Source organism: Mustelus asterias, chromosome 16, assembly GCF_964213995.1.
Source record: "Mustelus asterias chromosome 16, sMusAst1.hap1.1, whole genome shotgun sequence".
Classification (NCBI taxonomy): domain Eukaryota; kingdom Metazoa; phylum Chordata; class Chondrichthyes; order Carcharhiniformes; family Triakidae; genus Mustelus; species Mustelus asterias.
Genome location: NC_135816.1, coordinates 28,714,530 through 28,858,708, shown reverse-complemented (window position 1 = coordinate 28,858,708; position 144,179 = coordinate 28,714,530). Strand labels below are relative to the sequence as shown.

The 144,179-nt window shown below is 45.7% G+C and overlaps 1 protein-coding gene across 1 annotated transcript; it reads right to left on the bottom strand.

The window, feature by feature from the left end:
* Positions 1 to 45,431: 45,431 nt before the first annotated feature.
* On the bottom strand, positions 45,432 to 124,952 carry LOC144505067 (organic cation/carnitine transporter 2-like). The gene is made up of 10 exons (XM_078230815.1): positions 124,355 to 124,952; positions 110,312 to 110,415; positions 99,120 to 99,274; positions 91,426 to 91,597; positions 72,054 to 72,180; positions 63,484 to 63,584; positions 61,719 to 61,933; positions 55,514 to 55,696; positions 53,005 to 53,140; positions 45,432 to 47,309 (listed from the first exon to the last, which is right to left on the bottom strand). Exons 1-10 carry the CDS (start codon positions 124,742 to 124,744, stop codon positions 47,225 to 47,227), a joined length of 1,668 nt encoding a protein of 555 aa, XP_078086941.1. The 5' UTR covers positions 124,745 to 124,952; the 3' UTR covers positions 45,432 to 47,224.
* Between the last annotated feature and the right edge of the window lie 19,227 nt (positions 124,953 to 144,179).

The window sequence follows — 144,179 nt, the reverse complement described above, 5'->3', positions numbered from 1 at the left end:
GAACTGGATCAAGGATGCCCAATTCCTCCAGCCTGTTTTACTCAGTATCCACTTTCTCTATATGATACTGGTCTTGCTCTAAAGAATCGGTGAATTGCCTCTGGATCAATGTAAATCTTAGCTTTTAGCCCTTTGATTTTGCCTAATTCATTGCTGACATTGCCGTATTTTCTTAACAATTTTGGCTGTTCCCCTTCCAACACTTGAAAAATCTCAGCTCAATTCAACTCGATTTCTTTAAGGTATTGTTAAAGCCTGGATATTTCCCTGTCAGTATTATCACTAGGATCTGGGTAGATTGTTGTCCATGGCTTACAGTTACCATTGTGGTGTCTCTTTTTATTACTCCTCCCATCACAGTGTAATACTCATCTGGGGAGCTGAGGAATGGAGCGGCACAGTGGTTAGCACTGCTGCCTCACAGCTCCAGGGACCTGGGACCTGGGTTCGATTCCCAGCTTGGGTCACTGTCATGCGGAGTTTGCACGTTCTCCCCGTGTCTGCCTGGGTTTCCTCCGGGTGCTCCAGTTTCCTCCCACAGTCCAAAGATGTGCAGGTTAGGTTGATTGGTCATGCTAAATTGCCCCTTAGTGTTCCGGGATGTGTAGGTTAGAGGGATTAACGGGTACATATGTAGAGTTATGGGGATAGGCCCTGGTTGGGATTGTTGTCAGTGTAGACTCGATGGGCCGAATGACCTCCTTCTGCATTGTAGCATTTCTATGATTTCTATGACGTCTTCAACTTGGCAGATGTGCTCTCCAAGTTCAATGGCTGGACTACCTCTCTCAGGTATTGTTATGTATGCTTGCCCATCACAGTGATGGATGCCCCTGTATCCATTTCCATCTTAAGAAGCTTCTCATTTACCCAAAGCAGGTGCAATAATAGGGCCTGACTTGCCTGTTTTTAGATAATAGAGAGAGTGAATACCAGAATCACTGGTGCCAGGCTCATCCAAGCTATCTACTTGTAACATCCTGGTTGATTGATTACTCGGCTGCCTTGACTGAGCTCTGCACTGTTTTATCACTTGTCCTCTTTTGTGATAAAGAAAACACTCAACTCCCATTAAACCAGCATGATTCAGAAGCATGATTACCTCCACATCAGTAACATTCCCCTTTAAGCATCAATGTTTGATTGCCTCCGCTGTAGCTTCTTGTTCTGATGTGGAGATGCCGGCGTTGGACTGGGGTTAACACAGTAAGAAGTCGCACAACACCAAATTACCTGTTTCTTACCTGATTACCTGATTACCAGGTTACCTGTTTCTTACCCACTTACTTGACAAAGGAGCAGCGCTCCGAAAGCTAGTGGCTTTTGCTACCAAATAAACCTGTTGGACTTTAACCTGGTGTTGTGAGACTTCTTACTGTGCTTCTTGTTCTGTCAGTGGCTGAAATTGTTTCCTGTCATGCGTCTGCTTTCCATGTTGACAATTTTCCTGATTAACTGAATCATGCTCCTGACATTTGTCATAAACCTCTATCTTCTGTTTTATTTTAGCTTTCGTTTCATCTGAAATTCAGGGTGCATTAGTTTTAGATGATCTACTTTTTCCCTTCAAAAGAATACGCTTACTGTTTGTACCTGGACCATCTTTTCCTTCATTACTGTAATACTTTGCAGTCCCTTGTCCCAGTCTGCTTGTGGCAGGTCCCTTCTGAAATCAGCTCCTCCCTATTTGAGTATTTTATCTTCATATCTTCTGGTCTCTTTCCATAGTTACTCAAAAACAAATTATGCTGCATGCACTGTGATCTCCTAGTGAAATACATTCCATTTGCCCTTTATATTTCCCAGAATTGGATCCAACATTGCTTCTTTCCTTGTTCACCTGGAGGTAATACTCAAGAAAAATCTTCTGTGCTCATCATAGAAATTCCTCTCCTTCCCTATTGTTAGCACTATGTATTTCCGAGTTCTATTAGGCTAATTAATGTATGTAAATTATTTTATTATATTATTTATTTATTAGTCACAAGTAAGGTTTAATACCGCAATGAAATTACTGTGAAATTCCCCTAGTCGCCACTCTCTGGCGCCTGTTTGGGTCAATGAACCTAACCAGCACGCCTTTCGGACTGTGGGAGGAAACCCACGTAGACACGGGGAGAACGTGCAAACTCCACATAGACAGTGACCCAAGACAGGAATCGAACCCGGGTCCCCGGCGCTGTGAGTTTAAGTTTATTTATTAGTGTCACAGGTAGGCTTACATTAACACTGCAATGAAGTTACTGTGAAAATCCTCGAGTCGCCACACTCCGGCCCCTGTTCAGGTACATTGAGGGAGAATTTAGCAAGGCCAATGCACTTCAGCAGCATGTCTTTCAGACTGTGGGAGGAAACCGGAGCACCCAGAGGAAACCCACGCAGCCACGGGAAGAAAGTGCAGACTCCACACAGACAGTGACCCAAAATCGAATCCTAATCTTTGACACTGTGAGGCAGCAGTGCGAACCACTGTGCCACCGTTTTTGTTGACCTTTGAATGTTTGACAGATTTAAGCAGTTTAACCCTCTGCAATCCTGTCTTTGATGCTGGAAACATTTTGAGATTTTAAATCAATGCCTTTTCTATGAATGGGGGTCATGTGGTGCAGTAAGTGGCGTCTGTGCCACTGGGCCAGAAGCATTGGGTTTGAGTCTCACTCCAGGACTTGATGATCACTAGAGCTGTGTGCATAATGTGGCCTAACTGATTGTTTATCAACCAGTAACACCCATGACAAGGTCTCCTGGTCAGCCTTGCTTGATGTGGATTGGTGCCTCTCAAGCTATTGAGCTCCAGTGGAAACAACCTACTGTTGACAGGATAGCAACCTACTCCAGGAAAAACCTAGCCATGGGACTAGACATAAGTATGTGCTTTTGTCTATGACATCTTCATCAATCTCATAACCCCCAGCAACCCCCCCTTAAAGTGTAAATCTTGTCCTATTTTCTTTGTCTTCAACTCTGATTAAAAGTCATCCAGATGCGAAACATTGGCTCTATTCTGTCTCCACAGATGATGTAAGAAGTCTCACTACACCAGGTTAAAGTCCAACAAGTTTATTTGGAATCACGAGCTTTCGGGGTGCTGCTCCTTCATCAGGTGAGTGGAGAGGTAGATTCACAAACACAGCATATACCATAGGCATAACCTACCTCTCCACTCACCTGATGAAGGAGCAGCGCTCCGAAAGCTCGTGATTCCAAATAAACTTGTTGGACTTTAAACTGGTGTTGTGAGACTTCTTACTGTGCCCATCCCAGTCCAACGCCGGCAATTCCACATCATGGCTTCCACAGATGCTGTCAGACCAGATGGCACATGACAACAGCAACTATCTTGCCATAACTGGAAAATGCATTGAGAAGGGGAGAAAGCGGCAGATCCACAGAGGACATCTTGAAAAGGCTTTGATCCAGGGAGAGATAGGGAACATAATTTAAAAACAGCTTCTGGTCTGCTCTAAACTAAAAGTTCCACAGCTGCAGAACAGAAGTAACGAGCCTTCTCTCTATCGTGTAAACTCCGATTCCAACTATAAGCTCACCTGGCAAAGCTACCTTTGGAAATTCGACAGTGGAAACCATCACAACTTGTAGACATCTCTACAAGCTCAATACCTTCACTTCAGAAAATGCAACAAATATCAGGCATGCACTGAATATGGACTAAGCTTGACTTAAACTTATGAATATTGTTTTAACTTCATTTGTAACTGACCTTTGTGTGTGTATGCATTAATAACTTTGGGGACGATTCTCCCAAAAATATTCTTAGTGTCAAATTCACAGGAAAACTGGAGTAATTCATGCTGTTTTTTTCAGTGGGAGTTCACACTAGAATCTCCCACACTAGGAGGTGGGCTGGGAGATGTGCACGTGGCGGGAACCCATGCGTGAATCCCACGCATGCCAGATGCAAGATTCTCCCACCACGCTGCGCTAGAAAACTAACGTGGCAGGGTGGGAGAATCACCCTGTTTATCTTTTCTTAGATAGCAATAGAGTGAAATAAGATAATCTTTTCTTTTTTAAGTAAAAGGGCTTTGTTGTGTGGTTATTCTTACATCGAATTACTTACTCCAATGGTAAAATATGCCGCAGACAGATCAAGACGCACTGAAATTCAGTCCTAGTGACAAGGTACATCCCATCAGAGTTTCAGCAATAATACCAAGTAGAAACAATTTATAATCCCAGCAAAGTTCCAAGAGCAATTGAGACATTGCTGGCTGCACAATTATCACCCGTAGATTGTTTCTATTGGAGCTCAAAAGGTCATGGTTTTGCATGAGATTGGTTACGTAACTAGTGAATACTGGTTCCTGATCAGATCATCAGATCCAAGACGTGATAAAAACAGGGAGATACTGAAACATAGCCATAAAAAGCTCCTAAATTCTTTTGTTGAGAATGTCAATAAGGCAAGGTTGTCCAATCATGCACTGAATAGAGGAGGAAAGATGCCAGGACGCATGCCACACAAACTTTCAAATGGCAATGGCAGCAGATAACGTTGTAAGAAGTCTCACGACACCAGATTAAAGTTCAACAGGTTTATTTGGTAGCACAAGCTACTAGCTTTCAGAGCGCTGCCCCTTCATCAGGTAAGTGGGAGTTGGTAAGATCGTGCGAGAGCCAGGAAATGAGGTTCATGCTCGATTTCTCGCCTCTCGCAATCTTACCGGCACCAGATATCTGACAAGATCAGCCTCGCATCCATTTCTGCACGGGGCTGAATAAATTATTTAGATTAAATTTGCAACTAATTTTAATGCGATTAATGAGCCTGGGACATTATCGTCCGGGCTCACTTGCCACCGTGGTCTCACAAACAAAGAACAAAGAACAAAGAACAAAGAACAATATAGCACAGGAACAGGCCCTTCGGCCCTCCAAGCCCGCGCCGCTCCCCAGTCCAGGATTGAATCCTGAATCCAGGATCCCCGCACAATTTTCCAGCCTATCTATATCCTAATATCCTATCCACCGAGCTGTCCCTCACAGCTACAATGCTATTTACTCACCCCCACCCCCCCATTCCAGACCATGTGATCTCCAGGGAGAGGCGAAAACCCAGAGTGAAAACCCCAGGGCCAATATGGGGGAAAAAGATCTGGGAAATTCCTCTCCGACCCCCTGTGGCGATCGAAACGAGTCCAGGAGATCACACTGGCCCTGATCAGAAAATGCTTCCCAACCCTATTCATTTCCACTTCTGCTTTACGAACACCATCTGAATTCCCTGCCCCCGAGACAGGTTCCCAACTATCCGCAGTCTCGCTCTGTACTGGCACCAGCAAGATGATCATAGAATGAAGCCTTGAAACGAGAAACAAAGAACAATTAGCCCGCGCCGCTCCCTGGTCCAAACTAGACCACTCTTTTGTATCCCTCCATTCCCACTCCGTTCATATAGCTGTCTAGATAAGTCTTAAACGTTCCCAGTGTGTCCGCCTCCACCACCTTGCCCGGCAACACATTCCAGGCCCCCACGACCCTCTGTGTAAAATATGTCCTTCTGATATCTGTGTTAAACCTCCCCCCCTTCACCTTGAACCTATGACCCCTCGTGAACGTCACCACCGACCCGGGGAAAAGCTTCCCACCGTTCACCCTATCTATGCCTTTCATAATTTTATACACCTCTATTAAGTCTCCCCTCATCCTCCGTCTTTCCAAGGAGAACAACCCCAGTTTCCCCAATCGCTCCTCATAACCAAGCCCCTCCATACCAGGCAACATCCTGGTAAACCTCCTCTGCACTCTCTCCAAAGCCTCCACGTCCTTCTGGTAGTGTGGCGACCAGAACTGGACGCAGTATTCCAAATGCGGCCGAACCAACGTTCTATACATCTGCAACATCAGACCCCAACTTTTATACTCTATGCCCCGTCCTATAAAGGCAAGCATGCCATATGCCTTCTTCACCACCTTCTCCACCTGTGACGTCACCTTCAAAGATCTGTGGACTTGCACACCCAGGTCCCTCTGCGTCTCTACACTCTTTATGGTTCTTCCATTTATCGTGTAGCTCATCCCTACATTATTCCCACCAAAATGCATCACTTCGCATTTATCAGGATTGAACTCCATCTGCCATTTCTTTGCCCAAATTTCCAGCCTATCTATATCCTTCTGTAGCCTCTGACAATGTTCCTCACTATCTGCAAGTCCTGCCAGTTTTGTGTCGTCCGGAAACTTACTGATCACCCCAGTTACTCCTTCTTCCAGATCATTTATATAAATCACCGGGAGAGGTTCTCCCCAGCAAGAATCACAGCTGGTCTCCACCAATGGGGACCGGACGTGAAGGCCTCGCCGGCAGAACCAGAGGGCTTTGAGGACCCCCGGGAGGTCCGGGGCTACGGTGGGATGGTGCCCTTTGGGCAGTGCCAGCCTGGCAATGCCAGCCTGGCACCCTGGCACGGCCCACTAGATCATGGCAGTGCCTGCTGGGCATCGGGCATTGCCAAAGGAATGGGTCCTAATGGGGTGGGGCCACACCAGGGGCAGGCCAATTGGTGGGGGGCACGAGGGGAGGGCATACTGCCACTCTGCAATGTGATTGGTTGGGGGAGAGAGGAGGGATAAGTCTGGGCGGGGGGGTTTCGATAGGCTGTGGGCCCCCACAGTATCTCGGGGAGTGCCTGCTTTAGGCCAAGGAGGCTGGCTGAGAGCAGCAGAGACTGAGTGACAGGTCTCTGCTGCTCTCAGAGCAGAGAGAGCTGCGCATGCACAATGGCGCCCTCTGCTACTCTCAGCCAGCATTTGGGTGATTTAAGCTCTGCCCCTTGCCCCTACAGATAAGAAATGTTTTTTGATGTTTTTTCATCCATTGTGTACACAAGATTTGGACTCGCCCAAAAAATGGATCAGAAACTCTCCCGTTTTCACACTTTGTCATTTTTATAAATGACCTGGATGAGGGCGTAGAAGGATGGGTTAGTAAATTTGCGGATGACACTAAAGTCGGTGGAGTTGTGGACAGTGCGGGAGGATGTTGCCCGTGCCACGTGCTAGCGAGGAGAGAAATAGGGAGAGAGAGCAGTTGAACACGTGGCTACAGGGATGGTGCAGGAGGGAGGGATTCAGATACCTGGATAATTGGGGCTCATTCTGGGGTAGGTGGGACCTCTACAAACGGGATGGTCGAGACCTGAACCAATATCCTGGGGGGAAAATTTGCAAATGCTCTTCGGGAGGGTTTAAACTAATTCAGCAGGGGGATGGGAACCTGAATTGTAGCTCCAGTGTACAGGAGGTTGAGAGTAGTGAGGTCATAAATAAGGTTTCAAGGTCGCAGGAGTGTACCGGCAGGCAGGAAGGTGGTTTGAAGTGTGTCTACTTCAGCGCCAGGAGCATCCGGAATAAGGTGGGTGAACTTGCAGCATGGGTTGGTACTTGGGACTTCGATGTTGTGGCCATTTCGGAGTCATGGATAGAGCAGGGACAGGAATGGTTGTTGCAGGTTCCGGGGTCTAGATGTTTCAGTAAGATCAGGGAAGGTTGTAAAAGAGGGGGAGGTGTGGCATTGTTAGTCAAGGACAGTATTACGGTGGCAGAAAGGACATTTGATGAGGACTCGTCTACTGAGGTTGTATGGGCTGAGGTTGGAAACAGGAAAGGAGAGGTCACCCTGTTGGGAGTTTTCTATAGGCCTCCGAAAAGTTCCAGAGATGTAGAGGAAAGGATTGCAAAGATGATTCTGGATAGGAGCGAAAGTAACAGGGTAGTTGTTATGGGGGACTTTAACTTTACAAATATTGACTGGAAAAGCTATAGTTCGAGTACTTTAGAGGGGTCAGTTTTTGTCCAATGTGTGCAGGAGGGTTTCCTGACACAGTATGTAGATGGGCCAACAAGAGGCGAGGCCACATTGGATTTGGTACTGGGTAATGAACCAGGCCAGGTGTTAGATTTGGAGGTAGGTGAGCACTTTGGCGATAGTGACCACAATTCGGTTACGTTTACTTTAGCGATGGAAAAGGATTGGTATATACCGCAGGGCAAGAGTTATAGCTGGGGGAAAGGAAATTATGATGCGATTAGGTGAGATTTAGGATGCATAGGATGGGGAAGGAAACTGCAGGGGATGGGCACAATTGAAATGTGGAGCTTGTTCAAGGAACAGCTACTGCGTGTCCTTAATAAGTATGTACCTGTCAGGCAGGGAGGAAGTGGTCGAGCGAGGGAACTGTGGTTTACTAAAGAAGTTGAATCTCTTGTGAAGAGGAAGAAGGAGACTTATGTAAAGATGAGATGTGAAGGCTCAGTTAGGGCGCTTGAGAATTACAAGTTAGCCAGGAAAGACCTAAAGAGAGAGCTAAGAAGAGCCAGGAGGGGACATGAGAATTCTTTGGCAGGTAGGATCAAGGAAAACCCTAAAGCTTTCTATAGGTATGTCAGGAATAAAAGAATGGCGTGGGTAAGATTAGGGCCAGTCAAGGACAGTAGTGGGAAGTTGTGCGTGGAGTCTGAAGAGATAGGAGAGGCGCTAAATGAATATTTTTCATCAGTATTCACACAGGAAAAAGACAATGTTGTCGAGGAGAATACTGAGATACAGGCTATTGGACTCAACGGGATTGAGGTTCATAAGGAGGAGGTGTTAGCAATTCTGGAAAGTGTGAAAATAGATAATTCCCCTGGGCCGGATGGGATTTATCCTAGGATTCTCTGGGAGGCTAGGGAGGAGATTGCAGAGCCTTTGGCTTTGATCTTTATGTCATCATTGTCTACAGGAATAGTGCCAGGAGACTGGAGGATAGCAAATGTTGTCCCCTTGTTCAAGAAGGGGAGTAGAGGCAACCCTAGTAATTATAGACCAGTGAGCCTTACTTCTGTTGTGGGCAAAGTTTTGGAAAGGATTATAAGAGATAGGATTTATAATCATCTAGAAAGGAATAATTTGATTAGGGATAGTCAGCACGGTTTTGTGAAGGGTAGGTCGTGCCTCACAAACCTCATTGAGTTCTTTGAGAAGGTGACCAAAGAGGTGGATGAGGGTAAAGCAGTTGATGTGGTGTATATGGATTTGAGCAAAGCGTTTGATAAGGTTCCCCACGGTAAGCTATTGCAGAAAATACGGAGGCATGGGATTGAGGGTGATTTAGCGGTTTGGATCAGAAATTGGCGAGCTGTAAGAAGACGGGGTGGTGGCTGATAGGAAATGTTCATCCTGGAGTTCAGTTACTAGTGGTGTACTGCAAGGATCTGTTTTGCGGCCACTGCTGTTTGTCATTTTTATAAATGACCTGGATGAGGGCATAGAAGGATGGGTTAGTAAATTTGCGGATGACACTAAAGTCGATGGAGTTGTGGACAGTGCGGAAGGATGTTGGAGGTTACAGAGGGACATAGATAATCTGCAGAGCTGGGCTGAGAGGTGGCAAATGGAGTTTAATGCGGAAAAGTGTGAGGTGATTCACTTTGGAAGGAGTAACAGGAATACAGAGTACTGGGCTAATGGTAAGATACTTGGTAGTGTGGATGAGCAGAGAGATCTCGGTGTCCATGTGCATAGATCCCTGAAAATTGGCACCCAGGTTGATAGGGTTGCTAAGAAGGCGTACGGTGTGTTAGCTTTTATTGGTAGAGGGATTGAGTTTCGGAGCCATGAGGTCATGTTGCAGCTGTACAAAACTCTGGTGCGGCCGCACTTGGAGTATTATGTTCTGGTCGCCGCATTATAGGAAGGATGTGGAAGCATTGGAAAGGGTGCAGAGGAGATTTACCAGGATGTTGCCTGGTATGGTGGGAACGTCTTATGAGGAAAGGCTGAGGGACTTGAGGCTGTTTTCATTAGAGAGAAGAAGGTTAAGAGGTAACATATGGATGATATTGGAAAAGTGTAGGTTAGATGGGCTTTAGATTGGTTTCACTGGTCGGTGCAACATCGAGGGCTGAAGGGCCTGTACTGCGCTGTAATGTTCTATGTTCTATGTTCTATTAAGAGATTGGAATGTGTAAATGGCAGAACAGAGGTGCAGAGTCTCAAAAGATAACTGGAGGCAAATGGCAGATGGCCCGAGTGGCGTGGGGGGAAGGGTTGGGGTAAACAAGCTGCGAAGTGAGATTTGGAAGTGGACAAATAAAACAATCAAAGAAATAAAAATTGACAATAATAATACGAATATATAGTAATAAAAATGGATTAATAAGATAAAAAGAAATGAAATAAAATAAAATAAATGGAAATGGAGTGGAGGTGGAGGAGAGAGTTCATGCTCTGAAGTTGTTCAGTCAGGGAGGCTACAAAGTGTCTAATCAGAAGATGAAGTGTTGTTCTCCAGTTTACGTTGGGCTTTACTGGAACATTGCAGGAGGCCAAGGATGGACAGGTGAACAAGACAGCAGGATGTTGTGTTGAAATGGCAAGCAACAGGAAGGTCTGGGTCTTGCTTACGGATGGACCGAAGGTGTTCTGCAAAGCGGTCACCCAGTCTGCACTGCTTCACCTGAAAAGAGTGTTTGGGCCCTGGGATGGTGAGCAGGGAGGAGGTAAAGGGACAGGTGTTGCATCTTCTGCAATTGCATGGGAAGGTACTGTAAGTGGGGTTTTCGACAAGGTGGCAATTAGACTCAGAAAACCAATGTCACACTATAAAAGGCAAAAATTTATTGAAGACCAGATACCAATGGGAGAAGTTATCTCGATGGTCACAGATACAGAATACCCGGAGCTCTTGGACACGTTCTGAAGTTATCAATAAAAACAGAATAGTTATACATTTTCTTTGCCAGATTCCCCGCCCTTCATTAGTTTAAAATTAATTTCATTTAGTATTCATGTCAATACAAATCTCTGTCAAGTACCTCAGCCAACTGCCTTGTACCTACTAGCGTGATGGTATCTCATTCGTCCATTAAACTCAGATGCTAACTCCCTTTCTGACTAAAGCTACTTCCCTGTTGCCGGCTACCGTAAAGGCCAAAGTGGATGTTCCCACCCGTTCAGTGCCAAGCTGAATAGACATGGGTTCCTGCGTCCAGGGGCATATCTATTCTGTGTCTGGGCAGTGACTGAACCTATTCGTTATTGTTGCAAAATATGTTCCTTCATAAGAATCTTTCAGATATGAGTTTTGCTAGCTAATGGGTTCCCAGGCCTTTGGCTCTCAACTATTTACCTTTCCTATCACATCTTTCAGTCACTTGCTTTGGCCAAAGTGAAAAATGATTCATACAATACTTAAAATACATTTCAAATATCAGCATATATGTTTTAAAATCATAGTTCCTTGTTTAATTCTCTTACTGCATTCACATATGTGGAAGCTTCCTCGTGTTTTAAGAATCATTTGACTCTTTACTGTTAGCTCTGTCAGTGTCTTATGTGTACTGTCTAAAAATGAAGAAAATATAAAATAATCGCTTTCAATTCCCCCTTCTACAATACTAGGCCAGCTATAAATGCATCTAAAGAACTATTCTTAACTCTGTAATTGATCTGGCTCTACTATGATTGTCATTGACAATGCTGTGTTAGCTGTCATTTGATTAGCTGCTCACACAACTGCATTGAATTAAAAAATCCCTGCTAATTCAGAAAATCATAAGGGAAAAAGTAATATCAACCTCTCAAATGGGTGATTGCCAGTACATATTCTCACATGCTGGAGGGGCACTTGGGATTCTGGTTAACTCATCTTCCATTTGAAATGATGCAACTGCTACTACACCTCTCACATACTTGGTTGCTAAAGAACAGCAACATCTGATTGCTTGGACAACCAGAAAGAAAATCAAAATGATTACCATGAAAATCACTATCCCTTGCACTATATTTGTCCACAGTGAACCCATCCAGCCAGTTGCCCAATACCACAGAGAAAAAGACGTTGGTTGTTTAAGTTTAAGTACGGGCGGCATGGTGGCACAATGGTTAGCACTGCTGCCTCACAGCGCCAGGGACCTGGGTTCGATTCCCAGCTTGGGTCACTGTCTGTGTGGAGTTTGGACTGTGTCTGCATGGGTTGCCTCCCACATTCCAAAAATGTGCAGGTTAGGTTGATTGGGCATGGTAAATTGCCCCTTAGTATCAGGGGGACTAGATAGAATAAATGCATGGGAATATGGAAATAGGGCCTGGGTGGGATTGTGGTCGGTGCAGACTTGATGGGCCAAATGGCCTCCTTCTGCACTGTAGGATTCTATGAGGATTCTATAAGATGTTTCTCGACTTCCTTCCAAATATGTGCAACCAAATTAGTTATGTTCTCCAAAGTATCTGGTATGTATGTGCAACCTTTGATCCAATTAAAGCACATGTTCCAACTCTAACTGCCAAGATGAAGTCTAATGCCATCCGATTCTGTAACACATCAGTGCGCATTGCAACCATCTCATCACTGATCTCTGTAAGGGTTGTAGCATTATCATTGGCAACTTGTTCCAAAATCGAGATAAAGGCTTCAATCTTATATCTGAATATGGAGGCATGATATACCAAGGAAATTGTCAAATCTCACAAGGGCACGTCATTTTCTCCCAGTCAGAAGCTGGTAAGAATGATAAACATATAGGACTACATATCCAAGGCAACATGATCCTTTCCATCCAAAAGGCAACCACGGATATGCCTTATTTCCACACACCCAATAAATACCATGGAGGGTTGGGTACGTGTGTTCCCCTCTGAAGCAATATGGAATATTGCAAGATCAGTCATTGCTGTCATTAGACAAATTTGTTTGGTTGCACCTACTGAGTGTTGACACTTGCTTGCTCCCAAATTCCCTCCAGAGCCTCTTTTATTCTCCACACACAATGTATCTTGCAGCTTCGATTCTGCTCCATTTAAAATAAGGCTGGGTGCTGGACTGGATGTGTAAAAGACAGGTGAATACCTGCTCATGTGACCTGGCCCACCTGTACAAGATCTATTTCTATAAAAGTCTACTCTATCACAAGTCCTAGGAAATCCTGATGCAACTGTCTCATGGTCTCTAAAAGACTGAGTAAGCTGATCCCACACAATTAAATCTGCTCATGACAAAGGCACTGGGTGTAAAGGTATTCCTCCCTCAGCATGTATAGGAATGTGTGAGCATACCCTAGACGTATCAGCAGTTTCAGCATACGTACATGCCATGTACAGATAAGTATCAGTATGCAGTTCTTGATGGACTATCTGTATTAAACATAGCAAACACAACAATAAAAGATCATAAAAGTTTATAATCATTCTGATAATTCTCAGCTGCTGATTTCAATATTCTTCTTTTGTATTTCCCAGTTACTGGTCAATGTCAAAAAGGCAATTCCAACATCAGTCTTGATCCTGAATCTTGAAGCTTGACAATCAGGTCTTGGGACTTAACAAAGAACAAAGAACAAAGAACAATACAGCACAGGAACAGGCCCTTCGGCCCTCCAAGCCCGCGCCGCTCCCCGGTCCAGGATTGAATCCTGAATCCAGGATCCCCGCCCAAATTTCCAGCCTATCTACATCCTAATATCCTATCCACCGAGCTGTCCCTCACAGCTACGATGCTTTGTTCATCACAACCTATTAACTCACCCCCACCCCCCCATTCCAGACCATGTGATCTCCAGGGAGAGGCGAAAACCCAGAGTGAAAACCCCAGGGCCAATATGGGGAAAAAAAAATCTGGGAAATTCCTCTCCGACCCCCTGAGGCGATCGAAACGAGTCCAGGAGATCACACTGGCCCTGATCGGAAAATGCTTCCCAACCCTATTCATTTCCACTTCCACGAACACCATATGAATTCCCTGCCCCCGAGACAGGTTCCCAACTATCCGCAGTCTCGCTCTGTACTGGCACCAGCAAGATGATCATAGAATGAAGCCTTGAAACGAGAAACAAGGAACAATTAGCCCGCGCCGCTCCCTGGTCCAAACTAGACCACTCTTTTGTATCCCTCCATTCCCACTCCGTTCATATAACTGTCTAGATAAGTCTTAAACGTTCCCAGTGTGTCCGCCTCCACCACCTTGCCCGGCAACACATTCCAGGCCCCCACGACCCTCTGTGTAAAATATGTCCTTCTGATATCTGTGTTAAACCTCCCCCCCCTCACCTTGAACCTATGACTCCTCGTGAACGTCACCACCGACCCGGGGAAAAGCCCTCCACCGTTCACCCTATCTATGCCTTTCATAATTTTATACACCTCTATTAAGTCTCCCCTCATCCTCCGTCTTTCCAAGGAGAACAACCCCAGCTTCCCCAATCTCTCCTCATAACCAAGCCCCTCCATACCAGGCAACATCCTGGTAAACCTCCTCTGTACTCTCTCCAAAGCCTCCACGTCCTTCTGGTAGTGTGGCGACCAGAACTGGACGCAGTATTCCAAATGCGGCCGAACCAACGTTCTATACATCTGCAACATCAGACCCCAACTCTTATACTCTATGCCCCGTCCTATAAAGGCAAGCATGCCATATGCCTTCTTCACCACCTTCTCCACCTGTGACGTCACCTTCAAAGATCTGTGGACTTGCACACCCAGGTCCCTCTGCGTCTCTACACCCTTTATGGTTCTTCCATTTATCGTGTAGCTCCTCCCTACATTATTCCCACCAAAATGCATCACTTCGCATTTATCAGGATTGAACTCCATCTGCCATTTCCTTGCCCAAATTTCCAGCCTATCTATATCCTTCTGTAGCCTCTGACAATGTTCCTCACTATCTGCAAGTCCTGCCAGTTTTGTGTCGTCCGCAAACTTACTGATCACCCCAGTTACTCCTTCTTTCAGATCATTTATATAAATCACAAACAGCAGAGGTCCCAATACAGAGCCCTGCGGTACACCACTAGTCACAGGCCTCCAGCCGGAAAAAGACCCTTCCACTACCACCCTCTGTCTTCTATGACCAAGCCAGTTCTCCACCCATCTAGCCACCTCCCCCTTTATCCCATGGGATCCAACCTTTTTCACTAGCCTACCATGAGGGACTTTGTCAAACGCTTTACTAAAGTCCATATAGACAACATCCACGGCCCTTCCTTCGTCAACCATTTTGGTCACTTCTTCAAAAAACACCACCAGGTTAGTGAGGCATGACCTCCCTCTCACAAAACCATGCTGACTATCGTTAATGAGTTTATTCCTTTCTAAATGCGCATACATCCTATCTCTAAGACTTGTTTGTAGGTGGTCTTTTTCTTCTCACCCGACCTGGAACTCTTGGATAACTCCAAGCTCAATAATCTGTGAATAGAAACAGGGATCCTTTCAGCCTTAAAGGTAGCATCTTATAAAATCAACATAGTAAATTATTTACAAATATTCCCTGATACTATAATCTAATCTAATCTCATAACTATAAATCTGAATCATCCCATATTATCAGTAATGCGGCTATTAAGATCCATGATGATTCCCTCTCTTACAAAATTATCTCCCCACTGGGGCAATTTCACCACTACTGGGCTGGTCATTGGGATATGGTTTTAACTGTGTCCAGTGTTTCCATCGTGGACCATACTTTTCATCAATCAGGGCGCATGTCTGTCATGTGACTACCACACTAAAAGGCCCCTCCCATCTGACTTCTAACCCTTTCTTGTCAGTCATGAGATTCACCATTACCTTATCTCCAGGTGTTGGTAACTTCGGAGGGTTCTCCTCTGCCAATCTTATCCAGTCTCTGCGCTGTTGTTGATTGATTACCTGCTGTTTGAGAGAATGTAATTGGAGGAGACAAGGGGGTCACTAAATCCCTCATACACTTAAACACTGCTTCTCGGTCTACCACTAACTCTTCTCCTCCTGTTGTCACATGTTCTGGAAGTTGCATTACTCTACCAGTCATCAGTTCAAAAGGTGTCAACCCTGTTCCTTGGGAAGAAGTAGCTCTCTGTCGTAACAGTATTGCAGGCAAAGCATGTACCTAATTGTTTACTTCATCTAGAATATCTTTGGCTATGCTATTTTTCAGTGTTCTGTTCATTCATTCTACTATTCCTGAACTCTGAGGGTGATATGGTATGTGAAATCTCTGTCTTATCCCTAACATCCTACAAACTTCCTTAAAACTCTTCCTTTAAAATGAGTTCCCTGGTCTGAGTCTAACTGAAGGGGCATTCCCCACCTAGGTATTATCTCATTTGCCAATACCATAGCTATAGTTTTAGCGGAGCCATCTCGACATGGGAATGTTTCTACCCATTGAGTGAACTGATCAATAATAACTAGGCAGTAAGTTTTCCCTTTTACTCTAGGTAGTGGTCCTGTGAAATCCATTTGCAAGTATTTCCCTGGTCCTTTGGGTCTTGGCTGGTTCCCCATCTTAATCTTATAGTGTTGACCTGGTTCGACTTGTGCACACTGAATACATCTACAGAATTTTACTATGTTTTCCTCCATTCTTCTCTACCGCAAACGATTTCCAACTAAATTGACCATTTTGTCTCGTCCCATGTGCGATAATCCAGGATATATCTGTAACAAGGTCTACTGTATCACTTCTGGAGCTATTATTTTCCCTTTCCTTCTCCAAACTCCATCTTGTCTCTTTTGCCCCCCTTGCCTCCTCCAATTCCGCTTCTCCTTGTCTGAGGCCTGTTCTTGTATCTGTTTTACATCAATGTCTGTTACTTCATTAACTTGTAATGCTGCAACCCTGCTGTTTATGCTATATCCAATTTCTGTTCTAATAATCCTTTGGCTGTTTTATCAGAATCGGCATCCCCCTTTGAGCCTGGCTCTTAATCTTCTCATTATAAGTTGGCGGCACGGTGGCACAGTGGTTAGCACTGCTGCCTCACAGCACCAGGCACCCGGGTTCGATTCCCAGCTCGGGTCACTGTCTGGGTGGAGTTTGTACATTCTCCCCGTGTCTGTATTGGTTTCCACCGGGTGTTCCGGTTTCCTTCCACAGTCCAAAGATGTGCAGGTTAGGTTGATTGGCCATGTTAAATTGCCCCTTAGTGTCAGGGGGACTAGCTAGGGTAAATGCATGGGGTTATGGGGATAGAGTCTGGGTGGAATTGTGTTTGGTGCAGACTCAATGGGCCGAATGGCCTGCTGCACTGTATGATTCTATGATTCTTAAGTGCCTGCACTTGTATTACAGCTGCCTCGCGGGGACTCTGAGCTGCTTGAATTAGGTTTCTGATTAAATGCTCATGTTGGACATGACCCCCACTGGAAGTGATAAAACCACAACTGTCTCAAACTGTCATATATTCACCCCAAAAGCATACCGGCTGTCCGTATAGACATTTACCCTTTTTCCTTTATTCCAGTCTAATGTCTTGGTTAAAGCTAACAGCTCAGCCACCTGTGCCGAATTACTCCCTGGTGTTTGTTCTCCTGCAATTAGTGTTCCTTCATCATTTGCCACTGCCCATGCAGTGTAGGGTTCACCTTCAACATATCTTCTAGCCCCACCTTCATGCAGATTAATTACCCCTTCGCTCTTCTGCTCGGCCTTCACTTTCTTTCTCAGCTACTTCTGCTACACATTTGTGTTCTGTTCCCATACTATCAATCCTCCTGCAGGATTTTCGCTAACATCCCTGCTGAGTTCTATCTGTTTGTCTCCTGGCAAAAGGTCTGCTTCCCATTTTGATCGTCTACCGAAACCCCTTTTAATCTCCCAGCTTCTAAAAGCTGGACAATTGTCTGAGGACTATGGAGGATTATCTTTCCCATCAGGGTGAGTGGTTCTGAAACCTTTGCCACCTGTGAGGCACATGTTGGTGCTCTCACACATCAATGCATACCCCTCGCTACTGAATCTAACTGGGCTGAGTAGTAGCCTACTGATTTTAACTTGTTCCCATGCTGCATTCCATAATTTTCTTAACAGAAAATGCAAAATAGTTTAGTGAGGTCTGGAAACCTCCATGCTGGTGCCCTTACCATGGCTTGTTTTAAATCAGAGAAAGCCTGTGCTTCTTCCTGTCCCCATTCAATTCTGTCACTGCTGGCTCTCCCTGCTTGTGGTCTGCACAGTCCAGGAGGCTCCACTATCTGTGCCATGTATTTGTGAAGTGTTCCCTTCCTGTTGGGGAGCACTTCAGCGGTCACGGGCATTCAGCTTCTGATCTTCGGGTAAGCATTCTCCAAGGCGGCCTTCACGACACACGACAACGCAGAGTCGCTGAGCAGAGACTGATAGCCAAGTTCCGCACACATGAGGACGGCCTCAACCGGGATCTTGGGTTCATGTCACACTATCTGTAACCCCTACGACTTGCCTGGGCTTGCAAAATCTCACTAACTGTCCTGGCTGGAGACAATACACATCTCTTTAACCTGTGCTTAACCCTCTCTCCACTCACATTGCCTGTACCTTTAAGCCTTGATTACTTGTAAAGACTTGCATTCCAACCATTATTTTGTAAATTGAGTTTGTGTCTTTATATGCCCTGTTTGTGAACAAAACTCCCACTTACTTGACGAAGGAGAGGTGCTCCGAAAGCTAGTGGCTTTTGCTACCAAATAAACCTGTTGGACTTTAACCTGGTGTTGTTAGACTTCTTACTGTGTCTTCCTCCTTTAGTCAGATCCTGTAATGGTTTAGCAAACACTGCATGATTTTCCACAAAATTGCTGCAGTAATTGAAAAGTCTCAATACTTGTCTCACTCCCTTTACACTGTGTGGTCTCTGTACACAAAGCACAGCTTTCTTCCTATCTTCTGGAATTTCTTTCTTACCTTATGATATGACACGTCCCAAATATGTCACCTGTTTCTGTCCCAGTTGAGCTTTGCTAAGATTTAGCTTTAGGATTTGCTAAGATTTAGCTTTAGATTTAGCTTTCACAAGGATGTTGCCGGGACTTGAGAAGCTGAGTTACAGAGAGAGATTGAATAGGTTGGGACTTTATTCCCTAGAGTGTAGAAGATTGAGGGGAGATTTGATAGAGGTGTATAAGATTTTGATGGATATAGATAGAGTGAATGCAAGCAGGCTTTTTCCGCTGAGGCTCGGGGAGAAAAAAACCAGAGGGCATGGGTTAAGGGTGAAAGGAGAAAAGTTTAAAGGGAATATTAGGGGGGGCTTCTTCACGCAGAGAGTGGTGGGAGTGTGGAATGAGCTGCCGGATAAAGTGGTAAATGCGGGGTCACTTTTAACATTTAAGAAAAACTTGGACGGGTTCATGGATGAGAGGGGTGTGGAGGGATATGGTCCAAGTGCAGGTCCGTGGGACTAGGCATAAAATGGTTCGGCACAGACAAGAAGGGCCAAAAGGCCTGTATCTGAGCTGTAATTTTCTATGGTTCTATGGTTTAGACCTGCTTTTTGAATTGTTTGGTTTACTCTGTAGACAGATAAACAATGTGCTATTTGCATTCTGATACAATCAAAATGTCGTCTACGTATTGCAAAATGGTGGTGCATGCACAGTCCAGGAAGTCCTACTATCTGTGCCATGTATTTGTGAAAAATGTCTGGACTGCTATGGAATCCTTGTGGCAAGTGAGTCCTAGTGTATTGCTGATTTCCAACTATAAGTGCAAACTTGGACTAATGTTCTTTGGCTATAGGGATTGACCAAAAACCATTAGCCATGTCCAGCAGTGTAAAGTCATGGAACAGTGTTCTGTTCCAATGGTGTTTAGAATGCTAGCTGGATTTGCCACAAGAGGGTAGTCTTGAGTAGCGTATCGATTTAATGCGGTTCAATCTATAGTTAATCGATAACTTCTGTCAGGTTTCTTTAGTGGCGAATTGGTTGGTCTGAGAGGATGTTTTGGTTACTACCCACTGTTTTTCTAACTCTGCAATGAGGTTTTGAACTGCCTCTATTGCTTCTGGTTTGAGAGGGTATTGTCTGTGTGGAAGGTGAACATTCCCAGGAATGTTTATTGGAGGGACATCTAAATACGCACAATCCTGATTATGTTTTGCCCAAACCTGAGGGTGCTGTCCAGCTAGATTTCCCCATATCGTCCCCTCTCCCTAATTTGTTTGAAGAGCTGCTATTCTAGAAATATTGCATCCCTTTTTCTGACCCCATCGATTCCACTTGTATGACCTTTGCCAATTGATTTTGCCTGCTCTGGTATCAATTGTAGCACCTAATTATGCCAACAAATCTATCCTCAAAATATTTCCTTCTTCTGTTGAGCATATCCAAACCTGGACCCTACCTTCTAGCTCCAATATAGTCAGCTCACTCAAGAATGCTGTTTTAATCTGCCCTGTCACCCCTTGCAAATGTATGGTCTGATCAGTTGCTGGTATTTTTAAATCGGGTGATAGATATAGATGCCCCGGTGTCTTATCAACATGTTACAGTGTTGGCCTCCTAACACTGCTTCCACATATATTCAGGGACCTGTATTCCCGAAAGCTGCTAATTGTCACTTCCGATCCAACAATTTCTATAAATCCTCTCCTGACATTTGAATTACAATCTGTGATGCTTGCTGTGGGATTTTGGGCTTGAAATAAGGGTTGAGATTGAACCCCAAGGGGTGGATTCACTCTGTTAGGACTTTGTCCTTCTTTCCCTTCACCCCCAGCGACCAACAGTTGGTAATGTCATGACCCATTCTATGACAATTGCTGTATTGTTTTCAATTTCTGTTTCGGCAGTTTCCAGCAATACGTTCCTTTTTCCCCACACGCAAGGCATGTTTTAGCCCTGTGGTGTCATTGTTGAGCTTGTGGCTGATCTACCTGTACTGGAGTCATTTTAAGATTTTTCTTCTGACTTGCTTCTGTTCTCATGGCCCAATCCATTACATCTCCATAAATGTTTCCTACCGGAATTCCCATATCCATGATTCTGGTTAGAGCTGGACTAAATCCCTCTTTGAGCATACTCAAAAACATATCATCATCTCTATTAGGGTCTGAAACCCCTCCATTGTCTATATAAGCTCTACATTTACTCTCCCCATAGTCCTTGACGGATTAGTCTGTTCCCTACTTAACTAAAGTCACTTTAGTCCAGTTTGTCTGACCTTTATCTAATGCTCGTCCAATTCCCCACTTAAAATGCTCGCATCTTTCAGCCTCGTTTGAAAATATCCAATCTCTCGTTCTGAAATTCTCTGGTAACATCTCCCGCACTGGTCCTGCTAACTTTGCCTTGACTAAAATCCTTATGTCGTCCAGAGTAAAATGATGAACCTCTTTTAACTCCTCCATAGCCTCCCAAAAAACCACATTTTGGTGAGTTCTGTGTAGGGCCCTAAATTTGTCCATAAACATTTGTTTTTCAGTGGCTGTTAAAAGTTAAAGTTTATTTATTAGTCACAAGGCTTATATTAACACTGCAATGAAGTTACTGTGAAATTCCCCGAGTCACCACATTCTGGCACCTGTTCGGGTTGATGCACCTAACCAGCACGTCTTTCAGACTGTGGGAGGAAACCGGAGCACCCGGAGGAAACCCACGCAGACTCGGGGAGAATGTGCAAACTCCATACAGACAGTGATCCAAGCCAGGAATCGAACCCGGGTCCCTGGTGCTGTGAGGCAGCAGTATTAACCACTATGCTACCATGGTTAACGGTACCTTTTGAGAACTAACAGTGGTTACTGCATGTCTCCCCCTACCAGTCTGTTTTATATAGTATGTACTGGTGCCAATTTTAAAAGGTGATTCCAATTTCTGATGAAGAAGCAGCGCTCTGAAAGCTCGTGATTCCAAATAAACCTGTTGGACTTTAACCTAGTGTTGAGAGACTTCTTACTGTGCCCACCCCAGTCCAATGCCGGCATCTCCTCACCAATTTTCCATGCAGAGGGGGACCTCTATCTTTCTCTATTACTTGACTCGGGGGTTCTTCCCTAACTTTGTCTCCTTCATCTGAATCGCCTGGGAGTTGCGGATGCAACCTTGGTGTTACTAACCTTCCCACAGCCATATCTTTAGGTTCTTCCTAAGCAGCTTTCACTTGGGCTAACTGCTTATCTGCAGTTTCTTTCAGCATTATGGCTGCCCGAATTACATCAGCCTTTTCATTTTTGTGTTAAGACTGTCCTACCCACCATAACTTCTGTTCTGAATCTGAAGCGTCTGAATTGTACCCTTTCTCTATCATTTTCTTGAGAAATTTACTGTTTCTGTGATGACTGCCTGAATCAGTGATTCGATTGGACCCCATCTGAAAATGGTACCGTCTGCCATACTTTATTTTCTCCATGATGTGGAGATGCCGGCGTTGGACTGGGGTGGGCACAGTAAGAAGTCTCACATCACCAGGTTAAAGTCCAACAGCTTTATTTGGAATCACGAGCTTTCGGAGCGCTGCTCCTTCATCAGGTGAATGGAGAGGTGGGTTCACAAACACTACATATACAGACAGAGACACAATTGCAAGATAATGGTTGGAATGCGAGTCTTTCCAGGTAATCAAATATTTACAGGTACAGACAGTGCGAGTGGAGAGAGGGATAATCACAGGTTAAAAGGTGTGAATTGTCTCAAGCCAGGACAGTTAGTCAGATTTTGCAAGCCCAGGCGAAATGGTGGGGGTTACACGTAGTGTGACATGAATCCAAGATCCCGATTGAGGCCGTCCTCATGCATGCAGAACTTGGCTATTAGTTTCTGCTTGGTGATTCTGCGTTGTCGTGTGTCTTGAAGGCCACCTTGGAGAATGCTTACCTGAAGATCGGAGGCTGAATACCTCTTATTTTCCCCACAAGATGGCGGTGTAGTCTATGATGTGGAGATGCCGGCGTTGGACTGGGGTAAGCACAGTAAGACGTCTCACTACACCAGGTTTATTTGGTAGCACAAGCCACAAGCTTTCAGAGCGCTGCTCCTTCAGGAGATCCTTCAGGAGCAGAGCTCTGAAAGCTTGTGGCTTGTGCTACCAAATAAACCTGTTGGACTTTAACCTGGTGTTGTGAGACTTCTTACTGTGTAGTCTATGTCATTCCTCCTTTGGTCCATTTCTTTATTCTATCCGGTTATAACTAACTGTTTTCACTCATTTGGATTACCAATCCAACTTTAACGATTTTTAAAGGTTTTTCCAGGAGCTCTTAGATTAAAATCTTCAGTCCCTGCTGAGAATAAGTACGATGTGGAGATGCCGGCGTTGGACTGGGGTAAACACAGTAAGAAGTTTAACAACAACAGGTTAAAGTCCAACAGGTTTATTTGGTAGCAAAAGCCACACAAGCTTTCGGAGCTCCAAGCCCCTTCTTCAGGTGAGTGGGAATTCTGTTCACAGAGCATATCAAGACACAAACTCAATTTACATGAATAATGGTTGGAATGCGAATACTTACAACTAATCAAGTCTTTAAGAAACAAAACGTGAGTGGAGAGAGCATCAAGACAGGCTAAAAAGATGTGTATTGTCTCCAGACAAGACAGCCAGTGAAACTCTGTGGGAGTTACAAATAGTGTGACATGAACCCAATATCCCGGTTGAGGCCGTCCTCATGTGTGCGGAACTTGGCTATCAGTTTCTGCTCAGCGACTCTGCGCCGTCGTGTGTCGCGAAGGCCGCCTTGGAGAACGCTTACCCGAATATCAGAGGCCGAATGCCCGTGACCGCTGAAGTGCTCCCCAACAGGAAGAGAACAGTCTTGCCTGGTGATTGTCGAGCGGTGTTCATTCATCCGTTGTCACAGCGTCTGGGCCGTCCCATCGTATCGGGCAATGGGACCCTGTGCGAGAACCTCTCCAGCTATGTCGAGGGCATCCTGAAACCCATTGTACAAAGAACCCCCAGCTTTTGTCGCGACACGACGGACTTCCTACAGAAACTTGGCACACATGGAGCAGTTGAACCAGGAGCATTCCTCGTCACAATGGATGTCTCGGCACTCTACACCAGCATCCCCCATGGCGATGGCATTGCTGCAACGGCCTCAGTGCTCAGCGCCAACAACTGCCAGTTTCCAGATGCAATTTTACATCTCATCCGCTTCATCCTGGACCACAATATCTTCACCTTCAACAACCAGTTCTTCATCCAGACACACGGAACAGCCATGGGGACCAAATTCGCACCTCAATATGCCAACATCTTCATGCACAGGTTCGAACAAGACTTCTTCACCGCACGGGACCTTCAACCGATGCTATACACTAGATACATCGATGACATTTTCTTCCTTTGGACTCATGGTGAACAATCACTGAAACAACTCTATGATGACATCAACAAGTTCCATCCCACCATCAGACTCACCATGGACTACTCTCCGGAATCGGTTGCATTCTTGGACACATGCATCTCCATTAAGGACAGTCACCTCAGCACCTCACTGTACCGCAAGCCCACGGATAACCTCACGATGCTCCACTTCTCCAGCTTCCACCCGAAACACGTTAAAGAAGCCATCCCCTACGGACAAGCCCTCCGTATACACAGGATCTGCTCGGATGAGGAGGATCGCAACAGACACCTCCAGACGCTGAAAGATGCCCTCATAAGAACAGGATATGGTGCTCGACTCATTGATCAACAGTTCCAACGCGCCACAGCGAAAAACCGCACCGACCTCCTCAGAAGACAAACACGGGACACAGTGGACAGAGTACCCTTCGTTGTCCAGTACTTCCCCGGAGTGGAGAAGCTACGGCATCTCCTCCGGAGCCTTCAACATGTCATTGATGAAGACGAACATCTCGCCAAGGCCATCCCCACACCCCCACTTCTTGCCTTCAAACAACCGCACAACCTCAAACAGACCATTGTCCGCAGCAAACTACCCAGCCTTCAGGAGAACAGTGACCATGACACCACACAACCCTGCCACAGCAACCTCTGCAAGACGTGCCGGATCATCTACACAGATGCCATCATCTCACGTGAGAACACCATCCACCAGGTACACGGTACATACTCTTGCAACTCGGCCAACGTTGTCTACCTGATACGCTGCAAGAAGGGATGTCCCGAGGCATGGTACATTGGGGAAACCATGCAGACGCTGCGACAATGGATGAATGAACACCGCTCGACAATCACCAGGCAAGACCGTTCTCTTCCTGTTGGGGAGCACTTCAGCGGTCACGGGCATTCGGCCTCTGATATTCGGGTAAGCGTTCTCCAAGGCGGCCTTCGCGACACACGACGGCGCAGAGTCGCTGAGCAGAAACTGATAGCCAAGTTTCGCACACACGAGGATGGCCTCAACCGGGATATTGGGTTCATGTCACACTATTTGTAACTCCCACAGAGTTTCACTGGCTGTCTTGTCTGGAGACAATACACATCTTTTTAGCCTGTCTTGATGCTCTCTCCACTCACGTTGTTTTGTTTCTTAAAGACTTGATTAGTTGTAAGTATTCGCATTCCAACCATTATTCATGTAAATTGAGTTTGTGTCTTGATATGCTCTGTTTGTGAACAGAATTCCCACTCACCTGAAGAAGGGGCTTGGAGCTCCGAAAGCTTGTGTGGCTTTTGCTACCAAATAAACCTGTTGGACTTTAACCTGGTGTTGTTAAACTTCTTACTGAGAATAAGTACCCCCTAAAAATAATAAAAATCAATCCTTTAACTCACTCACTGGGATTTCTCAATAAACCTTCCGTCTCCTCAAAAATTAAAACTCTACCAGAGATGCTGAGAATGAATTCTGCAACCCCTCCGGTTTTTCTAGTTATACGTCCCAAGCGTGCGGCTTCTATATGCTCTGCTGAGTCGGACAATCATGATGTGGAGGTGCCGGTGTTGGACTGGGGTAAACACATTAAGAAGTTTAACAACACCAGGTTAAAGTCCAACAGGTTTATTTGGTAGCAAAAGCCACACAAGCTTTCGAAGGGGCTGAAGGCTCCGAAAGCTTGTGTGGCTTTTGCTACCAAATGAACCTGTTGGACTTTAACCTGGTGTTGTTAAACTTCTTACTTAATTTAATAAGGCAGATTTATGGGAAACAATTAATCGTGCAAATTTTAAGCGTAGGCTGGGGGGATTGGAGTAAGTGTGAAAATGTGATAGTCTTAATTTGGTGGCGTTAATTAAAATTTGGGATATTTGAAGTGATTATGAAAATCCCGTGTTGGATGGATGTTGAATCAAAACTTCTTGTCAGGTTGAAAGATATATTCCTGATACAATTGGCAATGAAAAGGAAATTCGAAAACTAAATTCTCAGAAAGGAATTAGTCCAGGGTCCCGAATGCTTGCTAGATTTTTAAAAAGAGTGATGATGGAATGACATCCATTGAGAACTTCTACTCCCCCTCTTTTGAAACTAACAGAGACAGCTGAAGATGTATTTATTTTTCCAGGAATTGGGGAATTACAAGGTTTTAAGGTTTTGAATTGTCGGGTATGTTCAGATGAGTTAACCCATTCTGCTCCAAGCAGGATAGATTTGCTTTGTTTTTGTGGCAGCTAAGTGCAAATGGAACAAGACTTGCAGTAGCTTTAAGATATTTGAGAATTTATTTGTATTCAAGTCCCAGATTCTCCAGCATGGGCAGACAGAGTAAGTGAACCATTTACAATGTTGGGATGTAACTGCTGCAAATTCTGAATACAGGGGTGGTGTAGAACATAGAACATTACAGCGCAGGACAGGCCCTTCGGCCCTCGATGTTGTGAAACCAATCTAAAGCCCATCTAATCTACACTATTCCAATATCATCCACATGTTTATCCAATGACCATTTAAATGCCCTTAATGTTGGCGAGTCCACTACTGTTGCAGGCAGGGCACTCCACGCCCTTACTACTCTCTGAGTAAAGAACCTACCTCTAACATCTGTCCTATATCTATCACCCCTCAATTTAAAGCTATGTCCCCTCGTGCTAGCCATCACCATCTGAGGAAAAAGGCTCTCACTGTTCACCCTATCTAATCCTCTGACCATCTTGTATGCCTCTATTAAGTCACCTCTTAACCTTCTTCTCTCTAACGAAAACAGCCTCAAGTCCCTCAGCCGTTCCTCATAAGACCTTCCCACCATACCAGGCAACATCCTGGTAAATCTCCTCTGCACCCTTTCCAATGCTTCCACATCCTTCCTATAATGCGGCGACCAGAACATAATACTCCAAATGTGGCCGCACCAGAGTTTTGTACAGCTGCAACATGACCTCATGGCTCCGAAACTCAATCCCTCTACAAATAAAAGCTAACACACCGTACGCCTTCTTAGCAACCCTATCAACCTGGGTGCCAATTTTCAGGGATCTATGCACATGGACACCGAGATCTCTCTGCTCATCCACACTACCAAGTATCTTACCATTAGCCCAGTACTCTGTATTCTTGTTACTCCTTCCAAAGTGAATCACCTCACACTTTTCCGCATTAAACTCCATTTGCCACCTCTCAGCCCAGCTCTGCAGATTATCTATGTCCCTCTGTAACCTCCAACATCCTTCCGCACTGTCCACAACTCCACCGACTTTGGTGTCATCCGCAAATTTACTAACCCATCCTTCTACGCCCTAATCCAGGTCATTTATCAAAATGACAAACAGCAGTGGCCGCAAAACAGATCCTTGCGGTACACCACTAGTAACTGAACTCCAGGATGAACATTTCCTATCAGCCACCACCCCGTCTTCTTACAGCTAGCCAATTTCTGATCCAAACCGCTAAATCACCCTCAATCCCATGCCTCCGTATTTTCTGCAATAGCTTATCGTGGGGAACCTAATCAAACGCTTTGCTGAAATCCATATACACCACATCAACTGCTTTACCCTCATCCACCTCTTTGGTCACCTTCTCAAAGAACTCAATGAGGTTTGTGAGGCACGACCTACCCTTCACAAAACCGTGCTGACTATCCCTAACCAAATTATTCCTTTCTCGATGATTATAAATCCTATCTCTTATAATCCTTTCCAAAACTTTGACCACAACAGAAGTAAGGCTCACTGGTCTATAGTTACCAGGGTTGTCTCTACTCCCCTTCTTGAACAAGGGGACAACATTTGCTATCCTCCAGTCTTCTGGCACTATTCCTGTAGACAATGACGACATAAAGATCAAAGCCAAACGCTCTGCAATCTCCTCCCTAGCCTCCCAGAGAATCCTAGGATAAATCCCATCCGGCCCAGGGGAATTATCTATTTTCACACTTTCCAGAATTGCTAACACCTCCTCCTTATGAACCTCAATCCCGTTGAGTCCAATAGCCTGTATCTCAGTATTCTCCTCGACAACATTGTCTTTTTCCTGTGTGAATACTGATGAAAAATATTCATTTAGCACCTCTCCTATCTCTCAAGACTCCACGCACAACTTCCCACTACTGTCCTTGACTGGCCCTAATCTTATCCTCGTCATTCTTTTATTCCTGACATACCTATAGAAAGCTTTAGGGTTTTCCTTGATCTTGCGTCTTGGAAGTGCAGCAGAGAGGGAGAGATTCGCGAGAGGAGTGCTGCGGGTAAGCGCTGTTATTTTTAACTTACATTTTCGCGGGTTTTTTCTTTAAAAATATCTAAACCCGGAAGTGGTCGCGCAGGGAGGTCTGGGAGAGAGAGATTTTTTTTTTCCCCAATAAATTGGAACAGAGAGGAATCCCGATACTCTACACTTGTAGAATATCCCACCCTCCCTCCTCCTCTAACCTAAAAAAAAAAGACCCAGTGAGAGCAGGGCTTTGGAGAAAACAGGAGGAGGAAAGGTAAGTTTAAAATTTTCATTCACTTTTTTTTCCCTGTGTGTTTAAAAGGGCAATTATTAGTGTGAGGCCAGTATGTTGTTCCCAATGTAGGATGTGGGAGGTCCTGGAGGCTCCTAGCCTCCCGGACGACCATATCTGTGCTGGGTGTGTTGAGCTGCGGTTCCTAAGGGACCATGTTAGGGAACTGGAATTGCAGCTCGAGGACCTTCGCCGGGTTAGGGATAGTGAGGAGGTCATTGACAGGAGCTATCGGCAGGTGGTCACACCGGGACCACGGGAGGAGGGCAACTGGGTAACAGTGAGGAAGGAGAAAGCTCAGTTGATGGTGAGCACCCCGGTGGATGTGCCCCTTAATAATAAGTACTCCTGTCTGAGTACTACTGGGGTGGACAGCCCACCTGGGGGAAGCAGCGGTGGCAGTGTCTCTGGAGCTGAGCCTGGCCCAGTAGTGCAAAAGGGTAAGGAAAGGAGGGTAGTGCTAATTGGGGACTCTACGGTGAGGGGGTCAGATAGGCGTTTTTGCGGACACAGACGGGACTCTCGGATGGTGGTTTGCCTCCCTGGTGCAGGGGTCCGGGATGTCTCTGGTCGAGTCCCAGAAATCCTGAAGGGGGAGGGAGAGGAGCCGAAGGTCATGATGCATATAGGTACTGCTGACATAGGTAGGAAGAGGGAAGGGGTCATGAAAAGAGAATATAGGGAGTTAGGTAGACAGCTGAGAAAGAGGAATGCAAAGGTAGTAATCTCGGGATTGCTGCCTGTGCCGCGGGAGAGTGAGAACAGGAATCGGTGGAGAATGAATGCGTGGCTGAGGGACTGGAGCAAGGGACAAGGATTTGGGTACTTGGATCATTGGGACCTCTTTAGGGGCAGGTGTGACCTGTTTAAAAAAGACGGGTGGCACTTGAATCCCAGGGGGACCAATATCCTGGCGGGAAGGGTGGCTAAGGCTACTGGAGAGACTTTAAACTAGAAAGGTTGGGGGGAGGGAATCGGAATGAGGGGACTGAGAGCGAGGAGGTTAGCTCGCAAATAGATAAGGAATGTAAACAGGGTAAGAGGGAGGTTAGACGAGTGATGGAGAAGGGAAGTGCTCAGGCTGAAGGTCTGAGATGTGTCTATTTTAATGCCAGGAGTGTAGTGAATAAAGTGGATGAGCTTAGAGCGTGGATTGCTGCTTTGAATTGTGATGTGGTGGCCATTACGGAGACTTGGATGTCTCAGGGACAGGACTGGGTGCTTCAGGTGCCGGGTTTTAGATGTTTCAGGAAGGACAGGGAGGGAGGCAAGAGAGGGGGGGGAGTGGCACTGTTGATCAGGGATAGTGTCACGGCTGTAGAGAAGGTGGACGCAGTGGAGGGATTGACTACGGAGTCTCTGTGGGTGGAGGTTAGGAACAGGAAGGGGTCGGTAACGTTGCTGGGTGTTTTCTATAGGCCGCCCAATAGTAACAGAGATGTTGAGGAGCAGATGGGGAAACAGATCCTGGAGAGATGTAGGAATAACAGAGTTGTCGTGATGGGAGATTTTAATTTCCCAAACATAGATTGGAATATCCCTAGGGCTAGGGGTTTGGATGGAGAGGAGTTTGTTAGGTGTGTCCAGGAGAGTTTCCTAACACAGTATGTGGATAAGCCTACTAGAGGAGAGGCTGTACTTGATCTGGTGCTGGCTAATGAACCTGGACAGGTGGAGGATCTCTCGGTGGGTGAGCATCTTGGGGATAGCGATCATAATTCTATCTCCTTCACAATAGCATTGGAAAGAGATAGGATCAGGCAGGCTAGGAAAGTGTTTCTCTGGAGTAAAGGGAAATACAGTGTCATCAGGGAGGAAATTAGACGGGTAAATTGGAAGGAGGCATTCTTGGGGAAAAGTACCGAAGGAAAGTGGAGGATTTTCAAGGAATGTTTGTCTGGAGCTCTGCATGACAACGTTCCGATGAGACAGGGGGGTGTTGGTAGGGTACGGGAACCGTGGTGCACGAAGGTTGTGATGAACCTGGTGAATAAGAAAAGAGAGGCGTACAGAAGGTTCAGAGAGCTAGGAGGTGTTAAGGATTTAGAGGAGTATACGGGATGTAGGAAGGAGCTTAAGAAGGAAATTAGGAGAGCGAGAAGGGGTCATGAGAAGGCCTTGGCGGGTAAGATTAAGGAGAATCCCAAGGCTTTCTACAAATATGTCAAGAGTAAAAGGATGAGATGTGAAGGCATAGGACCCTTAAAAGGTGAAGGGGGAAAAGTTTGTGCGGAACCGTTAGAAATGGCGGAGGTGCTTAATGAATACTTTACCTCGGTATTCACGGTGGAAAGGGATCTGGGTGGTTGTACTGCTGGTTTGCGGTGGACAGAAAGGATCGAGCATGTGGACATAAAGAAAGAGGATGTGTTGGAACTATTGAATGGCATCAAGGTTGGTAAGTCGCCGGGACCGGATGGGATGTACCCCAGGTTACTGTGGGAGGCGAGGGAGGAGATTGCGGAGCCTTTGGCGATGATCTTTGCATCGTCGATGGAGACGGGAGAGGTTCCGGAGGATTGGAGGATTGCAGATGTGGTCCCTATATTCAAGAAAGGGAACAGGGACAGCCCGGGAAATTACCGACCGGTGAGTCTAACCTCAGTGGTTGGTAAGTTGATGGAGAGGATCCTGAGAGACAGGATTTATGATCATCTAGAGAAGTTTAGTATGATCAAAAGTAGTCAGCACGGCTTTGTCAAGGGCAGGTCGTGCCTTACGAGCCTGGTTGAGTTCTTTGAAAATGTGACCAAACACATTGACGAAGGAAGAGCGGTGGATGTGGTCTATATGGACTTCAGCAAGGCGTTCGATAAGGTCCCCCATGCAAGACTTCTTGAGAAAGTGAGAGGGCATGGGATCCAAGGGGCTGTTGCCTTGTGGATCCAGAACTGGCTTGCCTGCAGAAGGCAGAGAGTGGCTGTGGAGGGGTCTTTCTCTGCATGGAGGTCAGTGACCAGTGGAGTGCCCCAGGGATCTGTTCTGGGACCCTTGCTGTTTGTCATTTTCATAAATGACCTGGATGAGGAAGTGGAGGGATGGGTTGGTAAGTTTGCTGACGACACCAAGGTAGGTGGTGTTGTGGATAGTTTGGAGGGATGTCAGAAGTTGCAGCGAGACATAGATAGAATGCAAGACTGGGCGGAGAAGTGGCAGATGGACTTCAACCCGGATAAGTGTGTGGTGATCCATTTTGGCAGATCCAATGGGATGAAGCAGCAGTATAATATGAAGGGTACCATTCTTAGCAGTGTAGAGGATCAGAAGGACCTTGGGGTCCGGGTCCATAGGACTCTTAAATCGGCCTCGCAGGTGGAGGATGCGGTCAAGAAGGCGTACGGCGTACTGGCCTTCATTAATCGAGGGATTGAGTTTAGGAATCGGGAGATAATGCTGCAGCTTTATAGGACCCTGGTTAGACCCCACTTGGAGTACTGCGCGCAGTTCTGGTCACCTCATTACAGGAAAGATGTTGAAGCCATTGAAAGGGTGCAGAGGAGATTTACAAGGATGTTGCCTGGATTGGGGGGCATGCCTTATGAGGATAGGTTGAGGGAGCTTGGTCTCTTCTCCCTGGAGAGACGAAGGATGAGAGGTGACCTGATAGAGGTTTACAAGATGTTGAGAGGTCTGGATAGGGTAGACTCTCAGAGGCTATTTCCAAGGGCTGAAATGGTTGCTACGAGAGGACACAGGTTTAAGGTGCTAGGGGGTAGGTACAGAGGAGATGTCAGGGGTAAGTTTTTCACTCAGAGGGTGGTGGGTGAGTGGAATCGGCTGACGTCGGTGGTGGTGGAGGCAAACTCGTTGGGGTCTTTTAAGAGACTTCTGGATGAGTACATGGGATTTAATGGGATTGAGGGCTATAGATAGGCCTAGAGGTGGGGATGTGATCGGCGCAACTTGTGGGCCGAAGGGCCTGTTTGTGCTGTGGCTTTCTATGTTCTATGTTCTACCTGCCAAAGACTTCTCATGTCCCCTCCTGGCTCTTCTTAACTCTTTCTTTAGGTCTTTCCTGGCGAACTTGTAATTCTCAAGCGCCCTAACTGAGCCTTCACATCTCATCTTTACATAAGTCTCCTTCCTCTTCACAAGAGATTCAACTTCTTTCGTAAACCACAGTTCCCTCGCTCGACCAATTCCTCCCTGCCTGACAGGTACATACTTATTAAGGACATGCAGTAGCTGTTCCTTGAACAAGCTCCACATTTCAATTGTGCCCATCCCCTGCAGTTTCCTTCCCCATCCTATGCATCCTAAATCTCACCTAATCGCATCATAATTTCCTTTCCCCCAGCTATAACTCTTGCCCTGCGGTATATACCTATCCCTTTCCATCGCTAAAGTAAACGTAACCGAATTGTGGTCAATATCACCAAAGTGCTCACCTACCTCCAAATCTAACACCTGGCCTGGTTCATTACCCAGTAAGAACTTGCAGCATGGGTTGGTACTTGGAACTTCGATGTTGTGGCCATTTCGGAGACATGGATAGAGCAGGGATAGAGCAAGAACGCCGGCATCTCCACATCATCATTACCCAGTACCAAATCCAATGTGGCCTCGCCTGTTGTTGGTCTATCTACATACTGTGTCAGGAAACCCTCCTGCACACATTGGACAAAAACTGACCCCTCTAAAGTACTCGAACTATAGCCTTTCCGGTCAATATTTGTAAAGTTAAAGTCCCCCATAACAACTACCCTGTTACTTTCGCTCCTATCCAGAATCATCTTTGCAATTCCTTCCTCTACATCTCTGGAACTTTTCGGAGGCCTATAGAAAACTCCCAACAGGGTGACCTCTCCTTTCCTGTTTCTAACCTCAGCCCATACAACCTCAGTAGACGAGTCCTCATCAAATGTCCTTTCTGCCACCGTAATACTGTCCTTGACTAACAATGCCACACCTCCCTCTCTTTTACCACCTTCCCTGATCTTACTGAAACATCTAAACCCCTGAACCCGCAACAACCATTCCTGTCCCTGCTCTATCCATGTCTCCGAAATGGCCACAACATCGAAGTCCCAAGTACCAACCCATGCTGCAAGTTCACCCACCTTATTCCAGATGCTCCTGGCGTTGAAGTAGACACACTTCAAACCACCTTCCTGCCTGCCGGTACACTCCTGCGACCTTGAAACCTTATTTATGACCTCACTACTCTCAACCTCCTGTACACTGGAGCTACAATTCAGGTTCCCATCCCCCTGCTGAATTAGTTTAAACCCGCCCGAAGAGCATTTGCAAATTTTCCCCCCCAGGATATTGGTTCAGGTCTCGACCATCCCGTTTGTAGAGGTCCCACCTACCCCAGAATGAGCCCCAATTATTCAGGTATCTGAATCCCTCCCTCCTGCACCATCCCTGTAGCCACGTGTTCAACTGCTCTCTCTCCCTATTCCTCTCCTCGCTAGCACGTGGCACGGGTAACAAACCAGAGATAACAACTCTGTTTGTTCTAGCTCTAAGCTTCCACCCTAACTCCCTGAATTTCTGCCTTACATCCCCATCCCTTTTCCCACCTATGTCTTGGGTGCCTATGTGGACCACGACTTGGGGCTGGTCTCCTTCCCCCTTAAGGATCCCGAAAACACGATCCGAGACATCACGGACCTTGGCACCTGGGAGGCAACGCACCAACTGCGAGTCTCTCTCATGGTGGCACAGTGGTTAACACTGCTGCTTCATAGCGCCAGGGACCCAGGTTCGATTCCCAGCTTGGGTCGCTGCCTGTGTGGGTTTCCTCTGGGTGCTCCAGTTTCCTCCCACACTCCAAAGATGTGCGGGTTAGGTGGATTGGCCATGCTAAATTGACCCTAGTGTCAGGGGATTAGCTAGGGTAAATATGTGGGGTTACAGGAATAGGGCCTGGGTAGGATGGTGGTCAGTGCACTCGATGGGCCAAATGGCCTCCTTCTGCACTGTAGGGAATACTGTACAAGTACGCGATACTGTACAAGTATGCACGAGTTACGTATGAAGTAACTGATATGCAAGAAACCAGTCCAAAATAGACCCACTCAATGGTTTGGATGTACTTGCAATTATACATTTAAGAACAGGTCTCAGACATGCACAATACTTGACCAACAACATAGCATGAAATGGGAAATGGGACCAAAGGGAAAGTGGTCACCTCAAGAAGCATCAGAAGATTCTTACTGGGGATTCACCACGGGACACAGCATACCGGACAGAAAAATAAGTTAGATATAATGGGCCGATGCTCGTGGTGAAAGGGAATGGGGAGAAAATCAGCACAATTTTGCCAGCAGTGCACTACGTGTGCCCAGGGCAGCCCTGGAAAAGCAATAAAAATAAAACTACATTACCAGCCTCTTCCCAGAGGACCTTGGGAACAGAAACAGATTGATTTTATAAGTCCGTTACCCCCATCAAAAAGGAAAGCAATATTGCCTAGTAATTATGGATCAATTTACTAGGTGGGTGGAAGCATTCAGGGAAGGTGATGGTCTCGTGGTATTATCGCTAGACTACTAATTCAGAAACTCAGCTCATTTCTGGGGACCCAGGTTCGAATCCTGCCACAGCAGATGGTGGAATTTGAATTCAATAAAAATAATGCCTGGAATTAAGAATCTACTGATAGCCATGGAACCATTGTTGATTGTTGGAAAAACCCATCCGGTTCACTAATGTCCTTTAGGGAAGGAAATCTGCCATCCTTATCTGGTCTAGCCTACATGTGACTCCAGAGCCACAGCAATGTGGTTGACTCTCAACCGCCCTCAGGCAACTAGGGATGGGCAATAAATGCTGGCCAGCCAGTGGCACCCATGCCCCACGAATGAATTTTTAAAAAATTCCACACTAGAGATTACGCTGCTTTAGCAAATCATAGAGGGATGAACCAATGCCCTGACACATGGAGGCAGGATCCGAGGGTACGTTAGAGAATTGAGTGAACAATTTGGTTAAGAGACTGATAGGCAGTGCAGGATCAGGAGGGGCCAGCAAGTTGAAAAATCAAGAGTACCACAAGTGGGCCACAGGGTGATAGTAAAGGTGGGACTGGAGCGCAGTGATCTCCAACTGCGATGGCATGGACCATACGAGGTAATTATGACAGGTGATACATGCGCATTTGTAAATACAAGGACAGGAAGTGGGTGGAAGCACTATACTCTGTCAAAAATATACAAGGACCCTAACAAACCTGACAACCACCCGACTGGTGGGAACCAACATTAATGTTTTCACAAGTTCCTATTTACTCTGATGACTGTCGTGGAATTGTATACGTCAGCTACACAACGGAGGAACAGGAGAGTGGATAAAGAAACCCAACATCTGGATATCCGATGTTCTTGTGCCCCGAGAAAGGCCAGGCCAATCTGAATCTCTGGTCCAGACTGTGGATAGTCTGAGATGGGGCTCACAGATGAAGAAGACTCACAGAGGGAATTTGAGTATTTAACTTACTTTAAGCCCATATTGTCAAGAATTATGTAAACATGTGATAAGACTTGATTGTAGAGATATTAGATGTTACCAGCTTAATACCTGTGGATGTCAAAAACCTACTCCATGTCCAAACATGAGAGAGCTCCCCAGACGGGTTAGTTAGGATTGGGAAAGCTAAACTTTACTACATGGTGTGACAATGGTATCTCTAGGGGTAACCTACACGGTTTTGGGTTATTAGCAATATTACATTTCAACATGCCACCTTCATCCTAATGCCATTAAATGGGCAGAAATGCAGCTGCAAGGAATCATTGATGATTATATTTACAGATTTGCCCCTGAACCACGGATATGACATAAAGGAGCATTTTGGGAGGTATCGGGGAATTGTTTGGAGTGCAAACTCTGTAGTTAATTCAGCACAATTTTCTGAACTGAATAGCTATTCATCCTGGGTTGCCATGGAAACCGGAAAGGGACTACAGTATGGAGCCTATGGAACCGAATATGTATTCACCTTAATAAACCTACAGGGTGAGAGACTCCTAGAAATATTTAATCACATAATTGAAGGATAATTAAGACCACTGAGGCCCAAGACAAAGGGTGGGCATGTAATAATCTCGCCAGAAATCTGATAGGTGAGGTTAGGTATGACATTGAAGATTTATTATTACCCTGACATTTATTTGTCTGCCTGTGCAAGAATAAACTTTCTCAACTTTCACGGGACAGACGTAAATTAGTAGTCACTCAATCAAGAGGAGGTCCAGTGAAGGGGGCTATAATATTAATTATGACGCTACCACAGGAAAGTATGTCCAATGAGATCTTTAAGGATAGCTACAGATTCGAATCAAACCCTAGGGACAGAAGGGGATTGGGTTCACCGAGCTGGATCTAAAGGATACATGACCCATAAAGAGGGCCTGGCATACGTGAGGACAACAGAATGCTGTTCAGAATTAGAGCATTACATAGTGTGTGTTTGTCGGACCCTCAAGCCTCTAGGGAACACCAGCAAGATAATCATTGATATCCTACCATTGAAGGAGGCATTGAAAGTAGTGCAGGTGGGCCCCATGCAGTGATGCATAATCACCTTGGAAACACAGATCATATGGGTTGACTTTGTGAAAGTAATCACAGTTTTTCTCTGCAAGTGACTGACTCATGTGAGACAGTAACACTTGTCGGGAAAATTGTCGGAATATGCATTTGGTGCCTGGTGGGATGACTCATTGTACACTGACAAGACTCTGGGGAAAGTTGTCCAATAGGCCATGAGAGAGGCTATGGAAATTACACATGAATACGTCAGGCGCTTCAAAGAACAGGCCCATAAGGGATGTAAACAGGTGAACCTAGCCACCCAGACTGCCAACAGACTGATTCGATCATGAACACACCATTGGTTTGTTCAGGGAACCACCTAACCAATTGGTGGGAAATATTCAGGACGGGGATGACTCTAGGTACAGGGTAGTGTCCCACGGCGCCCTGAGTAAAATGGGAGAAGTTAAAAGCTGAAATTTATAGCAGAATAGTTTAGGATACCTCTCAACATCTGGATGGCTGGCCACCTGAAGGATTGGGAACGGTATTCTCAACATCATATTGGCCTTTTTTGGATAGTCATCCAATGGCTAAAGGGGGGACTGAAAGGGTTAATAGTCACACAAGTTAAAAATCACATAGGCTGAAAAACAAAGGTCTTCTTATAAGAGCCTTCACAGACAGACACCAAGGCCATTAGACTGGCAAAGCACATAAATCAGACATCAGTAACTGGAAAATGGGAGTGAGCCACAGATACCGAAATGAGCTGTACTATGAGGTTTTCATGCTGATTGGACAGTATAATGAAATAAGCATAAAGTGATTGTGATTGGTTTATGCTAATTACTTGTAACAGATTTTGAAAACTTTAATTGCCTTTGTATTTTGGAATATGCCACTCTGGCTAGCTACAGGGATGTGAACTGCAGCTTCCCAATGTCCTTGCCATAGCTTATATTAAAACACTTGTTTAAGAAAACTCTGGTATTTGTCTGGTTACTCAAAGAGTAAAGTTGTGATCAATGAAAAGGCTGACATCAAAGCCCGCAACAATACAAAAGTCTGAGATTCTTAGGCACAGGATTTACTCACATTCGGAAACAAATGGACTTATTGGTGACAGACAGCATGGTTTTGTGAAGGGGAGATCACGCTTCAGAGGGGTGCTTTTCTGAATGGAAGGCTGTCACTAGCGGTGTTCCACAGGGATCAGTTCTGGGGCCTTTGTTGTTCATAGTATATATATAAATGATTTGGAGGAAAATGTAGCTGATCTGATTAGTAAGTTCGCAGATGACACAAAAATTGGTGAAGTTGCGGATAGTGAAGAGGATTGTCAGAGGATACAGCAAGATATAGACCGGGTGGAGACTTGGGCAAAGAAATGGCAGATGAAGGTTAATCCAGGCAAGTGTGAGATAATGCATTTTGGAAGGACAAACCAAGGTAGAACATGCAAGGCAAATGGTAGGACACTGAAGAGTGCAGTAGAACAGAGGGATCTGGGAATACAGATACATAATTCCCTAAAAGTGGCGTCACAGGTAGATAGGGTCGTAAAGAGTGCTTTTGGTACATTGGCCTTTATAAATCAAAGTATTGAGTATAGGAGTTGGAGTGTTATGGTGAGGTTGTATAAGACATTGGTGAGGCCGAATTTAGAGTATTGTGTGCAGTTTTGGTCACCTAATTACAGGAAGGATATTAATAAGGTTGAAAGAGTGCAGAGAAGGTTTACAAGGATGTTGCTGGGACTTGAGAAACTGAGTTACAGAGAAAGGTTGAATAGGTTAGGACTTTATTCCCTGGAGCGTAGAAGAATGAGGGGAGATTTGATAGAGGTGTATAAAATTATGATGGGTATAGATAGAGTGAATGCAAGCAGGCATTTTCCAGAGGCTAGGGGAGAAAATAACTAGAGGACATCGGTTAAGGGTGAGGGGGGAAAAGTTTACAGGGAATATTAGGGGGGGGGCTTCTTCACACAGAGAGTGGTGGGAGTTTGGAATGAGCTGCCAGATGGTTCTATGGAAGGTCCAATGCAGGTAGGAATTAAACAGTAAATGGTAAAACCCATAAGAGTATTGACAGGCAGAGAGATCTGGGTGTACATGTCCACCGATCACTTAAAGTGGCAACACAGGTGGATAAGGTAATCAAGAAAGCATATGGCATGCTTGCCTTCATAGGTCAGGGCACTGAGTATAAAAATTGGCAGGTCATGCTGCAGCTATACAGAACCATATTTAGGCCTCATTTAGAATATTGTGTACAATTCTGGTCACCACACTACCAGAAGGATGTGGATGCTTTGGAGAGGGTACAGAAGAGGTTTACCAGGATGTTGCCTGGTCTGGAGGGTATTAGCTATGAGGAGAGGTTGGATAAACTCGGTTTGTTCTCACTGGAATGACGGAAGTTGAGGGGTGACCTGATAGAGGTTTACAAGATTATGAGTGGCATAGACAGATTGCTCTTCCTTAGGGCAGAAAAGTCAAGTATTAGGGGACGTAGGTTTAAGGTGCGTGGGGACAAGTTTAGAGGAGATGTGTGAGGCAAGTTTTTTTACACAGAGGGTGGTGAATGTCTGGAACACGCTGCCCAGGGAAGTGGTGGGAGCAGGTACGATACTGGCACTTAAGGGGCAACTAGATGTATACATGAATAGGATGGGAATGGAAGGATACGGACTCCATAAGTGCATATGGTTTTAATTTAGGCAGGTATCATGATCGGCACAGGCTTGGAGGGCTGAAGGGCCTGTTCCTGTGCTGTACTTATCTTTGTTCTTTGACACATGTCAGCTGACTCAAGAACAGCTTCTTCCCTGCTGCCATCAAACTTTTGAATGGACCTACCTCGTATTAAATTGATCTTTCTCTACACCCTAGCTATGATTGTAACACTACATTCTGCACCCTCTCCTTTCCTGCTATATACAGTATGCTTTGTCTGTATAGTGTGCAAGAAACAATACTTGTACACTATATACTAATACATGTGACAATAACAAATCAAATCAAATTAGTCATTGATATACTAGTAAGAGTTGTGGGAGGGGCTGGAGTCGGACTGGAAGAAGGAATATTTCAGATATCCCACAACGAGACCGGTATAACTGGGACCCATAGTCACACCTTTTATTTAGAGGAAGTGAATGAAAGAGAACCAGGTGGAAGAGTAGCAGGACAGTGCTGAATAAGAAACAACTCAGTGGGACAAGAAGGAATGTCACCGAACCAGGCGAGGACTAGACTTCCAGTTGGCCATGGGCTGTGTCTCAGAAAAAAATACATTTCACAGGAACACAGGAATTAGAGGTAGTAGTAGTCAAATTCAGCCCTTTGAGCCTGCTCCGCCATTCCATTAGACCATGGCCGATTTCTTTCTGGTTTCAAATCCACCTTCCTACCTGTTCCCAACATCCCTTTAACCCGTTTTGTTAAGTAAAAATATATCTATCTCCTTCTTGAAACCATTTAATGATTCAGACTCCATCGCGCTATGGGGCAGTGTGTTCCACAAGTTTACCACCCTCTGCAAGAAGTAGTTCCTCCTCATCTCAAGTTTTAAATCTGCAGCCTCTCAACCTATATCTGTGATCCCAGTCCCATCCATAGAAATAATTCACATCCACACCATTTGTCTAGAGAACACATCACTAAAATCAATGTTCTCATCCTCCAGAAAATGAACATTTTGGAGAAAATGTTGTCATGAAATTTGCAAAACATGCAGGGTGATGACATAATTGTGAGTTCTTTGCATGAAAAAATCCCTTCTTAAAATTTCTTCGATCATCTCACATTAACAAGAGCGACAAGGGCTTTGATGATATTACGACAGATGAAGTTGTTGAGGAGGCAGTCAGAGATTTGTCTTCAGAACAAGTACAAATGAGAATGTTTCAGGCACAGATACTAACATGGATCCTGGAGCCACTGTTCCCATCAGGGTATCTGACTCAAACTCTGATCGCTGACCCTCTTATCATGCTGCACTGGCACTGAGGCGGCTCTCATTTCAAACTAAGTCTGATGTAATTCCTCCACTTAAATGGCCACTAAGTTCCAAGGTCCAAGATGCAGCAAAGGATTTAGTGCCTGATGATCTGTTTAATTTCCTTGCATGGACGCCAATAACAAGCGGGCTTGCAGATGACAACCCTCAAGTCCCAATGGATGATATCAACAGTCTCAAGGTTATTTCCTTGTGCCAAGACATCATGAACTTTGGATGGAAGAGAGGAGGCCCATGTCAAAACATTTGGTTCTGGCAACCATCTAGTTGTTTGGTGAGGGAGTACAATCAGAGGATAAAAATCATATGTACATCCAGGAAAGATGCGCACAGCTTGGATAATGCGTGCTTCCGCAGCAGGTTGCCAGAAATGAATGATGATATTTTGTCTGAATTAACTGGTTTCAATACATTGCTTTAGAGAATTTCAAACATTGGTTACCTCCCAGTCATCAACGCGGTTCCTACTGAGCTCAGTACAGTGAACATAATCTTGCAACAAAGTGTTGATATTGCAGACAAACTCAGATTGGATGAGATTTTCACAGTAATAGACCAGGCAATTTGTACGAAGGCCCACTGTCGGAACGCATTCTTCATGCAGAGGCTAATTTTCAGCATGGGACTGTTTCACACTGCAATGGCATTTATAGCTTGCATTAAGAAAAGATTTTCAGATGCTGGTCTTCAGAACATAGTCATCATCTGCACTGGAGTGCTGCTTTGGACTGTAGTAGAGTGCCTTAAGTTGTGGTTTGGTGACTGAGGGAGTTCAGAGAGAACAAGGTGATCCTTTCCTTTTCTAGCTTTCCTCAGAAAGAAGAGCAGCAGCCTTGGTAAGTAGGGCTTGGTGAGTATTTCTATTTACTTAAGGCAGTAATTTAAGAGTAAGTCATCGCAGAACAGCTCAGCCATGTAGAATGCTCCTGTGCAATGTGGGAAGTCAGGAACACTTCAGATGTCCAGGGTGACAACATGTGCAGGACATGTCTGCATTTTGGAACTGAAGCTGTGTGGCGGGGGGGGGGGGGGGGGGGGGGGAGGTGGTGGTGGTGGTGGTGTGTGGATTAAGCGCAAGTTAAGAGGGGGGGGGTGGTGGTGGTCTGTGGATTAAGCGCAAGTTAAGAGGTCTTTGTGAAAAGCACATACAGTGAGGTGGTCACACCACAGGTAAAAAGTGCACAGGCACTAACAGTGACTGCCAGACAGAGCAAAGGCACTGGTCAAGTAGTACAGGAGAACCTTGGGTCCAAATGCCGTCTTGAATACTGCTGGGGGAGGTGGTTTCGAAGGGCAATGCAGCAAGAACCGGGCCGTAGCATCACGAGTGGCCCAGCTGCACTGGGTTGATGGAGCCGGGTGGTCGGGGTGAGAGGAAATGAGTGGGGTAGCAGTAGTGATGGGGGACTCTGTTGTAAGAGGAAAATATACACATTTCTATGGCCACAGATGTGACACCAGGATGGAATGTTGCCTCCCTGGTGCCAGGATCAAGCATGTCATTGAGCAGCTGCAGGACGTTCTGAAGGGATGGCAGGGGTTGTGGAGTTGCAGGTGAATGTATCAGTACCAAAAACACATCTAAAAAGAGGGATGAGGTCCTGGAAGTAGAATATAGGGAGCTAGGGAATAAATTAAAAAGCAGGACCTCAAAGGTAGTAATTGCAGTATAACCTTTGTAAAAAAGAGAAAGCTGGTTTTCTGTAACAAAGGAATCCTTAACCATTTTTCATTATTTTCTTATTAATTCTTAAACTTCACCATGCAATTAAAACCTCAACCTATGTCATTTTTATTCCCTCATCCCCAACAAATAAACAAGTCATTGCTAATTAAAGTGTACTCTTTCCGATAACAATATTTTATTTTAGCAAGACCTTATCGAACGCCTTATTTTAGCAAGGCATTCGATAAGATCCCCCATGCAAGGCTTCTAGAAAAAGTGAGAGGGCATGGGATCCAAGGGGCTGCTGCCCGGTGGATCCAGAACTGGCTTGCCCAAAGGAGGCAGGGAGTGGGTATAGATGGGTCTTTTTCTAAATGGAGATCGGTCACCAGTGGTGTGCCCCAGGGATCTGTTCTGGGACCCTTGCTGTTTGTCATTTTCATAAATGACCTGGATGAGGAAGCAGAGGGATGGGTTGGTAAGTTTGCCAATGACACTAAGGTTGGTGGGGTTGTGGATAGTCTGGAGGGATGTCAGAAGTTACAGAGGGACATAGATAGGATGCAAGACTGGGCAGACAAGTGGCAGATGGACTTCAACCCAGATAAATGCGTCGTGGTCCATTTTGGTAGGTCAAATGGGATGAAGGAGTACAATATAAAGGGAAAGACTCTTAGTACTGTAGAGGATCAGAAGGACCTTGGGGTCCGGGTCCATAGGATTCTGAAATCGGCCCCGCAGGTGGAGGAGGTGGTTAAGAAGGCGTATGGTGTGCTGGCCTTTATCAATCGAGGGATTGAGTTTATGAGTCCGGGGATAATGATGCAGCTATATAAGACCCCACTTGGAGTACTGTGCTCAGTTCTGGTCGCCTCACTATAGGAAGGATGTGGAAAAGATTGAAAGGGTGCAGAGGAGATTTACAAGGATGTTGCCTGGATTGAGTGGCATGCCTTATGATAGGCTGAGGGAGCTCGGTCTTTTCTCCTTGGAGAGACGAAGGATGAGAGGAGACCTAATAGAGGTGTATAAGATGTTGGGAGGCATAGATCTCAGAGGCTTTTTCCCAGGGTGGAAATGTCTGCTACGAGAGGACACAGGTTTAAGGTGCTGGGGGATAGGTACAGGGGAGATGTTAGGGGTAAGTTTTTCACACAGAGGGTGGTGGGCGAGTGGAATCGGCTGCCGTCAGTGGTGGTGGAGGCAAACTCAATAGGGTTTTAAGAGACTCCTGGATGAGTACATGGAGCTTAATAGGATGGAGGGTTATAGGTAGGTCTGGAAGGTAGGGATGTGTTCGGCACAACTTGTGGGCCGAAGGGCCTGTTTGTGCTGTAGTTTTTCTATGTTCTAATATGTTGTGGATCCAGCCAGGGATTAGGCTGTTTTGGAAGTGGTAATGAGGCAGATCTCAGAGTAAAAGATCCCTGAGGAAACAGACCACAACACAGTCGCATTTAGCATTCAGTTTGAGAGTGATAAACGTGGGTCACAAACAACTGTGCTAAACTTAAATAATTGTAATTGCAAAGGAATGAGGCGAGAGATGGCTAGAGTGGATTGGGAAAGGAGCTTAGCGGAAAGGATGGTTAATCACATGGACTGCAACAGTTGCTCACCATCAATTTCTCAAAGGCAATTAAGGATGGACAATAGATGCTGGTCTAGCCAGCAAGGCTGACATCCCTTGAATGAATATATTTTTTTAAATATTCAGGAATAGGAACTAAATGTAGCAAGTGATACCAGATAATAAAGAGCCACAAAATGGGACTATAAAAAAAAACCTCTTAAGGATATCAAAATCAACAGGAATATCTTTTTCAACTATGTTAGGAGAAAGAGGTGGTCAGAAGGAATGCGGATTCCTTAAACTAATAACTGTGATGTTGTAAATAATAATTAGGAAATGGGGACGTGCTGAATAATTACTTTGAGTCAGCATTCACAGTGGAGGAAGAGGTCAGCGTATCTGACATGTGAAGGAAACAATTACTGAATCAGGAACAGGGACTCAACAGTATGATTGCAGCAAGATAATAATGTCATTAAATAAAGCTCGAGGACACGACAGAGTCCATCCCAATGATTAAAAGAAGTAGGTGAGAACATTTTATATGCCCCAACTGTAATCTTCCAGATTTCTTTTGATTCGCGCATGTACATGTAAAGCTATGTAAAGAAGGTGACAGAGGGAAACCAGGGAATTATAAACCCTATTAGCCAGATTTGGAATGCATTTCCTGAGAGTGTGGTGGAGGCAGGTTCAATCGAGGCATTCAAAAGAGAACTGGATTATTATCTGAAAATGAAGAATGTGCAAGGTTATGGGGAGGAGGCGGGGGGGAGTTGCATTGCTCATTTAGAGAGCTTGCACAGACATGATTGGTTGAATGGCCTCCTGTGCTTTAACAATTTTGTGATTCTGTTTGATTCTCATTCAAATGGAGGCAGACTTTTGACCTGCCTCCATGTCCTGACCTTGAGACTGGAATGTAATGGCAAGCGAACGTGACAAAAACTATCAAGAAAATGGCTCAGGATGAAGCATCAGCAAACAACGAGGCAAGGATCTGCCTTCAGATAGAGCACACATGAATGAATGAACGAATCCTCCATTACAATCTTATTCCTCACAATCATCAATCGCTTAGCAATCCACAATCAATACCCACACTTCCTAATAAGGCGAATAATTGTAACCCAGAGATCAACAAACAAAAAAGAAATCATTTCAGGAAAATGGTATTGCAGTATAATTGAACTGAACATTATTAATGAATGCATTCACAATTCGCAATCGAACTATGGCTTCAGACAAATGTCCACATCTTGCCCCAGAGGATGATTTTTGTTTAAAAAGACATCGTAAATATTAGCTTATATTTTGTATCATATGTAATCCCAATACCTCCACCCAGAATAGATAAAATTGCAATGTTTTCTTCCCATCTAAATTCTTATTGACATATCGTCAGCCACAAATACAATATTTCCTATCCTTTATCATTCCAATCAGAATATTTGTATCATTTATTACTCCATTTCTTCAATATTATGCAAAGGATAACTTTTCCTCTTAAATTCAGTTCAGGACCCTGTTGCTGATTTTAAATCTCTTCTTCCTGTATCTAATCTGATGATCTATTTTTTAAAACTTATTTTGGGTCATGGGCGTCGCTGGCTGGCCAGCATTTATTGCCCATCCCTAGTTGCCCTTGAGAAGGAATGGCTTGCTAGGCCATTTCAGGGGGCAGTTGAGTCAAGCACATTGCTGCGGCTCTGGAGTCAGACCGGGTAAGGACGGCAGATTTCCTTCCCTAAAACTCATTAGTGAACCAGATGGGTTTTTTTGACAATTGACAATGGTTTCACGGTCATCAGTAGATTCTTAATTCCAGATGTTTTTTATTGAATTCAAATTCCACCATCTGCCATGATGGGATTCGAACCCTGGTCCCCCGAGTGTAGCTGAATTTCAGGATTAATAGCCTAGCGATAAGACCACTGGGCCATCATCTCCACATTTGCCCTAAAGTTGAGAATTTGGACTGAAGTTGAAGGAATGAAGCAGGAGGAACAGTTGACAGGAATAGCAATCAGCTGAAAGGAAAACGCTGGTTTGATGTTGCTGTTTCTTTCATGGTCTTTGGCAAAATTGTTCCTTCTAGGAGAAGAAACCAGAGAGAGGATGTGACCCAAATAGGGTTGACAATCACTTCTATTGCCTGGCAATAATAGGGTAGTGAAGGACTCAAATGGAGTTGGTAACCTTACTGTCCCATTAACTTCAATGAGGAGGCTGGTGACATTTTGAAAAGAGTCTCTTATTGGGCATACTAATTTCCTGCATGTTTTCAGTGGTATGCTCCTTTTAGGGAGCCATTTTAGATTGAAACCTGTAAAAGTATGTGCCAGAGGAATTGGGAACTGATGAGGTACATTGACAGTAATTTTTAAGATTATTTTTGTCAGATTCATAGGAACAGGAATACTCCTCTAGTTTCCACAAAAATAACCTGAGCTGCTATTGTCTTACTCACACTCCCTGTCTTTGCTTTCAGGTGGGACAGCCCAATATAGCAAGGCCTTAAACCACAGAGCTGTATCGGAATTTCGCTTGGTACCCCGCGGTATACGAACTGGTTGTAATTAAAGTCAACACCTCAAAATTGTAGCCAATTCTTTGTTGCAGAAGTGGATGACCAACTGGCCAGCAAGCTCCACTGATCCTTTGACCAAATATTAAAATCGACCACATAGCACACTTTTAGCCCAAACTGAGGTACAAGTTTTGTGTTACATAAGAATACATTATTTTTTCTAAACATAAGTGAGAAAATTTAAGAAACATAAAATACTTCAAATTCCTGTTGATGACTATTTGCTAATGGTCCCTGAGTATATCAATTTCATTGCTAAATATATTTCACCAGGAGATAATGTTAGTCCATTATATTAGCTGGAAATAAAGGATTGATTGTCCATTTTTCCATTGCTACTGATCTGTGACCAGGGCTGTCTTAAATTTCCTCCTTTTTGCAGACCATTGTAGCATTTTCTCCATTTCTATAAAAGTGATTTCTGTGAGTATCTCTAATTTTGAACCTGCAATCAAATCAAATGAAAATCAATTAAAACATTCCTGTCCTGTTTCACTGGGTAGATATAGTTGCTTATTTCAATAGTGCAAAAAGGTTTAGGGTCTGGTAATTTGATAATGGACTTTGCTAAAGTGTGTCATTACTATGTCATAGACTGCTAAATACAAAACACACTGGGATGTCAGGCAAATTGGTAATGCAAATTTTCTCGCCGAAAATCTCCGAACTTGTTCACGGCTGGGATTCTCCGGTGCTGCTGAAAGTGAATGGAGTTTTAGCTGGAACACCGAAATCTCCGTTCTCATTTGCAACAGAGCGGCCATGGATAAGATCGTAGAATCCCACCTTCTGCTTGTCGGATTAGCACCTTTTATCAAGCTCAGGCTGATCCGAAAAATTAATCTCAATTGGTAAGAGAAACAAGTACAAATTATCTATGTTCAACAATAAATGAGCAGGAGGAATGAAAAAAATGTCGAGTTAAAATTTTAGCGCATGCTAAGTTCATACAGACTCATTTTCCTTGTTGGAACTGTTAATATGGTATGAAATCAACGTCGCTGGAATTCCGGATGACATCTTAATCCTTCTAATGCCCATTGCAAGTTTTGCAAGTAAATCTGCTGTAACTTGCGGCATTAACCTACAGATCAAGAGATAGTAAGTTCACTGCGAGATCAGTGGTGGGCTGTATGATTAGAAACTTGAGCGAAGGTTCTGCCATTAACCTCAGAGGTTCCTAAGGTCGCCAACCCTTTCGGAATGAAATAGATTACACGTTCGGTGACTGCTGTGATCACCATGGGTGAAAATCAGAGAAGAATTTTTAAAAAATCATAAAAGAACAATTTGTATAGCACTTATCATGACCTCAAATCATCTGAGTATTTTCTAGCCAGGGAGGTATGTCTGAGGTATAGTCACTATGCTTGAAATGCGGCGGCCAATTTGTGCCCACAAGCAGCATTGTGATGATAACCAGACATTCTATCAAGTGCGTGGATTGCGATTTGAACTCATCCTTCTAACTCAAAGATGAGAGTACAACCAACTGAATCATAGCTGGCATTTTATAATGAGCAATGCTGAAAAAACAAGGGAGCTGCTGGTGGTGGAGGCAGAATGTTTAACCGGATAGGTTGTGTGGAGGCAGGTCACATGATGAAACTTCCTGGATTACATCCAAAGAGAATTGGCACCCCAGTGGTAGCCGGTAGGTAGCAGCGGACACAGGGCTATGTAAGTAACATCGGGGCTCTCCAGGCATTTCTGCTGGAAAGTGGAGGTGTGGAATTCAAATAAGCCTCAAAAGTCAAATGTCTCATCATTGCTTAACATCTTGACCACTTAGCTCTGAAACTAGAGATGACATACAGTAAAATAATATGTTGACAGGAATTACAATGAAGTGAGTCACATGGATTTCAATAAGACAGATCTCCTGCCCTTTTGATCCTTTTTTCTCTGCTCCTGACCATCTTTCTTACTGCCAATGCTCTTCAATAGTTCACTAGTTCACTCTATAAAAGCAAATTACTGAGGATGCTGGAATCTGAAACCAAAAGAGAAAACGCTGGAAAATCTCAGCAGGTCTGGCAGCATCTGTGAGGACTGAAAAGAGTTGATGCTTCCAGTCCAGATGACCCTTTGTCAAAGCTTTGACAAAGGATCATCTGGACTCAAAATGTCAGCTCTTTTCTCTCCTTACAGATGCTGCCAGACCTGCTGAGATTTTCCAGCATTTTCTCTTTTGGCACTCGTTCACTCTATCCTTTCAAAATTATCATCACAAAAAAACCGAGCCTTGATCTATCTATTTCCCTCAACCTCTGATCTAACCTGTTCCCCTCATCCAAGCTCCTTGAACATTTTGTTATTTCTGGGTAACAGTGACTCCCTTTCCCACAATTCCCTATTTGACTCCTTTTTCGGTATGTTTCTGCACCGTAAAGCCCCCGGTCAAAGGCACTGTTTCTGTGACTGTGATCATGAGGCATTATCCTTCCTGTCCTCCTTGACCTCATTTCAGCATTTGACATGCTAAATCATGTCATCTCCGTCATTATATTCATTGCCCATCTCCAATTCATTCTCCAGTGATATGCTTTCCTACCTGTTATAACACATTTAGAACATAGAAACAATACAGCACAAACAGGCCCTTCGGCCCACAAGTTGCACCGGTCATGTCCCTACCTACCTAGGCTTATATATAGGCTTACCTATAACCCTCAATCCTATTAAGTCCCATGTACTCATCCAGAAGTCTCTTAAAAGACCCTATCGAGTTTGCCTCCACCACCACCGACGGCAGCCTATTCCACTTCACCCACCACCCTCTGAGTGAAAAACTTACCCCTGACATCTCCTCTGTACCTACTCCCCAGCACCATAAACCTGTGTCCTCTCGTAGCAGCCATTTCAGCCCTGGGAAAAAGCCTCCGAGAATCCACCCGATCTATACCTCTCAACATCTTGTATACCTCTATCAGGTCACCTCTCATCCTTCGTCTCTCCAAGGAGAAAAGACCGAGCTCCCTCAACCTATCCTCATAAGGCATGCCAATCAATCCAGGCAACATCCTTGTAAATCTTCTCTGCACCCTTTCAATCATTTCCACATCCCTCCTGTAATGAGGTGACCAGAACTGAGCACAGTACTCCAAATGGGGTCTGACGAGCGTCTTATAAAGCTGCATCATTATCTCCCAACTCCTAAACTCAATCCCTCGATTGGTGAAGGCCAGCACACCATATGCCTTCTTAACCACCTCCTCTACCTGCGAGGCCGATTTAAGAGTCCTATGGACCCGAACCCCAAGGTCCTTCTGATCCTCTACACTGCTAAGAGTCTTACCCTTGATATTATACTCCTTCATCCCATTTGACCTGCCAAAATGGACCACTACACATTTATCCGGGTTGAAGTCCATCTGCCACTTCTCCGCCCAGTCTTGCATCCTATCTATGTCACGCTGTAGCTTCTAACATCCCTCCAACCTATCCACAACACCACCAACCTTCGTGTCGTCGGCAAACTTACCAACCCATCCCTCCACTTCCTCAACCAGGTCATTTATGAAAATGACAAACAGCAAGGGTCCCAGAACAGATCCCTGGGGCACTCCACTGGTGACCAATCTCCATTCAGAAAAAGGCCCATCTACAACCACTCTCTGCCTTCTGCAGGCAAGCTAGTTCTGGATCCACAAGGCAACAGCCCCTTGGATCCCATGCCCTCTCACTTTCTCGAGAAGTCTAGCATGGGGGACCTTATCGAACGCTTTGCTGAAGTCCATGTAAACCACATCTACCGCTTTTCCTTCATCAATGTGTTTAGTCACATTTTCAAAGAACTCCACCAGGCTCGTAAGGCGCGATTTGCCTTTGACAAAGCCGTGCTGACTACTTTTGAGCATACTAAACTTCTCCAAATGTTCATAAATCCTGTCCCTCAGGATCTTCTCCATCAATTTACCAACCACTGAGGTTAGACTCACCGGTCGGTAATTTCCTGGGCTATCCCTATTCCCTTTCTTGAATATAGGAACCACATCCGCAATCCTCCAATCCTCCGGAACCTCTCCCGTCTCCATCGACGACGCAAAGATCATCGCCAGAGGCTCTGCAATCTCTTCCCTCGCCTCCCACAGTAACCTGGGGTACATCCTATCCGGTCCCGGGACTTATCTATCTTGATGTTATTCAAAATTTCCAACACATCCTCTTTCTTAATGTCCACATACTCAATCTTTTCAGTCCGCCTCAATCCTGCAGTACAACCACCAGGTCTTTTTCCACCGTGAATACCGAGGTAAAATATTCATTAAGCACCTCTGCTATTTCTTCCGGTTCTGTACAGACTTTCTCACCTTCACATTTTATAGGTCCTATTCCTTCACATCTCATCCTTTTACTCTTCACATATTTATAGAACGCCTTAGGGTTCTCCTTAATCTTACCTGCCAAGGCCTTCTCGTGACCCCTTCTGGCTCTCCTAATTTCTTTCTTAAGTCCCTTCCTACAAGCCTTATGCTCATCTAGATCCCTATCATCGCCTAGCTCTCTGAACCTTTTGTACACTTTCCTTTTCTTTTTGACTAGGTTCAGCGCAGCTTTCGTGCACCACGGTTCCCGTAACCTACCAACACTCCCTGTCTCATCGGAACGTTGTCATGCAGAACTCCAGACAAACATTCCTTGAAAATCTGCCACCTTACTTTGGTACTTTTCCTCGAGAATATCTCCTTCCAATTTATGCCTCTAATCTCCTGCCTGATGGCTTCATATTTCCCCTTACTCCAGATAAACACTTTCCGAGCTTGCCTGATCCTATCTCTTTCCAAAGCTAGCATAAAGGAGATAGAGTTATGATCACTATCCCCAAGATGCTCCCCCACTGAGAGATCCGACACCTGTCCAGGCTCATTAGCCAGTACCAGATCGAGTACAGCCTCTCCTCTTGTAGGCTTATCCACATGCTGTGTCAGGAAACCCTCCTGAACACACCTCACAAACTCCTCCCCATCCAAACCCCTTACCCTACGGATATTCAAATCGTTGTTTGGGAAATTAAAGTCTCCCATCACGACAACCCTGTTATTACTACATCTCTCCAGGGTCTGTTTCCCTATCTGCTCCTCAACATCCCTGTTACTATTGGGCGGCCTGTAGAAAACACCCAGCAAAGTTATCGACCCCTTCCCGCTCCATTTGATTCAGCTTTAGCAATTGTTTCACCTTCAGCTGCCACTCAGTCAGCTCAGTGTAATTATGGTTCCCAAATTTGGGTTCCCGAAGGATGTGAAGGGAAGGTTAAAGGGGTTGGGGGATGCAAAGATAAATGGCTCGGGAACAGAAGCACCATGGCCCATGATTTCTCTCCCTGGTCCTTGGTGGTAACTTGAAAGTCCAACCATGTCACTGGGAACGATGTCTTCTGCTGAAACTATAGGCAGTCAGGCATGGCCCAGTGGGATGGGGCGAGGCAATCTTCCTGCTGGGGTGCACCTCTGCTGCAGGTTGGACCCTCTGTAGGGTAAAGGGACTGAGCAGGAGCAACTCACTTCTGGGCAGCTTTCAGGTTCACCAAGGGATACCTAGCAGCTTTACCATATGGTGTGGCCAACTCACCCCACCCACCTACCCTGCCCCTTCCTCAACCCCCATAGATACCATGAGGTCCTTAACTGGCTGTCATCAATCCTTCCCCCTCTGAACTTAACTGGGTGAAAGGTGATGGGTTTTCTATCCTGTGGCTATCCTTGCCTCCTAGCCATTACGAGGGGTAGGAAGGTGGCTAAAGTTTCCAATACACCTTTGCCAGCCTCCTATTCTCCATACACTGCCATTAAATCCAGTTCTAACTAAATCCCACTCACCCACAGCTTCCTTTCTTGCTGGTCTCTTATATTCCATGATAAATTGAAATGAAAATTCTCATTCTTGTCAATAAATTTCTGCAAAACCTAACTTCTCCTCACCTCAACAGCCTTCTCCACTCTTTCGTCCTTTGAACTTGGTCTCCACACCATTCCCAACACAACCTGCTTAATCTTCCCCTGCAAAAAATTCAGCAAACCTCTTTGAAATCCCCTCTCCAGATACCCTCAGCTCTTTATTTCTCTTGTCCAATTCAACCAAGTTTTTGATCACCTCTTCTAATGCTCTCACTTGGGAAAGGCATTATTTACACTTACCTCTTAACTTTCTGCATCTGGTCAATTGTTTCTGGGAGAGGAACATTGCGTGTTTCGGGCAGAAACAAGACCAGAACTGATGAAAACACTGTCAAACCTCCCATCAGAATAAAGGGGAGAAACTCATGATGAATGCCTGTGAAAATATAAACCATAAATTGTAAGATGAAGACTGGCATATCAACGTTAAATCATAGGCAGTACATGTAAACACATGTCTTGGGTTCAATAACCACCGTTTAATGTTTATTCAATGTAGATATGTTTAAACAATGTGGGGATATCTCCATTTCCATTTTTGAGATTAATTTTCCTCTGCCTGTTTTTGACACTTTGTCAAGCAGCATCTCCCAATGAAGAGGTAGAAAACTTGTTTCCCTAGCAGTGTCTGGAGAACTGGGTTGGAATTATTTGGTTTTTCCTTGTACTTTCAAGTGGAAGCAACATGGATAGATTAGGAATTTAATCCTTGATTTATTACAAGTTCTAACCCATGAACCTTCCTTTCTGTGATGCATTGCATTAGGACACCAACATGCTGCACCATGGTTTTGACTATTTTATGCATATTTCAGAATGTCCTGCATACCTGGGCCAATGCAATAATTGTCTTGTTCTTAGTTTCAGCCTAAAGTTAAGAGTATTGTCAGAGGGGAAAGTAAGCCGATAATCCATTGGCTGGATAGGTGCACCAGCATCAGTGTTCTTGCTCAGGCCAACATTGTCAGCACAAAGTGTTGGCTATACTTGATCAGCTCTGCTGAGTGGGGCACATTGTCCATGTGTCTGACATGAGATTCTTGAAACAAGCACTCTACTGGAAATTTTGATATGTCAAGCAAGCTCCAGGAGGGCAGAGGAAATGCTTCAAAAGCCCCCTCAAAGCCTCCTTGAAAAATGTAACATCGCTACTGATCCCTTGGAATCGCTGATTGTTGCCTGAAATAGGGGAAAAGCGTCGGGACGGAGTTAAACACCTTGACTTTCATCGCCAAGAACAAGTTGAAGCCAAGCGTCGACAGTGAAAGGAGTGTATGGCAGCCCAGGCACCCCACCCACCCATTCCTCCAACCATCTTCTGCCCCACCTGTGACAGGGACTGTTGGTCGCACACTGTACACTGGACACCGCAGTCACCTGAGAAGTTATTTTTAATGTGGAATCAAGTCATCTTCGATTCTGAGGAACTGTCCAAGAAAATATATACATATTCATCCAGATTTGAACACACTGAAATTGACAGAAACACTCACTCATATATGCATATGCAGAAAACATGATCATCAATCATCATGGAAATGAAATACCATTTTATAAAATACCTTTGTTGACTACAGAGTGCGCGATCAGGTGGGCCTCCTCTAACGTTGAGCATGCAAAGCTAAGCAGGTCACCTGATTTTACCAGGCAGTATCCCGCTGTGGTGTAGTGCTGCCCTGATCTGCGCATGTAGAGCAGGGCTCCTCAATTGGCCTCTGGCTGGTAAGGCTAAATTCTACCTTTCCCGCCCCTGAATAACTTAGGTGTTAGGAAGGCGTTGGGCACTCCATCCTGTTGCCTTCACTTCCGATTCTATGGTGCATCCAGCCTCCCAGACGGCCATAGAAGGTGGAATCATTAAATTATGTCTCTTGAATCACTGAGTGGACTGTAGCCAACCCAGAGTGATATCACTGATAGGTTCTTCTGCTGAGGATTCAGGTGAGAACTTCACTGGGATGGCATATAGAATGCTGATGGGCATGTTCACAGAGATATTTGATACTTTGGCAGACTTGCCACAGAAACTGTTTCCATTGTCAAGGAGCACGAAGGGTCTGGCTCAACCTTGAAATGGGGATTTGCACAGAGCTCAGAGCTTATCCCTTCCAGTGTGGAAATAGTGGTGAACTCCATGACAGAACCTGTGGACCCAGCTTTGATGCAGCGTCTGATGGGCGATGTCTCAGTTTCCATTGCAGCACAGGCACATGCCAGCCAATGTGAGTGCTGAAGTGGGAGCTCAAACTGGAATCATCCATTCTTGTTGTCATGAAAGTCTGCTGCTGATGAGGCTGTGAATCTCCGTACACAAAGGGGCCTACAGGCTCTCACAGCAGTCCAGCAATCGATGCTCCAGCAGGTTATTTGGCTTACTGAGACATCGCCACAATTTAATAGTGATGGTTCTGTGAAGCATAATCCTGCTGTCCTTTCTTAGGATTACAGCATTTATCCTCCCATCACTGCCACACTACACCATCAGTGGCCTTGCTTTTGCCTGTCAGCCAGCCAGCTCAGACTGCTGCCACCCATGTTGAGGATGCGTCTGTTGTCTGAAACCGTGCTTTCTGGACCCAGAACTTCCCAAGACCAATATGCTTTAATGACTGTCTCATTCATTCATGGGATGTATACTCAAATAGTATGGATTTGAGAATGGTCAGTTGGTTTGAGTTAATACAAGAAAATGTGTTATTTTCCATACATAATTCATAAATTACATATAGAAGTTAAACTGCTAACTTACCAAGATAAAAGATGTAAGGTGAGATGATACTGCCCACCCTGGAGGCTGTGGAGCCCACTCCAACACCCATGTTTCTTACTGCGGTTGGGTACAGCTCAGCAGTGTGAACATAAACCATGGAGAAGGCACTTGAGGTCCCAAATTTTCCAATCATCACCAACACGGTGGCAAGTGCTGAAAGATCTGGAGAAAATACAGACTGATAAATTTACGGAAAGTGGATTTACAGACAGGTACAAGTACCTGTCTGTAAATTTCAATATACTTAATATATGGACTGATTTTTCAAAGACATGCTATTGGCACAGACCATAAGACGCAGGAGCAAAAGTAGATCATTCCACCGATCGAGTTTGCTCTGCCATTCAATGAGGTCATGGCTGCTTTGATATAATCCTTATCTCCACTTTTCCGCCTTATCCCCATAACTCTTAATTTCCTTACTGATTAAAAATCTATCTCAGCTTTGAACATTCTTAATGACTCTCACCAACTAGGTGTCCATATTGGGAATTCTTGATGGTGCTTTCAAGTATGCATCCACAATTTTCCAATATATGTTCCTAATGGCTGAGATTCTGCACTGAAGGCACGCATTCATAAAGTTGACCCCTTAATCTTGGTATTATAATTACTGGGTTGGTGGAAGGCAAAGACACCTCATCCATTCTGCTAAGGTTCCAACAACTAAAATGACAACAACTTAAATATATATAGCACCTTTTAAGGAGGAAAAAAAGTATCCAGCTACTGTATGGAGATAGTGCAAACAAATTAACACTGAGAAGAGATTCGGAAGGGTGACCCCCATGCTTGTTCCCCATTGGGCGATCAGATCACATGACCCTTCTAATGTATGCTTCTAAAAGGGGCCAACTACTACACATGTCAAAGACTGAAAATAGATGGACTAGAAGGGAAATTGTATCTTAATTACAGCCTCATAAGATGTGAATTAATGAGAGCCACTTTGGTGCCTTGGCAGGGGTAGAAACCCAATCGGGAGAATTCAAACAAGCAGTTCTAAGAAAGGTGGGGACAAATTTGGGACCCAACAACACACCTAGGGACTTTGGAGAGGAAAGGGAAGTAGGAGATGGGAAGGTAAGTTGCAAGGATGGGGGGGACAATAGTTATGTATTTGAGGAGTGATGATAGCAGATTTAAAACAGAGACATGCAGCAAAACCAGGACATATTCAGATGTCAGATGATAAGTAGAAAATCACACTCATGTCACCCAGAAATGACTATTTCCAAAAAGAGAGAATCTAATCTCCCTTTGATACATATTATTTCTGAATGCATTACCATTAACAACTTGTGAGTCAACATTGACTAAACACTTAATGGACCATCCACATAAATACTCTGAATACAAGAGCAGGTCAGAAGCTAGAATTCTGCAGGTAGTAACTCACCTCCTGACTCCCCAAAGCCTGTCCACCATCTACAAGGCACAAATCAGTAGTATGATGGAAAACTCTCCATTTGTCTGGACGAAGGCAGCTCCAACAATACTCAATAAACTCGATTCCATCCATAACAAAAGTAGCCCACTTGATCATTACCTGAATCACCACGTTAAATTTATTCCCTGTACAACTGGCACACAGTGGCAGCAGTTGTATCTAAAAGGTGCACTGCAGCAACTCATCAAGGCTTCTTCAAAAGAATCTTCCTAACCCATGCCATTTAACTTCTCGAAGAACAAGGGTAACACCACAACCTGTGCATTATCCTCCAAGTCACATAGTGCACTGACTCGGAACTATGTCACCTTTCCTTCGATATTGCTTGGACAAAAACCTGGAACTCTCGCCCTGACAGCATTGTTTTGTACTTACACCACATGGACTGCAACAGATCAAGATGGCTTGCTACCACCTTCTGAGGGTGAATAGGGATGGGCAACAAATTTTGACCTTGCCAGTGACATTCACAAACCAAGAACAAATAGAATGGAAATTCCTTGTTCAGACCTCATGCTGTTCACTTCATGAACCTTCAGTTTGGTTAAGGAGATACAGAGTTGTCCACTCAGTTTCCAGGTGCCCTGTAGAGGGCACTGTCCCATTTCAATCTTCCACTTGCAACTACTTGTATACAAAATGTAATGGAACTAAACCAGGATGAATGTTTTGAAATAGGATATCATTGGGGATGAATTAGAAATGGTCGAGAGCTTCAAGCTTTTAGGTGTCCAGATCATCAACAACCAGTCCTGGTCCCCCCATGCCGTCACTATAGTTAAGAAAGCCCACCAACACCTCTACTTTCTCAGAAGACTAAAGAAATTTGGCATGTCAGCTACGACTCTCACCAACTTTTACAGATGCACCATAGAAAACATTCTTTCTGGTTGTATCACAGCTTGGTATGGCTCCTGCTCCGACCAAGACCACAAGAAACTACAAAAGATTGTGAATGTAGCTCATTCCATCACGCAAACCAGCCTCCCATCCATTGACTCTGCCTACACTTCCCACTCCCACGGAAAAGCAGCCAGCATAATTAAGGACCCCAAGTATTCCGGACATACTCTCTTCCACCTTCTTCCATTGGGAAAAACATACAAAAGTCTGAGGTCACGTACCAACCGACTCAAGAACAGCTTCTTCCCTGCTGCCATCAGACTTTTGAATGGACTACCTCGCACTTTCTTTACACCCTAGCTATGACTGTGACACTACATTCTGCACTCTCTCCTTTTCTTCTCTATGAACGGTATGCTTTGTCTGTGTAGCATGCAAGAAACAATCCTTTTCACTATATACTAATACATGTGACAATAATAAATCAGATCAAATCAAAGCTTTGTGTAAGAAAGAAGCCTGTAGACATAAGGAAGATGGTGTTGTGGTATGCCTTTAAGTCCATAAACTGTATATATCAATAGACAAGATATGATGGGACCCAGCACTGGTATGCATTAGTTGACCATGTAAGACATGTTTGTAAAAACTCTCAAGCAGCATGTATATACTACTGTAATCTTTGAATAAAAAACTCACAATATAGTTTATCAATGCTACCTGAGTGATTGGTGAATTTGTTTTAGAAGGACAGAAGGAAATACCTTTGCAAAACGCAGAGATGCACATATGTGATGGCTCCTAGAGTTCATCAGCTTTCAGAAAGGGAAAGAATATGCTGTGCAAATGGTGCTTCATATTTAGAAATGCTTAAGTGCAAGACAATTAAACAGGTGTAATAAAGTTTATGGGGGAAAACTAAGAAATAGGAGTGAGTTAGAGCAGATTTGTCACAAAGTAGTAATAAGAAAGGATGCAAAGGGACAGGATCTCCAGTTAGATGGGAGTTTCAGCAAGCCTTTTATGGAGATGGTTGTGGCAAAAACAAAGATGAATTTAAAAAATATACTTTTAGTTACGTTTTAACATGACCAATTATTTTGGGGATCATTGTAAGCTGGCTGAGAATTTAGTTTTTAGTTTATGAGGATTTAGATGGCTGCTTAACTTGACTATTTTAAGGGGTAAACAAGGTCAAGCTGCCATTTTGTAATAATACCTTTTCTAATTAGTCATTTTTTGATTCGAACCAATGTTATCAAACTATGCAATATTTCAGTACACTAACCATTGTATTGTAAAGTGGCAGGGGACCAACAACAGATGACAATAGAAGAAGCACTCCAATTTCTCTGTGATTGATGAATTTAGCAATTAATCAGACATTTAATGAAAGTCGGATTAATTTTCTTTGTTTTTCTATGAACACTCTTATGTTAAAATCAAAGTCTGAGACTTAAACATACAGTAACAGAAAGGAAGCTACAGTGTAGCAGCTCCTATGAAGTGATCATTCTATCATAAGGTATGACAGAAAAGGAAAATAGACAATCCACAGTAAAAATAATTAATGGGGGGACAGCAATGACTTCACTGGGGCAAGAGCGAACCTGGGCTGGTTAGACTGGAACAAAATGTTAGTGGGAAACACAGTGGCAGGATTTTCCGGCCGTGCTCGCCCCAGACTGGAAAATCCTGTCCGAGCTCGACGGACATTTGCATGGTCCGTGTCCCGCCCGCTACAATTCCCGTGATGGGCGGGACGGGAAAATTCCGCCCTGCAGCTGAAAAATGGGCGACCTTCAAAACAGAAATGGTCTGGACACATTCAAGGGAAAGGTAGGGAAACAAATCCAGTGCTCCCTGGATATAAAAGGAGAACAGGTTTATTTGGTAGCAAATGCCACTAGCTTTCGGAGCGCTGCCCCTTCGTCAGGTGGAGTGAGAGATGAAGGAGCAGCGCTCCGAAAGCTAGTGGCATTTGCTGCCAAATAAACCTGCTGGACTTTAACCTGGTGTTGTTAGATTTCTTACTGTGTTTACCCCAGTCCAAAGCCGGCATCTCCACATTATAAAAGGAGAGACAAATTTAGATAAGGAAGAAAAAGTGTGCTTATAACAGGTGTCAGGTAGAAAATATAGTTGAGAACCGAGAGCAATACAGATGATTCTGAGGGGAGGTGAAAAAGCACATTACAGAAGTGAAGAGGGATTATGAGAAAAGTCTTCTCTTGGTATATAAATAGTAGAAGGGTGGTAAAGGAGGAGTAGGGACAATGAGGGCCTGAAAAGAGAATTTACACATGGAGGCTGGAGGCATGGCTGAGGTATCAAATGAATACTTTGCATCTGTCTTTTCCAAGGAGGTGGATGCTACTCAGGACATTGTGACAGATGAGGAAATTCTGTCCTGAGAAGGGTTCAAGGTTGATAAGGAGGAAGTGTTAAATAGACTGTTGGTACTGAAAGTTGACTGGGTCTGAATGAGATGCATCAAAGGTTATTGAAGGAAGTGAGAATGGAAATTGCAAGGACACTGGTCATAATTTTCCAATCTTCTCTTGACTCAGGGGAGGTGCCAGCAGGCTGGAGAATTGCAAATGTTATGCCTTTGTTCAAAAAAGGTTGTAATTATAGCTCCAGCAATTACAGACCAGTCAGTTTAACATCTATTATTAGTTAGGTGGATTGGCCATACTAGATTCAGGCACCGGAGTGTGGCGACTAGGGGACTTTCCCAGTAACTTCATTGCAGTGTTAATGTAAGTCTACTTGATACTCTAATAAATAAACTTTGCTAAAGGACTGTTTTAGTTCAGTGGCGTAGTGAAAACCTGATTGAAAACATTTAAACAGATAATTGCAGGACACTTGGGGCAAAGGTATAGAGGGTGCAGCAAATTCAAATCTTTGGGGGAGGTAAGAGGACAGGGTGGAAGGTTGATTGTGGGTATTTTGAGGAAGGGGTTAATGATGGTGATTTCAAAGGGAAGAGGAATTGTGCTGAATGATGAGGATCTACTTCCAGTGTCAGTGATTATGGGAGCCTGGAAACAAAGTTGCGTGGTCGGAAGTAAACAGCAAAACTGTATCTGGTGCATCGTACATCTCACTGGCACTCTGAAACTCAGTGGAAACCGGAACACATTGGTGGGTTTTCTGGTGGCAGAGGAGGCTCACCACTGGCTGCCGGCAGGAATTTCCAGTCCTAGTGAAGGCAATTGGCATTTGTGTTGCTCAGTAGCCATGTTGAGAAATCTGCTAGCCAATGGTGACCTGCCTGCGCTGCCGAAAATCTGCCACGGGGGGCTGAAAAATCCTGGCCATTGTATTTAATTCTTAAATTAGCTTAATTCTCTCAAGATAACACATGTCAAGTCCACTCATTACTGTGAATCTACAGCACGTAGGTGGAGGTGCTGTGTATTGCGGGGGTTGGATGTAGCAGTAATTGTATATTGGACAGATTAATGCACAGCATAACATATGTCATATTCAAGTGTGTTGTCTTCATTTTCAGTCATTCCACATTATGATTCTTGGATAAAATGTAGGATTTTTTCATATAACCAGGGATGAAAAGGTGATTTGGTGATTCAGTTCTTTTGCCGTTGCTGATGTTAAGTAATGTATGAAGTGTACAGAACTGGCCTGGGTTAGTCACCCACCAGTTTTGCCTTCCTCACTGTTCTGCTCTCAGCATCTCATTCTCGCAACAGAGCTAAGATCAATAAAATTGTGATAGGTCTCCATAGTTTGTGGAACAGTGTGCCTGAATGCTAAAATCTCTTAACGATTACTCCACATATTTCAATATATCATGAAACGCTGCCTTGAAATATTTAGCAAAGTGATGTTTTGATCATTTTAACTGCACCATAAAAAAATTACCTGAAGGTATGAGTTGGATGAAGAAAAGGACAATTCCGCCAAGGAAAAGTATGCCTGAAAGGCTGGGCCTTCGGGGAAACCTCTGGAGAAAAAGCCAAGCTGATAAATAAGCCGGAACTTCGATAGCAGCAGAGAAGAAACAATTCAAGTAATCATCACCATGGAGATTGGGTGTGCCCAAGGACAGACCAAAGTATTCAGCTGTTAGAATCATCCTGTAAAGAAATAGAAAAAAATATTGTAGAACGGTCTTTTAAGTTTGTCTCCCACGTCTCTTTTTGAATTTTGGTTTTACTGGGAATTTCTTTCTCTTTCATGTGTGTTCCTTGTTCTATCAATCATTATCCAGCAGGCAGCAGGCCTGTATTAATCTTAAATAAAAGGTGAACAGAAACATTCCCTTCAGCTCACTATTCTTCTAAATGTACCTCCCTCCATTGGGAAACAGCAGCATCCCTATTAGAATTTCAAACTCAAATGCTGCACACATAGCTGTATGTCTGATTCCATTCCAATTTTCATCCTTCCATTGGCTCAAGGACTAACACAGTATGTTGGCGACCAATGATCCATCCAGCTACTGAGAGGCTGAGAAAGCAGATTTCTTTTTCTCCTACCATCAGTACTACAGATCACAGAATGAACCATTAAATGGGTTCAGCACAGAAACAGGCCATTCAACCTGTGATGTCTATGCTGCCTCTCTGAAAGAGTAATTCACCGCGTGCCATTCACCCACCTTCTTCCCCATAACTCTGAATATGCCTTTCCGATAATAATCCTTTTTAAATGTTTGACTGAACCTTCCTCCATCACATTTTCAGGCAGTGCATTCCAGGTTTTAACCATTTGCTGCATGAAAACCTTTTTCCACATACCACCATTGCTTCTTTTGCCAATTATATTTATTTTTTAATCTTAAGTTTATTCAAGTATTTCCATTGTTTCACACTCTTCGACAAATAGATTTTAGTGTTATATTTCCATTTGGACATACTTGATATACTTCACTTTTGGATGTGATATTCTGAAGTATTTCTCTTCTGTGGTACTGTTTAATATTACATCTCCTCTCTTAACATGAACTTAGAGATTTCTGAAATAATCCCACAGTTACAAAACAGAGAAAGAAAAAGTAAAAGGAACTCATCTAGTTCCAATAAAGAGTCATATTGGACTCAAAACATAAACTCCATTTCTCTTTTTATATCTACTGCCAAACTTACTGAGTTTTTCCAGAATTTTCACTTCTTAATAAAGAAAAGGTATGCGTTCTTTATAAAGGGAACACAAAGTGAAAATCCAGAACCACTGGCATTGACTCCTACAGATTTTGTGAGGTTGAGGAAGTTCGTCCCTTTGTATAGCAATCCTCTTACATCAATGGTACCTGTCTGTAGGAGATTGCAAACTATGGGACTGATTTCTTTGCTTGGGAGCAAAGGGAACATGTTGCTGTAAGGGAAGCTATGTACATTAATATGATGCAAGGTCCAATATTAAAATGTACAAATAAAGAAGGTTTCATAGATTTAAGTCAAACAAGAGAATGCACCCAAGTGGACTCGTGCTCAGATATTCTTTGTTTTTATGAGTGTTCAAACAGAAGTGAGAATAATTGTATCACATTACTCTTGTCCTGCTGATTGTTCTTAATACTTTATCCATTTTTGTGATATTTCATAATGTGGGAGTAATTGTAATCTGTTGGGCCAAATGGCCTCCTTCTCTGTTGTATTATTCTATGATTCTATGGAATACTCACCAAACTAGAAGGTTAATGATAGTGATGGTTCGGATATTACGGGTTTTAAACAAGTGAATAATTGAATAAGATTGTTTACTTTTAGCCTTCATATCTTCAAGCTGGAAAGAAAATAGAAAGGATTCAATATTATTGCTGATTATTAGAAAAAAGAAATCAAGATTATGATATATTACCATCAAGTCATATTGGATATGGATGATCCAGAAAACCTTTTTGAAAACAGTGCCCTATAAAGGATCGTATCTGTGGTTTCATTCATTCCTCGCCCCCTTCACCAATTGTGCTGACCTTCACCACCTGTAGATAAGCGGGGCTCAGAATAAAACTCCCATTTTATTGATGCAAGGACATGTCATATTACTTTTTAAAATCTTAGTTTTTATGAACATGGGATAAGTAGGTAGAGTGTAAATAAATGTGATGATAAAGAAAATGAAGCTATTGATTTGCAGTGACTCCTTGCAGACAAGGGTAACCTTTAAAGACCCTTTCAACACCTGTGAAAAGCCATACCACAGATGCAGTGGAAAGCTACAACCAGAGCCTGAGCATGAGCACAGATAAAGCCACTGGATTGCTGAAAATGCATTTCAGGTGCCTGGAGGTATAGGGACGCTCTTCAGTATTCATTAGCAGCATAGATGTTCTCTGCTGCGCATTGCACAACATTTAGGTTAGGTTATTGATTGGCCATGATAAAATTGCCCCTTAGTTTCCTGAGATGCGTAGGTTAGAGGGATTAGTGGATAAAATATGTAGGGATATGGGGATAGGGCCTGGGTGGGATTGTGGTCGGTGCAGACTCGATGGGCCGAATGGCCTCTTTCTGCACTGTAGCGTTCTATGATTCTATGATTTTGCTGCAAAGGAGACCGGAGACACATGAGAAGAAAGGTGAACATCACTCTGAGAGGGAGGATGAAATGATGCCCGAATCGCTTGCGCCTGCTTGCCTAAATATGATGGACTTATCCAGGTACAACTCAGATTACCTGAGTATCTGAAATCTTATTGCACAGCAATGCTAAACCCACTTCCCTCCCTCAAACACAAGCTATTCCCAGGATGAGAAGACCCTGCATTTTATTCACACCTTTTGCTCATTTTACACTCTGGTTGTACCATTTCTCTCCAGCATAATGTTCATTTGGAAGGCAGGGGCAATAGTGGAGATGAATGGACAATTAAGATTTTGACTAAAATGCAATATTCATTTACAAGTTGCAACACACAACATTTTAAAAATAACACTAATGAATATCTTTGTTCAATTAAAATATTTTCTGATGACTTCTATTTGCTGCTAGACCCGTGGCTCAAGATTACTTAAATTTAAAATGTATATGTTAATAAAATTACACTCCACACATTAGATGTATAAGTTTGTGGTTTCATTCCAAACATTATACAATGCAGTCTATTTTGTATATACAGTGGGGACGATCCTCCCAGTCAGCTGTGCCGTTTTTGCTACAAAAGGAGCGTAACAGGAGTGGGGGCTTAAGCAGAGGCTGTTTTGTGGGCTCCCCACGGGTCCCACGGCCTTCGCGATTCTCCGGCAGCCGGATTTCTGGCGCCAGAAATTGGCACGGAGCTGCATAACTTATTTCTATCCATGTGTGAGTGCAGCTCAGTGAGGAAGGCCTCCATGGGACTGACTTCTCAGCAGCCATCCTCTGCACTGAACCATGAGGAAGGGGCTGGGGAGAGCTGGAGCAGCTTTTAATTAGAGTTCCCCGCTGATTGAAGCACTCAGCTAATGGTTGATTTGGCCGCCCACCGCAGAGGCGGTGTGAAACCCATGGAGAAATTTATTTCTAAAAAAAATCTAAAAATGTAGCACACAAACCCACTACTGCCGCTGGCGGGCCAAATGTTGCCTTTCCCACTCACTACCGCACCAAAATATGGAAAAATTCCACCCCATATCTTTCTAATATCGTTCATTCTAATCCTTTACTTTCTCTTTCAACTATTACTTTATTCATGTGATCCCTTAATTCCATGTGCTAGGATTTGCTTCAAGTCGTTCACATAGTACCTGGTACCTTAACCAAAGTTTTCAGACATCCATATCAGCTTTGTTATCTATTTCATTTACTTCAAATAATTTTCGAAGGTCAGTCCGCGTAACTGGTCTTCTGCATATTGAATGATATGATTCACGTGTTTGCAAATGCTTATTAATTTCAGGTACATGTCAAGCTGAGTGGAGAAAGGGTGGTGTGGGGTCTTGTCCATCGTGGGAGCAGTTGAAGGACAGGTTTTAATTTGATGGTCAGCACAGTAGTCACTGGTCGTTGAGATGCAGCTACTGAAGCTGAAAGGGCAAAAGGTCAACGCTTGGAGGCAAAGACACATCGTTAACACACTCTCCCTTTTCCATACCAGCGATTAGCGCGAGTGAGAGATGGAGTCTGTGGAACTGACTGTCATTCTTTTATGCATCGAGCAGAGAGAGGCCATCAACTAAGGTGTCTCCAGTGGCAGGAGCAGAACGCTTAGCAGGAGGGGGTGGCAGGGCCTGCTCCGCTACAGGAGAGACCCCAGGGAGCAGTCAGTCGGAGGTGCCTTCCACGACCCAAGGTCCAGAGACAGTGGTTGAACTTCCTACAGATGAGAACCAGTGTTGGTGAAGACTTCACCTGTCCAGGGGCACGGCGGCTCATGTATGCAACTTTCTGCAGGAGTTGGTGCCGTATGGACTTGGAGGACATCCCATTGTCTGTGGCATTGGAAGTCACAGCCACCCTCAATCTTTATGTGACCAGCTGCTTCCAGACCTCCACAGGTGACTTTGTAGCATCTTGCAAGCCTCCGCTCAAAAATGCATCAAGGAAGTAACGGACGCACACTTTGCAAGGATATACAACTACGTCAATTTCGACCAAAATCAGGCTGGCCAGTATCCAAGGGCCATGGGTTTCACTCAGATTGCAGGCTTTCTGCAAGTATAGGGTTCCATTGACTGGTTTCATCGGTCAGAACATTGAATACAGGATTGGGGCGTCTTCTTGAAGTTGCACAACACATTGGTACGGCCACACTTGGAATAGTGTGTGCAATTCTGGTCACCGTATTATAGAAAGGATATTATTAAACTAGAACGAGTGCAGAAAAGATTTATTAGGATGCTACCAGGACTTGATGGATTGAGTTATAAGGAGAGGCTGAATAGACTGGGACTTTTTTCTTTGGAGCGTAGGAAGCTGAGGGGTGACCTTATAGAGGTCTATAAAATAATGAGGGGCATAGACAAGGTAGATAGACAATATCTTTTCCCAAAGGTAGGGGAGTCTAAAACTAGAGGGCATAGGTTTAAGGTGAGGAGGGAGAGATACAAAAGTGTCCAGAGGGGCAATTGTTTCACACAGAGGGTGGTGAGTGTCTGGAACAAGCTGCCAGCGGTAGTAGTAGAGGCGGGTACAATTTTATCTTTGTAAAAGCATTTAGATAGTTACATGGGTACGATGGGTATAGAGGGATATGGGCCAAATGCAGGCAATTGGGATTAGCTTAGGGGTTTTTAAAAAAAAGGGCGGCATGGACAAGTTGGGCTGAAGGGCCTGTTTCCATGCTGTAAACCTCTATGACTCTATGACAATGACTGCACGCACGTGACTCTCTGATCTCCGTGGCCACAAGGAATCCAGTTCATCAACCACAAGGGCTTCCACTCCCTAAATATTCAACTAGTCTGTGACCATAAGAAGCGCATCGTTCAGATGTGTGCTAGATTTTCAGGGAATGTACATGACTCCTACATCTTTATATGGTCTCAGATCCCTGATGTTTTTGAGGGACCACAGCGGCTACTGGGTTGTCTTCTTGGGGACATGTGATACTCACTCAGGACATGGCTGATGACTCCTGTGCAGAGACCACACACTGCAACTGAGTGGGTGCAGTAAGATGATAAGGAGATGGCCACAGGGGGGGATAAAGATTTTTTGATTTGATTTATTATTGTCACATGTATTGGGATACAGTGAAAAGTATTGTTTCTTGTGCGCTATACAGACAAAGCATACCGTTCATAGAAACAAGAGAGTGCAGAATGTAGTGTTACAGACATAGCTAGGGTGTTGAGAAAGATCAACTTCATGCAAGGTAGGTCCATTCAAAAGTCTGATGGCAGCAGGAAAGAAACTGTTCTTGAGTCAGTTGGTATGTGACCTCAGACTTTTGTACCTTTTTCCTGATGGGAGAAGGTGGAAGAGAGAATGTCTGGTATGCGTGGAGTCCTTAATTGTGCTGGCTGCTTTGCCGAGGCAACGGGGAGGGTAGACAGAGTCAATGGATGGAAGGCTGGTTTGAGTGATGATTGGGCTACATTCATGACCTTTTGTATTTTCTTGCAATCTTAGGCAGAGCAGGAGCCATGCCAAGCTGTGATACAATCAGAAAGAATGCTTTCTATGGTGCATCTGTAAAAGTTGGTGAGAGTCGTAGTTGACATGCCAAATTTCCTTAATCGTCTGAGAAAGTAGAGGCGTTGGTGGACTGAACAATACTGTCGGCATGGGGGGACCAGGACAGGTTGTTGGTGATCTGGACACCTAAAAACTTGAAGCTCTCGATCATTTCTACTTCGTCCCCATTGGTGTAGACGGGGCATGTTCTCCACTACGCTTCCTGAAGTCGATGACAATCTCCTTCATTTTGTTGACATTGAGGGAGAGATTATTGTCACTGCACCAGTTCACCAGATTCTCCATCTCATTCCTGTACTCTGTCTCGTCATTGTTTGAGATCCGATCTACAACGGTGGTGTCATCAGCAAACTTGAAAATCGAGTTGGAGGGGAATTTGGCCACACAGTCATAGGTGTATAAGGAGTATTGTAGGGGGCTGAGAACACAGCCTTGTGGGTGGTAGAGTGAATGGCAGTGTGCTTTGAACTGGCAGTGAGTGGGCTCACTGCGGTTGTGTGATGGATGTGAGTGTGGGAGTTGAGATTGATAGGAGGAGTGAATCACCATGGCAGAATGGAGGGGATCATTCATCCTTTTGTGGCACTGGATGGCCATCCTTCTCTGCAGGCAGTATGCGTTTACCAATGCTGCCACCGTCTTCCATGCTGGGTTCATCTCCTTGCTTGCTGATTTCCATCCCGCCTGTGAGTGCAGCTTAGTGACCGAGGCCTCCAGGAATCATGGGGCTGACTTCTTAGCAGCCAACCTCTGCATGAACCATGAGGAAGGGGCTGGGGAGAGCTGGAGCAGCTTTTAATTAGAGTTCCCCGCTGGTTGAAGCACTCAGCTAATGGTTGATTTGGCCGCCCACCACAGAGATGGTGTGAAACCCATGGAGAAATTTATTTCTGAAAAAATATCTAAAAATGCAGCACACAAACCCACCACTGCTGCTGGCGGGCTAAATGTCGCCTTTCCCACTCACTACCACACCAAAATATGGAAAAGTTCCACCCCATATCTTTCTAATAACATTCATCCTGATCCTTTACTTTCTCTTTCAACTGTTAATTTATTCATGTGATCCCTTAATTCCATGTGCTAGGATTTGCTTCAAGCCGTTTACATGGTACCTGGTACCTTAACCAAAGTTTTCAGACATCCATATCAGCTTTGTTATCTATTTCATTTACTTCAAATAATTTTCGAAGGTCAGTCAGCGTAACTGGTCTTTTGCATATTGAATGATATGATTAACGTGTTTGCAAATGCTTATTAATTTCATCCTGCATTTGTGACTCTAGTAGTTTACCAAAAACTAAACTGATTGGCCTATAATTTCCTGTGTTACCCCAATTCCTTTGTTTTGAAGAGAAATTATTAGACTATGGAAAGGTCCCAGCAGATTGGAAAACTGCACATTCCTGTTCAAGAAATGGGGGTGACAGAAAATGGGCAACTAACATTTGTAATTGGGGAAGTGTTGGAACTGTTATTTTGCTATTTAGGAAGCAGTAACAGGATATTTAGAAAATAATATAATCAGAGTCAACATGGTTTTATGTGCTCAACAATTTTTTTGGAGTTCTTTGAGGTTGTAACAAGAAGGGTGGATAAAGGAGCAGCAGTTGGCACGAATTTGGATACAACATGAAATGTTACTGCACAAGATAAGAACTCATGGTGTTAGGGACAATTTATAGGGCAGCACGGTAGCACAGTGGTTAGCACTGCTGCTTCACAGCTCCAGGGACCTGGGTTTGATTCCCAGCTTGGGTCACTGTCTGTGTGGAGTTTGCACATTCTCCTCGTGTCTGCGTGGGTTTCCTCCGGGTGCTCCGGTTTCCTCCCACAGTCCAAAGATGTGCAAGTTAGGTTGATTGGCCATGCTAAAATTGCCCCTTAGTGTTCTGAGATGCGTAGGTTAGAGGGATTAGTGGGTAAATACGTAGGGATAAGGGGGTAGGGCCTGGGTTGGATTGTGGTCGGTGTAGACTCGATGGGCCAAATGGCCTCTTTCTGCACTGTAGGGTTTCTATGATTCTATAATTCTAATTGTTAAGAAATATGAACTTAGCAGTCTGTCCAGGGTATTTTCTGGGCAGAGGCCAAGGACTAGGAGTGCCAGCATGCCCAAGGAGTTCTGGTGCATACGCGGAGTAGGACAGGCATTCTCCACCCAGCATTCTGGATTCTTCAGGGCTATGGCTGAGATCATGGTCTGCGCAGTGATCTTTGAATGGGCTCCCAACCATGGGGCCCGTGGTGGTGGGAAAAAAGGTAAGCCCATGTAAGTAGGCATGTTGGGAAGCACAACAGGCTTTAGGCAGAAGTGCTGTTGTTGGTACGCTCGAGGTAGTGAAGTCATGGAGAAGTTCTGGGGAATGTTGCTGCTCAGTGTTGGAAAGGGTTAGAGCTCAGGAGAATCCTTGGTAGCCACTTATAGCTTGTTGTAGCTGGAGACTGGATTTTGTAGAAACTCAGGGGCAGTGCCAGCTCAGTGAAACTAGCAGTCTGCTAAACAGTTGAAATTGTACCTGTAATTGGATACTGGATTGCAGCGATGTGAATCTTGTGGAAAGCAGTCCTCGGATAAGAGATTGATTCATCTAGTGGTGTGTCATCATACAGACAATCTGACTCGGAGTGGCATTTGGGGGAATACAGTGGCTAGATCTTTGAAAGTCGAGTCTTCCAACTTCTTATGAGGGAGACAGAGTTTCGACAAGCTTGGGCAACATTCAGCCCTGGGCTGATAACATGGCAAGTAACAGTCATGCCACACAATTGAAAGACAACGACAATCTCCAGCGAGAGATCTCACTGTCTCCTCTGAGCATTCAGTGGCATTGCCATTGCTGAATCTCCCACCATTAACATTGTGGGGCCAACCATTGCCTAGAAACTTAACTGGGCCAGTCATATAAAAACAAAAGCAGATCAGAGGTTGAAAATTCTGTTGCAACCTCCTGACTCCCCAGAAGTCCATCTACTTAGTTAGGAGTGTGATGGAATGATCTCCATTGCCTGCAAGTGCAACTCCAGCAACACTCAAGAAGTTCAGCTCAGTCCAAGATAAGGCAGCCTTCTTGATCACTAACCACGCATCACCTTTAACATTTACTCCCTCCACGATCAGCGCACAGCGACAGCAGTGTGTACCACCTACAAAATGCACAGCAATAACTTGCCAAAGTTCATTGCAAGAATTGAAATGAAAGGAAAGTTTAGTGTAAACAAAGAATCTAGTCATCATTTGGGCTCACTCTAACACAATGCACATCTTTATGAACTGAGGGAAGAGTGCAAATGTGACCTCATGCCTAAATTACGAAAAGGTACCCAACTGGCACAACAATTTTACTCAGTGAGTAGGTAAGACTAAAAGTTCAGCCTCAGACCGGTGTTGAATTAATGGCCATTGGAACAAGACAATCAGACTCCATGGGAAAAAGATTGTGAAATGGTTAAATGATCCAATTCTGTATGTGCTACAGTAATGAAAGAAACAAATCATATCTGATCTCTCATTTGCACAGTTGATGGCACTAAAGTTGTCCTAATACCCCAAGGAAGCTAAAACAAACCAGCCAAAATTCTCATCGTAAATGCTATGTGCTAAATTTGCTTTTGGGTGAAGACAGAATTGAACTCTGAGATCCTTAATGGCTAAATGACATGGTAGTACTCACAGTCTGGGTAAATGTACGAAAAATCTGCAAAACTTGTGACCCCTGTAAAGTTTATTTATTAGTCACAAGTAAGGCTTAAATTAACACTGCAATGAAGTTACTGTGAAAAATTCCCCTCGTCGCCATACTCCAGCGCCTGTTTGGATCAATGCACCTAGCCAGCACGTCTTTTAAACTGTGGGAGGAAACCGGAGCACCCGGAGGAAACCCATGCAGACATGGGGAGAACGTGCAAACTCCACACTGACAGTGACCCAAGCCAGGAATCGAACCTGGGTCCCTGGCACTGTGAGGCAGCAGTGCTAACCGCTGTGCCACCCAAATGCATAACATGGTAAAATGTCAACTTCTGAATGTCAAGCTTTAGAGTAGAAGGGAAGGGTGGAATAATCAGTATTAAAGGAGCAGGTCTGTATTGCAGAGTTGAACAACCATGCAAGAAACAAGTGTGTGCCAGTACCTCAAGTTCATTGAAGAGCACCGCTGGTGGAGTGACACGATTCTTCTTTGCAGCTTTTCGGAGGATTGCTTCAGCCTCCTGTACTCTTCCCTTTACCAGTAGCCAGCGTGGAGATTCAGGGATAAACCTGTGATAGAGTATGTTATTTTAAATAAATATTTAAATATTAATATATATACCCTGATATGGAGCATAGAAGAGAGAGATCTAAAGGGCAAGCAGAAATTGTAAAAGAGGTATCTTCTGTCTTTATCACCCAATTTTATTAAGTATCGTGTGAAAACAAAATTCCAGGGTAAGGATTGCCCATTTCTGACACAGCACACTTGATTTTTATTCCTTTAATCTGAATTTTTGTTCTGTAAGCAGCAAGTAATCACCCCTCTGCTTTTGTTAAGACAGGATATAATACCCAAGTGGTAATAATGACAATCCACTGGTTATAAACCAAATTCCTGGAGAATGTGAACATCACGGCCGGGATTCTCCCAAAAAAATTCAAAGCCCCCGATTGGCATGAAAATGGGAGTAACTCACGCTGATTTTTTTAGCGGGATTTTCAGATTGAATCTCCCATGCTCTGTACATCACAGAGTGCCCTAGAAGGATTCCCTCTGAAAAACGGGGCGGGGCCTATTCCTGCTGGAGAGATCGGCAGCTTAGCACTGAGCGGGCCACTGCGCATGCGCCGACCTGCCAGCGCCGAGATCGGCGTATGCGTAGTGGCCCCACACTGACGGCCTCCCGATTGCTGGCCAGTCCAATCGCTCGCCAGCCCTGTAACCCGCCCTCCATCGCTGCCCTTGCCGAGCCCCACCCCCCAAATGCAGGCCTCCTGGACCTCCCCAGGCCAACCCCAATGTCCCCACTCCTTGGCTAGTCCCAATCTCCCTGACCCCTCCACCCACCCAGCCAGTCCCAATTTCCTGATCCCACGCCCCCACCCCCTGAAAGTCCCAACCCCCCCTCCAGATGGCCAGCCCCGACCGCCGTCCTCCCTCCCACTGCCACCGATCCCAAATACAGAGTGACAGCAGGGCCCCCCCACCGATCACCGACCCAATAGGCCCCAGCCCCTTAGCACTGACCGATGCCCGGTGGGCAGTGCCAAGGTGCCCCTTGGGCATTGCCAGTTTGCCCCTTGGGCAGTGCCAGGGGTCAGGCTGCATGTCTGATTTCACAACCTATCATTATCACAGTGGTGTGCCTGTCAGTTCAGTTTGACCCAATGAATTCAGCAATACACACTTAAAGCGATTCATCTCAGAAATCGGCAGAGTCGGATTTTGGACAGGTAAAGTGATATTTGACTCGCCGATGCCAATGGAAATAGCAGCTTTCTCCACCATCTGTGCGGCACTGTGTTTAGAAAATGCAGAGGCAGGGGTTTGATGGTGGATTACTGGTCACTGATTCCCCCTCCCCACCGTAACATCTTGCCTTCAATAATCCTTATTTAAAAGGAGTCCCTGCACAGAGGTAGCACTCTGCATAGGGATAGGAAGCTCCCAGAGAGGTCTGGCTACCAAATAGATGAACAATGTTCAGTTCGATTGATGCTTAGTCAAACCTCCACATCTGCCCCACACCACATGACAGACTGAAGCTAAAATTCCCATGGCAGGTAGAATTCCGTCCTTGACGTGGCCACTCAATTGCATTCTGTACTCTCAACACAAATGCAGACATTAGGCTAACTTACACTCCCAAGCTGTAATTCGCTTGGAACAGGACGGTTAATGTGCAATGTCTAATGCTGAGTGTTCGGAGTGCCACACTCTGTGAGTGATTCATGCCCACCTGTCGCAAGAGGATCTTCAAACTTGCCCAATCACCAATGGTTTTGCAGCCTCATAACTTCATTGACAGGGGGAAGGGACAATCACGGCCAGGATTTACCTCTCTGGGAAATACACCGAGGGCCTTCTCATGAAGATTTTCTAAACTTGTCACTGAGCACGCCAGCCCTGACTGGGCATAGAAAATCCTGTCCTATTGGGAGATTTTTGCAATCTAGACACTAATGGTGGGATTTTCTGGCCATGCTCACCCCAAAGTCGGAGCATTCTGCCCACGGTCAACGGACATTTGCATGGTCTGTATCCCGCCCGCTAAAATTCCTGTGGCAGGTAGAATTCCGCTCTCGGCGTGGTAATGGGCCGGAAAGGTGGAGCGGAATCTGCCAGCTTTCATGACAGGTTTGCACATCGGATTGTCTGCTTTTCAGCCTGAACATGGTGCAGGCCATATCAGCAGGGAATCAAATGTTCTGCTGTTACCTCATTGGCTTACATTTCACTCACTGCAGCTCAGGACTTGACATGCTGACCAGTCGACTGATCCCTAAGAGAGCAAAGCACGCTGCTCCAAAGTTTAGCGACTTTGCACTGGGGGCACTCCTCCAGGCAGTAGGGGAACTGTGGGACATGGGAAGTAATCTTCCCCCATGTTGGGAGCCAGAAATCCACCAACCTCACCTTGGGAACAGGTCGCCAGTGCAGTCAGCGCTAATGTTCCCCAGAGGAGAGCCACCATCCTGTATAGGAACTAGATAAATGATCTCATCCACTCCACCAGCGTAGGTCTACCTTCTCTTCATTCTCAACTCACACTCCTACAATCCCATCAGGCATTCACAGTTACAGTCCGCAGGGATTCACACATTACCACCACAAGTGACATCACCACTGATCCTCACACACTGTAGCATCTTCATCTTTTGTCACATCCTGCACAACTCGCACCCTCAGACCTTACAGAGGTCCACTCATCACCCACAGAAGGCAAACATACTTACCATCTACTTAGGCATCCGTCCTGCTCACAGTCTGCTCATGTCTTTATGCAGGAGAAGTTCGCCCATAGCAAAAGTCAGAGATCTCAAACCAGAAGCGTGATGTCCTTGTGTTAGATTTGAAGCGCAATTAACAGAGCTGGCCAGCGGGTTCTGGGGCCCAACCTGCAGCGAGGGCGAGATTGGCAGCTCTCAAGCCAGTGAGAACATTAAGAACTCCTCAGGAACTTTGTAATGTTGGTCACTGTGCAGCCAATGACTCATTCGCCAGAATCCTACCACCCCACCCGCCACGGGAATCGGAGCAGGCGAGAGGCGGACAATGAGAAGGTCCGTCGACCTCGGGCAAGATTTTCTGGTCTCGGATCGAGCAAGGCTGTAAAATCCCGCCCATTATCTCTTCTCTGTTGGAAGACGAAGAAGGTCACTGGCAGACAGCCCGTCAGCCCCAGCTCCCGCACCACCTTCGGTGAGGATCCTGAGGACTCACTGGAGGTAGAGCCATCACAGTATTAAAGGCACCCACACCCTCCACTAGTGCAGAGACACACACCTCAAAGGAATCAAGATTTAGAGCAGGTTTGACAGACACCATCTGGTGAGCACAGCACAGATTCAGGTCCACAGCAGGCAGAGAGAGAGAGAGAGGGAGACACCCAAGGTAAATAGCACTCAGAGGATTGCTGGAGTCTTGGCTCCTGCTGAGTCAGAATTTTATGACGAGCCTCTGGACTTGGCCCTTAGAGATGTTGGAGCTGGACAGACACAGGAACATCAAGCAGGAATTTCAGGCCAAGAACAGATTAGAGGATGGACCTCTGCGCTCAACCTGATGTTGTTGTGTGATGTGCCAGTGTACTGAGGTCAACATTGGTAGGATGACAACTGCCTTGGAGACCTTGGTCCAAGGCTCTGCACCTGATCAGAGCGAGGACCTGCACTCCATCGCTCTAGGCATAGTTGGGATTCATCAGTGGCGAGGTGAGAGGCAGATGGGGCATCTCAACCTCACTCCATCTGCCCCTTCTTCTCAAGGAGTCAACTTGGACACATAAAAGGAGGAGGAGAGACAGCTGGACATCCTGGGGCCATCCATCCAGGTGACTCAGAGAGTGTCCAGTTGTTACTAAATCCCTCTGCCTGCGACCCCATCAGCTCCAGCTCCAAAGGCTGAGGAGTGTGCAGCTGTGCCACAGCAGCAGACCCAAAGCAGGCTTGGCCTCTCCAGGCCGTGGCACTCCAGAGGGCACCCACCACGGGTCATCACAGACAACAGAGGGTAACATTCAGCAGGCTGCCTCCACCTTATCCATGGTGGTTGCCATGGTTAGGAAAATTAAGAAATAGTAAGAGCGCAAAAATGCCACATTCTGTCTATATTTCGCGCATCTGTAATCGGAATTTGTTATTGTTAATTTCTCACCTAGTGTATGTGTCTTCTGTCTGATAATATGCTCTGTGGTCAGTCGCATGTAATAGATGACCCCTGCCCTCCTCTCCTCCTCAAGGTGTTTCAGCGTCTGCCTCAGGTCTACGTCTCGCACCTCCTCATTACAGTGCTTGAATGCTCTCTGTGCAGGAGTGACATGAATGAAGCCACTGGCTTTAAGAGCTTGGTGGTTGGGCAAAGCCTCTCTGAGACCTAATTCAGTGGTTTATGTAATGTTGGCTCATGAGTTTAAAAGCTGCAGGCTGGTTTGGCCTCCTGATGCTTTTACACTGAGGAGTGCTCAAAGTGGATCCTGAAGGATTGAATGGCGAGACGCATTGCAGTCGAACTCAGTTGGTGCATCTTTCATTGGCCTCAGCCTTGAATGCGGTTTACACAGCCATCAAAATCCATGGCTTTCATGTGCTCCTGGTGGTGTGCAGCGTTATCTCATGCCCACGTGTACATCTAAACATCCCAACTTTTCCACCTCCATGATGCTGAGCTTCGTGATTCCGACCAGAAGGCTGAAACTATGCAAGATCGGAGATGTGTATAAAGGCCACAGATGACGGGTTTTGTCAAGGAAGGATGCTGCGCTGGGCTAGAAGTTCTGGCTGGCGCCTTTTGACATTAACTCTGTGCCAGCTCCCAGATGATCAGCTGACATGGTTATTTGCTCGTTGCAATGATATTGGTGTGATATCAGCTTCCTTGAAAGTGCCAAGAGCACCAGCCATGATCGTCTGAAACTGGCCACATGCTTAAGATGCCAGAGTCCCGACTGCCAAAGCAAATCTTCTTCACCCAGCTCAAGGAAGGCATCCAAACAAGAGGAGGGGAAAAAAAAGTGCTTTAAAGACACTCTGAAGGCTTACCTCAAAAAATATAACATAGACATCAATGCCTGTGGTACACTTGCTCAGGACAAACCTACCTGGAGGACCCCCCCTGACTGAAGAGACATCCAACGCAAGAGGAAGTTTGGCAAAGGAGCCTGAGAAAGGAAGCCAATGATCTTAAGTCAAGGACCGAACTCACCTCACAGAAATGTCTGCTCTAGGATCGGGCTCATCGGTCACGCAAGGAGCCACAGAACCCATGACACAGAGTTTCCTTAGGTGGAAAGTCATACTCATTAAAGAGTGATTGCCGAAGAAGGATTGGTGTATCTGGTTTCCATGTGAATATGTTGGATTGGTAGAATGAAAATGAGGGGGTGGGGTCTCTGATGGGATCAGATTGAAGGTTGAATGCACCTGATATGTGCTCTTTGTTATCAACAATTAGAGTATTCAATGTCGAACTGAAAAGTCAGCATGTTCGGGTCGACAGATGTCAGGGCTAAGCTGTACCAGAACTTGGTAGAGTCCAAACAGGGACATGGTTGTGAGTGCTTGACAGGGATCAGCCGATGATGCTATTAAATTTTCACAGTCCACTGAAAGGTGAGCTGAAATGCAGATTCACATCCATGACTGCGAGTTACAGATGGCTGAATCCTTAAAATCAATCTCATGCTTTGGACTGAGTATGCTGATCAGACCTGAACACTTGTCTTGCCACACTGCAGCACCTGCCAGTGACTCAAGATGGAGGAGTCATGGGAGTTTCCAGGGTATCTTGCACATACCTGCATAATCTGCTTCTGGTGATTACAGCCTAGCTGCACATTAAAAAAATGGGACCCTCCCCTATTTATCAATTATAGTGGATGCTGTCACTACAGTCGATGGCACTCTGCAACTGTGGGAATCCGGAGATCGCTGCAAGTCTCACAGTTCTGGCAGCCTGGCTGGCTTCATCCAGGGAGAACTGTGCTTTGCTCAATACGATGTTGGTAAGCCTCTGGATATATTTGTGAGTAGATGCTGAGGAAGTCCTGCATAGGTTCCCAGTGTCCTCAGTCCTGGAATGAGCCACTTTCAACAAAGTTCAGAGCAGCCGTCACAATGGAGTGCTTCCCAGTCCCTGCATTGTTAGCTCTTCCTGGGGAATGTGGCAGATATAAGCCACCAAATCCCTTGACAAGTGAAGGCATCTGCAGCATTGTCTCTCGCCTATCTGTAGGTATGAAAAGTGCCTTTGGTACACCCCTGGTCACGCCAAACACTTCCATTGAATGGGTCTGTCAGTCTCAACTTCAGGATCTTGAGGGCGCCCCGCGTGCCTTTCTTTATCAGGGTGAGGTCCTTCCCTGTTCCCAGGCTGACGATGATGGGCCCTTCTTTTTAGCCTTCTCAGTTTCCTGTTTGCCAGGATAAACACAATGTTGGCTGCTCCATCCTTCATACACTCATCTTCGTCTCTGTGGAAACAATGACCAGAAACATGAACAATCATAGGACTGCAATGGTCACCTTCTAGTTGCAAGCCAAGGAGTGAAGTCCATGGGTTGCATTCTTTCCAGCCATGATTTCACCACATCATCTCTTGCAGAGATATTATTGCCTTAAGGATCACTGATAGGGCACCCTCACCCCTAAACCCCATTCCAGCACGTCTACAAATACCACAAGAATGGAAGGGTTTCACACAGAGGCTTGGATCTAACTGAGTGCTGCAGGTGATCGCAGCCTCAGTCAGGGGACTGTCAGACGGAATCCTTTGGATTACACAGCACAACATTGGGTTTGGGAGAGAGTGAGGGGCTGCAAAGCCTGAACTTGACAGCTGCAGATTTTAGAGGTATTTGGCATAAGCATTTTGGCTGTTTTCCCTTTACAGCTGTATCATTCTGACCCTTGCAATTTTCTAAGAGAGGGACAAAGGGTCTTTGGAAGGAAATCCAAAAGTAGCCCCTAAATGGGAATAGGTTCTCGCAAGGATGCACAACGTGAGTCAAGGTGCCACAATCCCTAAATTGGCATTTGATTTTCCTAACATTTCACAGCTTGGCTTTCTACTCCATTTGGTAAAGCAGAAATTAGTTGGGCACTCCTTCAATCAGCCCAAAAGTGTTGTAGTTCATTCCTCCCAAAAACCCTGAGAGCTGTTCCCTAACGATTTTTTCATTCCTTGCTTCTCAACTGCATAATTGGATCAGCTTGAAAAGTGGTGGTCAGAGGTTTTATTACGGACCAGTTTCCAGACACCAAACCCTGTGACCGTGAAACCCTTCCCATTGTGCTGGATGAGGATTGTGCACAGGTTTCCCTTCCTCCAATCACTCTCCTTTCTCTTCCTCTAACCCATTGTCATTGAGATCCCTTTCCTTTTCCCGAAACGTTTGATGCCAATGTCCCAAGCCCTATGTAGGCCTGACCCCTCCCTATCTTCCTTCTCATCTTGAAGCCCCGCTTTATCCCCATGAGACCATCAAGTGCCCTCTGTTCCTCATATACAGGCTGCAGATGCCTTCCCTGACTATGGCTATGCCATCTGCGGCCCACAGTTCCCCAGGACCAACATGCGTAAGGGATTGACCACACCCTGCGCACCATGCTGGACACCACTGACAAAGGACTGAAGGCCTGCCCACTCCCTGAACTTGGCGAAGGACTGATGTGCCAAGCACAGCCCTGTAAACTGTGGTGCAAATCCCCAGGACTGTCTATGCTTTCTGGCCCCGACTAATTTCCTCCCAGTTCCCCAGGAATCCCCCCTAGTCATTTGTTTCTGTGCTATCTTTCTCCTAGTCATCAGCCCTTTCAGTCATGTGGCTCTGCGCTCTCTTTCCCAGCCAGTCTCCTGCCCCCATACCGCCGCCACCGCCCCCCCTCCCACCCCCCGACCCCCTATCCAGTCACCCTGCTACACATCTCCAGTCAAGGTTTTGCCTTCCAATTCCATACCACCTTTCTGCTGGTCTTGCTTGTGAAGCCTTGGCTCTAGAGCCCCTCCTTGCTTTACTGCTGGTCTCACTTAAACAGCTTTGGCAAGGAGTCAGGACAATGGTGGGCGCAGTGCATTGAAAGGTAGGCGAGCACTGCGCACACACACTTGGAGGTCATGAGTGAACTGCTGTTCTTTAGACGCATTTGTCAATCACACTAGTACAACTAGCCACTGGTGTGGCTATTTGATCTGGAGTTGGGGAGGTGATTCTAGTTAGCTGGGGTTTTAATGAGTATTCATGAGATTCAGATGCATGCAAATACAGTTTCTGATATGGCACAGCAGGCAACATGACCTGCCATGAACATAGGAAGAGGAAAATTTCAAACCAGCAGGAAAGTAACTCTTGGCCAAATGCTCAGTTTTCTGGTCCCACCAACCGCCATGCCTGCCAAAGGTGGGACTAGAAAATCCTGCCCTTACGATTCTTATTTTATTTCCTCTTAGTATAGGTCCTGTGGTCTGCCCATGGTGGATACTGGCTGAGTTGGCATGGAAGGTGTAGGACAAAGGGTGCTGGGGTCATGGGTTGGCATTAGTTGGCACTAAGTTGACATTGGGGCTATAAAGGGCTGTAGGTTGGATGGAGGGAAATAGGTTAGCATGGAGTGTATGGATAGTCATGCATGGTGGGTGGAGAAAAATAAGTTGACATCAAAGGCCCCAGGAACCATGGAGAGTGGGTGGATGAGCATAGGTTAGCATTGAGGATATAGAGGCCCTGAGGGTGGGTGGCATGAGGTTAGCATGGATGGAACATGGGGATTGTGTGGAGGTGAGGCAGTGTGAAAGGATGAGGGCTGACTTTTGTTTTATTGGTTTTGTTGCTGCTAGGACAAAGTGCCTTTTGCTAGGTTGCCTCTGCCTGTGCTGTCACTGAACTGTTTACAGAGACAGTGGACTCGATTCCAGCTATCACCCACTTCCCCCACAGCCCACCCCCCCAAAACCGAAATTCAATTGTCCTGGGTACTTTCCCCCAGCTGGATTTGCAGAAGCAGGAATTTATCTGAATCTGCGCTCCGGACCAAGGAGTAAAATTAAAGTCATAGAATCACAGGCCAGGATTTAATGTAGCTGATGGGAGTGTCGCCCACTGTTTGGAAAACTGATAGGAGCTCCACGTCGCATCTCTCCAGGAGGCCCGATAATATAACATTCCAATCAGGTGCTCACCTCCTGTCTGATTAAGTGAAATCCCACCCTGAAAGTTGCTGCTCAAAGACCGGCAGCTCTCCAGTACTGACCCCACTGCTAGTACTATAATGGGGCCTATCACGGGAGTTGCTGACAGATCACCAGATAGAGTTGAGTGTGGGTGTGATGTGAGTTGCAGAGCAGAAACCACGGACAAACAGGAAAGGGGGCTTGGATACAAGGGCAAGGGATGGCATCCTGTGGACTCTCCATTTCCAATACTGGGTGCCTCGATTGAACAAAGACTCCCTTGAATACCAGCAGCAGCAGTGGTGGGATGAGGCACTTCATTGGCTCTTAAGTGAGCATCTAAAGGCCTCAATTGCCTGCCCATAAGTCATCTCACCAGGACTTGATCAGAGGAAGGCGGCGGGATCTTCACCCCACACACTCTCGCCTGATCACATGCCCCCCCCCCCCCCCCCCCATACCCAGTCTCCCATCTTACCCAGGGAGGAGACCATTAAATTCTGCACATGGAGCCCTTACTGCACAGAAGCAGGCTATTTGGCCTATCAAGTCCATGCTAGCTCTCTGTAGAGCAATCCAAAAATCCCAATCCCCCATTCTATCCCATGGATCACAGGTTTATTGATCTCAAGTACCCATTCCCTTCTGAAATAATTGATCTGATTGACATCCACACACTCACCAGCAGTGAGCTCCAAGTTATTACCATGCTCTGTGTAAGAGAATTCTTCCTTACATCCCCTCTGCACCTCTTGCTTAAAGTCTTGAATCTGTCTCCCCTGATTCTTGTATGATTAGCAAATGGGAACAACTTTACTTTGTCTACCTTATCCAAGCCTGTCATAATCTTCTACACCTCTGTATAATCTTCTCTCACTCTTCTTTGTCCTAAGGAGAACAAGCTCGGCTCCTGTAACCTAAACTGGTTGCTAAAATCCTTCATCCCTAGGGCCATTCTGCTAAATCTCTTCTGCACTCTATCAAGGACTCATGTTTTTCTAATCCAGAACTGAACACAATACTTTACTTGTGGCCTATTCAGAGCTTTAGGAAGGTTCAGCATAACTTCCCTGCTCTTGAACTCAAGACCTCTATTTATGAAGCCCAAAATCCCTTAGCTTTTTGCTAATTATTCTCTCAAGATGTCCTGCCATCTTCTCAAAGATACATGCAAATGAACCCTCAGGTACTCTGTTCCTGCATGCATCTTATCAAATGCCTTCCTGACGTCCAGATATACTACATCTACAAAATCCCCGCTATCCACTTGGCAACTTTGAAGAATTCTAGCAAATTAGTCAAACACAATTTACCCTTCATAAAACCATGCTGACTGATGGATTGTATTTTGACTATCCAAATGTCCTGTTATTACTTCCTTAATAATGGATTCTAACAATTTCCCAACAACAGATGTTAAACTAACTGGTCTATAGTTTCCTACTTTCTGCCTCCCTCCCTTTGGAATAAGAGCATTACATCAGCATGTTTCCAATCCAGTGGAACCTTTCCCGCATCCTGGGAATTTTGGAATATTATAAGCAATGGATCCACTATCTCTGCTGTCACTTCCTTTGAAACCCCTTAGATGTAGGCCATCAGGCCCTGGCGATTTGCCTGTCTTCAATCCCAATAGTTGATTGAATACTATTTCTCTCTTGCTGATTGTTCTAAGTTTCTCCCTTTCTATCACCTCTGCACAATCTGTTATTATTGGGATGGCGCTAGTCCTCCACTGGGAAAACTGTTGGGAGAATATCGATTTAGCTTCTCTGCCATTTCTGTGTCCCCCACTATTAACATCCCCGTCTCATCCTCCAAGGGACCAACATTCACTTTAGCTACTCCCTTCCCTTTTATATACTTATAGAAGCTTTCGTTATCCTTTTTTATATTTTGCACTCATTTTCTTTCATAATAAGGACTTCTCTCATAATAAAGACTTGCTGTTAATATACACAAGGCTATGAAGCCGATTTCATGGTGACAGTGAGTGGTATCAAAAACCCTTCACCTTACAAGAATGCAGAAAAACAAAGGAAAAGGGCACCTTTAATGAATTTGAAACTGAAGCAAGATCCAGAGAGAGAATAACATGAAAGCAAAAAGGTGATGTTTTACTTCAGCATAAGACTCCATTAAATCTCCCATGGAAGTCCAGCTTCAGAAAACAGAGCTCACAGCCTGTAAAGATGAGATAAAATGTTTTACGTTCCAGGCCAGCAGTTTCTCAGAAACCCCTTTTTCATTCAGTCAGTAGAAGCACAGCTTGGAAGAAACCTGACTCTAATCCTGATTCCGAGTCTCAATACATGGGTCCCGAGTTTGGCAAAGACAAATAAATTAAATTAATAATTAATTTAATCTTCTTCAGGTATCTCGCCACCGTCCGATTTCCTAAATAAGCCTGCAGTTCTTTTCCAAGTGTCAACTCGCAACGCTATGCCGCTATTTAAATTAAATCGGCAGGCAGCTAATCTTTGCAGCCGTTGCTTCTTCTACAAACAGAAGCACACTGCCTCCATTTTGGAAAGTCCACCAAAAAGTGGCAAGTGTGGAAAGATCCAATGAATGGAGACATCATCTTGAAAGCCTGCAATTTCCTAAAGCTGTACCCACACTTTTTAAAGTCTTCAAAATGAATTATAATTCCACACTTACAGCTCCACTAGGATTCGCCCATGACTTGGACCAGTCATAGAATTGGAGTGTTTGGAGAAAAAGATTTTTAAGAAACAGCATTGCTACAAGTCTAAATAAAAAATCAGAAGCAGAACAAGTCAATACACTTCTGAACTTGATTGGGACAATTGCCAATTAGGAGGGCACAGTGGTTAGCACTGCTGCCTCACAGCTCCAGGGACCTGGGTTCGATTCCTGGCTTGGGTCACTGTCTGTGTGGAGTTTGCACATTCTCCCCGTGTCTGCGTGGGTTTCCTCCGGGTGCTCCAGTTTCCTCCCACAGTCCAAAGATGTGCGGGTTAGGTGCATTGGCCATGCTAAATTGTCCCTTAGTGTCCCAGGCATAGGTTAGGGGGATTAGTGGGGTAAATATGTTGGGTTATGGGGATAGGGTCCAGGTGGGATTGTTGTCGGTGCAGACTCGATGGGCCGAATGGCTTACTTCTGCACTGTAGGGTTTCTATGATTCAGACAGCATCAATGCACGATAAGTTATCAATAAGTCACCTGCCAAATTTGATGAAACTTTAAAATTCTTCAATGTTTATTTCAACCTGAGTGCCAATAAAATATTGGAGGGAGGCAAATACAATAAGAATCTGCTCTTCGTCAGCTTTGACGAAGAGCAGACTCTTATTGTAACTGGCTCCCTGACGAAGGGTCACTCTCACTCAAAACGTTGGCTCTATTTTCTCTCCGCAGGCGCTCTCAGACCTGCTGAGATTTTCCAGCATTTTCTGTTTTCGTTTCAGATTCCAGTATCTGCAGCATTTTGTTTTTATATTAAAAGTCCACCTGCCAGGGATCTGTTGATTCCTTCATAAACAATATATAGGCTGGCAGACGGATGTGAATATTATGATTTGAAGTCTGAGCTCGTCCAAGACAGAATCATGGTGGGTGTTGTGGAGATTCACTCCATGACTTCCGACAAGCTAAAGATGACCTTACCCTAGTCAAGGCAATCCTGTTAGCTAGATTCTCTGAGCTACGTCATCAACACCAGGTTAAAGTCCAACAGGTTTATTTGGTAGCAAAAGCCACACAAGCTTTCAGAGCTAACCACTCCCCTGTCATCAACACAGGACCATCCTAAGTGGGAAATACATAATTTGGGGCAAAAAGAAAAAACGCTCCGATCACCATATCAGGTCACAGGAACGATCCAAGTCAAGGAAAGCAATTCCTGAATCGTCCAGCAGAGCAACCTTCACAACACTGTGGTGCAAAGCGCATTCATGGAAAGTCAGTGTCCAATACTTCCACTGCAACTGATGTGGACACTTTGGTAAACTGTGCAAGACAAAACCCCAGCACCGCAGACATCCCAAAGGTAATCCAAGAGGTCGAGACTGAAAATCCTGAAGACATACAACCATATTTCTTGTGTGATATCAGAGAACGCAGTTCTTCATTTTAGAATGCTGACATCCTGGTAAATAATGGTCATTGAACAAATTTTAAATTAGATTCAGATGCCAGAGTGACAGTCCTGTCAGACAAGGACCCATGGCTCCAAAACCTTTGGATTCAAATGACGGACACTCCACTTTATGGAGTGGGGAGTTCCCGTCATTGGCATGATCCTTGAATAACTGAGGCATGGCAACAAACAAACAGATCTTTGAACTGGTGTATGTTATCTGGAATCAGCCTTTCCCTCTTCTGAGCAGAAATGTCTGTGTAACTCTCAATCATCAGATGGCAGAAGATGTGAAAACTACCAGTTGTTAGTCAGCCAAAACAACACAGTCCTGAGTCCTCAAAAGCTAAAGAATATTCAGATTCTGACTTCACTAGTGACCTCGCTTCTATTTTTGCAGAGTAAGTTTGTCCATCATCATTCCAGGTCCTAGAAAGTACCCACTGGTCAAACCAATCTACCGCACACGAGACTACCATAGCACCTCCAGTGAAAGTGGTACCAGAGATGGATCAACAGTCTGAGGAACCTCTACTTACACCCTACGTTGATGGCACAGTTGATAAACACACCAACCACTGTGCATACATGGCAACTTCTAGTCGGCATGCCACAACCAGAAGGGATGGTGGAACCTCATATTGGTCTTGCACCGTTAAGAACAATAAGCAAAGGTGCTCATATGTGCACCCTTCTTCAGCCTTCATGACAGCCAAAATGAAAAAAAGATGTTAAAGCCGACGAATACCATTTTCATCCACACCACAAGAAATAATAAAGAGTAACAACAATCATGCTCCAGCAAACCAGCCAGACCAACCAAGAATGGTTTAACATCAAGCCATGGAAGAAACAGATGGAATCATACCCAATGCAAGTCCAACCTCCAAGCCAACAGCAAGAACCAGAACTACCAGAGCTAACCACTCCCCTGACAGAACGACGAATGAGACGTAGAAGGGTAGAGTTTAAAGGAACCCAGACGACAGAAACCAGGGTCAGTCAAGAGATGGACAAAGGTGTGTAAAGACCTAGGATGGAGTCCGCTCCATATGTGTACCTTCTACTGGGTATATGTACATAGTAATGAATTGTTCATGAATAATTGCTGTTAAGATACTAAAGTCTATGAAGCCTATTTCATGGTGTCCAAAGCAGCATTCTTTACCCACCAATGATGTTAAACTGGCTGGCCTGTAGTTGCTGGAAGATACTCAAAACCTTTCTTGCATAAGTGTGTCAGATTTGAAAGCCTATAATTCTCTGGCATCCCTGGTATCTAGGGAAGATTGGAAGCTTATGGGAGCCACTCATTTGCTTTGGCAACCTGGGATGTAAGTCATCTGGACCACCTAACTTATCCACCTTTCCAGTGCATTCGCCAATCATTCCCCCCCCCACCCATTACCTCTACTATGTCCGCTTCTATCAATATTTTGTCAAATTACACTTCCTTGGTAAATAGTAATAAAAAGTTTTCACTAAGTATTCTAGACTTGCCCTGCACCTCTAAATATATATTAACTTTTTTGTTCCAAATAAGACTCATCCCACCTCTTTCTATCACCTTACTATGCGCATATCAGAAGATTTTTGTGCTCTTTTATGTTAACTGTCATTCAATTCTCATATTCTCTCTTTGTCAGCCTTACCTTTCTTTTCATTTCCCCTCTTAACTTGTATCTGACTTGGATCTGACTTGAAGAATTAACCTGACATACATCATGCACTCTCTTTCATTGTTTCATCTATTTTTCTCTATCTCCATCAGCATTCAAGGAGCCTTGACTTCGGTTCTTCTACCTTTTGCCCTGTGCCTGGAACATATCCTTCTCAAAGGTCACACATTGTTATGTGACTGTTTTTCCTGTTGGCCTTTAGTTCTATTTCATGCGGGCTAGATCCCTCTCATTTTATGGAAGTTCGCCCTCTTCCAATTTAGAAGTGGTAATTTACATAGTCCTTTTCTCTTCTCCATTACTAGTCTAAATCTTATCATAAGTGTTACCCAAGTGTTCTTCCACAGACACTCAGGGCGGGATTTTACGGCCCTGCTCATCCCGAAAACGTAAAATCCCGCCCAAGGTCAACAGACCTTTCCATGTTCCGCCCCTCGCCCGTTCTGATTCCCGGGGCGGGAGGGGTGGTAAAATTAATGCCTAGGTCCACTTGGCGTATTCAATTCCTTGGCAACAGATCTAGTAATATCTCTTCCTTATTTGGACTAAGGATATATTGGTTCTGAAAGTTCTCCTGAACACATTTCAGATGTTCCTCACTCTCCTTTCCTAATTGATAGTTAGTTCTTATCTATCTCTTTGATTTTCCTGCAGACATTTGCTCCTGTCTCTCATTATTTCGACACCTATAATGTACCCCAGAAGCCTGATGATGCCCTTATTTCTTCTCAACTCTAACTGTATAGATCCTGTCCTTGTCCCTACTCTGCCTTTCCTATTCTTCTGATGACCGCTCATCTATCCTGAGCTCTTTCTGCCAGCTTATCAGATGGCAATGTCCTCCATGAGTTCTTCTGAAGAAGACTCAGATGAGAACTTTTTTGGGATGGTTTACAGAAGAAGGTCGAAGAACTTGCACAGTGAAATACTTGGTACATTAGTAGACCTGCCAGAAAGCCTGTTTAGGTCTCTCGATTAAAGGTATTTAGTGCCTGACTGATGCACTGGATATCAGGGTCCAAATCACCTGCAGGCCTCTCCCTTTAACCCCATGTAACAAACCACAATTATCCCCATCCCCACCACCCATCACTTACCTTTGTCCTTGGTCACTCCACAGGCCTGGAATTCCATAGAGTACTCTTCTGGCAGCAGTCACAGTCTTCTCTGTGGTACTATTGAGTGACAGAGCTGCCTGCCTATGATTGGCTGGCAGCTCTAGGTTGGTGAGATTTCCACCCTCGGAGACCTGATTCCAGAGGAAGACCTGCCGGTGCCTGATTAGTAAGTGGTTCAGCAGGCTTTCTGGAAGATAGGCTGGCATGGAAGATCCTCAATGTTTCAACAAATCTTTCCCATTAACTCTGCTTCTCCCCACAGATGTTGCCAGATTTTATGAGTATTTTCAACATTTTCTGCTTCTATTTTGCAGTTATATTCCACAGTGCATCTTTGAATACTTTCCAGAGAGCAACGGAGAATGCTGAGTCGGAGACAAGAAAAATACAAATGCCAACTTATCAGATGGCGAGGTTCTCCATGAGTTCTGGTGCGGAAGACTCAGATAAGAACTTTGTTGGGTGGTCAACAGAAGAAGGCCAAGAGCCTTACACAGTGAAATACCTGATACATTAGCAGGCCTCTCAGAAAGCCTGTGTGCAATGTAAAGGCATTGGGAGATGTCTGGTATAAACTTAGCACATGGCTTTATGCAGAGCTTGGAGCCCATACTCAGAGTGGAAGGAATGGCCAACTGCATGAGAACACTGGCAGACCTATCCAGGTTGTAACGTCTAATGGTTGCAGTCTCAATTGAAATGCATAGAGAAGCCATCTAACATCAGGTTGTTGCAGTTGGCGTTCAGATTCAAGTCATGCAATTCAACTTGCTGTCATGCGGGCTTAAACTTCCCTAATGCAAGCTCAGCTTGCTGCAACAGAGGTTCATGACCACATTCTTCGGCACATGCCGTACCACACTTCGTGCATTCATTAACATAAAACAATTCTGAAAACCATTAAACACTTCTACAACCACTTGTAACCAGTAGAAATCTAGTCGTCGCACTTAAGCCAGTAGAGATCAATCAGCATCAAAACTGAAATCTGTTAATGATCCCTTACAATAGCACAGGTAATGGGATTGAGCGTGGTTGGTGGTTTCATGAAAAATTCCTATGAGAATATGTTGTGGAATCAACTAGGGATAAAGCCATTTTAGGTACCGTACTATTTAATGAGTCAGGGTTAAGAGTGATTAGGGTCCCCCATTAAAATGACTCCATAATGTTTACACAGAGATGCAAACATTTTAGAGTAGTTTTAATGGGGCACTTCTAATTACTGAAAAGACTGAGACACTGGAAATGTAAAGGGTGGGGTAAAAATTCCTAGATTGTGTTCAGGAAAATTTTCTAGAGCAGTATGTGTTCAGTCCAACAAGAAAGGATGCATTGCTGGACCTAGTTCTTGGAAATGTAAATTAAATGTCTGTGAGAGAACACTTAGGAGACGGTGATCATTATATTGTAAGGTTTAAGATGATGATAGAAAAGGAAAATAGGCAATCCAGAGCAAAAATAATTAGCTGGGGGAGAGCTGACTTCAATGGGGCAAGAACTGAGCTGGGCAGATTAGACTGGGACTAAGGTTGGCGAGAAAAACTGTAGGGCTACCTCGCTCCACTCACACTGTTCGTACCTGTAAAAACTTGATTACCTGTGAAGACTCACATTCCAACCACTCTTCACATTCCAATCTGTAATTACTTTTCAATTGTGTCTTTGCCTATATATGCCATGTTTGTGAACCTACCTCCACTCACCTGATGAAGGAGCAGCACTCCGAAAGCTTGTGTTTCCAAATAAACCTGTTGGGACTTTAACCTGGTGTTATGAGACTTCTTACTGTGCCCACTCCAGTCCATCGCCAGCATCTCATATCATGATTATACAGAATAGTGGAGCAGTCTTGAGGGGCGGTATGTTTTACTCCTGCTCCTATTTCTTATGTTCTTATGAAAAACTGGGCCTACAGAACCAAATTTTGTGACTGATTTTTTAAAAATATCATCACAGCAAAAGGTATATTCCCTTAAAAGAGATTTTGCAAACCCTACTAACAAAAGAATGTCTAATATAGGTACCTGGTGGTCTTCTCCCATCAAATTGCTGTACTTTGCACATTGAGTCTGTGAACTATGTTACATGGCCAGGGTTCTCTTGAGGCCATTTGCTGGTCTGCCTCTAACTAGCCCTATAGAAACTAGTGATAGTACCTGCAATTGTTTTCTTTGCTAACTAAATTTATGTTGTTAAACCTTTTGTTAAACAATCTACCAATATTCACATTGGTCAGATGGATAGTTAGCCTCACACCAAGACCCTAAATCTGTCGCCTGATCTGTGGTTGCTAACCTCTCTGACACTGAGGGATATTTCTGACTCAGTACACTTTGCTATCTGAATTCTGATCAATGGTAACTGACATGAAACCTTGGCCTTGATTTTCTCAGAGTTATGGAGACTCCTCAGAGATTCCAAAATGGTGTATGGATCCCTGATGTGGAAGTTTCACCCCTGTTTTTGACTGATCCAATTTTAATCCATAGAGGAAAGGGGGTGGGTCGTGACTCACGTGAGAAAAATCTGAATTCAATATGGCCATTTGAACTCAGTGCTGAGTTCAAGAAGACCCCATTTTGCGGTGACAAGGGAACTCATCTGAATTGTGGGAGTCACAAATTTTTAGAGTAGTTGGGAATGCTCTTGAAGGGCAGATAAGGCCCATATATTAGAACTGTCTCGCTGCAGAATTATTTTAATTTCCAGGCCTTTAAAAATTAAAAAGAATTAGTCAGCCTATGAGGGGTAAAAAAAACACTCAAGCTGTGAAGTTATTTAAATCCCAGCCCTTTATTTTTAAAAAATGACTGCCTGTGTCAGTGAGCGTTTAAATAAATCTATTCTAGCCATTAAAGTAGCTGTTTGTTGACATTACTCAAAGGGTTATCTTCTGTTTTCCACAACCTATCATTATCTCAATGGGGGGGGGGGGGGGGGGGAAGGGGGCAGGTGGACTCATATTCACAGTTTGATATTATAATGAACTGGCAATTGATTCCAATCAATTATTTCCTAGGCAGTTTAGGTGAAAATGATCCACACTGAAGCTTCAGCCTCACAGTCAAGGAAGCATCATCTCACACTTAAATACACTGTCAGTGCTGATATGCATCCTTACTCTCATCCAAGTTGGACTTTCAATTTTTGTTTCGGAGATGGAGTCAATGACATAGGTTAATGGCAATAAAAGTTCTTACATAGATTATTATATGGGTTAAGGTTCCAATTCCTACCTACCACCACAAAGGAATGTACAGCAGGCTGGGGAGAGACAAGATGAAAAGCAACATCCGCCAGCTTCGTATGAAGTATGCAATCAAAGGCAGGGTCATGTAGCCGAATGCATAAAAAATGCAAATTCCTAGTGTACCGAATATAACCCGAGTGGCTTTCCCCAAAAGTTCTGATCCTGTAAGAAGAGAGTAACCAGGTGAAGCACAACAGTATTGCGAGTTACTTTCTACTTTTCTTTCACTCCTGTAAGAAAGAGGGTTGTTTAAGAAATTGTATTTTTAGAATCGTAAAGAACTCTAATGGAATTAGCTGGCACAGCATTAATTCCCACGGAAAAATACATAAAACATAAGAAAGGAGTCAAGGACTAACACAAGGTAGAGATAAAGGTCACAAAGATTGCGCTCCTGCATTGAGGTCACTAGACTCTGAAGCGTTCCTGAACCGATAGCAGGAAGCCTTTTTGTGCCTTGCATGAAATAAATAAATAAGAAACCTTTAACTAGCGTGAGGGACAGGGAGACAGATAAAAGCAAAATGCTGCAGATGCTGGAATCTGAAACAAAAACAGAAAATGCTGGAAACTCTCGGCAGGCCTGACAGCATCTGTGGGGAGAAAATAGAGCCAACGTTTCACATCCAGATGACCCTTCATCAGAGCAGGGAGACAGTGTCAACTTGGGCATCTGTCTTGTATTCATTGGTCAGAAGGATTCAAATGAATAATTCACAAAGGGTAGCTATCAGTCCCTGGAAACAAAGGCATAATTTCAGATGGCATGGTCTCACTTCCCACCATTCGAAGAGTCTGAGTGTCTTGCGGTCACTTCATGCTCAAATGTGCATTAAGTGGCCGCAGGCGGGATATAATCTCCTTACACATGCGGAAGTTCCACTCAGAGATTGGCTAGCAGCTCTGCAATGACAGCACTGTAGTGAACAGAAGAAGAAATGCATAAGTATGTCTGAGACTAATTCCAGGCACTGGAGGCCCAGGTAAGTTCAAGGGGTCCGAGGGCAGGGAGATTAGGGGAGGTCTGAGGGGGCACAAAGGGTATGATAGGGATCTCAGGGGGGAGACTGGGGAGGTGGAGGAAGGAAGTCAAGAAGTTACCAGACCTTAAGGGGAGGACGGGGGAATGGTGCCCGACTTCAGAAGGAGGCTTCTGATGGAGATACACCACCACACTACACCTCCTTCTGGTCCGAGATGTAACTCTGTTGATTTGTGGCCTTTTCCCACAAAAGTTCAATCCTCTGGCCAGCCTAAAAATTGAGGTTATGTGAGGGCCTTTAACTGGAGTAAGGGTAGGTTTCTGGTCTGAGGCCTTGCCTGCCACAAAATGAGATTTCTGCTTGGTTGGGGTGGTGGGAACCTGGAGGGAATTCCGTCTCTTTAATTAAACACTTGCGGGTGGGGGAGCGTTAAAGTGAAAGGACGGGATTCCCTTCCCTGGGGGAGTGTAGAATTCTGGCCAAAGGATATTGATGGGTGCACAGAGAGCAGGGACTGTCTTTGTCGGACAGCTGCTTTCATCAGATGGAAGTCGAACTAGGAAAGTTAGGGAAGAGTTCGGTTTGAGAACAGAATGTTGCCGTCACGAGCTATTAAGATCAAGCTACTGAGATTAAAGCACTCCAACCGTCCATTTGTCCTCTAGGATCAGTGAAACACTCTTAACTGTCACTGGTTGTATACTTTCCTTGTCAATTTAGCTAATGTACCATAATAAAACTGTTGCTTCTTAATAAACTGCCTAAAGTTATGAACATTCAACTGACTTTCTTAGGTATCTGTGGTTCCTGAATCCAAAATCTTATACGATTATTGCCACTCTGAAAGAAATGTTGCTTTCATGTTCAGTCCAAAAAGCTTTTCAGTAATAAAGTTGAGTGCTGATTAAACACAGACCACAAACCCAACCCGTGTGAGAAATCCTGACTGAAATTATGCCATTTCACCAGATTTTCTGTCTCTTTTCTGTACCCTGTCTCGTCGTTGTTTGAGATCCGACCCACTACGGTGGTGTCATCAGCAAACTTGAAAATGAAGGTGGAGCAGAATTTGGCCACACAGTCATAGGTGTACAAGGAGAATAGTAAAGGGCAGAGGGTTGCGATTCTCCATTTAAAAAACTAAGCCAGTGGGAAACTCAGAAGGCCCCATTTTACCAAAACTTCAGGCGCGAAATGGCGGTAAAGTTGGTCATCGGGCCTATGCCGCGATCCGCACCCGATTCCTAGCGGATCGCGCCTTTACCAACGGCCGATTCGGGCGCTGTTCCGGTGCGCGCCCAAATCAGCCGGCGCGACGATTTAAATGCATTTGCATGCATTTAAATCGACTTAATGAAGCGCACGCCCAACTTTACCATCAATTCCCCCTTTACCAGCGTTCAGCCCAATTCGCGTCCGCGCCTTTACCGACCTGATAAATAAAAGCCGAACTTGTACTTTTATTCGGCAGGGGAATCACCGAGGCCCACCTTTCGCGGACACCCCCTCTAACCACCCTGGCAGACCCCCCTCCCGGGATCAGACCCCTCTGGGAGGCAGGCTCCCCCGGCAGAGCACACCCCTAACCTACCTCGATCGTGGTCTCCCTCCACCATCCTTCCCGCTCACCTTCGACAGCCTGCAGCACGTTCCTGGACACTGACTTCGAGCCACGGCTGAAGTGACCGGGCTTCACACAGGTCCGCTGGCATCTGCCGGAGGAGGTGGGGGGGGGGGGTGGGGGGATGGGCCCAGTTGGAACTCTGGTGGTGGTTTTGGTGGGGGGGGGGGGTGAGGAGAGGACCTCATCGCCCTCTTGGGGGGGGGGGGTGACTTATTATCCCCTGGGGGTGGGAGGGGAGTGACGTCTCATCCTCTGGGTGGTGGGGGGGTGGGAGGGGGTGGGGTGTGACGTCTCATCCCCTGGGGGCGAAGGGGGTTGGGAGGGGAGGGTGTGTGACGTCTCATCCTCTGGGTGGTTGGGGGGGGGGGGGTGACGTATCATCCCATGGCGGGGTGGGGAGGGGGGGGGGGGGGGGGAGAGAGAGAGAGTGTGACTCTCATCCTCTGGTCGGGGGGGGTTCCGCTGCCTGTCTGCGGCCGATCCCTCCTGGCACCATCACTGGGACGCTACCAGCCACAGCCATCTCTCCCGCTCTCTCGCACCTGCAGGGAAGAGTAATCTGTGGCTGGTAGTGTAGCAGTGATGGTGCCAGGAGGGATCGGCCGCAGACAGGCAGTGGAACCCCCCCCCGACCAGAGGATGAGAGTCACACCCCCTCTCCCCCCCCCCACCCCACCATGGGATGATACGTCACACCCCCTCCACCGCCCCCCCACCACCCAGAGGATGAGACGTCACACCGCCCCCCCAGGGGATGAGACGTCACACCCCCTCTTCCCCCCCCCCCAGGGAATGAGACGTCACACCCACTCTGCGCCCCCCCCAAGGGAATGAGGCGTGAGTCCCCCCCCCCCCACGATCAGAGGATGAACAGCAGAGAGGCTCTCTGAGCTCTCTGTTTTTTTTCGTGCCCGGGCACGTTCTGTCAGAGTTTTTTGAGCTCCTATCATCCCGGCGGCGCTAAGCCCCGCCCACTGGACTGGCGCCGGAAAAAAGCGTCTGGGCGTGTTGGAGCGCGGCCTCTGGGCTCGGATCTATTTTGACGACCGCACCTGGCACTTAGTCTCTAAATGGTAAAATCGGGCCCAGAGTGTTTCTTGCTCACACAAGCAGAACTTGCCAGGTGGTATTCAACCACCTTTGATAGTTAAAAATATCCAAAGTCGGAAGCACGTCAGCCTGCCCGACTTCACAGAGATTGGGGCGCCATCTTTTAAGGGCGCCCTGATATCAGAGTCATGTTACAGGCCCCCCTTCCCCTGACATGAGCTGGTGACAATGTCCCTGACAAGGCCTACATTGCAACCTCTCAGCACCAAGGGGCTACCTTCTCCAACCCTTGAATGAACAGGTAACTGCCCCCCCATCACACAACATAGGCATGAGGGTGACCCACCCCACCCCTTTACCCCAGTCAGAGGCCCGACCCTTCAACCGCAACAAACCACCCCCCCCCCGCCACCTCCCCCACCAAACTGGAGACACACTGATGTGGGGTCACCAAAGGCATGCAGACTGAACCAGATGTGGTGAACCAGACTGAATAGATGTGGTGAAAAGAGGTAGGACTTCAGGGTTAATGGGCATGAAACAATGCAGGCTTTGATCTCTCTTGGAGTTGTCAGTCAAAAAGCTTTTGACAGCTAAATACACATCTGTTCCTTATGTAAACAAACCGGGCTAATGCCCTCTTTGATGTGATTTGGACTGTCAGTCAAACAGCCTTGTAAAACTCAATGGGAGTATATAAACAAACCCTAATGGAACAAGTGAAACTGACAACCTCCTGTCAATCAAAGCAGTTCATAGAGGCCAGACAGAAGCTGTAGCTCATTCAAGCTCGAAAGGAGGATCTCCCTAGTAAAACTGGCAGCCTCCTGTCAATCAAAGCAGCCCTAGTGAAATTGACATCTCATGTCAATCAGAGTATCACAAAGGTGTCTGGTCACATCTGGGGGTGCTGAAATCAACTAAGGGCAATCCCTTCGTAGAATGGAGTGCTGCTGTGGCTTTGAAGGTTTCCACGTGTCCAGGGGACATGGATATTAATGTGACCAGGCCACTTCAAAGGTTTTGCAGAACACAGACAACAATAAAGATTTTTACAGAAAGTTGCCTGAGATCACCATGCTAAGAGTGATCTCTAAGTTTTGCAGGACAAGAAAGGGAAGTCCAGCCACGAGACCCCCATCCTGGGGACAGTCTGAGGTCAACCCCTTCCACCAAGTCTGAGCCCACCCAATGCCCAGGACCCTTACCTGGAGCCAGGCTGCAGCGGGGCACATGAGCACAGTACTTACCTTTTTGTCCTCCCCCTCAGAGTCCAAGGCGCCAGGTCCACGCTTGTCAAGACCTGTACTGTTTGGCACCCACAGAACTTCCGGCAGGGGGCATGGGAGCATGACAGAAGGCGGTTGAATCGGGCTTCCAACCTACAAACTACATTCAAATTTATGTATAACAGCTGACATCAGGTTCTCACCCGCTCTGGCTGAGAACCTAATTTTTACAGGTGCAGTGGACTAGGAGACTGGGAGCGGGATCAACGCCCGGCATGCATCCTGATTTGGCCCTCTCATCTGATTCAATGTGCCATCGGGAATCCTGCCTGCAACTGGTGGCCTTAGAGAATCACCCCCAATATCTCTTGGGTTCTGTGCTCCAAAGATTTGGATGACCAAGAAACTTCATCACAGTCCTGCAATTGTGTCATGATGATACGACTGTATCTATCTCGAGTGAGAGATTTGAAACAGATGTCCTTAAACTCCAGATTGGAGTCAAGCAAGGCTGTATAATAGCCCCCATGGTGTTTACAATTTACTCGACAGTGGCTATTCACCTCATCAAAAATCAAGTGACCTCCAATATCCTTATTAAATAGAATCTAGATAGAGAACTCTTTAATCTCAGTCACCTCCACGTCAAAACTAAATTGACTACCACATGATCTAGAGTTTACAGATGACTGCGGTGTTGTTGCCCATTCTGCATCTGTCATGCAAGTCACTCTCAAACTCTGCTATTCTGCATATAAGAAACTCCTTGAATGTTGCCAAAACAAAACTCATGTCAACCCACACTTGGTCAGCCAAATATTTGACCTATATATGTTGAAGGAGAGACTCGGGAATATGTTAAGTACCTCCTACACCATGGCAGCCACCTCTCTCGAAAGGCCACCATTGATGAGGAAATCCTATAGTGATCAGTTACACAAGCTCAGTTTTTGAAACCATGGCAGCACATATGTGACAACAAAGACCTCCTCATGTCACAATAAGTTCCAGTATACAGAGTAATTGTTATTACCATACAGTGAGATCTGGACTGAGCATGCGACACTAAGAACACTAGAGAAATTCAATCTGCAATACCTACTCCACATCTTCCAGATTCAATGAGGCCACTGCTGAATAAATGTAAGTGTCCTTCTTGAAGCCAGCTCCACAAGCATTCAGGTAAAAATCCTTCAAAATCAACTTTGACGGACTGGAGACTATGTCCTGATGGCCAGAAAGTGTCTTCCCCATCAGGTCTTATTTTCTCAATGCTGAAAATGCTTCAAAAACACTCTGAATCACTCCATGAAGCATGGTGGCATTATCATTAATGATTGGGAGGAACTTATTACCAATCGTTCAAAATGCTGACAACTTGCCCATCACGTGTCACGCTTTGTCAGAAAATCTTAATGATGAGGCAGTTCAGCAGCAGAGAAAGAAACAAGAAGCAGCAAATCTTGCACCCTGCATTCCACTACCTTGTGGGGCAGTCTGTCCCATGTGCCCAAAGATCTGTGCATCAAGAATCAGTTTGTTCAGTCACATGAAGACCCATGGTAGAAACTTATGACCTTGAGTGGATGTCATTCTCAAATTTAGGGACAATCGCTAAATTCAACCCTCAGCTCCAGCTTTGATGCTAAAGTCTCCACCAAAGACATCACTCCCTTTCATTAGGGCCATTGTCGCAATATGGCCCTCAACCTTGCTCCCAAAGTCCAAGGCACACAGCCTTGGACAGATATAATGGACAACTGGTTTAGCCATTTACTGTCAGATTTTGCTTGTTTCCAAGATAACCTAAAATTATAATGCTATGATCACAGTTCCCTGGATGTTCCCTACTGATGCTTGATTCACTCGACCCAACTCATTTCCCAGAAACAGATCCAGCAATGCCTCCTTCCTATTGAGCCAAAAACATCTGATCACACTTCAGAAACTACCCCCCCTCTCTGAGAGTACTCTCTGCCTACCAGACTGATCCCAGCGCACTCTGGGATTACTATCCCAGCCTGTATTAGGATAATTGAAGGCCCAAGTGATCTAGGTCAGAACTCAATGCAACTGTGACCCAACCTATTTTGTGTCCTGGCACTGCATTCCTGCCAGAAATGGACTGGGTTGGATTTTGCTGGCTGTCACTGGCCCTGATGATAGACTAGGAAGCCAGTGGCAATATGCTTCAGCCATATGCAGGAGCCTCAGCTGGATTTAAAGTCAATCTTGCAGCTAATGTGATGAGAGCCTGCCTCCAAGAGCCGCTGGATAACTGGAAGGACCGCAACCAGCTTAGAAATCTACCAATATATGCCGACAATAGATGAGCAAGGTAAGTAGGATTTGAGGACACTGGATCCAACAGGGAAGGCACCAATAATGATGGAGGGAATGGTGTGTGTGATAGTTCTTGAAGGCGGCGGGGAGGGAGTGGGTGGTGGTTTGGGGGGGGGGGGATAGTTGGGGAGTTGTTGCCGGAAGGGCAACCATTGCCACTAGCGACCCATCCATGGACCACAGAATGCCTGATTATAGGAAAAGCCACCAAGGTTTACCAGGTAGTCTCCCCACATAGTGAAGGGCCTACCTGCTGCTGGTTAAATATTAGCAATGGTAGTAAAAATCCCTTAATTTGGCAACCGAAGTGTGGATTCAAAATTGCATGGATGCTCTTTCAGTCTTCTGGGCTGATATCCAAATGAGCAGAACTTGGTATCATACTGAGAGTGACAGAATCATCAAACGTATTGAGGGAAGGGCTAAAAATTGTACTCAATTTTGAGGATACTTACCAAGAACGAAGGCAGATACCCAGTTTGAAATCTGTCCAAGGCCCACAAGGAAATTCAGAAAGCAGAATACTTCCCAGTTTGGAGAGAATGCTTGAATTATGCTGAATCCAGTTTGTACAGCCATAGTTCCAAACATAACTATTTTCCTCCCGAATCTGCAAAGCAGAAACAAATAAAGTTTGAATTATATATATTATATATATATATATATACACAATTGCATACTTACGAACAAATATATAACCTCATGCATCTAGATGTTCACATGCTAAACCCTGCACACATTTTTACATACAAATGGAAAATGGTATGCACAACGTATTGGCCGGAATTTTACCGGCACGCCCACCCCGATTCCAGGGGCGGGCGAGGCTCGGAGAACGGCATTCTCTGTTGGCCTTGGACAGGATTGTACGAACCTCGGGGGGATGTGCGGTAAAATTCCACCCATTGTTCCAGTTACACAACACCTACACATACACATTGACACAAACTTTTAATTTATACATAGATCAAAAATCTATGATCATTCTGACACATACTTACTGTAACTTTGGCAAGGGTTCACAAAAGGATTAGAAATTAAGTTGGGACCCAGGGCTTGTGGGGTGGCATGTTAGGTTGTATTCTTTACTTACTACCCCCAAAAAATCCATTAGTAAAAGAAGCAGCAAGCCTGGAGATGCAAGCAGTAGTTCTCACATCTCTGGCTCTGAAAGAGACCCAGTGTAGGATCAGTGGAGATCTACCTGCCAAACAGTGGGCTCACCTGGGTGGCTGAGGTGGTAGAATTCTACCTTGTGCCCTGAAGAAATGGATTTCCAGTTTGGTTTTCAAACCAATGCAAAGCAGGACACAGCAACAACTGGAAGATGCTTACTCAGACAGATCCCAGTGCACCTTCTCTTGCCAGCCACTCTTTCGATGAACCTTCCAGCCACTTTGGCAGGCACGAGTCTGAGTTATATCCAAGTGGCTTTTTTAAAAAATGTAGTCTTGGGATATGGCCATCATTGGCAAGACAGGCAATTGTTACCAATCTATAGTTATCCTGAGTAACACCTTAATACAACCAATTGGTTCTTTGACTAAAGTTAAGAGTCAACAACGTGTGAAACTGGGGACACATGGAAGTCAGGCCGAGTAAGGGCATTAGGTTTCCTTCCCTAATGGACATGGCTGAACTAGTTTGGTTTTAATGGCAATCCAACAGCTCTACTTTTCCCAATATGAGCTTCTTATTTCCACATCTTTTAAAATGATGTCACATTTTCATGCTCATGTTTTACTGAATTATTAGTCAAGGCCTCTGGAATCCTAGCTCAATAATATAACCACACCATCATTCCCCAATTATTGGCAGGGTGTCCACCATTGCCTTAGTAATGAAATAACTTCACTTTTGCCATGATCACCTTGAGAAAGTCAGCGACAGGACGCTGGGGCTGGTGCAATTCAACAATGTACCATACTGCGCATTTTCCATCTTAAGATTGCGTCTTCCCTGCAAGATCCCTTCAATATTAGATGGTAGCATCCAGCCAAGTCAGTTAACTTCACATGATGTTAAGAACTGTCTGACTGAATTGGATGCAGCAAAGGCTTTCTATACATCTTGGCTGGAAGACTAAAGACCTGTGCTTGTTATCCTTCAGCTAAACTATTCCAGTACAGTTGTGACACTTGAATTCAATCAACAGTTTGGAAGATTGTCCAGGTATATCCAAATATAAAAATACAGGATAATTTTTTCCAAAATTAATTACCGTTCTATCAGCCTCCTCAGAAAGGGATGGACGAATCATTAATAGTATGCCCAATTAACATATATTCAGTCATATTCTGTTCATGCTATACCAGAATAAGTTATTTTCAGATCCTATTGCAGCTGTTTTTTCATAAATATGGGTTCTCGAGATGAATACCAGAGAAGAGGTGAGAGAGAGTTCAAGCCATAAATGATGGAAATGTTCAACAGGTTGCTGCCACGCCTGCTGAATATTTCCAGCACTTTTTGTTTCTTCAATTTGTGGCATCTGTAGCATTTTGCTTTTGAAGAGGTGACAGCAACTGTCCTCAGCATCAAGGTAGCATCTGATTACACCAACAAGAAAAATACACAAAACAATAAGTTATTGAGGCTCCATAGGAAAGCCCCCAAGTGACAGAAATTATATCTAACACAAAAGATGGTGCGGTTGTTCAGAGGCCAGTCACCACTGTCATGGGATGTCACTACAGGAATTGCACAAGGAAATATTCTCAGATACCATTAACGGCCTACCCTCCATCCTGATATAAAGAGTTGGATTGTTTATGGATGATTCTACAATGTACAACTCTATTTTGAACTTATCCAACAATGAAACATGCTTTAATCTACAGCAGAATGTGGTTAATATACAGCCGTGTGCTAACAAGCTGTAGATAATGTTCATGCAGCACATGTGTCAGGTAATGACCACCTGTAACAAGAGAAAAAGCAACTATTTCTCCTTAAAGTTAAATGACACCACTATCACTGAGTGCAACAGTTTGATGGTCACCATTGGTCAGGGGATTAACCAAATTGATATATGAACATTGAGTCAAATATTCCAGTCTCCAGGTCATCAGTGACCAGCCATACAACTGAAGATATACACCAGGGCCCTGTGAGAAGCCTGATGCATGAACCTACATGGGAATCACCTGGGAAGTTTAACATTCTGATGGACAATTCCCCTGCTCCCCAGGACCCTCCATGAAAGCCTCCGAATCCAAGTTGGAGTTGAAGATTATGGGTAACTCTGCTGTGCTTACCTGGATAATTACCTACATGTTAGACAGATTAAAACCTGGGTAACTTCACACCTGACACCCCCAATAACTTCTCTGATCCCCCTCACTACCCCCAAGTACCCAACTACATTCTGACCGCTCCAACCTCCCCCTCAACCAAACCAAGTACCCCACCAACTATCCCAAACCTATACCTACTACGCCCTGACACCTAACTACTCCACAGATCTGACCTGATTACTCCCCCCCGACCAACTGACTACCCCCTCCCTCACCCCTGATCACCAGGTGACCCCTGGCCTATCTATCCCCATCCATCTGACTACTCAGTCATTCACCTGCCTACTTACTCACCCACCTACCCACTCAGCCACCTCAGTCATCTTGCCCACCCACCCTTACTATCAACCTACACGTTCACCCACCTAGCCATTCACGCACTCATCTATCCATTCACTCATCCATTTGCTAACCCCATTAAGTCTCATGGGACCAAGTCAAACAGGAAACTTCCTGCTGATTATCAGGTATCGTCCCCCCTCAGCTGATGAATCAGTACTCCTCCATGTTGAACACCACTTGGAGGAAGCGCTGAGGTTGGCAAGGGCACAGAATGTACTCTACGTCAGGGACTCACTCCAATGTCCATCACCAAGAGTGGTTCAAGAGTACCACCACAGACATCACTGCTAAACTGGGGTTGAGGCAAGTGGTAAGGGAACCAACAAAAAGGAAAAACATACTTAACCTGATCCACACCAACCTGCCTGTCGCAGTAGCCTCTATCCATGAATGTATCATTCCTTGAGGAGATGGGGTCCCATCTTCACATTGAGGACACACTCCATCATGTTATATGGCACTGCCACCATGCTAAATGGGATAGACTTTGAACAGACCTAGCAACTCAAGACTGGGCATCCATGTGGCGCTGTGGGCCATCAGCAGCAGCAGAATTGTACTCGACCACAATCTGCAACCTTGTGGCCTGGCATATCCCCCACTTTACCATTACCACCAAGCCATGGGATCAATCCTGGTTCAATGAAGGGTGCAGCAGGGTATGCCAGAAGCAGCACAAACATACTTAATAATGAGGTGTCAACCTGGTGAAGCTACAACACAGGACTACTTGCTGCCAGCAGCATGGGCAGCAAGTAATAGACAAGAGATAAGCAATTCCACAACCAACAGATCAGATTTAAGTTCTGCAGTTCTCCCACATCCAGCAATGAATGGTGGTGGACAATTAAACAACTTACTAGAGGAGAAGGCTCCACAAGTATCCCCATCCTCCATGATGGAGGAGCCCAGCATATCAGTGCAAAAGAGAAGACCAAAGCATTCACAACTATCTTCAGCCAGAAGCGCCGAATGAATAATTATATCGGCCTCCTGTGGAGGTCTCCAACATCACAGATGTCAATCTTCAGCCAATTCAATTCACTCCACGTGATATCAAGAAACAGCTGAAGGCATTGAATACTGCAAAGGTTATGGACCCTGACAATATTCCAGTAATAGTCCAGAAGACGTGTTCTAGAACTTGCCACACCCCTAGCCAAGTTATTCCAGTACAGCTACCACACTGGCATCTACTCGGCAATGTTGAAAATTACCCAGGTATGTCCTGTACACAGAAACAGGACAAATCTAAGCTGGCCACTAACTGCCCCAGTTTATTCTCGATCATCAGCAAAATGACGGATGGGGTCATCAACAGTGCTATTAAGCAGCACTTACTCAGCAATAACTTGCTCATGGATGCTCAGGGTCACTCAGCTCCTGACCTCATTACAGCCTTGGCTCAAACATGGACAGAAGAACTGAACGCCAGAGATGAGGTAAGAGTCACTGCCCTTGACATCAAGGCAGCATTTAACCTAGTACGGCATCAAGGAGACCTGGCAAAAGTGGAGTAAATGGGAATCAGAGGGAGAACGCTCCGTTGGTTGGAGTCATACCTAGCACAAAAGAAATATGGCTGTGGTGATTGGAGGACAATTATCTCAGCTCCAGGACATCACTGCAGGAGTTCATTTCAAAAATATGAAGCTAGACCTGTATAACATTGGGGATTTGATTTGATTTGATTTATTATTGTCACATGTATTAACACACAGTGAAAAGTATTGTTTCTTGCGTGCTCTACAGACAAAACATACCATTCACAGAGAAGTTAACGTGAGAGTGCAGAATGTAGTGTTACAGTCATACACTCAAGCTATGGCTGTAACACTACATTCTGCACTCTCTCGTTTCCTTCTCTATGAACGGTATGTTTTGTCTGTATAGTGTGCAAGAGACAATACTTTTCACAGTATGTTAATACATATGACAATAATAAATCAAATCAAATCCCCAATGTTATACAAGGTTAGCTTCATATTTTTGACATGGACTGCTTCAGTATCTGAAGAATTGCAAAATTGCTTTATTTATTTCCAACAACCAGTACACACTCCCTTTGCTTTTTGTTCCATGACATCTTTATTTAATCTCTCCTCTTTGGAGAGATTGGAGGATTGGAGAGGAGGTAGTGGGGGCAGCTGGATGTGTACTGGAATGGAGGTTGGGGGTGTTGGGTGGAAGGTTGGGATTTGCTTTGGGGTGTTGGGAAGTGGTTGGAGTGTGGTAAAGGACAAGGTTGCGGGGGGGGGGGGGGGGGGATTTGTGGGGAGGTTGGAAGGAGGGATATGAGGAGAGTTTGAAGGGGGGAGGATGGAGGAGGGTTTGTGGGTGAGGTTGCAGGGGGGATTGTGGGGGCAACTGGGGTGGGAATAAGTTGGAGGGACAAGAATGGAGGTATGATTGCGGGGAAAGTTTGAGGGGGGCTGAGGGGGAGATTGGGGGGAGGGTCAGGAGAGGTTGGAGGGAAATTGGAGGGGAGTTTGGAGAGGGTTTGGGGGGAGCTTGGAGAAGGTCTTTGGAAATTTGGATAGTGGGTGTGAATGGGAATTTGGAGGAGGTGGGGGAAGTTAGAAGAATTTGGGTGGGATGTTGGAGGAATAATTTGGGTGGGGGGGTGATTGGGTAGGAAGGGGCAGAGCTTGAGGGTGTTGGAAGAATTTGGGGGTGGGTGGGCCAGGAGGTTGGAAGGTAGAGCGGTTGAAGGGGGATGCCCCTCCAGCCGCGGTGGAGAAATGGGGTTGCAGGGGTCACCTTTAGCACTATAAAATTAAATTCTGTACATTTTCCAAAATGAGAAGCAGCATATAAATCGCTGTCTAAATTTTCATTTATAAATTAGACACAATTCTGATGACATGATGTGTCGACGTACCAGGGGCTTGAATATCTTTCACCTCATCAAAATAAACATAAGAAACTAAAAACTGGGAGTGATGCAGAACAGGTTGTTGACACATTATCTTCCATTTTGTTACTCTTGAAAAGTCTGGGAATTAAATCCCTATTTATCACTAAGAAATTGATTAAAGGAGGGCTTTACAAATCTCTACCCCAGGGTTTCCCAAACTTTTCCAAACACGGAACCTTTTTGACCTCCAAGGCGTACTGAGGGAACCCCTGAGAAACATTATTATTATGATGGGACCTAAACCAGAAAACAGTCATTGTTTTCTTGCAATAAGTGCAATAGGTGCAAACAAACAGCAACTTAAATTATAGAAGTCTTTTATTTCTTTTGTGCATATATTTACTATAATTAATAAGCTCTCTTATTAAAAATATACTTAGGTCTTACCTTTTTGCAATTTTTAATGGGAGGCGTGCAGCTGCTCCTTTGGTTCAAATGGGAAGAATGCTGCTGGAATGTTGGATTCAACCATTGGACACAGACTCACACACACTCACTCAAGTCACACTCACACTCAAGTCACACTCATACACACTCACTCAAGTCACACACACACACACACACGTCTCTTACATATCCACAATCACTCTCATCTCTCGAGCCTCGAGCACTTCAGTCTTTTCTCCAGGCTCTCCCCCTCATATGTCCCATTTCCATCCAGCCTCACAAGCCCAGCTTCCCCCTTGTAGGCACTGCTCGCAATCCCAGCCCTCGCAGATCTTGCTCTCCTCTCTTAAAGACACTGCTCTCCCCCTCTCATAGGTTCCACTATCAGCCCCTCACAGGCCCCACTCTCCCCCCCCCCCAGCAAGCACCACTCCCCCTGCCCCTATGCTCTACCCCCCTCGTAGGCTCACCCCCACCCCCATCATGAGCTTGGCTACCCCCCCGCCCCCCACATCCTCGAAGGCACTGCTCTTTACCCCTCACACACCCCACTTTCCACCCCTCGCAGGCATCACTCCCCCCACCCCGACAGGCCAAGCTCTCCTCCCCCCTTGCAAGCCCACTCTCACCATCGCTCCTTCTCAACACTCACCCTGATTGATGCAATTTAAATTTCATGCTGTTCTCCCCCCTTCGCAAGCCCTGCTCTCACCATTGCTCCTCCGTGCTCACCCTGATCAATAAAATTTAAATTTTGTGCTGTTTTCAACTCGTCCAAACTGGAAGAAGCCAGCCTCTGATTGGACGAGCTGGAAACAGCACGAAGTCAAATTGTATTGATCAGCCTGGCTTGCCCCGGAACCCCAGTTATCCACGGAACCTAGCCTGGAAATCCCTGCTCTCCCCTCTCCTAAGTTCACTTCACCCTGCACCTTCCAGCTTAAAATTTAACCAAAAATGATCACACAGTTTGACTATGTTTCCTCCGGGGTTGAGAATTCCTGATCATGCATTATAACTTTGGCAGAGAAAAATATGATTGAAATCCCTGAAAAAGAGCGTAAAGGTCCTTTAAAGAAACCAGATCCTACGACTTAAGTACTTCTAGAAATGAGTTCTCACAGAATTTTATGCTGTTGGAATACTTACTTATTAATGACATTTGTTTGCCTGTTTCTATCAAACCTCAAACAAAAATTAGAATAAAAAGAAATACTATATGCATATTTATTGAGTACAAATGTTTTGCAACATCATATGAAACCTCTGAAGTGCGCAATGTACAACAGAATTGTACGACAGTGGGTTGGCACTAGGGAAGTCAGAATGGGCGGTTGTATTAGCTACAGAGTGAACTGTGTTGTAAATGTAAGTGATTTCTTTATAATCACGTTCCTAACATTTGATTGCTCTGTGATTAATTATCCTTAAATAATCAGCATTGGGCATCCAATTTCGCCACTGCTAGTCACTCTGCCTACTGCATACAGATGTAATGAAAAAAAGACAAAACCTACGTTAACAGCACCTTTTGCAATGTCCTAAATAATTTTACAGCCAATTAAGTACTTTTGAATTGTAGTCACTGGTATAATGTAGCCAATGTTTCCAAATAGCAGAGCAGGCTCAAAGGGCTCAGTGGCCTACTCCTGCTCCTAACACAAATGTGTATATATACAGGAGCAGGGATGTGCTGTTGCAATTATACAGGGCCTTGATGAGGCCACACCTAGAATATTGTGTGCAGTTTTGGTCTCCTTTTCTGAGGAAGGATGTTCTTGCTCTCGAGGGAGTACAGCCAAGGTTTACCAGACTGATTCCGGGGATGGCGTGACTGATGTACGAGGCGAGGTTGACTAGGTTAGGATTGACGAATGAGGGGGGATCTCATAGAGACTTATAAAATTCTAACAGGACTAGACAGGATAGATGCAAGGAGGATGTTCCCGATGGTGGGGGAGTCCAGAGCCAGGGGTCACAGTCTGAGGATTCGGGGTAGGCCATTTAGGACAGAGGTGAAGAAACATTTCTTCACCCAAAGAGTGGTGAGCCTGTGGAATTCATTACCACAAGAAGTAGTTGATGCCAAAACATTGAATGTATTCAAGAGGCGGCTAGATATAGCACTTGGGGCGAATGGGATCAAAGGTTATGGGGAGAAAGCAGGATTAGGCTACTGAGTTGGACGATCAGCCATGATTGTAATGAATGGTGGAGCAGGCTCGAAGGGCTGAATGGCCTCCTCCTGCTCCTATGTTCTATGTTTCTATTCTGAATGAATGAGTTGAGCTGGACTAAATGGCATTTGTCATCCATGAACAGAAGGCAGAATCATGGTTGGGAGTTTATTTTGTTTACTGTGAGCAACTTTGCGGGGTGAATTTACCAGGACAGGAGTACATGACGGGTTCAGAGTGAATCAATAACCTGTTTTATATTGCACATGACTTAGAAGAATTTTTTCCATTGACGTCAATCTTGTCCTTTTGTCTGCTTACCTATTATCCTACTCTAGGTTGGTGCTTTTTATGAGTTTTTTGAGCTATTGAAACATTGTGATCAAGGTGTGTTTCATAGTAACATTGGAAATATATTGTAGTGAGAAGCAGCAATAGGCAGAGTGTTCAGACTTGTTTATCAAGAAAACACGGATACAATCGTGAACCATTCAGTATTTGTCTTCTGGACTCTTAAAACTTGTATCGCAGAGACACTTGAGGGCTCCAGAGTGTGAAGATTTAAGTTATTTAATCATTCCACTATGTATTGAATCTTTCTCCAAGATATGAATTCACTGACATTGTCTCCATATGGCGCAATGTGAAGAACATGTTAATGAGGACAGAGGCTATCAATAAAATCAGTGTTATCGTCTGCAGTGTTATCAATAAACCAATGTGATATTTTCCTGTCAAATTAACAATATTGCATGACGGTTAAAGTAAAATTTTCATTCTCTGGTTTGTTTAATAGCTGGGGCGGGAGTGCACACAAACTAATACTGCACTATGTTGCTGATGCTCTTAATATTAATGACCATTGCTGTATATGTCAAAAAAATTGCAACCAGATGCCAACTGAACTCATTTTACTGAACCTTTCTGTGATTGTTTGGTGAATTGATCAGTGAATTTTGAAAAGGATAAAATATCATGCATGACTGGGGGGGTGGGCGGGAGAATTAAATTTGGGTGGGAGGGAGGAAACAAGGGGACCGGAAGCATGAGGTACATCAGGGCCCATAACTTCTCTCCCTGGCCCTGCTGCAGCAACTCATAGAATCCCTACAGTGTGGAAGGAGGCCATTCAGCCCATCAAGTCTGCACCGACTCTCTGGCAGAGCATCTTACTCAAGCCTACCCCCTAACACTGTAAGCCCACGCACTTACCCCGCTAATTGCCCTAACCTGCACATCTTGGGACACTAAGGGGCAATTTAGCATGGCCAATCCACCTAACCTGCACATCTTTGGAGTGTGGGAGGAAACCGGAGCACCCAGAGGAAACCCATGCAGACACGGGAGAACGTGCAAACTCTACACTGGTAGTCAGCCAATGCCGGAATTGAACCTGGGTCCCTGGTGCTGTGAGGCAGCAGTGCTAACCACTGTGCCACCGTGCCACCCAGTGCAACTCACCAAGGCTTCTTTGACGGCATCCTCCAAACCTGTGACTTCTGCCACCTAGTAGGACAAGGACAGCAAATAGATGGGAATACCACCAGCTGCAAGTTTCCCTCCAAACTACACACTATCCTTACTTGGGACTATATCATTATTCCTTTGCTGTCAGTGGGCCAAAATCCTGAAACTCCCTCCCTAACAGCACTGTGTATACATCTACCACATGGACTGTAGTGGTTCATGAAGACAGCTCACCACCACCTTCTCATGGACAATTAGGAACGTTCGAAAAATGTTGGCCAAGTTAGCAATGCCCACAACCTGACAAGGAATAAATAAATGTAATAAACAATTAACAGTCTTATAATTGGATCAAGTGTGTGGAGTGGGGAGGGGATGATGAGAGCAAAGTTGGGGTGAGTGACAACTTGCATGGGCACAGTATGAGTCATAGAGCATTTTAACCCACTGGTCTGGTCACCGTATTCCAGGGCTGACACTTGGGGACCCTGGAGAAAAAGTGCTGGAGGCTGGCTGGTAAAAGTGAGATGTTAGATAGCAGGGACCACCCAGACCCCAAGAAAATGGTTTCAGCATTAAACTAGGTCACGATAGATATAGAGGAGAGAAGATCTGGGACAGAGAAGGATTAAGGTTTCCTTGTGGGACTCATAAACACAATTCTGTCCCTTCTGGTTAACAAGGAATCTCATAAAAGTTGTAAATAAACCTTGCTTCTCCCCTGCCCTGGATCCAAGTGGCAATAGCTTTCCCCAGTGTGGTCAATACTGTGCACAATTTACATGGCCCAAGGTTAAAATCACTTTGAGTTTTGAATTATGTCATCAACTTCAGACTTTTGAAAATTTATGAGGAATAACCTGCCTACAGCAAGAGTCTCACATGCCTCCTGAAGTTCAGGGATTAAAATAGTGGCCACTGAAGATGAAGCACGTGTAGTGAGTAATGTACTCAGTTCCTATTTTAACACCCCTCCCTCACCTGGCCTATTCGTGTCAGGTATGGAGAGTTAAAAATTGGAATTAAGACTTTGCTAAAGTTGAATAAAGAAAAGAACTCACCTGTCTGATAATTGTCCACAACAAAAAGAACCGATCAGCACTCCCACGAAGAAAACTAACATAGAAAATGGCCCTTTCCAGTCATCGTCACACACCAAGTCCCACTGAAATGCAAAGAGAAATAAAAAATTCCACATCCGTGTTTTGGGGAAACTTACAGAGAAACCATTTTACTGCATTGGATCTAAGAATAGAAGAATAAAGGACATACAAAAAGCTAATTTGGCTTACGAAGACTGCTACGGTGTCAGCCTGAGCTTGGTGGCAACACTTACATTTCCAAACCTATAGGTTCAAATTCCACTCCAGAGGCTCAAGCATATCTCCTATGCCGACAATTTAGTTCTGAGAGGGTACAGCCTTTTGTTTGAGCTGTTCAAATGTGATTTCATCTGCTCTCGTGGGTAGATGTAACACATTCCATTGCACTAGTTATAGATGAGAAGATAGTTTCCTGATCAAAATGTCTTTCTCAACCAACACTACTCAGACAGATTATCTGGTTGGTCATGTCAATGTTGTTTATGGGTTGTTACTGTCACATTTCTCTGTGATAGAGTGATTTCAAAAATAATTCATTTGTTGTGAAGTGCTTTGGGACATGCTAGGGACATATAAAAGGGAGCTCTTTCTAATTCCAACAGACATTATGTAATTTGCATTGTTGTGGAATGTCCCAACTATACTTCACCTGTTGAGGGAAATAAATAAAACTACCTGTCAAATTTCCAAGGAGGAACAATGACATTTTTTCACATGGCTTGAAGATAATAGAACAAAACTCTATAATGTGAGTATTGATCAAACAGCTCATATTACTCACAAATAGAACTTTTACAGACGCGGCAAGATTGGGATAATCATAATCCATAGGAAATCTATATTTTTTTATACTGACACGTGTAATCATCAGTTTCATTCCTGAACATATTGTAATCCAACTCTTCTATTTTGATTTCTCTCTCATTGATTTCCATAACTATATCATTAGACCCTTGACTGGGGTAGGCAAAATACGGCCTGCGGGACATATCCGGCCCATATATTACTCCTGTCCAGCCTGCCATGACTCCTGTACCAGACTATATTCTTCCGCCCTTAAAACAAATACCAGATTGTTGTGTTTTAATCAAAACGGTTATTTAAAGATAGTTGAAGTAATAACTTTTGGGGGACTTTAAATTTACTTTATCAGAGAACATTATACAGCAGAAAAACAATGCAATGTCTGCATGCAGGGTACAGGCCTTTGACTGGTTGCTATGATTATGTTGCTAATTATAGCAGCCAATAGTTTAGCATGGGAGCCGTGCAGAAATTAGTTATATAGTTTTCAGTTTTGTAAGAATCTGCATTCATCGCACTTTAGTGGAGGGATACAGTACAAACTTGAGTTTATCGAAGAGAATAGTAGACGCTGAATGCCAAGTGTTTAACAAGGAGTGGACTTCAAAATACATTTTTACTGATGTAGCAGAGAAAGCTATGTTTAGTTTTCAAAGAAAGTGTGCCATATTCAAAGAACACAACAAGAGTAAACATGCAGCCATATGTTTACCAGTCATGCCAAAAAGGTTTGACGAAGGGAAAGATGATCGCATGAGATGGTTGCTCGAATGAAAAAAGGGCAAAGAATTTTTACCAGACCTATACACCACAAGATGGAATTACCAAAAACAGCAAGCCATTCTCTGAGGGAGAATTCAGCGCTTGTGGAGCAATTCAAGTCAGTGCCACTTTTGAGGTTTTATGCATCGTTCGGTGAACAGCACTTTCTGAAAATCAAGGCTCATGCCCAAAAGATGCTTGTACTGGTTGGGACAACTTAAGTCTGTGAACAGACATTTTCTGTTATGAAATTTAATGAATCAAAGAACAGATCCACCATCAGTCATGACCATCTTGCAGCAGTGTTCTGTGTTGCAACAATAGAGATGACGGGGATGATTCTCCCAGCCCGCTGTGCTGCCGGGAGACATCAGCGGAGGCCATTTAGCAGGCTCCCCGCTGGGCGCCACGGCCTCTGCGCGTCTCCGGATCCAAGATTTTTGGAGTCATCAGCTTCATGCCGGAAATCAGCGTGGAGCTGATTTCCATATTTAAATTTCAACTTAAATCCCATTAACGGGCCCGGGACTGAAGTCTCCGGGCCTGCTACCATCTCCCCCGGGGTAGGAGTAAACACCGCGGTTCACTCCCGCGGGGTTTACTCTTGCTCCCCACTAATGGGGAACAGGCGGCCGACCCTGCTGGAGGCAGCAGAGGCCATGGAGGCCATCCCAAGAGGTTAGGTGAAAGGGCGAAGTGCCCCCTGGGCAGTTCAAGCCTGGTGCCCTGACACTGCCCAAAAGGCAAACTGGCAATGCTCAAGGGGTACCTTGGCACTGCCAACTGGGCATCAGGAAGTGCCAAGGGGGATAGGGCCCGAAAGGGTGGGGCTTATTGAGGTGGGGCCTATAGGGTGGCTGATCGGTGGGGGTTGGAGGGGGTCTCGCTGCCACTCCGCACAGGGATCGTGGGCAAAGGGAGGGAAGGGGTGCTCAGGGCTGGCCATACGGGTGGGGAAGTGGGGGAGGTCGGCCTGCCTGGGTGGGGGAGGGGGGGAAGCAGGGTCAGAACTGCCCGGAGGAGGGTGGGGGGACATCGGGGCTCGCCTGGAGAGATCTGGGAGGCCAGTGATTGGGGGGGGGGGAGGGGGGGGGCGCTGTGGCAGCGATGTGGGGTCACAGGGCTGGCCAGCGATCACGAGGCCGGCAGTGCACTGTGCACGCACTGACAGATTGGCGCATGCGTAGTGTCCTGCTCAGCGCTATGCTGCCGGCCTCTGCAGTGGGAATAGGCCCTGCCCAATAACTTTCAATGTGAATCTCACTCGGGCACTCTGCAATGCTCAGAGTGCGGGAAATTCATTCTGAAAATCATGTTAAAAAAATTGCTGGGAGTTATTCCAGTTTTCACGCGAAATCAGCATTTAGAATGTTTTGGCAGAATCGCCCCGACGCTTGACTTCACCTCCCTTGTCGATAGCTACAAGAGACTTTCTTCTTCAGGTTGAGTAAATAAGCTTTGTTAACTTTTATTTCAATGGACATTTGGACAATTTGACATACACAAACTCACTAGTCACTCCTCTGTAATTATCATCTGAAATTGTCATAATGCATTAAACTTAAATGGCACTAACCATTCGCACCTCATGATTTCAAAAGTTATTTAGATGGCAAAGTAATTTTATTACAAAACAGCTCGAGATGATGTACCAAAATTCTTGTGTGGCCTGTCCATGAAAATTATTATCCACTCCTGCCCTTGGCTTGGCTAATGCTTATCTAGGTTTTATAGATGCAGCACTATCTGCTGCTACCTTGCCCAGTTGGCTGTTCCACAAATGTGAAACTTGGCAAGAGAGTTAATAGGCTATTCAACAAAGGAGATACACAGCTGAGGCTGATCTACATATACACTTTCCAGCTGGAGGTACTGATTAGCAAACAGACATTGAAGCCCTGATAGATTGCTCCTCTGCCAAATTCAGCACATTGATAACAAAAGCAAAATATCGTGTATGCTGGAAATTCAAAATAAGAACAAAAAACGCTGGAGAAACTCAATCATCACAACAAAATGTAATCGACTTGAAATATTAACTCTGTTTCTCTTCACAGATGCTAACTGAACTATTGAGCTTTTTCAATGTTTTTTGTTCTTATTTCAGCACATTGTCATTTAATTTTAATCAGTGAATTAGATATTGGTATCTAATTGGTTGGTTTAGTTCAATCCTTCACTACATAGTGCACTCGCCAACTGAACCACCAAGGCCAGAGTTCAATCTTTCTAAAACCATTACCAAATTTATTTTGATGGGAAATTGTTTGAGAATGCTGCATGTCTGTGGGAGAAAATAAATCTACTGTTGCTTAAAACTTCAAGGTTGCTTCTCAGCGTTTTAAAGATTGAGATTAGTTCCCAGCTTATTATGTCACTCGCCGCCAAAAATAAGTTAATTTGCTGAATAATCATTTCATAACTTGAATAATGCATAAACTACAAATGAGGACTTGAATTTTGAATAAAACTTTCAGGAGGTTGAATCCTGAGATGAAGGGTTTATCTGATGAGGAAAGATTGAGCAGGTTGCAGTTTACCTAATTGAAATATAAAAAAATGAGAGATGATCGTACTGAAACATGTAAGATTCTGAGGTGGCTTGACAGGATAGATGCCAGGAGGATGTTTCCTTCATGGGAGAAATCTACCATAGGGTTCAATTTCAAAATGAGGGGTCTCCCACGAGGTAGAGATGAGGAGGACTATGAAGAAAGGTTGAACAAACTTGGATTATTTTCATTGGAGCATCGGAGGATGAGGGTGGGGGCCTGATAGAGGTTTACAAGATTATGATAGGCTTGAGATAGAGTGAACAGTCAGAGCCTTTTTCCCAGGGTCGAAAGGTCAATTACTTGGGGGCATAGGTTGAAAGTGGGGGGGGGGGGGTTTAATAGCGATGTAAGGGGCAAGTTTCTCACCCAGAGGGTGGTGAATGCCTGGAACGTGCTGCCGGAGGAGGTGGTGGAAGCAGATTCTATAACAAGGTTCAAGTGGCATCTGGATAGATGTATGAACAGGCACGGAATAGAGGGACACAGACCACATGGAGGCAAGAAAATATTAGATTGGGGAAGCATCTGTGTCGGCACAGACTTGGTGGGCCGAAGGGTCTGTTCCTGTGCTACACTGTTCTTTGCTCTTTGAGGAATTGGCTGCCACTGGAAAATGTAGCACTGGGTCTCACTAACCTCATCCTCCACTTTTACTCAGCAGAAGGAGCCCTCCCACCCCCACAAAACTCTGCCCATTGTCTTTGGTCCTCACTACAAACTGCATTCCCTAGCCACCGATACCTCCCTCTGCTTTGCAACTGTCTGAGGCTAAACCAGGTTCACAATCTTATTTTCATATTTGATGTGATTCTGACAACATCTCCACGCTGTCACTAATACGGCCTTTCCCAGCACCGGTGTCACCTGACTCCACCCGATCTCAGCGGCAGGCGGCACAGTGGCAGAGTGGTTAGCACTGCTGCCTCAGTGCCAAGGATCTGGGTTTGATTCCCAGCTTGGGTCACTGTCTGTGTGGAGTTTGCACGTTCTCCCTGTGTCTGCGTGGGTTTCCTCTGGGTGCTCCGGTTTCCTTCCATAGTCTGAAAGACATGCTGGTTAGGTGCATTGACCCGAACGGGCACCAGAATGTGACGACTAGGGGAATTTCACAGTAACTTCATTGCAATGTTAATGTAAACCTTACTTGTAACTAATAAATAAACTTTACTTTGCTTTTAAGCTCATCTGCTGCTGAAACCCATATTCATGCTTTTTTTACGTCTAGATATGACTATTCCAATGCATTTCTAGATGGCTTCCCACATTCTACAATTTGTAAACTAGCATTTATCCAATTCTCTGCTGCCATGTCTTAAAACACAGCATGGTCCATTCATCCATTAACCCTGTTCTCATTGCTCTTATTTGGCTCCCAGTTATGCAAAGCCGTGTATTTAAAAATCTCATCCTTGTTTAAAAATCCCTCCATGATCTTCTCCCTTCTTTCTGTATCTCCTCCACTTCGTAAGAGATATCTGGATTACTCCAATTCTGCACTCTTAATTGTTTCCAATTTTATACACTCCACCATCAACTGCCATGCCTTTAGCTGAGAAGGCCCTAAGTTCTCGAATTTTCCTTCCCTAAGCCTTTCTGCTTTTCTACCTTTGTTTCCTCCTTTTAAAAAATTTTTTTAAACTCCATCCTTAAAAGTTACAAAGCCAATTCTCAGAGTGGGCCAGGCTAACCCAAATCCATTCCTTGCTTGCTCCAAAAACCAAATTCAAAATCCAATTGAATCCAATTCAAGGTCCCCACAAGGAAGACAAACAAGATCCAAGCTGACAAGGTAAGGCATTGCATCCCATCTTGGGCTTGATCTGACACTTGATCTTAGGTCAAGAGCTTTTCTCCTTTAATATGCCTCTTAAAGCCTACCGTTTTAATCTCCTTTTGTAGCTCAGTATCAAATTTTATTTTACGATTCTTCTGTGAAATGTCTTGGAACATTTCACGATATGAAAGATGTTATATAAATACATCCAACATGGCGGTCAAACAAGTGCATGCAGGCCTTCACCAATGCTTTGCACACCATGAATGCCACCTCCAAATGGACTGATGAAATCCCGAAAATATCCATCATCTTCCTAATCTGCAGCAAAATTCTCTCCAGCTCACTGTCAGTACTGAAGAGCAGTTAGTCCATGAGATGGATGATGATGAAAGGAGATGTGGAAGTGAGTACTCAATTCCAAATGCTTTCACTTCTCACCCATGCTCCAACATCATTCACTCAGTACAGCCCCATGTTGGGATGAGCAAGTCTTTGCTTCCTGTCTGTTGGCCAATCTTCCATCCATGTCAATATATTACCCCGAACTTCATAAGCTATTATCTTGCATACTAACATATTGTGTGCCACTGTACTGAATGTCTTTTGGAAATCCAAGTTTACTATATCTATTGATTCCCCTTTATTAAACCTACTTGCTAAATCCTCAAAAAATTATAATACATTTGTGAACCATGATGTCCTTTTCGTGAAACCATGTTGATTTTCTCTGACCATGCTATGATTTTCGAAGTGCATTGTTAAAATGCTCCTTATTAATAGAATCCAGCACTTTCCTGACAACTCCTTTCTTATCAGAATAAAGAAATGGCTGAAGCATTCGCAATAATCTTCTGCTAGAAGTGTAAAGTGGATCACCATCTCAGTCTCCTCCAGAGGTCCCCAGCATCAGAGATGTCAGTCTTCAGCCAATTCAATTCACTCTACGTGATATCAAGAAATGGCTGTAGGTACTGCATACTGAAAAGGCTAAGGGTCTTGACAATATTCCAGCAATAGTACTGAAAATTTGTGTTCACAAACTTGCAGCACCTCTACCCAAGGTGTTCCAGTTCAGCAACAACACTGGCATCTACCCAGCAATGTGCCCAGGGATGTCCTATACATAAGAACAGGACAAATCCAACCCAGTCGATTCTCAATAATCAGTAAGGTGATGGAAGGGATCATTAGTAGCACTACCAAGTGGCACTTGCTTAGCAATAACCTGCTCACTGTTGCTCAGTTTGGGTTCCGTCAGGGCCATTCAGCTCCTGACCTCATTACAGCCTTGGTTCAAATATGAACAATAGATCTGAATTCCACCAGACTGAGTATGCCTTCAAGGAGCCCTAGCAAAACTGGAGTCAGTGGGGAATCAGGAAGAAAACCCTCTGTTGGTTGGAGTCATACCTAGCACAATGGAAGGGGTTATGGTCCTTGGTAGTCAATCATCACCGTTCCAGGACATCACTGCAGGAGTTCCTCAGGGTAGTGTCCTAGGCTCAAACATCTTCAGCTGTTTTATCAATTACCTTTCCATCATAAGTCAGAAGTGGGGATGTTCACTGATGACTGCATAATGCTTAGCACCATTCACGACTCCTCACATAGTAAAGCAGGCCATGCTCAAATGCAGCAAGTCTTGAAAATATCCAGGCTTGGGCTGACGAGTGGCAAGTAACATTCGCACCCCACAAGTGCCAGGCAATGACCATTTCCAAAAGAGAGAATCTAACCGCGGCTCCTTGACATCCAATGGCATTGCCATCACTGAAACCCCCACCATAAACATCTTGGGGATTACCATTGACCAGAAAATGAACTGGACAAGCCATATAAATACTGTGACTACAAGAGCAGGTCAGAGGCTCGGAATCCTGCAGTGAGTAACTCACCCCATGATTCCCCAAAGCCTGTCCACCATCTACTAGGCACAAGTCAGGAGTGTCATAAATATTCTCCACTGGCCTGGATGAGTGAAGCTCCAACAACACTGAAGCATTTAGGGAAGTCAAACAGTTATAAGGAATAAATGGGAATATAATAAGATGGGTAGATGAAGTGAAAGATCTTGGTGTACAAGTACACAGTTCCTTAAAGGCAGCAGTTCAAGTAGACAAGGTTGTAAAGAAGGCATATAAATGTTCTTCTTCATTGGCAGAGGTATAGAATTTAATTTTGCACACAAACCTCTACAGTGGAACTTCATCAAAAGCTGTCTGAAAATTCAAATACGAGAAAATTCCCGTGGTTGGTGCCGCAACTCCAAGTGACCAAGGACCGTGGCGAGAGGCTCATCATCTGACTTGGACTTAGCAAATTCCTAGTCTGAGTACAGACGGTCTCAAATGTCTCTCCTCTGCCTACTGTGGAGAAGATTTTCATCTTGAACCGACTCTAGATCTAGTTCCTACTGTTTGGGGATTACCATTGACCGGAAAATGAACTGAGTGCTGTGATGAGTCTTCTGCTATGTTGTCCTCAGCTGAGATGCACTTGAGGGCCGGAGTCGAGGGCCTAGCTGGATGAAGATGTCAAGTGCTTGGCAGAGAATATAGAAATTATTGGTACATGTCAGCCAAGTAAAACACACAGCAGTGCTCTCACAGTAGCGTTGGCAGAGGGATGATCTGGTGCAGTATCTTCACATGGATGCTTGCTGCCGACTTCACCAGGAGTTGGTTCATGTTCTCTCCAGCCAGCGCTATGGCTGTTTTCAAACTTTGCGAGGACCTTGACGTCAAGCACACCATCTCCTGACTGGGACCACTCCCTTTTATTGTGCGTCAACTTGTCCTGCATTTAGATGGAGTGTGTGAGAAAGACACATGCCAGGGTAAATGAGAAGGATGCCTGCCATTTGTTGGTAGTTTGTGGAACTATGGACAGAATGAGGATGATATCAGCAGGAGATATGAGGGTGTGTGCGAGAGAATGACTGGTAATGTTCATTAAGCTGGCAGTGAGATCCCTGTGGATGTTTGTGAGTGTGTTTGTGAGTATGTGAGTTAAGAGTGATAAGATGGTTGACTTACCCCCGCGAAATAAATGAGATCATTCATCATCTTTCAACAATAGCTGGCTCATCTCTTCTTGGGTGCTTTAGTGTTGTTCGTCACTGCCAAAGCCTCCCAAGCCAGGTCTGTGATGTTGAAAGATAACCTGCGGCCACAGAACATTGCAACGGGCTTCCAGCAGGCACTCAAGTGAGTTATCACTAAACTTTGGAGCTGGTGGCTTCTTGGCGGCACGGTAGCGCAGTGGTTAGCACTGCTGCTTCACAGCTCCAGGGTCCTGGGTTCGATTCCAGGCTCAGGTCACTGTCTGTGTGGAGTTTGCATGTTCTCCTCGTGTCTGCGTGGGTTTCCTCCGGGTGCTCCGGTTTCCTCCCACAGTCCAAAGATGTGCGGGTTAGGTTGATTGGCCAGGTTAAAAATTGCCCCTTAGAATCCTAAAAAATGCGTAGGTTAGAGGGATTAGTGGGTAAATATGTGGGGGTAGGGCCTGGGTGGGATTGTGGTCGGTGCAGACTCGATGGGCCGAATGGCCTCCTTCTGCACTGTAGGGTTTCTATGATTTCTATGGTTCTGAGGGCCAAATCCCCTGCATTGCGCATCAATCCTCATTGATTGAGATAAGTGTGTGTGCGTGAATTTAAATATGGTGCTTGGAATGAGGAAGAGTTGAGGTCAGGGCACAGCAAGAAAATCCAAGGCCCAGCTGCCCAAGATCTGGCTGATTTCCCATAGAGGCTGGCAGGAAAAATGACATTCAAGGAAAATTCCCATCGGAATGTAAGAATATACGGAAATGGAAAAGAGCACTGCAGCCAATCTGACTGGTTCTAATGTTTGTAAAATATCTTACTACACAATTCTTCTATCAACTCTTTCGTCCAGGTACTTACACAACTCTTTCCTAAACCTGTTTGTTACCCTTGACAGCTCTTCCCCACATTCACCACTCTCTGTGGCAGGTAGTGAAATCTGAACTGTCTTTGCAACACCCTTTTCTAAATTTATGGCAAATTTGAGATTGTAAAACCTATGATTGAGTCAAACCAATTGAGGTTAGGAAAGGAAAACTTTGATTTAAGCAAATTAGATAAATCGTTTAAGACTGGAGAGGGAGTCGGCTTGAATTTGGAAGGGAACAAATCTAGAGAAACCACGGCTATATGTTGTCACCGTTTGGTGACTGGGAGCTGGGTTTCAATGTGCGATGTAACCATTTTTATAACATTGTTTTGCATTGTTTGTATTGTGGCTGCATTAAAGTTCAAAGCTTCTCTGTTATTGAGGATTTGTCTTGGGACTTGAGAAGAGATCTTGCTGGAGACAATGGACTTCTGTTCAAAATACCTTTACTTACATTAACTATGTACAAGGTTATTATTTTATCTTTCTAGTGGTGTTGACTTCACAAGATGAGATAGGCACGCAGGGGATAATCAGTCGTGTAGGCGATGGTACAGACCTTCCAACAGAAGCAGTATTCAACCTGGGTAGAGCTCCTTTCTTTGCAAGTAATATCAGGAAGGCTTATATTGCGTTCCTCTTTTATTGAAGCATGGTCAAGATGTCGTCCCTCTGGCTGTGATGCTGCCTATACCCGTCAGTATACTGGATATTGTCCTTTGGAATATTTCAGTGGCGGATGTGATGCCAAAGGTCATATGATTAATAAAGTACTATCCAAAAGACAGAAGTAAAGCCGTTAGGAGTTTTGACTCCTGACCCAGTGGCAACTGCCAGAATCTCCACTGTTGGCATCAAGTGCAGTGTAGATTGTACTTTTCTTTTTGTAAGTTAGGCCAAGTTGTCATCTGCCAATGCCATTAAGTGGGCATGACCTCTTCCTTGGCGTAACTAGACAAATGGGTTTAGTATCTGTCTTGAGTGTAATGTGATACATAGTCTTCAGTTTACATAAGCTTTTAAGAATGTGGGAAATTCCCTTCTAAATTGATCATCTTGTGCTTGTGCTTTAACATCACCATCTTTTATAAGCAGGTTCAGATCTATGCAGACTTTTCTGCTTAACAAAGAGCATTCTTGACTCTTAGTAACAAATAAGACCTTAAATTCCAAGATCACCAGCGTCAGTTTGGTGGGTAGCCCAAAGTATGCACTGAGGAATCCTCTTCAGAGGTGCCCAGGTAAGGTTTGCATGGCAATTGCCCAGAATTGCAAACTTCTCCTGGGTAATAGCACTGCACTGGGAACTATCTGAAAATGCAATTTAAATCGCCACTTTGAATGTTTCTGACTGGGTGACAGCAACAGGTACCCAAATAAAGTTAGAAGAATTAAAACCACTTTTAACTTCTGGGTGACTATTGTACAGACCTACAGAGCCCCACAAGACTGCTCCCTTCCTCCCTCCATTCCAACCCCCCCAACACCGACTACATCCACATCCTCTTCCCCATACCAGAACCCCTCCCCCAGGGACCCCACCAACACCCAGCACACTCCTTCCCCCCCCCCCCCCCCCGCCAAGGCTTGACAATACTGAGGCCTAATCATTTCACCCCTCTCAAGGCGTAGTCCTACGTATTCCAATCTCTGAGCTCCTGACCTCCAAGTGCCACACCCCATACCTCTGATCTTCCCCCTCCCATCTTCCCCCCTCCCCCAGCTTCCAATCCCTCAGAGTCTGCCTCCCATGACCTCTGATCATCCCAAGCCCCCAAATTCTAACCGCTTATCTTAGACAAATCCCTTCTCCTGAGCTGCTAAGGCCCTTTGAATTTCAGTGGAGCCATAAATGACATTGTTTATGGCAGTGAGTGCCGCTACTAAAGGGACATGGCCTCCTTCACTTTGACACTCCTGGGCTATGACACTGGGCTCTGGGAATGCACTGCATTTCTTGGATCTCGCTCAGCCTAAGTTGCTGTTACATGACTCAATTAGTTTCCAAGGCCTTTCTGTGGGAGAATTACGGATGCACAGAGAGATCTGTTCATCAATGCGCAGATTCCCCTGTCCAACCTCATTGTTATTGAGAGAAAAAATTCGCTCTGCATGTATAGTCGGAAATCCAAAGCCTTCCTAGGAATGCAGCCAACAAATCTCAGTTGATGTTGATGATCACAGATAATAGACCTGTCAATGCTACTTGCTACTTGATTGTCTCCGATGTCAGCTGGTGCAATATTTGCAAATTCATCAGTTCCCAGCCCTGTAGCACAAGTTAATGAATCATGAGATCTAAACGTCACATGGGTCTTTCCTTCTGCACTACCTCTGTGATTTGCCTTCCAGCTGTGATCCTATCACCCATGGTGAACATTGCCCACCCATCCAGCCTGTTCCTGCAATCTCTGAAATACCAGCTAAGCTATTCACAGCTCCATTGGTATCAGAAATGCCAGCTATGGGGTCAGTCATGCAAATTCCTTAGATGGGTTCACATTCCTGCCCCAATCACTGACTTTGGGACAGATCCTTGAGCTGTCCCTATATGTGTGGATACTGATATCTTATCCAGGATCATGGTCTTTATTGCCTACTCCAGTGTTGTGGTCCCCTGAACAAACTCCTGATCTGGTGCTGCCATCTGATCCTTCCATCTGATCCAGTCTTGCCATCCAAATCCCAAGCTCCTGATCTTAATTGGATTTCCGACTATACAAGCAGAGTGCATTTTTTCTCTCAATAACAATGAGGTTGAACAGGGGAATCTGCGCATTGCTGAACAGATCTCTCCGTGTGTCCATAATTCTCTCAAAGAAAGGCTTTGAGAACAAATTGAGTCATGTAATGGCAACTTAGGCTGAGCGTGATCCAAGAAATGCAGTGCATTCCCAGAGCCCAGTGTCATAGCCCAAAAGTGAAGGAGGCCATGTCCCTTTTGTAGCAGCACTCACTGCCATAAACAAGGTCATTTATATCTCCATTGAAATTTAAAGGCCTTGGCAGGCCAGTGAGAAGGGAATTGTCCAAGGTAAGTGGCTAGGATTTGGGCAGCACAGTCATTCGCACTGCTGCCTCACAGCGCCAGGGGCCCGTGGTCGATTCCCGGTTTGGGTCAATGTCTGTGCAGAATCTGCATGTTCTCCCCGTGTCTGTGTGGGTTTCCTCTGGGTGCTCCCGTTTCCTCCCACAGACTGAAAGACATGCAGGTTAGGTAAGTTGGCCATGCTAAATTCTCCCTCAGTGTACCCGAACAGGCGCCGGAGAGTGGCGACTAGGGGATTTTCACAGTAACTTCATTGCAGTGTTAATGTAACCCTACCTGTGACACTAATAAATAAACTTTAAACTTGATCCTACAGCACTGGCTTTTAGCACCCTTACTCAGCTAAGTGTATCATTTAGCCCTGCTTTAAGATGCTCCACTCTTCAGAGACTTCCCCTAAAAACCACCTAGATAGTAGACAACTGATTCGGAGTAGAATAAACACCAGTAGCTTGAGGATAGTTCAGCCCTATGAAATGTGTTTGTAAGCCCATCATGTACACCATTTTCTGTGATGCCTATGCATGTGTTTGCATTGCTTTCACAAATATGTTTTTGCTTATGTTTATGATCTTGCATTCTTCGCACGCATGTCATTTGAGGGTGAATTTTGATGGCAGGAATCCAAATGCACTCATCTTCATTTTTTTTGGTGGGGGGGGGGGCTCATTGTGAGTAAAAGATGGGAATTTGATGGAAAGATGAGAAACACGTCACGACGACTATAAGTTATCGCCTTCTGGTGGCTGGGAGACCATACCCACGTGTGTGTGACCATTTTGTATCATTGTTGTATACTGCTTCCTTCCTGGTTGCATTAAACCTCGTAGTTCGTGTCCACCTCGTTAACACGGTTGCTATTGTGATCCTGTGCATATGCCAACCTGAAGGATAAACACAGCCGACTGGCGCAGGATTTAAAATTCAAAACTCAAACGCTGAGCAATCCAAAGGGTTAAAAATTGAAATGCATCTGGTCCGAGGCCACACAAGATAAAGACTTGCAGGTCATATTTGGGTTCAAATGATTCTAAAAATCAGAAAAGCATAGAACCAGAGATATTTTAGTTTTCTTCACAACAATCTAATCTGAGTCCCTACTGCCAGTGCAATGACTGTGTTCCTTCAGCCACTTACCTCGCTGACGATGGTGGAGATGTACTGATCCTTACTGTACTCCCAACCATCCAAACAGGGCTCCTGTTCTAGCTCAGACATATTGAAGGAATCTGGGTCGGGAAACGTCTGCGAAAGATTCACGATCACATCCAGCCGGTACCGTCTACATTTGCTGTGCTGGAGTTTGCCTTTTTCCAGTTCCAGAGGGATAGTCCTATTGATCCACGCTTCACTCAGATTGAGATCCCCCGGAATTAAACAGCGATGCTCTGGAACATCCCCGACAAAAACTATAGACAATCCGCAGAAGCCATTGGGAAAGATGCTGAGGCTCAGGAGGAAGAAGATAGCTTTCTGGTAGGGTCCCCATTCTCCGAGGAAAGCGGCGATTTCATCGTAATCCCGCATGCTGGTGACAGCGAGGGGAAGAGACTGGCAGTGACTTACTTCCGTAAAAACTGCAAGCAATGTGCCGTTACAGGGCAGAGCGGAACTTGAGTAATTTCAAACTCTTTAGATCTCAATGGTTTCCACCTATAAATATTAATCCCATCTTCATCCCGCCCTGAGAGAGCTCCTCCCAATCCAAATGTACTCTTTGAGAGAGGGGGTGTTTTAAATAAACGATTTGCTCGCCGGTGGGGGGAGCTTAAAAGTGTGGGTTTTATTTTAAATTCTTTTGAGCAGGCCAAACATCCTGCATTTTTTTTTGTTTGGCTTGGAGAACTTGCCAAAGCCTCATGATTATATTCACACGGCAGGAGGGGATGGGTGGGGAAATGAAAGAAAAAAATTTGCGGGGGGGGGAGCTGAGTTGGAACATGTCTTTTGAGGTTGGCTGTGTGTGTGTGTGTGGGGTAGGGAGACATCCCAGTCATTCCACAGCACAGAAGCTATAATTTCCCTCCAACCAGAAGAGAAAATTGCTGGAAAATCTCAGCAGGTCTGGCAGCATCTGTAAGGAGAGAAAAAGAGCTGAGTCCAGATGACCCTTTGTCGAAGCTAAAAAGGCACGGAAAGTGGGAGATCTTTATACTACTGCAGGATGAGGGGATGAAAGATGGACACACAAAAGACATCATTTCCCTCTGCGATTTAAACTACGTTGCAGGGAAGGATTGGGACAACGTTCTGCTCTTCGAACACAAAAGCGTCCCAAAATAAAAACACATCCCTGAATCATTTTTCGGTCGCGGTTAAGATGGAGATCTTCCTGATCGGTTATTTTTCCACCAGTGGAGACATCGACATTGTTTTCCATCTTTGTCCCCCTCCCCCGCCCCGTTTTTGGAGCATCTTTTGTCAATAAAATACATTTGGTTCCCCTCATCAATATTCCCTCCTCCTCCTCCCCGGATAAATTTGGGTTATTTCTCTCTCTCTCTCTCTCTCGAGCCACACAAACATCCCAGAGAGTGTTAGTGAGCGGCTTCACAGAGCCCCGGCGGACCGAGCAGAGGCAGCAAACAGACAGGGCCGGTCCTCCAAGATGCCGGCTCCTTGATTGATGTCTCTCCCCGTTGCTAAGGGCGGGCAGGTCTGAGCGGCGACAGCGCAAGCGCGCTGCGCGGGGCGGGGGGGGCAGGAGGAGGTGCGTGTTGTCCTGGCATCCGCCCCTTCCCCAACCCCCCCCCGGGGGGAGGGCGGAGTCAGCTCCGCCCCCTGTGGCGCTCGAGGGGGTCGCATCCCGCTCCCATTCAGAGAAAGCGAGGGCTAGCAGCAAAGTGTAGCCCCTGGGCAGCAGCATTGCAGGATCGCTAGGCGTTTAATTCCCCCTCTACCCACCCCCATGTCCCCTTCCTCATCCCCTCATTTGCCCCCATCTCCATCCTCCCCTTGCCTCATCTCTACTCCGCTTGTTTCAGCTCCATTCTCCCCCTTGCCTCACCCCCCCCCCGTGCCTCACCCCCATTCCCCCTTGCCTCACCCCCATTCCCCCTTGCCTCACATCCACAAGCCTTGTCACACCTCCACCAGCCTTGCCTCACCCTCATGTTTCACCTACATCCCCGTTTGCCTCACCTCATGCCTCAGCTCAGAACATTGCAGTGCAGTACAGGCCCTTCGGCCCTCGACGTTGCACCGACCAGTGAAACCAATCTAAAGCCCCTCTAATCAACAGCTTCTCCCCCTTTTGCCTCATCCTATGCCTCATCTGCACCCTCTTGCATCACCTCCATTCCCCCTTGCTTCACCCCCATTCCCCCTTGCCTCACCCCCATTCCCCCTTGCCTCACCCCCATTCCCCCTTGCCTCACCCCCATTCCCCCTTGCCTCACCCCCATTCCCCCTTGCCTCACCTCCGCCACCCCCTCCCCCCTCTCTCCCCTCCCCCCCCCCCTCCCCCCTCTCCGCCCTCCCCCCCCTCTCCCCCCTCCCCCCTCTCCCCCCTCTCCCCCCTCCCCCCCCTCTCCCCCCTCCCCCCCCTCTCCCCCCTCCCCCCCCTCTCCCCCCTCTCCCCCCTCTCCCCCTCTCCCCCCCTCTCCCCCCTCTCCCCCCTCTCCCCCCTCTCCCCCCTCCCCCCTCTCCCCCCTCCCCCCTCTCCCCCCTCCCCCCTCTCCCCCCTCCCCCCTCTCCCCCTCCCCTCCTCTGCCCCCTCCCCCCCTCTGCCCCCTCCCCCCCTCCCCTCCTCTGCCCCCTCCCCTCCCCCCCCTCTCCCCCTCCCCCCCCTCTCCCCCTCCCCCCCCTCTCCCCCTCCCCCCCTCTCCCCCTCCCCCCCCTCTCCCCCTCCGCCCCCTCTCCCCCTCCCCCCCCTCTCCCCCTCCCCCCCCTCTCCCCCTCCCCCCCTCTCCCCCTCCCCCCCCGCTCCCCCTCCCCCCCTCTCCCCCTCCCCCCCTCTCCCCCTCCCCCCCTCTGCCCCCTCCCCCCCCTCTGCCCCCTCCCCCCCCTCTGCCCCCTCCCCCCCCTCTGCCCCCTCCCCCCCCTCTGCCCCCTCCCCCCCCTCTGCCCCCTCCCCCCCTCTGCCCCCTCCCCCCCTCTGCCCCCTCCCCCCCCTCTGCCCCCTCCCCCCCCCTGCCCCCTCCCCCTCCCCCCCCTGCCCCCTCCCCCCCCTCTGCCCCCTCCCCCCCCTCTGCCCCCTCCCCCCCTCTCTGCCCCCTCCCCCCCTCTCTGCCCCCTCCCCCCCTCTCTGCCCCCTCCCCCCCTCTGCCCCCTCCCCCCCTCTGCCCCCTCCCCCCCTCTGCCCCCTCCCCCCCTCTGCCCCCTCCCCCCCTCTGCCCCCTCCCCCCCTCTGCCCCCTCCCCCCCTCTGCCCCCTCCCCCCCTCTGCCCCCTCCCCCCCTCTGCCCCCTCCCCCCCTCTGCCTCCTCCCCCCCTCTGCCCCCTCCCCCCCTCTGCCCCCTCCCCCCCTCTGCCCCCTCCCCCCCTCTGCCCCCTCCCCCCCTCTGCCCCCTCCCCCCCTCTGCCCCCTCCCCCCCTCTGCCCCCTCCCCCCCTCTCTGCCCCCTCCCCCACTCTCTGCCCCCTCCCCCCCTCTGCCCCCTCCCCCCCTCTGCCCCCTCCCCCCCCTCTGCCCCCTCCCCCCCTCTGCCCCCTCCCCCCCTCTGCCCCCTCCCCCCCTCTGCCCCCTCCCCCCCTCTGCCTCCTCCCCCCCTCTGCCCCCTCCCCCCCTCTGCCCCCTCCCCCCCTCTGCCCCCTCCCCCCCTCTGCCTCCTCCCCCCCTCTGCCCCCTCCCCCCCTCTGCCCCCTCCCCCCCTCTGCCCCCTCCCCCCCTCTGCCCCCTCCCCCCCCTCTGCCCCCTCCCCCCCTCTGCCCCCTCCCCCCCCTGCCCCCTCCCCCCCTGCCCCCTCCCCCCCCTCTGCCCCCTCCCCCCCCTGCCCCCTCCCCCCCCTGCCCCCTCCCCCCCCTCTGCCACCTCCCCCCCCCTCTGCCCCCTCCCCCCCCCTCTGCCCCCTCCCCCCCCCTCTGCCCCCTCCCCACCCTCTGCCCCCTCCCCACCCTCTGCCCCCTCCCCACCCTCTGCCCCCTCCCCCCCTCTGCCCCCTCCCCCCCCTCTGCCCCCTCCCCCCCCTCTGCCCCCTCCCCCCCCTCTGCCCCTCCCCCCCCTCTGCCCCTCCCCCCCCCTCTGCCACCTCCCCCCCCCCTCTGCCCCCTCCCCCCCCTCTGCCCCCTCCCCCCCCCTCTGCCCCCTCCCCCCCCCTCTGCCCCCTCCCCCCCTCTGCCCCCTCCCCCCCCTCTGCCCCCTCCCCCCCTCTGCCCCCTCCCCCCCTCTGCCCCCTCCCCCCCTCTGCCCCCTCCCCCCCCTCTGCCCCCTCCCCCCCCCTCTGCCCCCTCCCCCCCCCCTCTGCCCCCTCCCCCCCCTCTGCCCCCTCCCCCCCCTCTGCCCCCTCCCCCCCCTCTGCCCCCTCCCCCCCCCTCTGCCCCCTCCCCCCCTCTGCCCCCTCCCCCCCCTCTGCCCCCTCCCCCCCCTCTGCCCCCTCCCCCCCCTCTGCCCCCTCCCCCCCCTCTGCCCCCTCCCCCCCCTCTGCCCCCTCCCCCCCCTCTGCCCCCTCCCCCCCCCCTCTGCCCCCTCCCCCCCCCCCTCTGCCCCCTCCCCCCCCCTCTGCCCCCTCCCCCCCTCTGCCCCCTCCCCCCCCTCTGCCCCCTCCCCCCCCTCTGCCCCCTTCCCCCCCCTCTGCCCCCTTCCCCCCCCTCTGCCCCCTTCCCCCCCCTCTGCCCCCTTCCCCCCTCTGCCCCCTCTCCCCCTCCCCAAGCAGGCAGGATAGAAAAACAATATTTCAATGCAGCGAGTGCAGAAGGCTGCAGTAGAGGGATCTGAATATCCTAATACTTGAGCAGGTAGATACAATTCTCAAACACAAAGAGCTTGTTTCACTGAACGTAATTAAGGCTGAGTAAGACAGACTTTTGATCAACAAGGGAGTCGACTGTTATGGGAGACAGACAGGAACATAAGTCAAGGCCATAGTTAGTTAGTCTCACAGCTGTTAAGAGTTTATAATTAGGAATAGGACGACTGTATAACTGGAAAATTTTCAGTTGATCAAAGAGAGCCTACATGCATTTGCAAAGTTTGTGTTATATGCTGTCTGAATCTGATTACATTTTTTGAAGAGGTGACTAAAGTAATGCACAGATGAATGTGTATGAATGTTAGTTATGTGAACTTGTAGAAGACAATTGATAAAGTATTTCATAAGAGACAGTCAGCTAAAGTTGAAGATCATGGAATTGAAGATAAATTATTGATCTGAAACTGGCTGAGCAGCAGGTGACAAGGAGGAGTGATAATGGACAGATTCTCTAACTGGCAGGATGTGACTACTGGTTGCCCACAAAGGCCCCAAATTGTATTCATTAACAACTAAGAAAATGGCACGGTGGCACAGTGGTTAGCACTGCTGTCTCACAGCTCCAAAGGCCAAGATTGAATTCCAGGCTTGGGTCAATGTCTGTGCGGAGTCTGCATATTCTCCCCGTGTCTGCGTGGGTTTCCTCCCACAGTCCCAAAGGCGTGCTAGTTAGGTACATTGGCCAAGCTAAATTCTCCCTCAGTGTACCCAAACTGACGTCAGGATGTGACGACTAGGGGATTTTCACAGTAACTTTATTACAGTGTTAATGTAAGCCTACTTGTGACATGAATAAATGAGCAAAAACCGGGTAAAACACTACACAGGGGTCTCCCATCTGAGACCCTCTCAGAGCATCATTAGTCTTTGAAATTCTCTTCCCCAGCAGACAGCAGAGGCTGGGTCAATAAATATATTCATAACATTAATGCACATATATATATATTAAAGTTTTAAAGTTTATTAGTGTCATACAAGTAGACTTACATTAACACTGCAATGAAGTTACTCTGAAAATCCCCTAGTCGCCACACTCCGGCACTTGTTCAGGTATACCGAGGGAGAATTTAGCATGGTCAATGCACCTAACCAGCATTGTTACTGTGGGAGAAAACTGGAGCACCCAGAGGAAACCTAAGCAGACATGGGCAGAACATGCAAAATCCACAGACCCAAGCTGGGAATCGAATCCGGGTCCCTGGTATTGTGAGGCGGCAGTGCTAACCACTGTGCCACCGTGCTGCCTATATGTGTGTTAAACAGATTTTTGATTGAGAAGGGAGTCAAGGGGCCAGCAGGAAAGTGGAGTTAAGGCCACAATCAGATCAGTCATGATCTTATCGAATGGCAAAGTGTGCACAAGGGGTCAATTGACCTACACTTCGCCTTATTTCTTATGTTATATCTAAATTTGCCAATTTCACAAAAGTTGGTGACACTGTAAGCAGTGTTGATGAAAGTGTAAAATTACAGAGAAATTGGTAGATAAGTGAATTGACAAAATGGTGGCAAGTGGATTTCAGAATAGGCATATGGAGGTCATCCTCTTTTGGACCCAAAATATATATAACAAAGTAGGGAATGTAGTGTAGATATACTGGAACGGGTATTTGGATTCCACAAGTTAAACCACGAGATGAGATTTTTAAAAATAGGTTTTATTTCCTGGAATTTAGGAGGAGAAAAGTTAAACTTTATTTATTAGTCACAAGTAAGGCTTACATTGACACTGCAGTGAAGTTACTATGAAATTCCCCTATTCTCCACCTGTTTGGGTCAATGCACCTAATCAGCACATCTTTCAGAATGTGGGAGGAAACTGGGGCACCTGGAGGAAACTCACACAGACACAGGGAGAACGTGCTAACTCCCCACAGAGAGTGACCCAAGCCAGGAATCGAACCCAGGTCCCTGGAGCTGTGAAGCAGCAGTGCTAACCACTGTACCACCATGCTGCCCCGGTAGCACAGAAGGTGTAATTTAATCAAAGTTTTCAGCCTATCAAATTAGATTGGGAGGAATTTCTTACGCAAATTGTGAAGTCCAGGTTTATGGAGTATAGTCTAAAAATTAGAACAAGAAATTGCAGGAGAAACACTTGATCATTCAAGCAATGGTAGAAATTTGGAGCTCTCTACTTCAGACAGGAATAGATGATAGACGTAATTACATAGACTTAGTTCTCATGTGGGACAACAAGCAGAAAGATTCCACCACCAGCTCTGATGTAAGAGGTGCATGGGGGAGGAGGCTGAGGGGGGAATTCCTATTCCATTGAAACAGAAAGTCAAGTCCTGAATGGGGCATTATGTATCATTACTTAGCCTACACTGGCTCACACTGGTAGTAACACAGTGAGTGGAGTTTTACAGCCATGCTCGCCCTGAAACTGGAAAACCCCACCCAAGGTCAATGAACCATTCCATGGTTCGCCCCTTGCCCACTCCAATTACCGTGGCAGGTGGAATGGGAAAATTCACCCCTGTGTGTCCCATTGCCCTCATATGCCACCTAGGGTGGAACATGATCCTGGACCATCACTTCCATTGTGCAATTGATGGGTTGTGCACTTTTTAATTTGTTCACACTCAAATTCATTCAGATGATTTCAACAAATCAGCACATGTGCCCCCCCCCTCCCCCCCCCCCCCCACCGCCCCTTTCCAGATGTGTCTTTAAATCCATGCCATATGTGGAGCTCCTCCATTGGACCACGTATGGAGGAACCTTTTACATCGAAAATAGAAGCAGGAGGAGCCCATTTGGCCCTTCAAGCCTGCTCCGTCATTCATAGAAACCCTACAGTACAGAAGGAGGCCATTCAGCCCATCGAGTATGAATTGACAACAATCCCACCCAGACTCTATCCCCATAACCCCACTGATTTACCCTGCTAATCCCCCTGACACTAAGGGGCAATTTTTCATGGCCAATCCAGCTAACCTGCACATCTTTGGACTGTGGGAGGAAACTGGAGCACCTGGAGGAAACTCACGCAGACACAGAGAGAATACGCAAACAGACAGTCACCCGAGGCGGGAATTGAACCTGGGTCATTATGAGGCAGTAAGGAGTCTAACAACACCAGGTTAAAGTCCAACAGGTTTATTTGGTAGCAAACGCCACTAGCTTTTGGAGCGCTGCTCCTTCGTCAGATGGAGTGGAAATCTGCAGATGTTTCAATGAGTCCTTTCCAGACCTCATCCCAACGGACACCTCCAGACGCTGAAAGATGCCCTCATAAGAACAGGATATGGTGCTCGACTCATCGAACGACAGTTCTGACGCGCCACAGCGAAAAACCGCACCGACCTCCTCAGAAGACAAACACAGGATACGGCAGACAGAGTACCCTTTGTTGTCCACTACTTCCCCGGAGCCGAGAAGCTACGACATCTTCTCCGCAGCCTTCAACATGTCATCAATGAAGACGAACATCTCGCCAAGGCCATCCCCACACCCCCATTTCTTGCTTTCAAACAACCGCACAACCTCAAACAGACCATTGTCCGCAGCAAACTACCCAGCCTTCAGGAGAACAGCCACCATGACACCACACAACCCTGCCACAGCAACCTCTGCAAGACGTGCCGGATCATCGACACGGATGCCATCATCTTACGTGAGAACACCATCCACCATCAACACTTGAAGCCACTTAAAAAATTTCTATGAAAAACCACAGGAAAAACCCTATGTTTCTGCCCAAACCTCAACCCAGACTCCCTCAGGATTTAGTAGCTATCTTTAAACTATCTTTAAACTGCAGCCCCAATATACCTTTAATCTGGCTGATTCTTACAACTCCCCACATAGTTGATCCTTCAGGTTGGAGCTGTAGGACGTGAATCAGGTTCACCATTCCGGACTGTCCTTGGGACTGAAGTGCAAGACTATCTTCTCTATTAAGCATTTATCAAAAAAATTCAAAGCATATTTCCTATTGACATCCTGTTTGGATGGTCAGTGCAAAGCACCTTTTAATCTCTTTTAGCCTAGTTCCTGCCTAGGTCCAGACAACCCATTCACCATGATGTTATTTCCATGACTGAAACCATGGACCCCACTCAGGTTTGAAGTCTCTGGATCCCAAGTTGATATGTATGTGATAAAGTCAATTTCTCCTTAGCTGTTGTTGATGTTTGTTTGTATAATGGCTATTGTCTGGGGCCACCAGCTCTGATGGTCTCCCAGTTGTCCTCTGGTATGCCACAAGACAGCATGGCATTCAGGAGTGGTATATTAACATCTTCTAAGCCTAATACAGTGACCCCAGCTCTTGTCCCCAGACCAGCACAGGCACCTTCAAACTCATCACAGGAGTACAGCAAGGCTACCTAGTCTCCTCATTTCTTTTCCTTTTGGTTATTGATTTCAGGAGGAAGGCAATAGTGGGCAAAAACCTTGGCATCCTGTGGCAATATAATTGGTTCACATCTGGATTTCATCAACAATAGAACTGATTGTCCGATGGCAACTGTTTTGTCTTTGAAATGGTAATGTCCCAATGTCTTCACACATAAAGTCACAAATAAGGCTTTAGATAAACACTGCAATGAAATTACTGTGAAATTCCCCTAGTCGCCACAATCCAGCACCTGTTCGGGTCAATGCACCTAACCAACACGTCTTTCAAAATGTGGGAGGAAACTCCGGAGCACCCGGAGAAAACCCACGCAGACACGGGGAGAATGTGCAAACTCCACACAGACAGTGACCCAAGCCGGGAATCAAACCCGGGTCTCGGGCACTGTGAAGCAGCTGTGCTAACCACTGTGCTTCCATGCCGCCTACCATAATCACCATATTATGAAGATTAACCCCTTGCTGTGCTGTTGATGTTTGGCCTGTTTGTTTGCAATGTTTATGACCATGAAGCTTTGAGGTTTTATATTTAATAAAAGTCCAGTTGGGGGAAATTCTACACTGCTTCATTGAAACTTCTTTTGCACCAGCCCAGGTGGTGATCACAACAAGACCTAACTATTCCTCTATGATTTGCATATCTTTTCTCGCTGTCCCCTCCTAGTTTTGGGATACCCTCCCATATAACATCAATGTGGTTCTTAACAAGTGTTAAGTCCCTCTGGTTATTTCAGTCATTTTTTTTGGCAGCTTGATGGTTACCCTTCACCTCCAGTCATCTGGAACATCCTCCGCAGTCAAGATCTTGTTGAATAGGTATGGCCTTGTGAGCTGTGCTGTGATGGTGTTCTTGCCGCATTTTAAATCTCTGCTGGTATCTTGCTGCTTAGAATATTTTGTTTTTCAAGCTCTTGATGGCTCTTTGGACCTCTGATCTGGCCATTTCTTCCAGGTCAACGTTAGATGTGGTGTTGTCATCAAACTCAAATGTGGAGCTGGGAGAGGATGCGAGATAAATTGTAAATTTTAAAACTGAGATTGGACGGATTTTCAGGTAGAATACAGTAACTGGAGTTAGGTCTCAGGTCGGATATGGTCTTATTAAAAGGTAGAACAGACTCGAGGAGCTAAATAGCCTTCTCCTGTTATATTAGTCTCCAAACAATCTGCCTCATGTCAATTCATTTAACAACATGGGTTTCCTTTTCTTCTTACTGATCACATGTGCAATGAAACACATATTTGAACGCAATGCTTGTATTCAATGTGAACCTCAGACACCAAGCACAGAGACGCTGATTAAAACTGGCAACGGCTGTATCAAATTAAGCTGGTCTATGTGTCTATGTGGAGTTTACACTTTCTCCCTGTCGTCTGCGTGGGTTTCCTCTGGGTGCTTCGGTTTCCTCCCACGGTCCTGTTGTTCAAATTAAGCTCCCATTGTTTTGTTTCTTAAAGACTGGATTAGTTGTAAGTATTCGCATTCCAACCATTATTCATGTAAATTGAGTCTGTGTCTTTATAAGTTCTGTTTGTGAACAGAATTCCCACTCACCCTCACCTGAAGAAGGGGCTCAGAGCCTCGAAAGCTTGTGTGGCTTTTGCTACCAAATAAACCTGTTGGACTTTAACCTGGTGTTGTTAAACTTCTTACTGTATCAAATTAAGCTGACACATGATGAGTGCAACAAAACTTTTTCTTAAGCCTCTTGAGAATTGTGAGAACTAAAGAAGTAAATACATGCAATAACACTAAAACAATTCATTTTTGTTATGGGCATTGAATATAAAAGCAAAGAATAAGTCAAATTAGTTTGATACTTGTTCCATGTAACTAATTTAAAGTGAAGGAACAATTTAAGTTCCTGCTTTTCCAGCTCAGTCTGATTCCACAGAAGTGTGGAAACCAGATAAAATATGTTGCATGGATTTTTTTTATTCATTCATGCGATGTGGGTGTCACAATCAAAGACGAATTGTTGCCGCTCCCTAATTGCCCATGAGAAGTTCATGAGAGTCACTTTGAATGACTGCATTTCATCACAGTGCTGTTTGGAAAAGAGCTGATATTGGAAAACAGCGATATTGTGACTAGTAAGAACATGTGTGACTTGGAGGATAATTTGGATGTGGCGGTGTTCCCTCTGCCTGCTGTCTTTGTTCTTCTAGATGATAGTGATTTACATGTTTGGAAGGTGCTGTTGAGATGTTGCTGCATGCATCTTGTAGTTAGTGGATCGGAGCAAAAAGTCTGCACACGCAAAGCCTTTCTGAGAGCAGCTGTGCCTGAGCTTAGGAACAACAGGAGGCTTCGCTGTCGAGGGCCATAGCATGATTGTGTTCTCAATCATCAATTCCAGATTTAGAGGAGGCTTTTATTTATGTGTTCTTCCTCGTCCTGTTTACAGACTTATTGAGTAGATTTAATCCTGCAATAATTGCCCCTGTTAATTAGGAATTCAAACATGTCACAGTTCTGAACTCAATTTTCAGCTTCATCAAAGCTTTAGATCTAAGTGCTTGTTGTGACTTGTTACATTTTATACTTGAATCTTATCATCCTATGTAGCGATCAGAACATCTCTGCACAAATGATTTTAAACTCAACACAAGAAACTAACAAAGAATTACTCCAATCACACGAATAAGGGTTTCAATTAATTTGATAATTTATTCACAGCTAAATCTGTCATTTATTTTTAATAGCTGCAGCCCTCCATTGCAGTCTTATTACTCATACTCATCAATCCATAATCAGAGACTTAATAATCATGCTTCCGAACAAAGAGAATAATTGTAATCTCGAGATCAACAAGCAAAAAATAATTTCAAAAAAATTATATTGCAGTATAGCTGAACATCATCAATGACTGCAATCACAATTTAACAATCTTGTTCCATAGTATGGTATGACTTATGTTCAAAAAAGCACTATAAGTATTAGTTTATAATTTGTACCCATGTGTAATCCCAAAGCATCCACCCATAATAATGGATAAAAATGTATTACTTGCTTCCCATCTATATGTCATTATTCCCTATTCTTTATTATTCAAATCAGAATATTTTTAAATCCCTTATTACTCCATTTCTATAATGTTGTGCTAATTAAATGATAACTATCTCTCTCAATTTCAATCCTTTCCCCAGTGCTTATTTTAAAATTGTTTATCCTTGTATCTAACTTGATGATCTATTTCCCATGTAGTGCCAGCTGTGGGAGTTTAGGTTCTAGCTGGAGGAATGGAGCAGGAATAATAATTGATGGAATAGCTAATGTTATGAGCTGAAAGGAAAGCACTGGTTTGCTGCTACTGTTTGGGTCATGGTAATTGGCAACATTATTCCAGCTGGGAGAGAATACAGAGGGAGGATATGATTCATTTGAGTTAGATTTTCACATCTATTGCCTGGTGCCAACTGGGTAAGCTATGGATTGGTAGCCCAACTGCCCCATTAGTACCAATAAAGAGGCCAGTAATATTTTGAGAGGAGCCGAAGTTGGGTTCCATTTTTTCCTGTGTGGTTCTTTTTGGCTCTATGCTGCATTTTGTGTGCAAACTGGGAGTCTTGGGACTGCAACTGTTATTTTAGATAGAAACTGATTGTGTGTTGTGGTGATGGGAGTCAATAATGTGCATCCTTAAGTTCATGGTTATTTTTGTCAGATTCAGGGGAGCAGGAATACTCTTCTAGGTTTCACAAAAATATGAAGACGACTAATCTGGAACCTCACCGTGTGTGTGCTCATGATCCTATTTCAAGCATCTTGCACTATAGGGAGACTTCAGCCAGTGAGCAGCATTGGGATTCCCCTTTTTCCCCACAATGCGGCAGCTTGATGTAAAGGAAGTCAATGCCTGAAAACTGCAGACCCTTCTTTGATGCTGATGCAAGTGACCATCTCATTAGCACTGTCCATTGTTCTGTTGTTCAAATGTTCAAATCAACCTCATAGTACAATTCTAGCCCAAACTGTTAGTTCCAAGAGAAACATAAAATGGTGTGGCATCCTGTTCTGAGTTTTTGACGATGGTCCCTGAGTATCTCAATTGTATATTGCAAGAAGAGATAATGTTCTAGAAACTGAAAAACAAACTGATGCGGCACGGTGGCACAGTGGTTAGCACTGCTGCCTCACAGTGCCAGGGACCGGGGTTCGATTCCCGGCTTGGGTCACTGTCTATGTGGAGTTTACACTTTCTCCCTTTCGTCTGCGTGGGTTTCCTCTGGGTGCTTCGGTTTCCTCCCACGGTCCAAAGGTGGATTGGCCAGGCTAAATTGCCCCTTAGTATTGGGGGACTAGCTAGAGTAAATACATGGGGTCATGGGGAGAAGGCCTGGGTGGGATTGTGGTCGGTGCAGTATCGATGGGCCGAATGGCCTCCTTCCGCACTGTGCATTGCCAGTTCGAGTGGATGATGTTCCTTCTCTGGAGAGTGTTGTTCCTGTGGCACCTGTCGTTCCATTTCCATTGTTAGGGGCAATTGGACCTCTGGGAGTGGTTATTCTGTATTCTATACAGCTCTTGAGATCCATCATTCTGACCGGCTAATGACAGTGAAGGAACAGCTTCTCCAGCTGTTCATACATGCCTGCGGTTGCACCAGTATATTTGTTTGTTCATTTCCACCGTGTACGATCACCGTGACAATTTTCCTTCACATGTCCTAAGCTGCCATGTGGGCTGACTCCTGTTGACAGCATTGTAGTTTCGCACCTTCATTAGCTCTCCAATGCACAGCTCTGGCGGTCTTGCCAAACTGACATTTAACTTTCTGCCGCTTCACCTTGATTTTGTCCACTCACCCATTACTACTTCTGGCTTCAGTAGCTTTTTTTTGTATTTTTATTCCAATTCAATCAAATCAAGTCCAATTCAGAGTCTCACCAAGTTGAGACATTCCCGATCCAAGCTGGCAAGACAGGGCTCTCACCTCGTGTCTTGGGCTTGATCTACATGATCCAAGCTGATTGGAGTAGGCAGAGCTCCTCCTCCAAGGCTCGATCTCATTTGCATTTTAGCCAAAAGGCCAAGATGCCACTTTTTAAAATTGCTTCAAGTTAAGCTAAAATGTAACCTAATGACTTCAACCAAGCACAGCATGTCGATACTACACTTGCTATTGGAATAGTTTGGGTGTGATGTCACATTAGTCTTTGAACTGAACTGCTTTCCATACCTTCAGTCATAGAGGTTTACAGCATGGAAACAGGCCCTTCGGCCCAACCTGTTCATGCTGCCCTTCTTTTTTAATACCCCTAAGCTAATCCCAATTGCCTGAATTTGGCCCATATCCCTCTATACCCATCGTACCCATGTAATTATCTAAAGGTTTTTTAAAAACAAAATTGTACCCTCCTCTACTACTACCTCTGGCAGCTTGTTCCAGACACTCACCACCTGTGTGAAAAAAATTGCCCCTCTGGACACTTTTGTATCTCTCCCCTCTCACCTTTAACCTATGCCCTCTAGTTTTAGACTCCCCGACATTTGGGAAAAGATATTGACTATCTTTTCTATGAGGGGCTGAGCTGTGCCCCTCATTATTTTATAGACCTCTATAAGATCACCCCTCTGCCTCCTACGCTCCAGAGAAAAAAGTCCCAGTCTATCCAGCCTCTCCTTATAACTCAATCCATCAAGTCCCAGTAGCATCCTAGTAAATCTTTTCGGCACTCTTTCTAATTTAATAATATCCTTTCTATAATAGGGTGACCAGAATTGCACACAGTATTCCAAGTGTAGCCTTACCAATGTCTTGCACAACTTCAACAAGACATTCCAACTCCTGTATTCAATGTTCTGACCGATGAAACCAAGCATGCCGAATGCCTTCTTCACCACTCTGTCCACCTGTGACCCCACTTTCAAGGAGCTATGAACATGTACCCCTAGATCTCTTTGTTCTGTAACTCTCCCCAATGTCCTACCATTAACTGTGTAAGTCCTGCCTTGGTTCAATCTACCAAAATGTATCACTTCGCACTTGTCTAAATTAAACTCCATCTGCCATTTGTCAACCCACTGGCCCAATTGATCAAGATCCCGTTGCAATTGGAGATAACTTTCTTCACTTTCCACTATGCCACCAATCATGGTGTCATCTGCAAATTTACTAACCATGCCTCCTATCTTCTCATACAAATCATTAATATAAATGACAAATAACAGTGGACCCAGCACTGATCCCTGAGGCACACCGCTGGTCACAGGCCTCCAGTTTAAAAAACAACCCTCTACAACTACCCTCTGGCTTCTGTCAAGAAGCCAATTTTGTATCCATTTAGATACCTCACCCTGGATCCCGTGAGATTTAACCTTTTGCAACAACCTACCATGCGGCACCTTGTCAAAGGCCTTGCTAAAGTCCATGTAGACAACATCAACTGCACTGCCCACATCTACCTTCTTGGTTACCCCTTCAAAAAACTCAATTAAATTTGTGAGACATGATTTTCCACTCACAAAGCCATGCTGACTGTCCCTAATCAGTCCTTGCATCTCTAAATGCCTGTAGATCCTGTCTCTCAAAATACCTTCCAACAATTTACCCACCACAGATGTGAAGCGCACTGGCCTGTAGTTCCCAGGCTTTTCCCTGCAGCCCTTTTTAAACAAAGGCACAACATTTGCCACTGTCCAATCTTCAGGCACCTCACCCATGACTATCGATGATTCAAATATCTTGGCTAGGGGACCCGCAATTTCCTCCCCAGCCTCCCACAATGTCCTGGGATACACTTCATCAGGTCCCGGTGATTTATCTACCTTGATGCGCTTTAAGACTTCCAGCACCCTCTTTTCTGTAATGTGTACACTCCTCAAGACATCACTTTTTATTTCCCCAATTTCCCGAACTTGCATGCTTTTCTCAACAGTAAATACTGATTAGAAATATTCATTTAGGATCTCACTCATCTCTTGTGGATCCACACATAGATGACCTTGTTGATCCGTAAGAGGCCCTACTCTCTCACTTGTTACTCTTTTGCCCTTTATGTATTTGTAGAAGCTCTTTGGATTCTCCTTTGCCTTGTCTGCCAAAACAATCTCATGTCACCTTTTTGCCCTCCTGATTTCTCTCTTAACTCTACTTCTACACCCCCTATACTCTTCAAGGGATTCACTTGATCCCAGCTGCCTATGCATGTCATGTGCCTCTTTCTTCTTCTTGACCAGGGCCTCAATATCCCTCGTCATCCAGGGTTCCCTACTTCTGCCAGCCTTGCTCTTCACATCTAAATTGCCCACCGGGCACCACCTGCAGTCTCTCGACCCTTAAAATCGCCCCTCCCTCCTTGTTTGCGAATCTCACTCCTGACTGCAAGCCCATCGCCACCAAGAGCAGGCGGTATAGTGCTGGAGACAGGGCCTTTATCAGGTTCGAAGTCCAGTGGCTCCTCAAGGAAGGGATCATCCAGGCCAGTACCAGCCCCTGGATAGCACAAGTGGTAGTCGTTAAGACTGGGGAGAAACACAGAGTGGTCATTGACTACAGTCAGACCATTAATTGATATACGCAGCTGGACGCGTACCCCCTTCCCTGCATATCTGACATAGTCAATCAGATTGCACAATATCGGGTGTTCTCCACCATTGACTTGAAGTCGGCATACCACCAGCTCCCTATCCGCCCGGAGGACCGCCAATATACAGCGTTCGAGGCGGATGGTCACCTTTACCACTTCCTTAGGGTCCCTTTTGGCGTCACCAACGGGGTCTCGGTCTTCCAGTGCGAAATGGACCGAATGGTAGACCAGAGCGGGCTGCGGGCCACCTTCCCGTATCTGGATAACGTCACCATCTGCGGCCATGACTAGCAGGACCACAATGCCAACCTCCACAGGTTCCTGCACATGGCTAGTCTCCTTAACCTGACCTACAATAAGGAGAAGTGCGTGTTCCGTACACACCGCCTCGCCATCCTCGGGTACATAGTGGAGAATGGGGTCATCGGCCCCGATCCCGACCGTATGCGTCCCCTCCTGGAACTTCCCCTCCCCACTAGCCTCAAAGCACTGAGAAGATGCCTGGGTTTCTTCTCGTACTATGCACAGTGGGTCCCCAACTATGCGGATAAAGCCCGTCCGCTCATAAAATCCACCCTTTTTCCCCTGACGGCAGAGGCCCGTTTGGCCTTTGACCGCATCAAAGCTGACATCGCGAAGGCCACGATGCACGCTATAGACGAATCCATCCCGTTCCAGGTGGAGAGTGATGCGTCTGACTTCGTCCTAGCCGCCACCCTTAACCAGGCGGGCAGACCTGTAGCCTTCTTTTCACGAACCCTCCAAGGCCCTGAAACTCGACACTCCCAAGCCATAGTGGAAGCTGTACGGCACTGGCGCCACTATTTAGCTGGTAAACGGTTCACCGTACTCACGGACCAACGATCCATTGCCTTCATGTTCAACAATAACTAGCGGGGCAAGATCAAGAACAAGATATTGCGGTGGAGGATCGAACTCTCCACCTACAATTACGATATCTTGTATCGGCCCGGGAAGCTCAATGAGCCACCTGACGCCCTGTCCCGTGGAACATGTGCCAGTGCGCAGGTGGACCGGTTACAGGCTCTCCACAATTACCTCTGCCACCCGGGGGTCACCAGGTTTTTTCACTTCATTAGAGCCCGTAACCTGCCCTACTCCGTTGAGGATGTCAGGTCTATAACTCGAAATTGCCAGGTCTGCGCGGAATGCAAGCCGCACTTCTTCCGACCAGACAGGGCACACCTCAAAAGCCACCCGCCTCTTTGAACGCCTAAGCATTGACTTCAAAGGCCCCCTCCCCTCATCTGATCGCAACATATATTTCCTCAATGTCATTGACAAGTACTCACGTTTCCCGTTTGCGATTCCCTGCCCAGATATGTCCTCAGCCACGGTCATCAGGGCCCTGCGCAGCCTCTTCACCCTGTTCGTTTTCCACAGCTATATCCATAGTGACCGGGGATCCTCCTTCATGAGTGAGGAACTGCAACGGTACCTGCTCTCCAAAGGTATAGCCCCGAGTCGGACTACTAGCTACACCCCCGGGGTAACGGACAGGTGGAGAGAGAGACCGCAACAGTCTGGAAGACTGTTTTACTAGTGCTACGGTCTAAAGGCCTTCCAGTCACCCGCTGGCAAGAGGTCCTACCGGAGGCACTACACTCCATTAGGTCTCTCCTGTGCATGGCAACCAATGCCACCCCCCAGGAACGGATGTTCGTGTTCCCCAGGAAGTCTTCCTCAGGGACTTCACTACCGTCGTGGCTGGCATACCCGGGCCCTGTCCTGCTTCAGAAGCATGCCAGGACCTGTAAGTCTGACCCCCTGGTCAAAAGGGTTCAACTCCTCCATGCCAACCCCCAGTACGCCTATGTGGCGTACTCCGATGGGCGGGAGGACATGGTATCTATCCGTGACCTAGCGCCCGCAGGTGACTCAGGGACCACTATGGACCCCAACCCCTCACCCCCCAATCTCCAACTTTGTCCCTACCACATCAGAACCACTATTCACTCCTCTCGCCCCCGTACACAGCTCGCCTGAGCCCCAGGAGTCGTCACCATGCACTCGACGAGCGGACGAGACTACGGATGACAACAACGTCCTGGCACTTGAAATGACACCGCGACCTGAAACTACATCGGAACCGGCACTACGGTGGTCGCAGCGGCAGAGCAAGCCTCCGGATAGACTGAACCTGTAAATATCGTAAATATTGTTCACTCACCCCCGACGGACTCTTTTTTAAACAGGGGGTGAATGTGGTAAACCACTGTTATCTGTTATCTGTTGTGGTTAACCACTGTTAGTTAGTATTTATTATTACCTGTATATGTGGCACATCCCTGTCGGCTCCGCCCAAGACTCCTCCCCCTGGTCCGGGCATAGAGGCGGTGGCTCCTCCCCCTAGCCTTTAGTACAGACTAGATCTCCGACATTCTTGCTAATAAAAGCCTATTTGTCTTGCTTACAACTAGTCTTGACTTGATTGATAGTGCATCACCTATCATTCTCCGTAGCTACCTTAAAACCAATAGAACTATGGTCACTGGTCCCAAAGTGATCCCTCACTAGCACATCTGTCACCTGCCCTTCCTTATTTCCCAAGAGGTGGTCAAGTTTTGCTGCCACTCTTGTCGGGCCATCCACATACTGAATGAGAAATTCCTCCTGAATACACTCAACAAATTTGAGTGTATTCCTCCACTTGAGGATCAACTTGTGTGCATCTGTACTAGATTCACTCAATGTCTTGATTCCTTTGGTGATTTTCACCATTGCTGCAGCCTTTTCATTTGACTGGCGATAGCGTGGAGATGGTCTATAATGTTGAATTTCCTGATTCTTTGTCAAGCACACAACCTGTGCTTAACTCTCTCTCCACTCACCTTTAAGAGTTGATTACCTGTAAAGACTCGCATTCCAACCATTATTTTGTAAATTGAGTTTGTGTCTTTATATGCCCTGTTTGTGAACAGAACTCCCACTCATCTGATAAAGGAGCAGTGCTCTGAAAGCTAGTGGCTTGTGCTACCAAATAAACCTGTTGGACTTTAACCTGGCGTTGTGAGACTTCTTACTGTAAACAAATTACACCAGAAAATTAAAGGAGAATTCAGTGCAAGCCTTGAAGGTTTTTAAGTTTTTAAAAAATAAACAACATTGATTGAACATGTCATTTCATTGGACAATA

Excerpts from the sequence above, each read along its gene's own strand:
- LOC144505067 (XM_078230815.1), bottom strand. The coding sequence starts at position 124,744 with ATGCGGGATTACGATGAAATCGCCGCTTTCCTCGGAGAATGGGGACCC. Across the intron at positions 91,598-99,119 it reads GGTATCTGCCTTCGTTCTTG|GATCAGAACTTTTGGGGAAA; the intron begins GTAAGTATCCTC and ends CTCTTCTTACAG. Across the intron at positions 72,181-91,425 it reads CTGTACATTCCTTTGTGGTG|GTTTATCCCTGAATCTCCAC; the intron begins GTAGGTAGGAAT and ends ACTCTATCACAG.